General features: G+C 39.4%; 1 protein-coding gene across 5 annotated transcripts; it reads right to left on the bottom strand.

Moving 5' to 3' along the window:
• Positions 1-352: 352 nt before the first annotated feature.
• rhbdl3 (rhomboid, veinlet-like 3 (Drosophila)) lies at positions 353-110451 on the bottom strand. 5 transcript variants are annotated; one of them, XM_057842836.1, is made up of 10 exons: positions 110178-110444; positions 109592-110031; positions 105128-105151; positions 35274-35432; positions 24340-24564; positions 21374-21522; positions 11954-12066; positions 2710-2810; positions 2454-2514; positions 353-1020 (listed from the first exon to the last, which is right to left on the bottom strand). In XM_057842836.1, exons 2-10 carry the CDS (start codon positions 109709-109711, stop codon positions 749-751), a joined length of 1224 nt encoding a protein of 407 aa, XP_057698819.1. In that variant the 5' UTR covers positions 109712-110031; positions 110178-110444; the 3' UTR covers positions 353-748. The 5 variants fall into 5 exon arrangements, with proteins under 5 accessions (XP_057698819.1, XP_057698820.1, XP_057698823.1 ...); XM_057842838.1 differs by having other exon boundaries at positions 872-1020; positions 2625-2810; positions 110178-110451; XM_057842837.1 differs by lacking the exon at positions 35274-35432 and having other exon boundaries at positions 110178-110446.
• Between the last annotated feature and the right edge of the window lie 7874 nt (positions 110452-118325).

Genomic DNA, 118325 nt, shown 5'->3' with positions numbered 1-118325 from the left:
GTCCTGGAGTGGCCTAGCCAGTCTCCAGATCTCAACCCCATAGAAAATCTGTGGAAGGAGTTGAAAGTCCGTGTTGCCCAACGACAGCCCCAAACCATTACTGCTCTAGAGGAGATGTGCATGGAGGAATGGGCCAAAATACCAGCAACAGTGTGTGAAAAGCTCGTGAAGAGTTACAGAAAACGTTTGGCCTTCGTTATTGCCAACAAAGGTACATAACAAAGTATTGAGATGAACTTTTGGTAATGACCAAATACTTATTTTCCACCATGATTTGCAAATAAACTCTTTAAAAATCAAACAATGTGATTTTCTGGGGTTTTTTCCACATTCTGTCTCTCATGGTTGAGGTTTACCCATGTTGACAATTACAGGCCTCTCTAATATTTTCAACTGAGAGAACTTGCACAATTAGTGGTTGACTAAATACTTATTTGCTCCACTCTATGGTTGTTTTCACACGTCACTACGGAATAAAAATACAAATTTGTGGAGACATGGCATTGAGCCTTCGCATTTTTTTATAGTGCTCTGTAAAGTAATGATGATTATTGGCATAGTGACATGATGTGATGGGAAAGAATTGTAAGGCTTCTTTATAAAATGCAGCAAATGGATGAAATTTTAAAAAAGCGATGTTTGAATCGAAGCACTCTCACACTCGCTGTTGGATGTACATCATCTCAACCACTAGCACAGATCACACAGCTTCGTACACTTGACTGACAGGAAGAAGGGGGTCCAGTTGTCACGGTGGTGGTGGCAACCGCACATCAAGCAAACTGTAGGCGAAAATGTTCCAAAAGACAGCGCAAAGCACAAACAAGGTGTAGACGCAGAAGAAGATCCAAAAGAGAGATTGCTCCTGCAGCCGCTGCTCGTAGTTCTGCAGGACCACTACGCCCAGCGTGAGTCCCACCATCACCCCTCCAAGGTGAGCTACAAAGCTGGGGTTGGGACAAGGAGGAAAGGCAGGCGGGTAGAAGCGGAGCCACACTGCCCGGCCAAATTCCACACTCACTGTGTATGTGTGTGTGCAGAAAAGACAGAAACACATCTTTTGGTTATTTAAATAATGGTTACAAATATTTTAACATTCATTTATTTTTCCATATTGCTTATCCTGATGAGGGCCGCAGGAACCTTTCACAATCACACTTATGGAGAATCAGCCTACCATGCATGTTTTTTGGAATATGGGAGCAAACCGGAGTAAACAGAGAAAACCCTCACACTACATGTCAGGAATATATGACAAAATATCGAAATGGTAATATATCGTGGTACTTTGTATCCCAAAAGGTTATCGATATGCTCCTGTCAAGAATCGAGATATCGTTTTAAAAAGGTGTCAATAAAAAAAAAAATTTAAAAAATTTTTTTTTAAAGGCTGCCATTGAAGGTGCTCGACGCCCAATCCATTTAGACTGGGAACATTTGTTCATTCAAAACCAGAGCATTCAAAGTTATTCGGTCCGATTTTCGGGGCATTTACAGGTCACTTGCTTCTCATTTTAGGGCATTTACAGGTCATTTCCTGTTGAATTTGAGTCACTGCCTATTCATTTGGGTGATTCCAAGGTCACTTCCTGTTCTGTAACGCAAAATAAAAAGCAAGTGACCCACAAAATACCCCAAAATCAACAAGAAGTAAAAGAAAATCAAAGGGTAAATGACTTTAAATGGCCCAAAATTGCTCATTGCCTGGCATTGGCTGCCACTGAAGGCCATAGACGTTCAATCCGTTTGAAGTGGGAGGGTCGCAGCAGATGAGATTGGACGTCTACTAGTGATAAACTCATTCCAATTCACAGCAAAAGCTTGTTTTTCTGTTTGTTAGTTTTTTGTAGAATATCCTAGAATGATTTCCTGACCAATGTATCGAAAATCGTTGCATTGCTATATTGTCAGATCATCGTTATCGTGAGCTTTGTATCGTAAATCGTATCGTTGGGTACCAAGAGGTTCCCACTCCTAATTCAGAACATCTAATTTTTAAAAAACTGCTAAAGTGAAACATTTTCAGGCCATTTTAATGACCTGCTACAAATCTAAGTGTACATTGGCACAATATTATTTAAAAAGAATACCTGTATTGATTATTTTGTTATTTTAAAGTGTTTCATCGTAAACATACACAGCTGGTGTCAATATTGTGTGTCAAGGATAATGTAAAGCTCAGTTTGGGACTTAAAATATTTGATCTTGATAAAGTCTAAACGCTAATCACTGATGTCAATCACTGTTGCTATGTACCACAATGCACATTCTCAATAACAAGGTTTATTAAAGAAAGCACCCTATACAGTATATGCATAACTTTTAGTTCAGCCACACACTACAACTGATCTGTAATTGTGACAAGGTAGCTAGGCAGTATATTACCATGTAATGTGAGACTATTGAACTGGCAGTTTCTGTTGACGCAATAGAATAAATATGGTCACACTTACTGCACACCAGAGCCATGGCCATCCGGAATAATTTAAATTGACACTTCATGCCAGACCAATTCTATACAAAAGAGAGAAAAAAGATGGACATGCTGTAAGATGAAACAATTTCAAGTCTTTTCACATTGAAATATGTAATGGAATGTGTGGTATGTGCAGATAGACATGCACCTGCTGCTGGCCCCCAAAAGAGGCTTCTTTGATGAAAAATACTGTGAATGATGTCATAATCAACATCACGCAACACACACATTACCATCACTACATTGGCCAGGTGCGCAGAGACCAAGGCGTACACCCCACCAGACGAGCCAACCACGGGAGCCGTCATGTCAGTGACCGACACCGCCAGAGACCCTGCAGACAACCGATATACATATGCATATATAGGAGACGTGGAAAAAAAATATTTGTAACCTTGTCAATGTCTTGACTATATTTTCTATTCATCATTTGATCAATAAATGTGGTTGTTGTTGGAATATACAAAATTGTCAGGTGTGACCGTCCCCAAACATTTGAATGGTGGTGTACAGTAGGGCTTAACTGAAACTGTATCTCAACGTTTGCTGTTGCCTTTATAAGTTCAAATGTACCACTGCCCAGCTCTGTCCCAAAGAGTCTCATCAGCCCAGAGACGTGATAAACACAGCTGAAGAACACACATGCCCTCTACTGGCCAACAGGCAACAAGTTCGCAATTAATTACAGTGGCATTTAGTGAACATTAAAGGAGCAACAATGTTTTTTTTAGACAGCAGTGGCTTCCTCCGTGGAGTCCTCCCATGAACACCATTCTTGGCCATAGTTTTACATATAGTTGATGTGTGCACAGAGATATTGGATTGTGCTAGTGATTTCTATAAGTCTTTAGCAGACACTCTAGGGTTCTTTTTCTACCTCTCTGAGTATTCTGCTCCTAACTCTTGGTGTCATCTTTGGTGGCCACTCTTTAGGAGAGAAGCAACAGTGCCAAACTCTCTCCATTTGTAGATACCTTCTCTGACGGTCGATTGATGAACATCCAGACCTTTAGAGATGGTTTTGTGTCCTTTCCCAGCTTTATAAAAATCAACAATCCTTGATCGCAGGTCTTCAGACAGCTCTTTTGACTGAGCCATGATGCACATTAGAGAATGCTTCTCATTAAGACAATTCTTACCAGGTGTGTGTTTTATAGTGGGCAGGGCAGCTTTAAACCACTCATCAGTGATTGTGCACACACCTGACTTGAATTGCTTGGTTAAAAATAGGTTTCACTTGCTCTTTAAATCTCCTTAGACAGAGGGTTCACTTACTTATTTTCCCCCCAACTGTCACTGTTTGCATTCTATCCCCCTTAAAATATGAAAACATATAAATGTTTGGGTGGTTTTAGTAAAAGCGGACACTGTTTTTACTTCTGTATCATTTTGACAAAGATCAGATCACATTTGATGGTGATTTTATGCAGAAATGTGAGAAATTCCAAAAGGATCAGATACTTTTTCATACCACTGTGATGCAATTAATCAGTGCCAAGATAAATTTTTTTTTAAATCGGGCGCTGAGAATCAATGTGTATGCATTGCTAGACGAAAACTACCAAATTTTACTAAAATGTAGTCAAGTTACATTTCTTATCCTGCAAAAATCACAAGTCAGGTCCCCTCATATCTCAAGGCATTATTGAGATTAATTTCCAGTATATAACAACAACAAAGTTAGCTTTTATTCATGTTTTCAGGTTTCAACTACAGTTTATTGATTGAACCCAAAAATATTACATGAAGTCACAACATAACCAACCACCAAGAAAATATTCACTTTGTTAGCTTACTGTGGAAAAATGAGGCAGTACTGCCATTATTCCTTACTTTTCCTGAGTTCAAGGTTGGTCTAAATTTAGAAGACGACATTCCCTCTTACGTTCTCATCACTTGAAATATGGCCATGCCTGTTGTTTTGGGGGGCGTTTAAACCACACTTTAAACATCACATACACAAATATTTTTCTGAAGCCAATCTTGACAAAATACAATTGTGTACATGCAAAGCAAGTCTGTGATGCGTGTCCTTGTTAATGTCTGTGGTTCTCACCCCACGTTGCCAAGATTTGAGTTCACTGCGTCCCAAAAAGGGGCATCAGTGTGTGTTGCACATTGACTGCACGATGACTCATGACCTGGCCTATGATCTCTATGCTGACCCCCCGCATAAGTGCCAGCTGAGCTCCCTTCTGCTCATCATGCTACCTTATATCTGAATTTGTATTGTTTACTAAAAAAGGGACAATTCCAAAAATAAGTTAAAAAATATATATACAGTATATACAATAAAAAACAACTGAAAGTATGACAAAGGTTCGTAGTAATACCCAGATGAAAATAAAGATAAAAATTTTAAAAATGGAATTTGAAAAATAGTCAAAAATTCAAAAACACATCAAATAAAATTATGTATATTTATTTATTTTATATTTTGTGCTGTTGAAATTCTACTGTTCAGGTTAGCTACAGAGTATAAAATGGCTGTTTTACTAAACAAAACTATTCATTTTGGATGCAGGTTTTATTTGTGTCCACTTGAGGTCGACATCCTCATGTTGTACAATCTACTCGGGCCTACCTGTGCGTGAGAGGCTTTAAAAGGGAAGACCTGGCCGTGAGTACAAGGGTCAATTGCAAGCAGTGTTTTCAGAACGCATTACTGCAATCTGATTACTTTCTTTTAGCAACGAGCAATCTAACGCGTTCATTTTTCCAAGCCAGTAATCTGATTAAAGTTAGTTTCCTTAGTGCCTGTGCATTACTATTTTGTTGTTGCCTCATAATGTACCGTAAATTTCGAACAATAAGCCGCTACTTTTTTCCGTCATTTTGAATCCTGCAGTTTATATAGTCCAGTGCGGCTTATCTATTGATTTATATGGGTTAATAGGTAGCACTGTATTTGACAGCGGCGTCATAAGACTGTCATAACACTATCATGAATGCTGAATGCTTACGTCATTAAGTGTCATCTGGCAAATTGTGTCACTAACTCCATTTATGTCAATCTTGGATCTTTTACATCCATTCAAAAGTGAAATAATTTGCCAGATAACACTAAATGACATCGGTTAAAAGCATTCAATAATGCTCATGACAGTGTAATGTCATAATTATCTTATCTAATGACAGCCTTATGGCGCCACTGTCAAATAAAGTGTTACCAAATAGCAAAACTAGCAATTAATGAAACAACTCGAAAAGTAACTGAAAAAATAATTAGCACAGAACATGAATTTTGATTGTTATTTGCATCTGTATCGGTGCAATGCATGCTAGGAGGCATGTTGGACAACAACAGTGTTGACAGCAGGTGGCAGCAGAGGTTGACTGTCTATCCCAAGGGAGCAGCGATGGCCAAATGAAGCTTCTTGAAGTAAGGAAGCTTTGTAGCCAATTGGTTCATAGCTTCATGGTGGTTCATTTGGTTGTATGATGCCGCTGTCAGTCGAAGTGTTACCGTTTAAAATCTTGTAAAATTGGTGTAAATATCCCATAATACAGTGAGGACAGCTGCGGCTTATCTCTGAACAATTGCCCTTTTCGTGCCAAATTTGGTGGGTGGCGGCTTATAGTCAGGTGCGCCTTACCCCGGTAACACACCAGAAACGTCAACATCGCGGCAACGATTCCGCCGCAATAACACACCAGTGACACTCGGCGTCAATTTCCATAGGATGCGTTTCACAAGCAGCGCGTCAGTGGAGTGGCTCGATTGGTTCACGCGAGGATTGCAAGATCGCGCGACAATAGCGGGTATTTAAAGATAATAAAACAACAACCATTTGCCTTTCAGACCCCACGTATTGGCCAGCTTTCTTTTTGAAAGAAAGAAGAAAAAAGAAGTCGTGCTAAAGCGAAAAGCAAGCCCAACGACAAAGATTTTAACATGTATTTTACAAATTAAATGCCTCAATCATTTTTTTTCCTAATGAACATTTTTCTAAGCTTTATTGATGTTTTTCTGAAGTTAAAGCACCACGCAGAAATTAATAAATTTAATTGTGTAGCAGGATTTGTGTATGATCCGTATTAATTAATTACAGGTGTTTTAGCTCATTTCAATTTATTTTATTTATATGGGCTATTATTTATTTTATGTACCGTAATTGTCGGACTATAAGCCGCTACTTTTTTCCTTCATTTTGAATCCTGCGGCTTATAGTCCAGTGCGGCTTATTTGTTGATTTATTTCGGTTAAAATGGAACACTTTATTTGACAGCGGTGTAATAAGACTGTCATAAGACCATCATAATTATGACATGACACTGTCATGGGCATTACTGAATGCTTAAGTGTCATCTGGCAAATGATGTCACTAACTCCATTTATGTCAAGCTTGAATTTTTACATTCAAAAGTGAGATAATTTGCCGGATAACACTAAATGACATCTGTTATAAGCATTCATAAATGCTCATGACAGTGTCATATCATAATTATCATTGTCTAATGACAGTCTTATGGTGCCACTGTCAAATATAGTGTTACCAAATACCATAACTAGCAATAATGAAACAACTGGAACAGTAACTGAAGAAATAATTAGCACAGAACATGAATTTTGATTATTATTTGCATCTGTCGCGCTGCAATGCATGCTAGGAGGAATGTTGGACAACAACAGTGTTGACCGCAGGCGGTAGCAGAGGCTGACTGTCTCGCCCAAGGGAGCAGTGATGACCAAATGAAGCTTCTTGAAGCAATGAAGCTTTGCAACCAAGTGCTTCAAAGCTTCATGGGGGTTCATTTGGTCTTATGAAAGTTGTTTGATTTTGCTGTCAAATGAAGTATTACCGGTTAATATCTTTTGGTGTAAATATCCCATAATACACTGAGGACAGGTGCGGCTTATAGTCCAGTGCGGCTTATCTATGAACAAATGCCGTTTCGTGCCAAATTTTGTGGGTGGCGGCTTAAAGTCAGATGCGCCTTATAGTGCGAAAAGTATGGTATTTATGTTAAACAAATGTGATGTAGTATTCATTTATATTCTATATTTTATGTTTTATAATTTTAGTTCCTATGTGAATATTAGTTCCCACTAGTTTTGTAGGAGGATTTTGTATTGAAAACGGGGGTACTGATGCGCCGAGATTAAAAGCAGAGTTGATACTCTCCTGCCGTGTTGGTTATTATTATAGCAGGGAAGAGAGCAGTAAACCAACAACAAGTAAACTGTGACCAGATCTACCCACACAGCATCAAGAGATCTGATGGACTCGAAAAATAAGTTACGATTGCGTATATTATTTTGAATATCGACCGGATCCACCGTATTTTTACACGAGTGACTTCCGGCCTGCCCGATCCTACCTAGTGGTATTGACGCAGGGGGGGGCGCGTCTCGCGTCAAATAACAAACTCTGCTGTTCTTTTCGCGTGCGACGCGTTGAGCACTTCTGGGACGCGTCCAACACGCGGCCGCACTGCGACTGGTGTGCACTGGCTGATTGACTTTAACGGCCGTGTTTCATCGCGTTATCGCGGCGGGATCGATGACGCGACGTTGACATTTCTGGTGTGTTACCGGGGTTATAGTGCGAAAATTAGGGTATGTAGAATGAAGAATAATGTAGTCATGTATGAGGAGCATTTGAATAGAAAATATTGGGAGTGACAAGTTTGGGAGTGACATCACATCTCATGTTTTTTCATTGGAAATAAAAAACGGGTCACGTGTATTACCATGCGGTTTGAGCGCTGTCTGCCACGGCAGTCAACAAAATTAACTCGCTGCCTCGTCAGAATGCTAACAGTGAAAGGCAGGGAATATAACACAAACGGCTGCATTTGTTCACTGGAATTACAGCCATTACTTCACATTTCTGTCCAGTAAAGATGACAGAAATATCTCCGTGCGTCGCAAACTTCGCGCTGGCTCAAAAAGACTGTCGACCGCTAAAAACTCAACATCCAATTCAACAAGGAAGCGCTTGGAATTATAGCACAACGCGACAAATCTCGAAACAAAGTCTACAGGTAACAAGACAGCCAGCACTTCTACAGTTTGTAACCAGCCTTTATGTACATTTTATAGTATATATAATATATATATAGTTTTACTTTTGTGGGACAGGGGGCATAACATGTTGATGACTCTGAAATAAAAGTCAAAAGTTTGGAAACCATTTTTGCGTTTTATATATTGTCACTACTATTGTAAATTCTCACTGAAGACATCAAAACTATGAACGAACATGTGAAATGGCAAGAAAAAAAGTGAAATAACTGAGAATAGGTTTATATTCTACATTCTTCAAAGTATCCACATTTGAGGTGTCTCCGAACTTTTGGCCAATACTGTAGAGTATATACACATCTTGACACTGTCCATGTTCAATCAACTGTTCAAGCTCAGTTGTTTGTTGGTAGCGTTTCAAAGCTTAGGTTTAAAGAAATTCTACATATCCATCTTGCCTCCTCAGGTTTAGTTTTGGCTAAGCAAAGCAAAGGATACTCTCTAAGGTGCTAGTCACATGATCTGTTCGAAAAATTATTCGGCCCATTATGAAACACGCTGTAGGATTCTTGTTCATTTCATTAATTTTTGTTGTTTGTTTTATTCCTTTACAACTTTTATAGACAACATTCTAATGGCTAGGTTTTTATTTCAAAGGGGTTTTGACATTAGGCTTAATCTTGGAGTTAGCGAGGGTTTAATTAGTCGTTGGAGTTTATTTTTACATCTTCCGTGCAGTTTGGCAGTCATTTGTTAGTTTCAGGACTCCGGAGTGGCTAAGCTACCGCGAGTCAATGGTGGTTGAAATCAACTCCATCGACTAATTAAACCCCCGCTAACCCAAAGATTAAGCCTTATGTGAAAAATTCAATTACATGCGATGACATTTTTCTGTTGTCATTTTTATGTTGAGGCAGCAAAAGGAGAAAAACTGGTAAAAAAAAATAGTAACTGATAAGTTACTTTTAAAGTACCTTAGTTACTTTGACTATAAAGTAATCAGTAAAGTAACTAGATTACTTTTTTTTAGGTGTTATCAGTAATTAAATTACCTTTTAAAGTAATCCGTGACAACACTGATTGCCAGGTGTGCGATTGTGAAGTTTGTTAAGTCAATATCAACCATGTCGCTCAGTGTCCAGTGGGCCTTAAGTTTAGACTCAAAGACTAAAAATTGTATATGACGGAAAACACTCAGGTGACTTGAAGTTCCGCTCTGAGACCCCCAATTTGGCCAAATTTCAAAATTGTCTGATATGCATGTGTGATACATCATGGGAAAGCTTAAAATCTCAATTTTCTGGAGGAAGAAAAATTTTGAAGAGGAGGGCATTTTTTTTTAGAAAAAAAAAAAAGTTTTTTAAACAGCAAAACTTTATCTGGAGGTGAGAGCACGCGAAAGCAGAATTACAGACGCCATAACTTTAAAGAATTATTATCGCGTACTTACTTTGTTTCGATCCAAAAATTCCATGTAGCATCTATCACTGAGTGTCAAGACACAGCTGTGAATGGCCACAGCTGGATTTTTTGGGACTTTTATGGGTGAAGCATGGTAATATAACAAGGGTCGCGGCGCAGAAATCGCAGACATCAAGGAGTGGTCGAGATGTTCTTTTTCATATATTTACCCTTTTAAACGTTTTTTTTTTTTTTTTTTCTTTGTTTGGATCAATTATTTATCATCCAACGTATTGGGGAAAATGAGAAAGTAACAAAAAAAAAATACAACTAAGCGATAGGGGGACGGGTCCCGATAAGCTTCTGCTTTTTTTCCGTCTCCTTTGTCATGTCTATTCTCATCTTCTTTGGATAAACAAACATACGCGATGATTTCCTTCTTTCTTTTTTCTCTCTCCTTTCTTCTGACATTGATTTTAATGTTGATGACGATGATGATGATGATGATGACAATGACAATAAATTCAAATTCAAATAGTTATGAGGCAGATATCCGTGACTTTTTTACAGACACCAATTTTTTCATTCTGACGTAATTTGTTTAAAAGTTTAAAGTATGCGAGTGAATAATTTTTTAAAGTTGTTTTTCTTAAATGAAATATTGGACACCGAATAATGATTCTATGCTAAAAATGACAGACATTTTGAATAATAAATATAATTACTTACCTTCTTTTTATGGCTGGGTTGAAACAAAAGCGGTTGCGCGACGTCTGTAAACGGGGGTTTCCAGGGTAAAAGGGACAAATTAAAATTACTTTGGGGGCTTAATGGGCCGTGAATCTGCTATAGCAGCATATAGACATATTGTTCTATCAAACACAACAGTTCTTTTGGCTTAAAATACAGCAGTTTATTTTATAGAGGGTCAGTCTTGTCTGTGTTTTCCGCCGTATATAAGATTGTAAATAGGTTTTTGTCGTTGGCAGGTAACCAACTGCCGATCAGTCCAGTGTGCTACCCCCCAAGCATCTCACTCATTTTTTTTTTTTTGTTGCTTTGATTGGCTCCATCTCAACTGTGGCCATAATGAGGAGAAATGCCATAGAGAATGGATGGTAATAAATAATAAACACTAGCTTCGTTATTGTACACATTAATACTCATGAACAAAGTTGTTCCATTGTATTTTATAGCTGGATAATACATTCAGCTACCAATAATTGAGATAAAAGTGGGATGATTGAACAGTTAATGTCTGTGGATCATAAAAATGTGATGGCACATTTAGAGTGATGTTTATTTGATCACGTTTTATGTCGGAGAGGAAATATGACCTGCAGGCAGACACAACAAACCAAAAACCTGACAGCCACCCCCTTCTCTCCACTGGTGGTCGATATCTAATTAAAACAGCTGACTTATGTGTGCCTGATTTATTCTGCGTTTCCTCCTCATTTCACTCTGGGCTTAATTCCGCACGGGCCACTTCAGCTGTTATCCACATGGGGTTTGTCAATGACCCCGGCACTTACACACCAGCAACCACACAGTGGAGGATATTCCCAGACAGAGACACTTTGCATGAATATTAATCAAAGTCTGAATGTGGCATTCATATTCGGCAATTTAGTTTGCTTCCGTTACTACACAGACCACTATAGCTTGTGGTTGTTGAAAGATAATGAAGCAGGAAGGATGTGGTAACAATAGCTCAATTCTGGGTTTGCTATTATTGAATCAATTATTGAGTGGATTCTTTGTGGGTTGTATTTGTTTGAATTGTGTTTGCCATGATTCTTGGTGCACTGTTTTAATGCACATGGGGGGGAGGTATATGAGGGACACCGTCCAACTCCCTAAAGATCCCCCCCCACAACTGGAAGACATGGAGCAACACAAGGCCATCTGTCTAGAAGAAACCCTATCACACACATACACACAAACCCCTACACACGCACACCCACACACACACGCAAACATGCTTGGAACATGATAGGTTGCTGAAAATGAAACAGACGGGGGCAAGTAATTTCACTCGAAAAGGAGACCTTTTTTTTTCAGAAACTGTCATAAATATGGTTATTATTTAGTGCTTGATGACCTACCTGCCAGCACACCACACGCGTAGACCAGTCCAATCCTCGCCGCACCGTGGACCATCTCAAGGGGCACTCCCACCAGGAGCTGCATGGCCATGTTCAGGCTCAGGTGTTCAATCCTAACATACACATTACACATATTATTACATCATTACATTACGTTAGAAAGAAACAATAAATATAGTTTTCACCCTAAAAACATACATTGTAAAAAAAAAAAAAAAAAAGTTGGCAGAACTGGAATTTTCAAGTCAACTGATTTCAGTTGAATTTCTACGTTTTGCAGGAAATATAAACAAAAAGCAAATTATTGGTTCCTCTTAAGTAAAATAGGCATTAGTTAAGTACAGTGGTACCTCTACACACAAAGTTAATTCGTTCCAGGACCTTGTTTGTAAGTTGAAATGGTCGTATGCCGCACAGAATTTTCCCATCAGAATGCATCATAATTCCATTAATTTGTTCCACAGCCCAAAACCTACACTAAATCCTTAATAAATACTGTTGGTACTGTTACAAATGGCAATTACACATAGCAAAACAAATTACAGTGGTACCTCTACATACGAATTTAATTCGTTCCAGGACCTTGTTTGTAAGTCGAAATGGTCGTATGTCGAGCAGGATTTTCCCATAGGAATACATTATAATTCCATTAATTCGTTCCAAAGCCTAAAAACATACACTAAATTCTTAATAAATACTGCTGGCACTGTTACAAATGGCAATTAAACATAGAAAAACAAATAAGTTATAAATAAATAAGTCAGAATAATATAATAATAAGAAGAATAATTAATAATTATTCCTGTAAATAATGTAACGAATTGGATTCTAATATGGCGGACACTTTTTACTGTCCCTGAACGCACCGCGAAGCTGACGTCACGGTGAGATAGGTCGGTGCGGTAGAGATAATACTTTCGTTTTCTTGAGAGCAGTCAACTGCTTAAGACAATGGGCGTTTTGTGTTGGATAAGTTCTTAAATAAATGATAAAAACGTGACGAAGCTGGCGATTTCCTTGGCAATGTTACCACAATAATAATTGTCACCTTAACTTATAAATAGTGGCGAACGGTGGTCGGAAGAGGACCATGGAGCTGTATTGTTGAGCCAGTTCAGGGACGCGCACACCAAGCTCATATTTTTCTATAACTTGCATCTTCATTTCAAAGGTAAGCATCACTTTTTTCCTTGTTTCTCCAACTGTATCAACTTTTTTTGAAAACTGTGTTGATTTCTCACACAAGAAAATCCACCGTGCGTTCGTTTGCAGTGCTGTCATGTCGTCGTATTTCGAGCAACTCGTCGGATGTAGAAACAAATGGCGGCTCAAATTTTACGTCGGATGTCGAAAAGATCGTGTGTCGAAGTGATCGTATGTAGAGGTACCACTGTAATTATAAATAAAAATCGGATTAATATTATCATAATAATAATGCCTGTAATAATGTAACGAATCAGGTTCTAATGTGGCGGACGTTTTTTATGTGGTGAACCTGAATGCACCGCTTAGCTGACGTCACAGACAGAGAGTGCGGTAGAGATTTTATTTTCTCTTTTAATGTTTTGTTGTTGGCGTCAACTGCATCGGACAGTAGGCGTGTTGTGTTGCACAAATTGATGGAATAAATGATTACAAACCTGACAAAGCTGGCGATATCTTTGGCGATATTACCACAATAGTAATTATAACCTTGACCATAGACATCAAGATATTTGACTGCTAACTTTTCTCATTCTCTGCGCCCCAAAGTCAATTGGAGAAATTAACCGCTACATACCTCGCAATATTTACGTAAAATAACTGCCAACTGCCCGATTTTTGCTTTTAACCAAAACTCGAGACTGTTTTACGTCCATATTTATAAAGAATTCAGTTATTTAAGCGTTTATTCACAAGAGTTTTCAACGGAAGAAGCCATTGTGGCAGCCCCCTTATCATAACAAAGAGCTCACAGACTAGTATCATTCTTCGACATATTTACGTAAATTCAAACTGCCCTTTTTTTTTTTTTTGCTTTTAACCAAGAATCAAGACTGTTTTACGTCCATAATTATAAAGAATTCAGGGATTTAAGCATTTATTCACAAGAATTTCAACGTAAAAAGCTCTTTGTTGTGGAGTTGTGGTAAGGCGGCGCCACAGTGAACTTAAAGACGGGCCGCACATTCGCCATATTTACGTAAAATAAATTCTACCTGCACTGTTTCTTTTGCTTTTCACCAAGAATCGGGACTTTTTTTTCGTGCATTTTTATAAAGAATTCAGGGATTTAAGCGTTTATTCACAAGAATTTCAACGTAAAAAGCTCTTTGTGGTGGACTTGTGGTAAGGCGGCGCCACAGTGAACTTAAAGACGAGCCACACATTCGCCATATTTACGTAAAATAAATTCTACCTGCATGGTTTCTTTTGCTTTTAACCAAGAATCGAGACAGTTTGACGTCCATATCTTTAAAGAATTCAGGGATTGAAGCATTTATTCACAAGAATTTCAACGTAAAAAGCTTTTTGTCGTGGACTTGTGGTAAGGCGGCGCCACAGTGAACTTAAAGACGAGCCGCACATTCGCTGTATTTACGTGAAATAAATTCTACCTGCCCGGTTTCTTTTGCTTTTAACCAAGAATAGAGACTGTTTTACGTCCATATCTATAAATAATTCAGTGATTTAAGCATCTCTTCACAAGAATTTCAACGTAAAAAGCTCTTTGTTGTGAACTTAAAGACGAGCAGCACATTTGCCATATTTACTAGAGGTGGGAATCTTTGGGCACCTAACCATTCGATTACAATTACGATTCAGAGGCTACGATTCGATATATAGTATAAAGGTGTAATGATAATAAAGGGCTATTCTATTCTATAATAAATTGTGATTGAATTTAGAATTTATTAATAATCTATTTACATATTATTTATAATTGATCCTTCATGTTTTCCTCAGGTATTAGGTTTCTGATGTTAAATTGAGTGATTTATTAGCTGTTGAAAACTTGCAGTAAATTAAAAAAAAAAATTAAGTTGCTATTTTGGGGCTAAAACTTACATGATATGTTAAATATTGCTACTGATCCCGAAAATATAGGTGATTATCTCTGTATTTGGGGATTTTTGTGCATCTAGTGTAAAATCTGAGAATTTTATAGCCATTTTAGGTTTTGTTATACTTATATAAAAAATAATTAATCAGGATTTCATAAGGGAACGACTTTTTTGATGCCGCTGCTCATGGAGACTCATATATGGCTAAGGTAGGTGCCTGCTTTGATTTTAGGTCGGTAGCAGCTTTGGTTTTGAAAATATTTGAATTTGTCGTTTGTGAAAATAGGCCCCTACGGATCGGCCCCGTTCCCCGTGTCCTGTCAAGTATTATGAAGTCTATGCCTTGATTTATAAAGACTGTCGAACGGCGATCAGAGGAGGACTGTCGAGATCGTAGACATTCTACAGCCTTATTGTCGAGACAGGCTCATATTTTTTTAATCATTTCCATCTTTATTACAATGGTAAGCATCACCTTTTCACCACCTTCTCTAACCCTTTTGGGACGCATGTTGATTTCTCCCACAAGAAAATCCGCTGTGTATCCATCTTGCGGCAAAAACAAAGAAACTGCGGCGCTGTCATACATCGTCATATTTCGAGCATTTCGTCGGATGTAGAAACAAACGGCGAATCAAATTTTATGTCGGGTGTCGAAAAGATCGTACGTCGAGGTACCACTATAGTTTCAACTCAACATTTTTGCAAATTGGACTTCAAATTGAGTAAATGAGTAAATAAATATATAATATACAAATCTCATTTAGCATGACTAATGGTAAGTTTTATTTTTCACAATGTACATCTCAAAATGTTGAGTTTTTATTTGGATGTTAGAACACATTTGTGAAATTTCCAATCATTTCAAAAGGGAGTAATAATTTGATATATGACTGATTTGAGTTATGAGCGTATCCGCAGACCAAATTACAGTAAATTCGTATCTCAACTACTGTAATTGGAAGAATATTACAATAATAAATGTGTTTTTTCATGATTCATGAAACCCCCCTAAATGCAATGTGGAGATGACTATTTATGTTAATGTGGAAGACACACAGCCCAGGCTGACTAAATGGTATGCAACATTTAATATTACTTAATTAGCCCTTTTCATTCACATATCCAGGGAAATTCCCATGTAAGGTGATGCGGGATTCACTCGCGTCATTGCTTTCACGCATGAAGAGATGTCCCGAGAATGACGCGGGCTGGACACTTTCACAGACTTGTCTCGTGTTGCCCTCTGGCGCTCTCTGTGCGGGGAGGGCGGCTGGCGCGATTTTATAAGATTATGTCATTTTTGGTCAGCATCGGCTGTCACAATGTTGGTCAATCAAATCACGATTTGTTTTAGAGGGAGTGTTCCCGACGCCGTAACTGCAGCCAATTCAAGCTCATCAAAACTGTATTTAAGCTCAGGCAATCCAAGAGAAGGGTGTCGAGATATTAACATGCTGGGCGCCATTCAACGCCTCTGCCGCCCTTGTTTCGAAATCCCCTACGTTGTGCTGGTATTTCAGTGTATTTGTTTTGTTGTCTTATCGGCTCTGTGCCTACCTCTTAGGTTAATATTATTGATCCCTGTCGAACTACTGTCACGGACCCGTTGTGTTATTCCCCCTTTTCCGTGATCACGAGTATTTTTGTTTGCATTTCATAAACCCTTGAACGCATCCCTCTGTTGTTTTCTGATTGAAGTACAACCGTGTTTCCGCAGTAGCGGACCCTAACATTGCCAACAAAATAAACCACACATTTCCAAACATGGACGATGGACTCTCTTCTTTGGCTCTACGATCCCGTAGCAATTTCATTTCTGTATGTTTTCAGTTTAATTTAGCTACTTCCAGCTGGCTATGTTCATAATTGCTATTTTTGTTTACCGCTTTTCATCGTACAGCGAAGAAAGAGGAAGTGACAATCGGCCCGCCATGATATTTACGTCATCAGCCGTTGTGCTGTGACCCGGGAATTTAACGCCTGCTTTCATGCACATCGCATCCTGGGAAAGTCCCGGACATTATACTAAGACGTGACCCATGAAATTTCCGTGTAATCTCCGTGTCAGTCCACCCAGGAAATTGCTTTCACACATAAGTGCTACCCGTTTAAATCCAGTAAGTTTCACAGAATTTTGGTTTGTGTGAAAGGGGCTCATGTAACGCATATTTTGTTCCCAGGTTCTGAAGGGTATTTCCTAGTTTGTTTTGTCGCATTATGCATATAAAAAGAATTTTGTTTGCCAAAAAGTTTAGGTTTGTGGTCACGACTTTGAAATCCACTTTTCTTTACCGTTGTACTTTTAATGCTTTTATATATGTGTACATTTTCCTCCTTAATTTGTAGACTTAGTTTGACATGAAACACGGAGAAGTTACATTTAACATAAATTTTGTATCGAGCCTCTAATCAAACTTTTACCTTTTTTGTGGCACTTTTTAATTTAGTTTGTACCCAAGCAACACAAACAATATGTGTACATTTTCATCCTTATTTTATAGACTTAGTTTGACATGAAACACAAAGAAATTACATTTAATATAAATTTTGTATAGAGCCTCTAACCAAACTTTTACCTTTTTAGTGGCACTTTTTAATTTAGTTTGTACCTAAGCAACACACACACACAAAAAAAAAAAAAAGATTACAAGCCAGGAACAAAAATGTATTATTTTTCTCTGTAACATGGTGTTACAAGGTGTTTTGTATTGCTCTTTACTTCCATGTTATCTCTCCCCAAAGGTGTTATTTACATGCAATTACTCTGCAAGTGCAGTTATGGAATGAGCTGTCTGAGTGTTGCTTTAAATGTACATGAAAATAAACTGTAAAGTAGGCTTGGCAGCACCATTAATCCATTTTCACAGAAAACAACGTGTATATAAACAACAAGGCAGGCGACACATTTCCTGTGTCCTTCATGGCTGCTATGTCCTTCTTCCCAAACCTCACTTAGCAGCAGAGGCACACTCAGCTGTGTCCAAAAAAGCACAGCTGCCATAATAATCCAGCCTTTCTCCTTCTGGCCCTCATTTGTTCGCATTCACCATCTGTATTAAAGTACCAGCTCTGTTTTGTTTGTTGACAGATAAATGACCAACTCACATGGGGAAGCAGTGGTAAATATGGCCGACATAGGGATTAAAAGCAGCGTGTTCTGACTACTCTGAGCTCACAACAAAGAGCAGGACGAATGAGCATACACTACCAGCAAACAAGCACGCAAACAATTTGCACTAAGTGTGCTAGTAATCTACTCAAGGCATGACAAACCACTGCCTCTTGCACGACGACAAGCAGCTAGATTGTTGAATGATCAGGGAGTTTGACAATGGGATGTATTGATCATGTGGAAGAGGCCAGTTCAAACAAACATGAAGGTGTCAAAACCATCTTTATCGTGGCGCCACATTGGAGGTCGGGTTTTATTATGGATGGCCATTTTATCTGCAAACCCATATAATTGGTGCTGGTCTCGTATTATTACATTTACACATTTACTCGGAGAACTGTAGTCCCAAGCGTGAAATATTAGGATCGCAATTCGCAAGTTCCACTTATTTTTACCATTTTACTGATTAAAGGTGTGATAACATATTGATATGGTGATATACTGTATTGCAATACTTTACATCCCAATAGGTTATCGATATGTTCTCGCCAAGAATCGATGTCATTTAAAAAAGATGTCACTGTTTAAGAAAAAGAAACCAACATTTTACTAGCAAAATTTCCTCTAGACCAAATATTTCCACTAGAATAGTGTCTGCGCTAACTCAACAGGAGCAATTGATGGTGCCAGACCGGTCAAAATATACTGGACGTCTATTTGCGTCAATGGCACTCAAACATGAGCATTCAAACCAATCAATAAATAAACCAATCTATTGTGATAAAAACAAACAAAATTGCAATAACTGCATTAACCATCAAAGTGAAGTCTAACTGTAACTGTAGTCTTGAAACAAATCTGAATAAGGAAAAACATTGCAATAAAATATAAAATGCAAACGGTCAAACTTGAGAGTAGCTGAGATCTGTCATGACAGAACATCGCTTCAACGAAATCTGGCGCCATCTAGCATCGTGAATGGGTATAATGTCTAGACCGCGAATATAAGACGACCCCCACTTTTTCAGTCTTATTTCAATGCAAAAAACACCGTCTTATAGTGGGGCCAATACGGTGATATTGTAGACTGATTTCCTGACCCATGTATCGATACTTGTTGTATCACTTTATTGTGAAATCATCGTTATTGTGAGCTTTATATCACAAAATCTATCTGTCACATTCTGTTGCTGTACAGATTTTTGTTTTGTTACAGAGCGGGCTTTGGGGGCGTTCCCGACGTCGCACCGGCAGCTAATTCCAGCAAATCCACAGTAGTATATAAACGCCGAAATATTAACTTTTTGGTCGCCATTTGACACCTAGTACTTTCGAGTCGCTTTGTATTTTCTAGCTTGTTCATTAGCCGCCTTTGTTTCATGATCCTATACCTTGTGCAGGTATTGAGTGTATTTTTGTTGTCTTATTGGCTCTCTGCCCACTGCTTAGTTTTGCATTATTGATCCCCGTCGACCTATTGTCATGGACCCGTTTTGTTATTCCCTCTCTTCCGCGATCGCATGTTTCTTTTGCTTGTATTTAATAAATCATTGAAAACTTCCCCTAGATTGTTGTTTGCTCTTGGTTCCTATCTTGTTTTCCGGATTCGCGGACCGTAACAGTATCATATAGGGAGGTACTCAAAGGTTACAATTATTATTATTATTATTACTATAAATATAATACAATAATATAACCGATTACTGATGAATAGTGCTTTAGCAACCCACTCATGCATGATTGCCAACAACTGGTTGGTCAAGTGACTATTTTTGGTCTTTTAAACTAGGCCTGAACGATATTGGAAAAAACTATTGTTGCGATTTTTTTGGGGTTTGTCATATATTGCGATATTAAAAAAAATTTTTTTTTTTTTTTTTTTTTTTTTTTTTTAAAGAAATTTTCACTAGATGACTTGAATAGCTGTTTGGAAAGACTTTGGATGACTCACCATCACCACAGTGTACAGTGATCCCTTGTTTTCCGTGGTTAATGGGGACCAGAACCCGCTGCGATAAGTGAAAAACCGCAAAGTAGCGCACCCCCCCTCAATTTTTTTTTTTTTTGGTATGTTTTTTTTGTGCTCAATGTATTTATTCAGATTTAGCATTGGATTACTTCATTACTTCTGGAGAAATTAGAGGAGTGCAAAAATAGATTTAAAAAGTGGATTGCATCTCCAAACTCCACTACTGCTGCAAGTTTTGTTGCGACCCGGGAGATAATAAAGCGTGGAAAAACGTTCACATATGGTGACTGGTAAATGAAAGAGTCATTCATCAACATATCAGAACACCTATTTGCAGACTTCAATAACAAAACAGAAAACATCACCAATCAGCAAATCAAGGACATTAATTCAGCGGCAGCATACATGTGATGAGTCGTATGATGTGATCGATATTGAACACCCTGCGCTTTTATGCAGGTACGTGAACTCCGATCATATACTTTACCTTTTCAAATGGGTGCTGTTTTTTTTTTTTATAAATACAGGCTGCGTTTTGTTGCACTATGTTTGTTGCCTAGATAAGGGGCAGGTTATGTACATTCTATTTTGTTGTTGTTGTTTTTTAATCTTCAAAATAAAAATGACATCCAAATTTGAATTTCTTTATTGCATTATTTTAATTTTATCAAAGCAATTAAACAATTCATAAATACTGTCATGAAGTTAACTTGAGGCAGCATCGTACAACAAGTAGTCACGGGGTGCGTCATTCTCTATAGAATGCACTGCAAGGAAAATAAATATTTAATCATGAAGGCTCATTATGTATTTATAGCCAACTTAGTCATTTTGATACTAGACTAATATAGATACATACAACATGTGATGCCTTCATTGTAATGCTTCTATAAGGCATTTCATTTTTTGCGGCTCCATACATATTTGTTTTTTGTTATTTTGGCCGAATATGGCTCTTTCAACATTTTGGGTTACCGACCCCTGCTCTGGTCGGAACGCGGCCGAGCTGGTAAAGTACCGGTACATTTCCCTATTGTATGTCTAAAAGCCATGACCCAGGTAGATTGCAGGTCAAATCATCCAGTAATTTTGCGGTACGTCTGAAAGTAAGTATGATAGCAATATTTTAGTTAATACAGTTAATTTTGAACATATTGACTCCTGTTTTCTGCTACAATGGCTCAATTTGTTCCGTGCCATGAGGTAACTTCAGTATGCCTTGACATCTTGGGACAGCATTTTAATTTTTTTTGATTCAACAAAGTTTTTCATCGTGGTTGTAGTTCACTCACCCGGTGTGCATGAAAATGTAGCTGAGGTACCTCCAGGCCTGGGCCCGGAGCTGGGGGTGGTAAGGTAGAGGACTTTTAAGGAATGATGGGCTGGACACCTGCAGCACCAGGCGATCCAGAAGACATCCATAATAAAAGAAAACGAATACCTAGGGTCACAAATACAGACAGCCTTACACTGTGCATCATAGCAACTATAGTAAGTTGATTACAAACGTTGGTTATTTTTAACAGAGAAATATCGACAAGAAGCAAAGTGTCTTCATCAACTGGGTGGGTTGAATAAGAGAGACAAATGCAAAATCCATTAGTGGAGCCTTCAAACTGGAACATTTGGATTGTCAATCAAAATAATGTAAAATAAAAAAATAAGAAAAGTAAAAGTGATTTTAAAAAAATATGATTTGATTCCTAACAGACACATAATTGGACTAACTGACAGTGAAAATCTCTTCATTTAAACCATTCTGCATTTGGCTACATGCTATTTACATTAGCAGAGGCTTTATAGAATTATTGATATTGATGACTTAATTGAATTGTCTATAGCTATACACATTCTTTAGGTATATCACTGCCAATTTCATTCCTGATTTCATGGTTATCATACAGAACACCAGCTCAATTATACTCTTTTGTGGTGGTGCCATAAGAACGCCAAAGGAAAAGCTAATACAATGGTAGCGTTAATCTTTTAAAACTCGAACATAGCTGAAAAGGTTTTTATGAAATTAATGTTTCGTAAGATTGAGATTTTTCCAACAAAAAGGTAGTTAACTTGAAATTGCCAGATTTAGTTCCGCTTTTGGAGATTCCACTGCACATAATTAATTCACTCAAATTTCAGCTTATGACTGATGAGCCTGTCAATAACATCAAGCTGTGCAACCTCAATACTAAGAGACCCAGTGACTTCGTACAGTGCTAAAAACCCCATTGAAGCCATTTCGTTGTCATGGAGATGCATCTGCACAATCTAAGCCCACCTACTTCACATTAATCAGACTGAGCAGAGACATTGTCAGGCTGAGAATGGATACTAGGTACTGATGTGAGATATGGAATACATTTGTCATGATATTGGCAGTTTTATCTACGAAATCGATACGCAAAAAGTATACAGCTATTATGACAGTGTGTCCCTCCGACACGCTTTATTTTTGAATTGACATTAAACTAACCTGCCACAAATGACAAATGCATCAAGTAGTACTGCAACCTAAAACTATCCAGTGTAAACAAAAGCAGCACAGGAGCATGCATATTTTTGCTCAAATGTAAACGTACACTATCTCATTATCTACGAATATTGGTGTACCGCACGCAGGCTATTTTTAGACCGTGACGTCGCATCGTAAAACGGAAGTAAAGCCTAAGTGGGACATTATAGACCCGCCCTCGCATAGACCCAACGTAAAAAGTGCTACTTTTCTCCGGTAATCTTTCAAAAACATGCCGATCATGCATTGCTTTTTTGGAACTTGTAGAAACGACTCTAGACATTACGACACATGAAGGATGTTTTCTTCATACGTTTCCTGAAACCAAAAACTCGGGAGGAAAAAATGTGAAGACTGAATCAACTTGCGCGGACTTTAACACCAGCTCGGCGAATCCATTCAAGTTTCATAACATAACACATAACATTATGTTGGATTGGCATGGTCTTTCAGAGGACAAAGAGGTAACCCATTTATATATTTTTAACTTATTTTTTTAGCGTAACGTTGTGCTGTACTGCTTCTGTCTGACAATGAATGACCTGAAAATTACAACAATGGTATCTGACTGCCACTATTACCGTTTCTGTCTGGCCACCCCTATGAAAAATTTCTGGAGGCGCCACTGCACGTGAATTAACAATTATTGTGTAATATGGATTAGCGGCTTGACTTTGACAACGACAATGACTTTGACAACTTGCTTTGAGGCTTGTTGTCATATATAAAACAAAGAAATAAATGCACACGTTGTCCATTTTTAAAAGTGTTCGTTGGCTGTCACTGAGTAGCTGTCGTACGAGACGGAGGACCCAGTTGCGTATCGCTGACACAGGACTTTATTGATGTTGACAGGCAAAGAAAACAATCAGGTCAAGTTGTAATGGATAGTTGACATGCTAGCGTATGCTGGAACGCTGACGATCTGACACTGGATGTTGTCTGCTCGAGGCTTTTATAGTTTTCTGTTATTCTTTATGACATAATAAAGGACTTTGTGATGCATGAGTATGGAGCGACATAATAAAGGGTCTTGTGATATATGAGTGTGAAACAATATGATGAAACATTACTAGCTGATGAAACATTACTAGCTGAAATATTACACATGCAAGAAGATTAGACATTAATGGCAGAAACATTAATACATTAATGGCTGAAACATTAATACATTAATGGCAGAAACATTAATACGTGACAGTAGCATTTGCGATCGCTACACAAAGCTAACTAAATTACCCCCAAGAACGGTAAGAGACGTAGGACAACCAGAGGATATATAAGAAAGACAGGGCTGATGGTAAAGGATAGCTTGTTGAAACAGGAGAATGTCATTGTCAGTCGCGTCGATAAAAAAGCTAAAGCTATGCTTAGGTCGGCTCGTTTTTTTCGTCTTTTTCAGCCTTCGACACTAAAGCCATCTCTTAACTGAACATTTTTCTGTTCTTCCACATCTTTGCCAGTCAATTTGGCACCAGGCACATCATTCTCGGAGGGAATTGGTAGGTTTAGCGCTGTAAACATCTCCTTCGTACACGATTTCCATTCATTTCCTATTAGGGACAAACGGTGACTTGTCACTACCTAGCAACAGTAGCTAATGTCATGAATATTAATGAACGGAAGTGACGTGTTGCTAGCGGTACGCCATTGTGAGTGGTTTTAAATTTTAAAAGACTGCTGTATAGAGAAGTTGATATTTTAGTCCATCCCCCAACTCCCCTCATTTCTACCAGGATTACTTACCTCAAGAATGGTTATGGTCAGGATCAGCCATGGTGGGGGCCAATAGTTGTAGCTGTCAAAGTACCACTTGCGATCCACTTCGCGCGGCAATGTCTCATATGCGACATGTCGGACCAAGCGCTGAGAAAGACCGAGACCGACCTCATCCCTGAGACTGCTGCCTTTTAAGTGCCTGCCCCCCTGGAGGATTGCCCTCCGGAAGCTATTGGAGCGCTTGTTGCTCATCTGGAAAAAACACATTGAATTGAGGTGTTTAAGGGAAGGCAAGGCAAGGAAAGGCAAGGCAAAGTTGTTTGTATAGCACAATTCAACAAAATTCAAAGTACTTTACATCGCATAAAAATCCAAAATACAAATAACATGATTCACATTAAATCATCAAAAAAAGGTTAAAACAAAAACAATTAAAACAAGAAATAGATATCATTAAAAAAAAAAAGAAAAAAAAAGCAAGTCACATACAGTGGTACCTCTACATACGAAGTTAATTCGGACCAAGACCTTGTTTGTGAGTAGAAATGGTCGTATGTCGAGCAGGATTTTCCCATAAGAATACACTATAGACAAGTTTCCAAGGTACAGTGTATCACAAAAGCATGTCTGCAGATATTTAAGTATACTGTATCTTTTCATGGGACAACACTAACAAAATGACACTTTGACACAATGAAAATTAGTTTGTGTGGAGCTTATATAATAGAGTTAATTTCTTTTCCCCTCAAAATAACTCAAAATATTGCCATTAATATTTAAACCCCTGGCAACAAAAGTGAGTACACCCCTTAGAAATTACGTACATCCCTAAATGTCCAAATTGAGTAGGCTACTGCTTGTCATTTTCCTTTCAAAATGTCATGTGACTTGTTCAGGAGTGCATTGCTGCAGAAATTGAAGAGGTGGGAGGGCAGCCTGTTAGTGCTCAGACCGTACGCCGCACTCTACATCAAATTGGTGTGCATGGCTGTCACTCCATGAGGAAGCCTCTTCTGAAGACGGTGCACAAGAAACCCCGCCCGTCTCATCAGACCATCGGACATGGTTCCAGTAATCCATGTGCTTTGTTGACATGTCTTCGGCAAACTGTTTGCGGGCTTGCGGGGTGTACTCACTTTAGTTGCCAGGGGTTTAGATATTAATGGCTGTATTTTGAGTTATTTTGAGGGGAAAATAAATTAACTCTATTATATAAGCTGCACACAGACTACTTTTCATTGTGTCAAAGTGTTATTTTGTCAGTGTTGTCCCATAAAAACATATAGCTAAATATCTGCAGAAATGCGAGGGGTGTACTCACTTTTGTGATGCACTGTACTTCCGCATTTCTGTTCACGACTTTAGTTTTACACTTTCTCCATTCAAAACAACAGTTTAGCTGGAGTGGCATCACGCATCAAAATCCCTCAAAAAAGACAATTTGGAAATACCGCATTCATCTGCCATAATCACGCAATGGGAGGACAACATGTTCATGAAGGCATATGTGGAACCAAGCCCATGCCACCACAAAGACCGGGTTTATGTAGCCATGTTGTCGCTGGTGTTATGGAAGGTATGTTTTTCCGATCCCTGCATTTACATGTGTCCGGTGCTCAAAAAATTCTAAAGCTAAAATCATGCGCATGAAACGACTTGTTCTCTTTGACATTGTTATTACGAAGATGATTGTAATTATGATGATGTTTAATATTATTTTATTTACTACAACTACTGTACAGTACTACAACATATACTATCTGCTGCTAGCGTGTTGCGAATCAGTACGTGTAGGATGGCACAATTATGTAAACGCAGTTATTTGTTTGTTTACAGGTGGGAAACACAGACAACTTGATGTGCCTCACAACAACACCTGCTGTACGTCGATGGACATATATCGAGACTACGTGTGTTCTGATTTGATGATGGAAGGCTCGACTTATGCTCCACCTTCGTTAATATTTTTCTAATAAATTTATAAATTGTGATGTGTTGACTTGTTTTACACATGCGCCAATCATTTTAAGTAAAATGAGAAATGGAATCATGTTGTTTAAATGATTTATTGTGATCAATATATGCAATAAAAAAAATTACATACTATTTTTGTTTATATGTACATACCTTGTAGTATTTCTTTGTAACAACAAAATCCGCGTCGCCCTTCTACATTCGGCAACTGTAATATTGTTTGTAATTTCACCTCAACTGGGTCACTTAAGTGGCCGGCGTATCAATCTACACCTCACGTCAACACAGGCTGCACAGGTTGTTTTAATTTTGTCCACGAATGATCAATGAAGTGATAAGAGCAAACGTACAATCTTTTAGGTTGATCATTAGGTTTAAAGCCCATCCTTAACTTATTGGCTTCAGCTGGTTTCGATTTAAGGTGTATGGCGAGGTAGACCCACACTGGTGCATTGTAGCTACTAGATGGTCACTGATCAAAACATTCCACTTCCAACCATATGTATAGGCACTTCCAGGAGTTCACGCACAGCGCAGAAAGTTTCGGAGTCTCATCTACATTGTGCTGAATCCATTTTTGGAGATTCCGTGGGTTCCTCTGGTTTGATTTTGCAGTTTTAACTTTGTCAACATACTGCTTACCTCAAACGCACTTCATATTGTTCTGTCTAAACCGGAAGTTCGGAGCAGAAATGATCAAAGATGCTTAGGAAACTTGCCTATAATGTTTTTCCATGTCTTGTTTGGACCCCTTAATTCTGGTTATATTTTTAGGTGGTAATAGGCAGATTTAGTGACAAACATTAGATGGCTGTCGAAGTTTAGGTCTGAGTCAATAATTAGGCCAAGAGGCTTGGTTTGTAGCTGTAATTGACATTGTGCCCAGGTGAGTGCTGAACTTTGACCTTTCTTCTTTTTTTTTCTTTTTAGCCCAAGAATGACCGCCTCTGTCTTTCCCACATTCAGCTGGAGAAAATTCTGCCACATCCTTTGATTGGTTTGATGAATACATTTACTCAGTGAAACGAAGGGACTATAATCATGTGGGGACACAGAAATGTAAAGTTGTGTGTCATCTGCATAGGTGTGATAGGACATGTACTGTTCCATAATCTGAACAAGCGGAAACATATAAATGTTAAATAGAAACGGTCAGAGAATGGACCCTTGAGGAATCCCACATGTGAATTTGGTTTGGTCAGATCAATGGTGTCTGATTGACACAAAGAAATCACTATTTTGTAATTTTTTGTAAGATTTGAAACACTGAAGCCCAGTGTCATTGAGCCACTGTTCCATGCAGTAAGAGTGTCCTGGTAAACTTGTGTACCTTAATAATTGCAGTGGATGAGTTTACACAAATAAAAAAAATAAATAAATCGATAATTGAAACTGAAAACCCACAATAAATTTTTTTAAATGTAAAATTGTTCATCATTATTCCTAAAATAAATGTCTTAAAGATTATTTGTTTTGAATAAATGCAACATATGCGTTTACATGAGATGAAGATTCTTTGTAACAACCCAAGGTAAATTGTGTTTCTCGCTGACAGGCATACTGAACATTCTTGGACCAACTGTACTAAACATATAATATTAAAAATAATTTTTTTAAAAAAATGCTCCTGTCTCAATTCACCCTAAAAACTATGACCATGACATTCCACGTGTAGTGGTACATTGTGACAAAACTCAGGAATATGGTTAGCAATGTTCTGGTTTGTGCTGCACACGCAGGCATAAAACAACAAAAAAATGACTAACAGCTCTGAATACCATACTGAGACATCCTTCTTCATGCAATAATTTAGATCAGGAAGTCCGGCGATAGTTTGAAAGTAGCCTCAGGGTTCTAATACTTTTAGTGGGAATTGCATTTTGTTAACCTTTAAAATCCACTCACTGTATGACTGAAGCCTGATCACACGGCTTTCTGAGCACAGGCCACACAAACTACAAAATGCCATCATCATCCCCTAGCAACAAACAAACCCCCCCAACACTGTCTGACTCCAAGGAGTTCAACTCCAAACAAAAATGTTAATTTTTACTAGGGTGGGCAGCTCAGCCTTACACAATGAAGCCAAGCGTTATTGGTCAAAACGGAAAGCAACCATTAGTTTCCAAAAATGGTATTTGCTCCTTTGACATTGAGGCTTCACTATTCTGCTGCTGTCAATGTGCCTTCCAGATGACTTCGCTGTGTTTTAGAACGGTCTCCATGGCAACATAATGACTTCTTCTCTCCTGCAATCTGTCTCACCTTCCATGATCTCTATCTTACTTGTATTTCAAGGTCTATAGGGCGATTCTGCATTGTTTTGTACAGACACAGCGAGCGCAAACAGTTGTTTACTCATTCACTACCAAATATCTTGTCACAAGCCGTCTTGCTCTTTCAGGCGCCACAGAATAATGTATTTGATGGCTACATGACACTACTTACGAAAAGAAATATTCACATTCACATCTTTCATCATACAAAAAAGTTTATTTCTACTTTTTCATTCTTTAGTTATGGGCAGTTGAACATTATAAACAACATTGTTGATAAGTCTTTTGTAGTTAATGAGTTAAGGGTAGCACATAATGCATTTGGCAGAACACATACAGTACAATAGCAGTCAAATACAACATTCTATAACATTAATTTGACAGTTTATCAAGGGAAGATGTGGTCTGCAAGAAAATAAGTTTCATCTTTACCTATTAATAATTAAACAGAGGAAAGTACGATTAAAAATCCAAAACTTTAAACACACAAATGCTAATATACATGCAATATTAAAAACTGATTTACAGTGGTATGAAAAGTATCTGAACCTTTTGGAATTTCTCACATTTCTGCATAAAATCACCATCAAATGTGATCTGATCTTTGTCAAAATCACACAGATGAAAATACAGTATCTGCTTTAACTAAAACCATACAAACATTTATAGGTTTTCATATTTTAGTGAGGATAGCATGCAAACAATGACAAAATGGGGAGAAATAAGTAATAAGTAAGAGCAATTGAAACCAATTTTTACCAAACGTTTTAAGTCAGGTGTGTGCCCAATCACTGATGAGTGGTTTAAAGCTGCCCTGCCCACTATAAAACACACACCTGGTAAGAAATGTCTTGATGAGAAGCATTGTCTGATGTGCATCATGGCTCGGTCAAAAGAGCTGTCTGAAGACATGCGATCAAGGATTGTTGACTTGTATAAAGCCGTGAAAGGATACAAAACCATCTCTAAGTCTGGATGTTCATTAATCGACAGTCAGAGAAGTTGTCTACAAATGGAGAGAGTTTGGCACTGTTGCTTCTCTCCTAAGGAGTGGCCGTCCACCAAAGATGACACTAAGAGTCCAGCGCAGAATACTCAGAGAGGTAAAAAAGAACCCTAGAGTGTCTGCTAAAGACTTACAGAAATCACTGGCACAGTCCAATATCTCTGTGCACCCATTAACTACATGTAAAACTATGGCCAAGAATGGTGTTCATGGGAGGACTCCACGAAGGAAGCCACTGCTGTATAAAAAAACAAAAACAAAACATTGTTGCCCGTTTAATGTTCGCAAAAAAGCACTTGGACACTTCACAGAACTTTTGGCAAAATATTTTGTGAACTGATGAAACCAAAGTTGAATTGTTTGGGAGAAACACACAACGTCATGTGTGGAGGAAAAATGGAACAGCTCACAAACATCAACACCTCATCCCCACCGTGACACATGGTGGAGGGGGCAGCATGATTTGGGGCTGTTTTGCTGCCTCAGGGTCTGGACAACTTGCAATCATTAATGGAAGAATGAATTTAAAAGTTTATCAGGATGTTTTGCAGAAAAACCTGAGGCAGTCTGTCAGACAGTTGAAGCTAGAAAGAGAATGGATGCTGCAACAAGACAATGATCCAAAACACAGAATTAAATCAACTTCAGAATGGTTTCAGAAGAACAAAATAAACGTTCTGGAGTGGCCAAGTCAAACCCTATTGAGATGATGTGGCATGACCTAAAGACAGCGATTCATGCCAGACATTCCAGGAATCTGACTAAACTACACCAGTTCTGTAGAGAAGAATGGGTCAAGATTAGTTCTGATCGATGTGCCAGACTAGTCTGCAGCTACAGGAAGTGTCTGGTTGAAGTTATTGGGGGCACAAAATATTAAATGTGATGGTTCAGTTACTTATCTTTTTCCCCCTTCTGTCATTGTTTGCATGATATCTTCATTAAAATATGAAAACCTATAAATGTTTGGGTAGTTAATTTAAAGCAGATACTGTTTTTTCATCTGTGCGATTTTGACAAAGATCAGATCACATTTGATGGGGATTTTATGCAGAAATGTGAGAAATTCCAAAAGGTTCAGATACTTTTTCATACCACTGTACATTTATTTTCATGACTTCACCAAGCAACAAAAGTATTATTGTTTTAGTCCTGACACCTGTTTTTAAGATTACAGATCCCAGTTTTCTTAAAAATATTAACATTACTGTACTTAAGATTTGTGCCATTTCAAATATTGTCATACTATTAAAAATGGGAGGGGGGGGGTTGTGATTGCAATGTTTATTTAATGTTTTTACAAATGATATCGCTTCCTGTGTGAATGTACCATAGTGACAACATTGTAAATAGGCACTCTGTACAACCTACAAAAAAGTATATCTTTTTTTTTTTTCTTTTTTTTTTTTTTTAATTCTGCACCCCAACATTTGTTAAATACAGCTGGCAGACATAAAACAACAGTTTTTTTTTTTTCTTTCTTTCAAATGTTGTCCAGTGCCTTAGCTTGGCCCATCGCGAGGCCCCAAATGCCCTGCTAGGATAGCTAGGATATATTATTTAGAAAAAATGTCAAATATATTAAGTTTACCCTTATTGTCAAGTGTGTGAAACACTTAGCAACAATAATAAAAGTGCGCTATTGGAAATCCTAAAATTCGCCGCCTCTTGTGGTTTGAAAATAATACAGTATGAATAGAATATAATGCTAATGGTGATGGGAAATCAGGGAAAAGCAGTATAAGTGAAGAAGCATTTCGGGTTTCAAGAAGACTTTTGGTAACTTGGCAGGCATCTCTGTTTGCAGAGGTTGAGCAGAAACCAATTATTTCCGCCTTTATGTCAGGAGGGGAGAAGTGTGGGAAAATGATTAGGAGTTACCATGGCCACTTTCAGAAGGCAGATCAGGGACAATGCATGCATGGAGAAAGACGTTCCCGCGCACAAGCCTAGCTTTCTATCATTTGACTTCATTAACAAATGCCATAAAGCTAAAGCCAAATCTCCCCTTAATGGCCAAATTAGAAGACTGGGCACAATGTCATCACATTATGAATGGTTTCCGTGAGGACACGCACAAGCACAGACCACCCCTATGGGGTGCATCAGTGCACCATAGAGGCAGTCAATTCTCCATGTGAAGTCACTGTAATTCCTGTGACAAACAACAAGTTACGCTCAGCCCCAATTAGACAATGACGAAAGAAGTGAAATGAAAATTAAGTGGACGCAGTAATTTTTCTTGTAAAGGCTTACAACCATATTGCCACAGCCACATATTAACCTTCCATGCCCACTATAACATTTGACATTTTTTCTTAAAGGGGAAGTTCACAATTTTTGACCTCAAGCTTAATCTTAATCGAGTTAGCGGGGTTTAACTAGTCTGCGGAGTTGATTTCAACATACATTTGCATTAAATCTTTTAGAGGTGATTAATATTCAAATATTGTAGGTACTACTGTATTTTTACTTAACATACAGTAGGTTGCATACATTTTGGTTGAAATCATTATTTAATAGGTTTTCGTATTTACAGTATACAGTTTATGTTCATACTGTATAATGTTACAGCGGTTTACAACTATAGTATATACACCTTTTTTGCACTTTGGCCTACAACGTTAGTGTAATTTAATTTTCGTCATCATAATTAGCTACAGTAAATGTATTTTAGGGTGTTGAAATTTGACCCCCCCCGGCCCAGACGCACCCGAGAACAGCACCAGCCACAACAATTGCTGCTCGGCCGACACTGCCCCGCGCGCGCCCGCCGGGAAGGCCAAATCCCGCGCGTCCTCTTATTTTAACCCTTTGTACTGACTCCATGTTTCAAAAGCTTGAAGAACACTCACCGAAAACAGGTTGACAATTTATTCGTCGACAATGGTAAAAACAAGGCAAAAACAGACGACGGAGGGACAATTCTGGATCTAAAACAAGGCTACATGTTTCCGAGCAGAAGAAATCTGGCTTATCTCAGTGTCCAGTCTTTTTGAAGTCTTTGCTGACGCGGGTCTTGTCGAAGGCGTTTCTGGACGTTGCTTTTGGGCCATCCCCGCTATGGCCGGTTTTGGGCGGCTTAGGTTCGTGCGCGGATTGGGACGCCCGCTATCAACTTTGCTGTCCGGGCTGGTTGTACTTGTTTTAGGACAAAGCGCTTTGTCCTTGGAGTTTGCTGGGAGAGCTGATTACACGAGTTGGTGCGTCAATCTTGTGATAAGACGGCATTGTGTATCTCTTCTATTTCTTCTCATTAAACTATGGTGTGCTGTTTATTTTATATTAGAGAAGTCCTACCGTAAATATGAAAAAGATACTATTTCCTGATTAATTATATTACGTGTGTTAGAGTAATGCAAACAGTTAGACGGTGCCAACCTGTACCATATGTATGTGTTAGACTATATATGTGTTCGACTAATGCAGACAATTATATGGTGTGTGCGATGACGATATCGTTTCTCCTTCAAGGGACAATCGCCTAAATCAAAAGATGGCTGTCTGAATACTTATTGTATAAAAAGCTGACTCAATAGTGGCACAGCATTCTAGATTTGATGAGACAATCTATTAAGAATGTGATTCTGGGAAAGATTTAGGAGAATCCATTCAGTACTTTACAAGGCGTCCCGGTGACTGTTATGTAATGACATACAGGCTGTATATTTTCATGGATCAGCATTTTATGAATGATTTGGATAATAGGCATTGGCACCTACAACACAATACCCCAATTTTTGATTGGTTTTTATAGCTGTATTTTACACTTTTAAAGCTTTCTTCACTAAACTACAGTCCTATTAGAAACAATTTTGTCAAGAATTATTTGATGGTTTTGAGCTACCGGTAATTAGATTATCAGAACATTATCAACCTTAGTTTTTCCTCTATGTGTAAAAACCAACCTGCATGTGTGATTTTGGTAAATGATGTGACAAATTAAGGTTAAGAGTGGAATGGATGAAATAGTGAAAAAGAGGGAGAGAGCGGTGCGTCATCAGACAATGTCTGACAGGCATGTCACTGCCTTATTACCTCTTCTTCAGGACTGCAGTTTAGTTCAAGAGAATTAACCCTTTAACACCGAACGTGTTGGCAGCGACGCGTTTACGCATATCGTCTTTGAAGCTTCGTCACGCTGTAATTACGTCACACACGTGCCGCTGGTTGGTCTCATTTGAAAGTGCGGAAGTTGATGTCCACACCAGTTTTTATTTGAAGTCAATCGACCAAGAAAAACGGAAGATAATGTCATTTGAGTTTTATAGTTTTATTGCACTCATAAATATGCATTCAAACGCTGCATGGACCATGTATCTATCTCCATATTTTCATCATTTCTTGTCCTTTTTCAAAACCGAAAGCAGCACAAAAGACTACATATCCCAAGAGCCGTTCTGATGTCAAGAAGGACAAACCGAATGTGATCATTTTTAATAAATTTCCGAACGAGACGCCAACTAATGAAAGGGAGGCATGCGACGCAAGCAACGGCCGCTTGGTTTGAGCGAGCGACTTTGAAACGTGCAGAATGAATATAAAACTACATTTAGCGCAAGCTAATGCATTATTTCATTAACTCAAGGAAGAAGATGAGCCGTATTTGTCGTCTTTTTCTTTGCATGAGTCGGCGTCTCGGCGAATAGAAGTGACGGCAGCGCGCAAACGGCGAAAGAGTAGGCTGTGTGACGTTGTGTGTGACCTGTTCAAGCTTTATTGAGTGCGCAAAAAAAAAAAAAAAAAACTTTATTGGGTCGCATGCCTGAAAATTTTTAATTGAACTGAACTACTTGTCAATATTTTTTAAAATATTTTTTTTCAATGTTATATATATTTTTTCTTTACTATAAGCTTTTCAATTTTTATGTAGATGTGTGTTCGAGAAGCTTGATTGCATGTAGGTATATACTTTTGATAAGGTGATGGGTACAACACCTAACTTTACAAAGAGATATCCTACAAACCCTTTTTGTGTTAGATGATATATAATTTTTTTTCTCACTATTTTGCACTGTATATAACCTGTTTTGACCATAGTATGTGTAAAGGCCAAAAAACGCCAATGACCATACCTGCTGTTTGTGTTGAATTGTCAAACATAAAAATATTCAATCTTATTTTTTTCTATTGAATGTTTATCCTAACAAGTTGAATAAATATGATCAAGCTTCAAAACGGTTGGTCGAGCATGTTTGGTTGTCAGTGGGACATCAACATTACAAATTTTGAAAAAAGATTTTGGGATTTTTTTTTTGTCTTTTTGGGTCCAAAATGTGCATTAAAATTGGTCAGTGAAGAAAACAACAGTTTGGACATGAAGTTCAAGGTGTCCTGAAAAAAGGGACCCAACTTGGCCATTGTAAACAATTTTTTCTTTGAAATATAAAGGCAACATCAAATGCATGCAAATTTGGCCAAAATAGGCTTAGGTGTTTAAGGGTTAAACAGTCGTGCAGGGGTGCAAAGTAAAGATACATTTACTCTCGTAACTGTAAATAAGTAGTTCTCGGTGTAACTATAATGTGCTATCATGTCTGTTAATTTTGTTTTGCCTATTTTGTACAGCTACACACACAAACAAAGTAACTAAGAAACTTTTGTTCATACTAGTAGTTTTAGTTGAGCTAAATTTCATGAATGTAACAGTACTTTTACTTGAGTAGATGGTACTCTTTCCACCCTTGCAGTCGTGACACTCTTACCAGGTTGACGAAGTCTTGGTAGCAGATTTTTCCATCAGAGTTACCATCAGCCAGGGCCAAGAGTACTTCTAGCTTGTGAGGGTCGAGCTCTGAGCCATGTGTTGCCAACAGGTCCCTGAAGCGCTCAGTACTGATGAAGCCCGAATTGTCAGGGTCATACTATGTAAAAGAACGCACACATAAAATGAAGACAAGATAGATTGAGTAACAGGCTTGTATGCATTTGAACTTCTAAAGTATGAATGGGCTATATTTAAACTAAGGCTGTCAAACGATTAAAAATTTTAATCGAGTTAATCACAGCTTAAAAATGTATTAATCGTAATTAATCGAAATTCAAACTATCTATAAAATATGCCATATTTTTCTGTAAATTATTGTTGGAATGGAAAGATAAGACACAAGACGGATATATACATACATAAGTACTGTATTTGTTTATTATAACAATCAACAAGATGGCATTAACATTAACATTCTGTTAAAGTGATCCATGGATAGAAAGACTTGTAGTTCTTAAAAGATAAATGTTAGTACAAGTTATAGAAATTTTATATTAAAACCACTCTTAATGTTTTCGTTTTAATAAAATTTGTAAAATTTTCAATCAAAAAATAAACTAGTAGCTCGCCATTGTTGATGTCAATAATTACACAATGCTCAGCAACCCATAAAATCAGTCGCACCCAAGCGCCAGCAGAGGGCGACAAAACACACAACACAAGTAACAAGTGGACATGACACTGTGCTGTCATTTTAATCTGTTTGAGCGGGGCATGTGCGTTAACTGAGTCAAATATTTTAACGTGATTAATTTAAAAAAATTTTGACAGCCCTAATTTAAACTAAATTTAATTGTCCTTGATGTTTTGGCGGGCGTGGCTCAGTGGTAGAGTAGTTGTCCCCCAACCCAGAGGTTGTGGGTTCGATTCTTCGCCCTGATGAACTCGCCTAAGTATCCTTGAGCAAGATACTGAACCCCATGTTGCTCCTGGTGCTGCGTCACCAGTAGGTGAATAGTGAGATAGTGTAAAGCGCTTTGAGCGCCTTGAAAGGTGGAAAAGCGCTATATAAGTATAACACCATTTACCATAACACCATGTATGTTCAATAACATATAAGCTATTTATTATATACAGTGGTATGAAAAAGTATCTGAACCTTTTGGAATTTTTCACATTTCTGCATAAAACTACCATCAAATGTAATCTATCTTTGTCAGAATCCCACAAATGTAAAAACAGTGTCTGTTTTAACTAAAACCACCCAAATATTTATAGGTTTTCATATTTTAATAAGGATAGAATGCAAACAATGACTGAAGGAGGAAAAATAAGTACGCAAACACTCTGCCCAAGGAGACTTAAAGAGCAATTGAAACCAATTTTTACCAAACAAATTAAGTCAGGTGTGTGCCCAATCGCTGAAGAGTGGTTTAAAGCTGCCCTGCCCACTATAAAACACACACCTAGAAAGAATCGTCTTGATGAGAAGCATTGTCTGATTTTCATCATGGCTCAGTCAAAAGAGCTTTCTGAGGACATACGATCAAGGATTGTTGATTTGTATAAAGCTGGGAAAGGATACAAAACCATCTCTAAAAGTCCAGATGTTCATCAATCGACAGTCAGGGAAGTTGTCTACAAATGGAGAGAGTTTGGCACTGTTGCTTCTCTCCCGAGGAGTGGCCGTCCACCAAAGATGACACCAATAGTTCAGTGCAAAATACTCATTGAGGTAAAAAGAATCCTGGCAGACCTGATCACTGGCACAGTCCAATATCTCCGTGCACCCATCTATTAAATGTAAAACTATGGCCAAGAATGGTGTTCATGGGAAGATTCGACGGAGGAAGCCACTGCTGTCTAAAAAAAACATTGTTGCTCGTTTAATGTTCGCAAAAAGGCACTTGGACACTCCATAGAAGTTTTGGCAAAATATTTTGTGGACTGATGAAACCAAAGTTGAATTGTTTGGGAGTAACACACAATGTTAGGTGTGGAGGGGAGGAAAAATGGAAGAGCTCACCAACATCAACACCTCATCCCCACCGTGAGGCATGGTGGAGGGAGCATCATGATTTGGGGCTTTTTGCTGACTCAGAGCCTGGACAACTTGCAATCATTAATGGAACAATGAATTCAAAAGTTTATCAAAAACCTGAGGCCGTCTGTCACAGTTGAAGCTAAAAAGAGTATGGATGCTGCAACAAGACAATGATCCAAAACACATAAGTAAATCAATTTCAGACGAAGTTTCAGAAGAACAAAATACATGTTTAAGAGTGGCCCAGTCCAGACTTGAACCCCATTGAGATGCTGTGGCATGACCTAAAGACAGCGATTCATGCCAGACATCCCTGGAATCTGACTTAACTGCACCAGTTTTGTAGAGAAGAATGGGCCTGATCGATGTGCAAGACTGATCTGTAGCTACAGGAAGTGTCTGGTTGAAGTTATTGCTGCAAAAGGGGGGGGGGGCAAAAACTTTTAAATGTGATGGTTCACTTACTTATTTTTCCCCCTTCTGTCATCGTTTGCATCCTATACTCAAAAAAAAAAAAAAAAAAAAAAAACTTATAAATGTTTGAGTGGTTTTAGTTAAAGCAGACACTGTTTTTCCATTTGTGTTATTTTGATAAAGATCAGCTCACATCTGATGGTGATTTTATGCAAAAATGTGAGAAATTCTAAAAGGTTCATATACTTTTTCCTACCACTGTACCCGGGTGCTCTGTATGCATTAGTAGTGATACAGTTAAGTTTGAATGATTAAACTGTTCTATACATAATTTTCCATTGTGAGATATTTATATATGGCCTGACCAATTAACAATGATGGATTGCTGCATCATGCTCATGCTGCCAGAGCTCCTGAGCATGATATTGACTTGCCAACAAAATCTTTTACTCCTTTACAGCAACAAGTGAATATTAGAATAGTCAATGGAAATGGGTGTTCTTAAATGCACCACGTTAAATAACTAGAAGAGCAACTAGAAGATTCAGCATTTTCATGTTTTGGAGGAATTCTGCTCTGTTGCCAAGCTGAACATACTGTATAGTAAACTATAGAGGACCAAATGGGAAAGAATGAAATGTATAAATATTTAAATAAATACCGGTACTGTTAATAATTTAATGGACACATGTTGCAGCACTTCATGAATTTATTTACTCTATCAAACTCACCCATCAAAACCAGTGACTAACGCTAAAATTGTCAGAAAACCGGCAATAAATCACCTGTTCAACCACAGATTACTTCCATGTAGAATAACTATCATCACTGCCAGCACAACATTTTTACCCACAATCAGTAGTTAAAGTGCAGCAAATAAAGCAGAGAAAGAAAGAGTCAGCAGGGCAACAGGCAGCGACATGGAGCTTGGCAAGCAGCCATGTTCTACTCCCTGTGGACTAACTGAAATAATGAACTTCAATGCAACAGCTGACACACTGCCAATATTGCTTTGTGAGTGGTGTACACACACAAATACTCATTGATTTCGGAGCTGACCAATGTTAACACCACCTATTTTAAAATGTTTTGTCTGATTTGTTGCTTTTAAATGAGAAATATGGTAATAAAAGTGATTGGAGGAAAAAAATAAGGAACAGTGTATACTGGGGCATAACACATTGTCATTTGCCTGAATAGCTGTTAAATAAACAGCGAGAGATGTTTTTTAGACTTCAACTTAGGAATTTTTTTTTGTTTTAGGCATTAAGAAGAATTTTTGCATTGACCTGCAAATGCAGTTCTACAGTATATGGTGGGCGTAATCTCAATTCTTGTCACTTCACAAGAAGTAGCAGCTTAAAAAATAATGAACAATACATTAAAAAAAGGCTTTACGAAGTTAACCGTCACACAACTTAATGCTGACATATGAAGAAAATCCCCCTTACATGCCAACGGTTCGCGTCGATAGTGGCTGTTTTAGAAGCAATGGAAATTTCATCACAAATGATGGAACGACACAAGTAGGCTAGGTTCATTCTGCAGATCTCCAATTGTCATGTTTGGTCTTTTTGCACACTCGTTCAGACTAGCATTTTCAATCGCGGCCCAAAAAGTGTCGCGCATGCGCAGAAGAACAATAATACACATCAAAAAATTGCGCGGCGTAAAGTGACCCGCATGTGCAGATGTAGAAAAACTCTTGAGCTACGGTAGTACAGTGATCCTTCGTTTATCGCGGTTAATGGGGACCAGAGCCCACTGCGATAAGTGTAGCGCTTAGCGAATTTATTCAGATTGAGCATTGGAAAGAGATACATCTCAGACATGTTTTTTCCAAAGTATAATTTAAAAAAAAAAAGAAAGTATATATTATATGTTAATAAATGTTTTTTAAGCACTTCAAATGTAAAAAATATGCTAAGTTTTAAACATGTTACTGTCCCACCGAATTATTTTTAAACAAGAATAAAGTACTGTACTGTAGTAGAAAAATGCTTCACTTTAGTAAATGCTTCTGTTATCTCCCTTGGCTGTGACTCTTGGAGTGACATGTGGAAATTACAAACCGCTCAGGATCACTTTTAACATGTGGCATTTATTGCCGCGAACACAACACGTCCAACACAACAGACATTCATTCCGGCGTGCGCTTCCTTATCCCCCGCCTTCACAATGCGCACACAGAGCCTGTCTGTTCCAAGCCAGCATTTCATTGATTGAGTCTACTCAAATCCTCTCACTTACACACAATGAGTTGCCACAGCAACTGTTTCAAGTCAAAAAATAATTGACACATGCAGCGCGTTTGAAGCCCGTGACTGGCAAGATCAAACACAAACGTCCGTCAACTTCGTTAACTTTAATAAGCAACTCCAGTGCACATGCACTGCCTGCCTGGGGAGCAAAGAGCAGGGAGGGAGGGAGAGTGAGACTAAGCGACCAGCTCAGGACAGCTCATCTGTATTTTAGGGCTGTCAAACGATTAAAACTTTTAATCGAGTTAATCACAGCTTAAAAATGTATTAATCGTAATTAATCGCAATTCAAACCATCTATAAAATATGCCATATTTTTCTGTAAATTATTGTTGGAATGAAAAGATAAGACAAGACGTATATATACATTCAACATACTGTACATAAGTACTGTATTTGTTTATCATAACAATAAATCAACAAGATGGCATTAACATTATTAACATTCTGTTAAAGCGATCCATGGATAGAAAGACTTGTAGTTCTTAAAAGATAAATATTAGTACAAGGTATAGAAATTTTATATTAAAACCCCTCTTAATGTTTTTGTTTGAATAAAGTTTGTAAAATTTTCAATCAAAAAATAAACTAGTAGCTCGCCATTGTTGATGTCAATAATAATTATGGTGCTGAAACCCATAAAATCAGTCGCACTCAAGCGCCAGCAGAGGGCGGCAAAACACCAAAAAACACAAGTAACAAGTGGAAATGACACTTTGCTGTCATTTTAATCTGTTTGAGCGGGGTATGTGCGTTAAATGCGTCAAATATTTTAACGTGTTTAATTTAAAAATAAAAATAAAATACCGCCCGTTAACGCGATAATTTTGACAGCCCTATTGTATTTTTTTATTTATTTTTTTTTAATTGAAAAGCGCGAAGTAGCAAGGGATCACTGTAGTCGAATGCTTGCACAGATGTCTAGGAGTAGGAGGATGAGGAGAAAAAGAGTTAATCTTTCTTTAATGTCGATTTGTGGAGCATTGGCAGCGCTCCTTCATTGTGCGAATTCACCCGTTGGTAAGCAATACAAATTAATGTCATTATTGGTCCCCCGAACTCCGATTTGGGAGACTACAGAGTTCAGACTGCAGCCACATTCTGGAAAAAACGTGGCCCAGATTGGATTTAAAACCACAAATAAAAGTGACCTAGTTCGGATTTGAAATGGTCCGCTAATATGCGACCTGTCCTGTTCAGCCCGTCAAGTTAATGCCGAACTCGAGTCGGAAAATCACGAAGAAATCAGTTTTGTTTTAAGTCATAGAGAGATAATACGACAGTTAGCAAAGGCAGATATTCTTTTTCCTCTACCACAAAAGGACAATAATTATTTAAACTATTCAATTATATTTTTACTCTACGTTTTTAAAAGTATGATATTAGAGGGCTTTTTTCATATTGCAAATGCTGTTTTGGGGGGAGCGTCTGGAACAGATTAGTGGCATTCTCATTCGTTTAATGGGCAAAGAAGATTTCAAAATATAGTGTGTGTTTTAAAGTCACGTGCGCAGTCGCGAAGCAAATTTAAGTGGAATCCTAAGGCTCTAATGCACTTTATACAGTATCTTCATGCTGACACATTTTAAAACCAGTTCATTTTTACAGTTAATGTGATACCAGGCAGTAAAACTAATGCATTGATTTCGCGTGAGGAATGTGCACATACTGTTCTTACTGTCTAAACATCCCCAATAACATCTTACTAAGCAAGTGTACTTGTACTAGACATAAGGGTCAAAAGATTTAGCATCTGCTGCAGAGGCGGCGGAATATACATATTCTCAGGCTGTATGATTAAACTTGCACTGCATCTGTTAGCACTTGCGCAAAGACACATAGCAGCATCAATTCCATGCACACACATTCACACATGAACTTTCTTCATGTAAAAGTACAAGTTAAGCTTTACACCACGAAAAGAACCAACCTTATTTTGCAGTAAATCACCCAATTTCTGCTGCAGGCATTTTCTCACGATGAAGTAAAAACCTCTACAGTAAGTAATGCCACCGACAAGAGAATGCGTGTCTGTTTCCTCATTGTCATATTGTTTACCAGACTGTACAGGGTCATTTTCAACCAGGCCGAAAGGATTACGGTTCAATCTAAGACCCTCACAGTACACCTCCCCCATTAGCACACTTATAACCATTAAAACCCTCATCCCATCCCTCCCCACCTAGAGCTGCAATTTGTATGCATGTTTCTTTCATGCAGAACCCAGAAAAGTGGGGCATAGCTATGTTTGTGTGCCTCACATAACGTTATTGTGTCCTGCAACTTATTAAATAAATACTTAACCCTTTATACAGTAACCAAATTTATCACATTTGATACACTTAGAATTTCATGGTTTTAGGACTAATTCAGAATTTGGAAATTTCTTTCTCCCAAAAATTGATGGATGCAAGTCAACACATGCATCTGCTGTTTCCATGAGAAAAATAAAAAATCAGACTTTAGTAAGGGTTATAGGCAACATTTTTTAAAGGGTTTTTAAACAAGAATAATGTAAGAACATGCTTGTCTTTATTAAATGCTTTATTGAGTGAGTCCACCCAAATCAGCTCACGCTACTGAGAACAGCATCTTACTTACACAATGAGTTGCCACAGCACACTACCATTAGTGTTTAACAAGCTAAACGATGATTGACACATTCGGCCCCTTTGATGGCAGAGTTTCCAAGCTTCTCTGGCAAGATCAAAGCTAGAAACCTGTCAATCATCATTAACTTTAAATAGCTAACTCAAGGGCACTTGTGACCAGGAAAAGCAAGAAGAGGGAGAGTGAGAGGCTGTACAAGCATGAAGCAGATCAAGGACACTTTGAGATGGTCACCAGTGTGAGGGAATCGAACCCACAACCTCTGGGTTGGGGAACAAATATTCCACCACTGAACCATGCCGCCCCACTCAAAAAAAAAAAAAAAAAAAAATCAAACAAACAAATCAATGATTAATCATAACTTCCCCGGATCTAAACCCGAGAGATGGTAATTTTGGTCTTCTGCTGGTTTGCTGCTGTGATCTAGCAATTCTGTAGGAACTCTATGTGAAAGGGTTTATTATTGCTCTCACATGACTGTCAAAGTCACTATCTTTCTCAGACAGCAAAACACCAGACAGCAAAACAATTAAATAGTCGATTAAATTTGGCGGTTATCTACTCTCCTGTGTCACTCCCTGGTGCAACCAGCCATACATTATTTACACCTCGCACACACGAACACATTGCACTTTGTAAGACAGTTAAACTTTTGACTAAAGAATCAAAGTTCCTTATAAAGAGTTCACATTTACCTGTATAAGTTAACTGACACTCAGAGTCAAAGTTAACAGTAACACTAACATAAAACTAAGATAATTGGCCATCATATAGTTAAGCGAACAACTTCCTCAATCAAAAGTGACGCTACCTTAGTGCTAACACAAAGTGGAACCCATTAAAGATCATCAGTGTCACAGTAGAAATGCTTAAATAGCCAATTGTGAAATGTAAGCGTGATGCAACGACATTATCTGAATCATTTTAGCTCACTGCCGCCTTGAAAGCCAAAGTGTGCACAACAGACAACAGCGCATAGTCGCATACAGCAGGGATCCCAAACCACCGGACCTGGGACCAGTATCGGTCTGCAGCGCATTTGCTACTAGGCCGCAGAAAAATAATAAATAATTTGTTAACGACCACAATCTGGCCTGTGCCTCTTGACTAATCCGAGTGGAGATTTGTGTACGTCGCCCACTAGTTGTTGGACGCCATGACTGGGGTGTTTATAGGTTTTCATATCTATAGACCCTACTCACGTGACGTCACAGCCACGCCCCCGCGCCATGTTGTCCGTATACTCGTCATGTTAATGCATTAGCGCTTCGTAAATTCCTCCTATTATGGCGTGTTTTTCTGCTCGTTAACATTAATAATCAAAATGGTGAAGTCGTGTGCGGCAGTCGGTTGCAAAAACAGAGAAGATAAACGGAGAGACTTGAAGTTTTACCGTACTCCAAGAGACCCGGAGAGGAGAGCGAGATTGACTGCTGCAATTCGACGAGAAAACTGGGCTCCAAATGACTACCACAGATTATGTAGTAGTCATTTTATATCTGGTAAGATGCATTTAATATATATTTACAGGGTTTTGGGCTGACAACCACAATTAAGATCATTGCTAGGCTAATCGCCGACAACATACACTCAGACGTTGTGAATGAACTACCTGAAAATATATAATTATAAGGGGATAATAAGACAGTTGTCATACAATTAATTTACAATTTCACTATTGAGGTCAAAAGCCAAAAAATAAATTCAACTAGGGACAATCTGGAGTAGTGCTATCACACTTCATATTTATTACATATTATATATGTATGTAGTGAGAGTGCTATCGCTAAACCATATAAACATTAAAAGCCCTAGCTCCATTGACAAATGACATGAAATACATTAGACTTGACAGTGGATGTTAGCAAGAACAAAAGATTTTGAATTGAAAATTTTGTAGCTCACCTTCCCGAGCACAAGATAGATTCCTGCCGAATTTTCGTGGACCAGGACCTGTTTCACCCAACCAGCAACGAAGTATTTATAAGCCTCCAAGCTCTTAAAGTTTTTCAAACTTTCGTGAGAATAGGCTGATTTTGTGTGGACAAGATAGTTGTAAATATCAGGGTAGCTAGCAGATGTCAGGCAAAGACGGCAAAGACAGCGTGTCGAAAAACATCGATTTAGGCATCAAATATGGATCTGGCGAATGGATAAACCGAAGCTTTTCCACATAACGCCTTTTATGCAACACATCCAATGAGTTTACAGCGTCAGATAACACCGGGGCTTCCATGAATTGCTCTATAACTTGCACGACTAATTGAAAAGAATAAGTCTAAAAAATACGGACAATATGGCGGCCAGATACAGCGACACGTCATTTTGTGACGTAGGTGAGTAGGGTCTATAGACAAGTTTCCTGAGCGAAATATGGGCGGCGCCATCCTGGATAATGTCTGCCTAGAACTTCCGGTTCAGAAAAAACTACATGAATTGCGGTTGAAGCAAGCAGTGTTTTGTCAAAGTTTAAAACTGCAAAATAAAAGCAGAGGAACTCACGGAATCTCTATAAATGGATTCAGCACGAAGTTGTTGAGACGTAGATGATTGTATGATTGTTCTTATCACTTTGTTGATCATTCGTGGACAAAACTATTAACAACCTGTAAGCCTGTGTTGACGTGAGGTATACATTGCTACGCCAGCCACTTGAGTGACCAATATAAGATGAAATTACACATTATATTATATTTGCCGAATGCAGAAGGGCTGACACGGATTTTGTTGTTACAAGGAAATACTACAAGCTATGTACATATAATAAAAAATACTATCTCATTCTGTTTTATTGTAGATAATGATTGCAATAAAAAACATTTGGACAACATGATTCAATTTCTTGTTTTATTTAAAACGATTGGTGCATGTGCAAAACAGGTCAATAAATCCCAATTTATAAAATGATTAGAAAAATATTAACGAAGGTAAAGCATACGAGGAATGTATTATCAGACAGCAGAGCTTAAGGAAGCCAAACTTTCACGCGACATTACGAGACCCTCGGCGGCATTCAGACGGGCTTACCGCTGTCCTCGGTAATTCCAGCTCCAGTAGCATATCTTAAAGATGCTGCAGTTAAAAAGTTCGTAGTTGGATCTTGGCGATCTCGGCAAACCACTATCTGTCCCAGCCCCTGCCTCTCAACCGCCCCCGGGAGTCGAGCCGTCCATCATCAAAGTAGAACGCACGTAGTCTCGATATAAGTCCATCAACGTACAAGTCAAGTTGTCTTCCCTTGCCTAACAGATTTTCCAGCTGTAAACAAGCGAACAAAAACATGTAACACCTGGATTTATGCGGTGCCATTAAACACGTACAGATTAGCAACAGGCTAGCAAAAGACGCAGCAGTAGTTGTAGTAAAAATGATCAAACTTCATAATTACAATCATCATCCTAATATCAATAGCAAAGCCAACAAGTTGTTTCATGGCCCAGATTTTAGGTTTTGATTTTTGGAGCAAATATCTTTCATAAGACAGCGTCAGACACAAACGTGACCCGCGAGACAGCCTGCAGTTAGGACGTCTCCTTCCCTCGAGTATTATGAGCACCCATGGTTTGTGGTACGGAGCATTGAGGCACTGGCTTGGTTCTACATCCGCCTTCATTAAGACAAATTCCCATGTTCGTGAATGAGGACATATCCAACTTTGTGTGTGTGCAACTAGTACTGGAATGCCTCGGAGCTTCCTGATGGTGTTTCCATCGACTGCCGTAGAGTCAATAAAATGCGATAATATTTTACTTGTGGACACCCTCGGCCACTTCTTGATGTTGTCTTCCCATATCGAGATGGCAGAAGGATGCGATATTTCCAAATACAGTGGTACCTCTACATACGAATTTAATTCGTTCCAGGACCTTGTTTGTAAGTCGAAATGGTCGTATGTCGAGCAGGATTTTCCCATAGGAATACATTATAATTCCATTAATTCGTTCCAAAGCCTAAAAACATACACTAAATTCTTAATAAATACTGCTGGCACTGTTACAAATGGCAATTAAACATAGAAAAACAAATAAGTTATAAATAAATAATTCAGAATAATATAAGAAGAAGAAGAAGAATTAATAATTATTCCTGAAAATAATGTAACGAATCGGATTCTAATATGGCGGACACTTTTTACTGTCCCTGAACGCACCGCGAAGGTGACGTCTCCAGTGAGATAGGTCGGTGCGGTAGAGATAATACTTTCGTTTTCCTGAGAGCAGTCAACTGCTTAAGACAATGAGCGTTTTGTGTTGGATAAGTTCTTAAATAAATGATAAAAACGTGACAAAGCTGGCGATTTCCTTGGCAATGTTACCACAATAATAATTGTCACCTTAACTTATAAATAGTGGCGAACGGTGGTCATAAGAGGATCATGGAGCTGTATTGTTGAGCCAGTTCAGGGACGCGCACCCCAAGCTCATATTTTTCTATAACTTGCATCTTCATTTCAAAGGTAAGCATCACTTATTTCCTTGTTTCTCCAACTGTATCAACTTTTTTTGAAAACTGTGTTGATTTCTCACATAAGAAAATCCACCGTGGGTTCGTTTGCAGTGCTGTCATGTCGTCGTATTTCGAGCAACTCGTCGGATGTAGAAACAAATGGCGGCTCAAATTTTACGTCGGATGTCGAAAAGATCGTGTGTCGAAGTGATCGTATGTAGAGGTACCACTGTAGTGGTTTTTCAGGGTTTTTAGTGAGTGATGCCACTACAGCGCCATTGAAGTCAATGGTAAAAAAATCGGAAACGGAAGTGGTAGCCAGACATAAGGAAGTAAAGTGGAAGTACCTCGGAAACTTGTCTATAGCAGCCTAGCGTCAGCCAATGTAGACAGTAATGTTAGCTGCTGTTGCCATTGGAGCTATCATCTAGCACAGGGGTCCCCAAACTACGGCCTGCGGGCCTGATACGGCCCGCCTCCACATTTGGTCCGGCCCCCTGAACAATTCTTTTTTTTTTTTTTTTTTTAACTTGTGTTATTTATTTCCTGGCTTTTTCTGTGAAGAACCCAGAGAGGGTTATTTGGTTATTATCTATTTAATTAATTATGTTATATTATATTATATTATATTATATTATATTATATTATATTATATTATATTATATTATATTATTTTATTTTATTTACTTTTTTTCCGTGAAGAATCCAGAAAGGGTTATTTGATTGTGGCTTTCTGCAAACAATACATTTTTACATTTAGGCACTCCTGCAATCGTCACACTTTTTCTGTTACAAACTGACCCCGCCCATCATCAGAGAAGGGAAAAGTTATGTGGCCCTCACAGGAAAAAGTTTGGGGACCCCTGATCTAGCATCTATTTTTTATATCTATGTGCGCTTGTCCTCTACAATGACGTAGGCGCATCAGATTTGATCCCGGAAATAATAAGCCCACACATTATCTAAGATGACTGAAAAACGGACGTCTTTGGACAGCTTTTTTATGGGGAAAAGGCCATATGCTGAGCCAGCAGAGCCTACAATCAAGTCCAGTCGTGAGAGCTATCAAACGAGGCAACAAAACCGAATGCACTGAGAGCATCATACTTCGTGACGAACCATATTGCTAAAGCCAAGAAACCTTTCAAGATTGGAAAATAACTCATTATACCTGTGAGTAAGGATATTTGCCGTCAAGTTTTAGGAGAGGCCGCTGTTAAAAAAGGTTGATTCAGCGTATGGTGAGTTTCTGGGAATGAGGACTAATTTATTCAATATGTATTACAATTGTTTTATAGGAGTGGAATGTTTTCTATTGAACCATATTTGATTGAAATAAAAAACATTTTCTTTAAAGGTTTAAGACAAATTGCATGATAATTTTTTCTTTCACAAAGAAACTTCCACATAAAGATTCCTGCAATATAGTAAACAATTTCTTGCTCAACAAGTCATCATCATCATCATCATAGCGATGCTGTATGATTATTTGGATAAAAGGATTTGGTTTGTGCATTTGCTTGCGCACAAGCAGAATTGAATTTAAAAGAGATTTCAGTTCAGAGCATTTTAATGTTATGTGAAAGGAAGTGACTATCAGTAACTTACAATTGGAGACTTCAAAAACAGTAAAGACCAATTGCTTCAGATTAAAACAAGTACATAAAAAATATGCATGGACTCAATATGCAAAACATTCCCAACCATAATAAGCATTCATGTTGAGAACATTTATGCAGCCTAGAGAATGAAACTGCAGTGAGGCGAGACAGGGGGCATTGGGGGTCCTTCAGTGAGGGATTGCGTACTGAAAACAATGCCGGGTGTTTTGCATTTTCATTGTCAAAAACATAAATATTAAGGACTTGCCTAAAGCCCAAAGAAATGCCCAGCCTAGTAATAAATTTATAATACAAAAAGGTAAAAAAAGAAAAGAGAAAAACAACTAAACAAAAAATGGTAATAAGATCATAGCCTCCAGGTGCCTGACTGACAAACAGACAGAGAACTATTACAGCAGTAGAACTAAGAAAAATCCGTCATATTATTTCAAGATCTTGAAAATGTTGACTGGGATGGGATGTGGGGGTGGAAACTGCCTCTTGAACATGTTCTGTATTTATTCACTACTGTTCTAAGGGCTGCAAGTAATTGCCTTTAGATTAATTGATGAATCAGAAAATGAAATTAAAAAAATAATAGGAAATGCCCAATCATTCCTGTATATTGATGATTATTCACGAATTAACTTGGTCCATAATGTGTCAGAAAATGTGATTACCAAAGTAAATGTTATTGTATTATTTTGATTAAACACACGGATAGTCAATCTGCTCTAATGAAGGACTACGGAAATATAAGAACATATCCTGTTAAGAAGTTAATATACTGAGGATTTGGACATTTATAAAGTAAAACAATGGATACAAATAATTCCTGTGTTAACTAAATAATTCTCTACTAATTTTAAATTTCAATAATTAAAATAATTGTTCCATTTCCAACTGATATATGATCCTTATTACTTCCCAAGATGAACATAAAAAACTAAGTTGAGCTAATAAATACAGTATATTCATCAGTAGCAGTAAATTTTTGGATTGAGGTTGATGAATATAAATAAACACAGTAGTGGAAGAGTTAATCATGGAAAAAAAAAAAAAACTCAGAATCAAGAGCCCGTAATTTTCTGACCATCAGATGCACCTGACTATAAGCCGCAACCACCAAACTGCACAACAAAACTGTATTTGTTCATATATAAGTCACACCCGACTAGGGCTGCAGCTAAGGCTGTCGCAATATGCAATAATTCCATTTATCGCACGATAAATAAAAATGAAGGCGGTCATTTTTCCGCTGCGATTAATCGCCTCGCGTGCACATGCGCACGCACTAGATATCATGAAATAGCAAACTAGATGTGCTACGTCCCATGCCATTGGCTACGTGAGCCGAGAGTGATTATGGGACACGTAGTCCATATACTACATAGATGAATTATAAACCGCCATGACTGAATGGGAGTTAAGCAGACCAAATCAATCCATACCAGTGACTATAGATAATGCTGCAAATATTGCTAATTCAGTACGTGACACAGATAGATTCGGACTACAAATAGGATGTTTTGCTCATGTAGTAAACCTAGCTGCTAAGAGAGCTTTAGCAATCAACAGTGTGTCCTGCCTCACTTTACAAACAGTAAAGATTGTTCTCAGCATTTTTATACAAAATTTCTTCAGATCAGTAAGAAGTAAGCACATAAATATTATGCACTAAAATGCATGTTTATATGATGGCAATTTAATTTTTGCTCGTTAGCAAAAAAAAAAAAAAAAAAAAAAATACAATTGTTATTTTTTTTTCCAGAGCATTAAATGTATTGAATTGAATCGAAAATCGTGTCCCTCGTATCGAAAATCGTACCGAACCGTGACTTAACTGTATCGTTGCATCCCTATGGAACACCATAGCAGAAGCTATGAGGGGGGAGGGGGAGTTTTCATTTGCCTAAATGCTTAAGTTATTAAGTGCAATTTTATGTTTTTTTTTTCTTGAAAAACACATTTTATTCATTCTGTGTTTCTGTGTGGTATTGATATTGTTGTCTTTTACTTAAGAGGCTTGGTGTAATGTTTTTAGTTGTGATTTCTTAAAAAGTATTTTTGAATTTAAGAGTAAACATCTTTCGTGTTTAAATGGGTGTACTTGATCTGTTAATATATACTGTATTCTCAATGTGTTATTGTAAATTGGTTTTAAAAAATTGGGAGGGGGGCACAATAATATCGCATATCGCAATAATTTAAGAGATAAACTATCGCACACTAAAATTTGTTATCGCGACAGGCCTAGCTGCAGCTATCGATTATTTTTTTAGTCGGTTAATTGATGAACCACTTAGTATGAATAATCGAGTAATCCGAAAAGGAACATAAAACATTAAAATACCTGAGCTGAGCCTCAAATTGTATAAAAATAATAAAAAATAAATGAGGGTCTAAGTACATTAAAAGAACAATTGGGTAACTTACATGGCAAAAGTCCACTAGCTTAAATGCTAATTCTTTAAAAAAAAAATTTTTTTTATATGCTCTTGTATGCTCTTAAATGGTTCAAACACATATTCCCACAAAACACGGCAAAATATACCTATAAACTATATTACGAATGCATTAAAAAAAAACATTAGCTCAAACAAAAACTATGTTGGTCTTAACAGGGAGCACTTCGATTCAGTCATGTGAAATGAGTTAAGTCATATTCACTGTTGCCACCAGAGGGCAGTGTATCCCCCCCAAATCGATAAAACTAAATGCAAACACTTTCAAAACAAACAATTTCAACGCCACTTTAATTAAACGAATACTCAAAGCAGCAAAATTTAATTCAAATCTTTTTTTCTAATCGAATTACTCGAGGTTAATCGATTAATCGTTGCAGCACTACACCCGACAATAAGATGCATGTGTTCACATTATATAATGGGATTTTACACAAAAAGACATGCAGCTCATTAGAATGCAAAAATCAATAAATAAGACACACTGGCCTATAAACCTCAGTGTTAAACATGGAAGAAAAGTAGCAGCTTTTGGTCCAAAAATTATGCTCAATTTATTCTTTAGCTCACTCACTTTGTAACTCATTGCTGTTAGCCCAGGTATAGTATTCACGGAATATGTGTTGTGGTAGTTAGTAAAAGAATAAAATTCATATTTAAAACATTCTTTAACAGCAGCAGACATCTATAGTGACATTTTGACTGGGATCATTTGCTGCCATCACTCACAGTCAAAATTTAAACATCTCTCACTGTCAATGGCAGACAAAAAGTTAAGTGAGCCGGCTCGTCTGTCCGTTCGAATAATCAAATACGGCCCTTTAGCACAAACATATGCCCACCCCTTCTCTGGCCTAACACACCTTGGTGGTAGCTAAAAGCAGTAGTCTTTTTATAGGAGCAGTTGCTGCATTGCTGACAATACACACAGCAAAAGCAAAAAATTGCTAGCTCCGAAGCTTTTGACCAGATTAGACAGGACACATACTGGGAGCTCCACAGGACCCAACTTCCACAGTGATGGGCATGATTTACTGTCAACATTCATCTTCTTTCTCATTCCACTTGCTAGCTACCTCCAGGTACAAATACTGTGCAAAGAATGACTTCCATTTTGCTTGTGTGACATGACAAGCGCAACGGATATAGCATAGAATAAAACAGAGGCCTGCAGCATCGCTTACAATTCGAAATCCCACGTGTTCGAATAGTAACATCCCCCTGGAGGTTGATGCAGAATGGCAGGCATGACCGTGGCTAATCACCGTGGCAACTGGCGTGACAAGATGCACAGTGTGAGTGTACTACTAATATACAGAGTGGGCCAAAAATAGGCCGGTATGTTTTGAATTGGATACATTTTATTCATATATCACTGCTATTATTGAAGAATTTTCACCCGATAAATTAATTATCTCTGTTTGGGATAGGCTTAAACGATATTGGAAAAAATTTAACATTGATATATACATTGTATCACAGAAGTGAGTACACCCCTCGCATTTCTGCAGATATTTAAGTGTATCTTTTCATGGGACAAAACTGCCAAAATGACACTTTGACGCAATGAAAAGTAGTCTGTGTGCAGCTTATAGGGTAAATTTATTTTCCCCTCAAAATAACTCAAAATATAGCCATTAATATCTAAACCCCTGGCAACAAAAGTGAGTACGCCCATATGAAACAACGGACATCCCTAAATGTCCAAATTGAGTACTGCTTGTCATTTTCCCTCCAAAATGTCACGTGACTCGTTACAGGAGTGCTGTCAGAATTGCTGCAGAAATTGAAGAGGTGGGGGGGTCAGTCTGTTAGTGCTCAGACCATACGCCGTACTCTACATCAAATTGGTGTGAATGGCTGTCACCCCAGGAGAAAGCCTCTTCTGAAGACGGCACAAAAGAAAGCTCGCAAACAGTTTGCTGAAGACATGTCGACAAAGCACATGGATTACTGGAACCATGTCCTATGGTCTGATGAGACGAAGATTAAGTTGTTGGTTCCGATGGTCTCAAGCATTTGTAGCGGCGACCAGGTGAGGAGTACAAAGATAAGAGTGTCATGCCTACGTCAAGCATGGTGGTGGGAATGACCCCCCCCCCCCCCCCACACACACACACACACCTCTTCAATCTCTGCAGCAATTCTGACAGCACTCCTGTAACGAGTCACATGACATTTTGGAGGGAAAATGACAAGCAGTACTCAATTTGGACATTTAGGGATGTACGTAGTTCCCATTCAGTGTACTCACTTTTGTTGCCAGGGGTTTAGATATTAATGGCTATATTTTGAGTTATTTTAAGGGGAATATAAATTAACTCTATTATATAAGCTGCACACAGACTACGTTTAATTGTGTCAAAGTGTCATTTTGTCAGTGTTGTCCCATGAAAAGATAACTTAAATATCTGCAGAAATGCAAGGGGTGTAGTCACTTTTGTGATACACTGTATATTGACAAGGTTCCACATTTACTTTTTGCATTGGTTGCAATAGTGCACCTAATATTTTCTTAAGGTGCACCAGCACAAAATGTAGGCGTACGCACATTTTTCATTGCATCACTTTTAACGCCATACTTTTAAACACTCTCCATTACATTTATATAATTTATTCATTCATCTTCCTCACAAAGGTCACGGTGGTGCTGGAGCCTATCACAGCTAACTCCAGGCAGAAGGCCAGTCAGTCAGCCAGCCAGTCGCAAGACACATATAGATATACAACCATTTATACACACACCTATGGATAATTTGGAGTGTTCAATCAGCAGGAACCCTGAGAAAGCCGATGTAGGAACGGGAAGAACATGCAAACTTCACACAGGAAGGCCAGAGCTAGGATTGAACCCACAATCCCAGAACTGCGAGGTGAACATGCTAACAACTGTGACACCTTCATAATGTGAATTATTTTCAAACAAGAATAACTTAGAAAAAAGCTTGCCTTTATGAAGTGCTTCACTGAGTGAGTCCACTCATCCTCTCACACCTCCCTCTTGCTAAGCAGTGCGACTCTTTTTTCATCACGAGTGCAGCTGGCGTTTGGTACTTAAAGTTAACGATGATTGACAGGTTTGTAGCTTTGATCTGGCCATAGACGGCTCGGTCGCGCTACGATCAAACACAACACAACAAACACATTCATTGTGTATGTGAGAGGCTGTTCTCGGCAGCATAAGAGCCAAAGCTGAATGAATTCGTGGCGCTTGTACGAGCATGAAGCAGAAAAACGAGTTTGCGCCCCCCCGCCACCCCATGATAATCCAAAATCTGCGAAGTAGAGGCGGACCTTATTTACATTTTTTTTTTTTTTTTTTTTTTTTTGGTGTGTTAAGTGTATTTGTTCGGAGTTTTAAACATGTTACTGCTGTTAGGGTCCGCAAATGCGGAAAACAAGGTTGACTCCCAAAACATACAACAAGAGTCGCGCATAAACGGATTTATTGTAACTAGACAAAAACACGCGATCGCTAAAAAGATATAACAAAAAGGGTCCATGACAAACAGGTCGACGGAGATCACTATAAATAACCCAAGAGTAAAGCAAGGTAATAAAGATAACACAAATACACTTGAATGCTTGCACAAGGTAGAGGCCACTATACGAACACGGCAGACAAACAAACCAAGGCAGGGCGAAACTAGCCAATAGCGAATAACAAGCTCGAGACTACTAAAACGTCCAATGGCGACCAGCAAGGCAATATCTCGGCGCCCTTCTCCTGGATGGCCTGCGTTTATATGCTACCGCTGATGAGCTGCAGGTGCGACGTGGACACGACCCACAGCTGGCTCTGCAACAAAACAAAATCTGACTAGCAGCAGAACGTGACAACTGTCCCACCGAATTATTTTTAAACAAGAATAACATAGCGAAATGCTTGTCTTTATCAAATTCTTCATTGAGTGAGTCCACTCAAATCCCCTCATGCTGCTGAGAGCACTTACACAGACAATGAGTTGCCACAGCACACTACCGCTAGTGTTTGACAAGCTAAAAAGCTCGGGTTCTTTGAAGGCAGCGCTCTAAGGCTTCTATGGCAAGATCAAAGCTTCAATGCCTGTCACTCATCGTTAACTTAACAAGCAAACTGCAGCTGCTTTGGTGAGTAAATAAAGCAGCAGAAGGAAGGGTAAGTGGCTGTACGTGATTGGATCGCAACATTGCTACAAAATGCTGTATTCATTTATTTTTTAATTGGAAAAAAACTCGCGATGGACTAAGGGCACGAAGTTTGAAGTAACGGAGGATCACTATACAGAATATATGTATATGGTGGAAAACACGAACAAGACTGAAAAAGCAGTTTCTGCTATTGCACCCATCTTTAAAATAAACTGCTGTATTTTAAGCCAAAACAACTGTTGTGTTTGATAGAACAATATGTCTATATGCTGCCATAGCGGATTCATGGCGCATTAAGCCCCCGAAGTATTTTTCATTTGTCCGTTTTACCCTGAAAACCCCCGTTTATAGACGCCGCGCAACCGGTTTTGTTTCAACCCAGCCATAAAACGAAGGTAATTAATTAGGGCCCGAGCACTAGGCGTGCGAAGGCCCTATTGTTTTGCAAAGGATTATTATTTTTTTATTTATTTTTATTTTTTTTCAGGGCAAATGAAAACGGCCAATTTGGAGGCCTGAACATGCACGAAAAGTCACCAAAATTTGCACATACGTGCAGATTCGCGTAAATTTCGATAATCTTGCGTTGTTTTGAAAAAATGTCAAAAAATGGCTCAGTGGCGCCCCCTTGACCCTTAAAATTTTCAAAAAGGCCTCTCCTCTCAGGTTTTCAACGTAGAGCAATGAAATTTGGGGAGTAGATACCTTATGCCTAACTGTTCAAAAAAGCCTCTTGCACCCATATTCCAAATCCAACAGGAAATCGGGTATTTTGGATCGAATGTGAAATTTTTTCGGTTCACAGTTGGAGTTTACGTTTGGAGGCTTGAACATGCACGAAAACTCACCAAAATTTGCACATACATTCAACTTTGCGTAAATTTTGATAATCTATAAAAAAATTTTAACAAAATGGCTCAGTGGCGCCCCCTTGAAATTTTCAAAAAGGCCTCTCCTATTAGGTTTTTTCAACGTAGAACAATGAAATTTAGTGAGTCGATACATTGTACAAAACTGCTCCAAAAAGTCTCTTGCACCCATATTCCAAACCCAACAAGAAGCCGGAAATTTTGGGTCAAATGCGAAATTTTATCGATTTACATTTGAGACCTTGTCGCTGAAGGATAAAGTTGGATCGTCTTCAAAATTGGTCAGACTATTCAGGAGACCTATGAGATCTTAAGTTTTCAAAATGGTGTGTTTTCATTCAAGGGTCTGGCCTGGGCGTGGTCCCAAAGTCGGCCATTTTTAGGCAAAATACCAAATTCAGAAAATGATTAAAAACTCCGTGATCCAACGTTCAATCTTTTTCATTTCTAGCATGTTTATGAGATATCCCAGCCTGAACACGACTGCATTGAAATATTACCCATTAGGCCTGGCGCCCCTAGTGGAAACAGGAAATGGCCTTCTTTACGAGACAGGCTCCTCCTCCAAGGGAAAAAAATCTATTGACCTCAAACCTGTTTCAGGGGAGCCTCAAGACATGTGTTCAGGTGCCTGATGAAAAATATTGAGGTTTCGTTGAAGCGGAGAGGTTCAAACTGGAAGTGAAAATGACCGTCAACAATTTGTCTCGCCAAAAACTTTGAACAGTCATAACTCGGCAGATATGCAACATATCTGCGCCAAACTTTCCGTGTTTGTTGAGAGTCATACCCTAAAGGTTCTTGTAGGGGTCATTTGCATTAACTCTACAGTGCCAACTAGTGGCGACAGAAAGAAGTTTTAAAAAAGGCCTTTCCTATTGGGTTTTTTCAACATAGAGCAAGGAAATTTGGGGAGTAGATACCTTATGCAAAACTGCTCCAAAAAGTCTCTTGCACCCATATTCCAAATCCAACAGGAAATCGGGTATTTTTGATCGAATGTGAAATTTTCATGGGTTCACAGTAAGAGTTTACATTTGGAGGCTTGAATATGCATAAAAACTCACCAAAATTTGCACATACATGCGGCTTTGCATAACGTTCGATAATCTTGCAACGTTACGAAAACATGTAACAAAATGGCTCAGTGGCGCCCCCTTGAAATTTTCAAAAAGGCCTCTCCATTTAGGTTTTTTCAACGTAGAGGGATGAAATTCGGAGAGTCGATACCTTGTACAAAACTGCTCCAAAAAGTCTCTTGCATGCGTATTCCAAACCCAACAGGAAATCGGGTATTTTGGATTGAATGTGAAATTTTTATCGATTTACAGTGTGCACATTTTACACCTTGGCACCTAGGGAATTAGTTTGATCATTCTCAAAATTGGCGAGACTGTTCATGAGGCATATGAAATCTTAAGTTATCAAAATGGTGTGTTTTCATTCACGGGCCTGAGCTGGGCGGGGTGCCAAAGTCGGCCATTTTTTCGCCAAAACACCAAATTCGGAAAATGACTGATAACTCCCTCATACAACGTTCATTCTATTTTAAATCTGGCATGTGTGTGAGGTATACCAGCCTGAGCAGGACTGGATTGAAAATTTACCATTTGTGCCTGGCGCCTCCTAGTGGGAACAGGAAAAGCCCTTTTTTTACGGGACACACACCTCCTCTAAAGGGAAAAAAACAATCTACCTCAAACCTGCATAAGGGAAGCCTTAAGACCTGTGTTCAGGTGCCTGATGAAAAATATTGAGGTTTCGTTGAAGCGGAGGGGTCCAAACAGGAAAGTGAAAATGACCGTCAACAATTAGTCTCGCTAAAAACTTTGAACAGTCATAACTCGGCAGATATACAACATATCTGCGACAAACTTCCCGTGCTTGTTGAGAGTCATACCCTGAAGTGCCTTGTAGGGGTCATTTGCATCAACCCTACAGCGCCAACTAGTGGCAATAGAAAGTCACTCGTTTTTCCAATACATGTCCAGTTCTTTTCAGTTTGGTCATTGTAGTTTCAAGACCTATTAAAATACTTATTTACGGCCCATGTCCACGTGTCTGTCTGTTGCCGTGACGACCCTTTGTTCGCCATTTAAAGGAAATATTTTTTTTCCAGAGAGTCAGGCAGCTTATAGAGCCACAATATTTGGCACACTTGGTCAAATTGGCCCAGTTAGAAGATTAATTTTGGTTTTGAATAAGGGCTTGGCTGCACAGCTCAGTAGTGGCTCCTTTTTTGTAGTACTCTCTCCAATAGGGGTTTTTATCTCTTGGGTGTGGTAATGTAAGAGGCGACTTTCGAGCATGTTAGGTTCTAATGAGATGATTAGAGAGGAGGATCTGCCACCACCCTGACCTGCACACAGTCCGAGTTGCGTGACGTCCGAGTTGCGTTAGATTGCGAGGGCCCGTTCAGTCCTGCTTGCAGGCCTAGTTATATTTATTATTCAAAATGTCTGTGGTTTTTAGCTTAGAATCATTAATTGATGTCTCATATTTCGTTTAAAAAAACAAAACGACTTTAAAAAATGATTCGTTCACATATTTTAAGCTTTTAAACAAATTATGTCAAAATGAAAAAAAAATGGCGTCCGTAAAAAAGTCACGGATATCTACCTCATAACTATCGCTTAATTGTATTTTTTTTGTTACTGTCGCATTTTCTCCGATGTTAGATGATAAATAATCGATCCAAACATAGAAAATTGAAAGAAAAAAAAAGTTTAAAAGGGTAAATATTTGAAAAAGAAAATCTCGACTACTCCTTGATGTCTGCGATTTCTGCATCGCGACCCTTGTTATATTACCATGTTTCACCCATAAAATCCCCCAAAAATCCAGCTGTGGCCATTCACAGCTGTGTCTTGACACTCAGTGATACGTGCTACATGGAGTTTTTGGACTGAAACAAGGTAAATACGCGATAATATCTCGTTAAAGTCATGGCGTCCGTGATTCTGCTCTCGCGTGCTCTCACCTCCAGATACGATTTTGCTGTTTAAAAAAGTTTTTAAAAATTTTTTTTCTTGAATGCCCTCCTGTTCAAAATTTTTCCTCCCCCCAAAAAATGAGATTTTAAGCTTTCAAATGGTGTATCACACATGCATATAGGACAATTTTGAAAGTTGGCAAAATTGGAGGTCTCAGAGCGGAACTTCAAGTCACCTGAGTGTTTTCCGCCATATATATTAGGGTTGTCCCGATTGCATATTTTTGTCGTCCGAGTCCGAGTCACCTGATTTTGAGAAAATGCCTATACCGAATCCTGATCCGATACATGAAAAAACAAAAATTCTAATCATGTTACAGTTTACAGTACTTCCTCTTGCGCTTTTTCCAGGATTGTTGTGGAGTATAAAACATATATTTTTGTTTCTTTTGGCAATGCCTTTGAATTTCTGGATTATTTTGTTATGTTTTAGCCCTTAAAAAATATTTTAAAAACATATATTTTTTTAAATTAAAAACACGATCCATCCAATTTTACGATCGGATTCACGATTTTGGGATCGGATCGGGGACATCCCTACTGTTTATATATTCGCTGTGGCAACCCTGAAGGGAAAAGCCGAAAGGAAAAGAAGAAGAAGTAGATATCTGGACAGGTACCACAGAAGAAAAAAACAGAAAAGCCACTGAAACAAAGGGAAAAATTAAACAAGGCATAAAAGAAGGGGAAAGAAAGGCATCAGAAAGTAGGCATAAGAGGTCCGGAAGGAAAAAAAGCTAGTCTGAAGTAGAAAGAGGTGTGCAAGGAAAGTAGAGGAAATCAATCAGGAAGGAAAATGCACAGGAGAAGGAGGCTAATCTTGCCTTAATTGGACCCGGGGAATGAAGCAGGCAGGTACAATGGACACACATTGGCCTTCTCATGTTAATCACTCACTTCAGACCATCCCTATAACTGTGTGATACTAGTCTAGCCACTATTTCTGTCTCTCACACGCACACACACAGACACATAGCCTTTTGTCACCTTATCTGTCACAGCTGAGAGGGTACATTATCAGCGCTGCTGGCTGTCGTTGGGCCAGGGACATCGTTCGGGTCTGGGGGCTTATCGTCAGGCCCGCGAGCAGACTTGGCCTCATTTAGCGGACTAGTTCGAGTTGAATGCGCTGACAGCTTGTCAGCGGGCGGGGGTGTGCATGGGAGGGGCAGGGGAGTCACTCTTTCTGAAGGGCACCTGACATTGGCCGAAAAGAACACGGGCAAGTGTGCGAGACAACAATGATGTTACAGATTTAGGTGTGGTGATGGATGGGAGAGCAAGTTTTCTGTGCCAGCATAGCCAAACTCAGCTGCATTTTCTCATTACTTATACAGTGTGTAAGTGAATGGACTGAAAAATGTTCTTTATATATGTGTGAATGGGGAAATTGATATACGCATTACGCATAACTATGTGAATGACTGGTGGTTGTTTCCACTATGTGTACGTGAAAGGACTGAATGGTGTTTAAATTATGCATAAGCGAATAGACAGAATGACCTATTCATTGTAAGTGAATGGACTGACTGATTTCTACATTATGCGTGCATGCAAAATTACAGAACTTCCGTATGCATGTAAACTGGGACCGGACTGACATATATTTACGTAATGAAAGTGTGAATGAGCAAACAGATGTTTCCATCATGTGAATGTGAATGGACAGGTGTTTCTACTATGCACAATTGAATAGACTGGCAGATGTTTACATTGTGAGTAAGCATACACACTAGGCATGTGCCGGTTACTGATTTCAAAGTTTACCGTGGTATGAAAACGTCAAGGTTTCAAAACCAGTCAAATTTTCCGTCATACCGTCAGGCCCGGATCTAGGTTTACCCACCAGAGTGGGCACTACGAAATCTTGAGGGGGCACCCCCAAAGCAGGCTTTTTTTTACCCTCTGCATTTCTCCGGGCTTGGGACCAGCGCAAGTAGGACACTGGCTTGTGTCCCGTTGAGGCTGAATTAATTTTTGGGGGGTTTATTAGTTTTTAGTTTTGTTTTTTTGTTTTTTCATCTATCTACACATTCTCGCAGTCGGCGTGATGTCACGATGACGTCATCTCGCAGAGCAACGTGTCGCCATTTTGAGATGGGGCCACGCACAGGTAAACATCCGTAGACAAACCTTGTCTGAAACTCATATATTTCAGCTGTGTTTTGAGTCTTTTTTTTCATAAAAACGTCTTAAACATGACTTTTTATTATACCGAGTCACTGCCGACAGACGCGAGGAGGCGATACAACTTAAAATTAGCGTGTATTGGCCTGCAAATGTGCCCATACAAAGTCGCACCTGATAGCTGGATAAACAATCCAAAGGAATTGCCTGCAGTGGAGTTCGGAAACATCTATAACTACCTCTTAAAGTCACCCACTAAGTTGACCTTTATCAATTACGTGGAATATGTACTGTGTGGAACTTAGAAAACGTAGTATATACGGAGTGATTATTTTTGCCGTAACCGGTAATTCGCCTCCAAGAGTTATTTAGCACGTCACGGCAAAATAACCAATTCCCACCAGGCCAATAATATACCGATTGACCAATCAGAGCAGCTCACAGCAAAATAAAAATAACACTTTGAGAGTTGTCGGTTATGGTAATTATAACCACTGCCTAGTGTGTTGAATCCTAGCAGCTAACTGGAGCAAAAAAAAAAATCGATTAAAGTTTACTTTCACCAGTAATAAAATGTCGGCTGCAAACGTAAATGTGCCTGGATTTAGGTTACCACTGGCGAGAATGGTCCACGGAACAGTCTTCTTTTACTGTTCCTCGATTGATTGCTTTCAGCCATTTGCTTGTCCTTTTGTTCTCACGAGGAAGAATGAAGAACTTCAAACGCGTCTCCGAACTCTTCTTTGTGTTACAACCCGCAACAAAGCAACTTTTAGTCATTCCGACAGAAAAAAAGACCGCAAATAAGACAAAATTTCAACGCGTTTGTACTACAATGCACGACAGAGCAACTGCTCGTGACTCGTGTTTTGCCCCCATTTAAATATGGCGACGCTTTGTTTTGGCTGGTGACATCATTAATGCCCGGATGTCCAACTGCGAGAATGTGTCTGGAGGAGGGAGAGGAAGCGCGCGGATAACAAACGAGGTTGGGGAAAAACAGCTTGTTTTGGTGATTGCTTGTTCGGCGTTGTTGGGGCCAACAGTAACCGTTAATCCTGCAATAGTAACGACAGCTCTTTGGTCTTGGCCATAGTGGAGTTTGGAGTGTGTCTGACTGAGTTGTGGACAGGTGTCTTTTATACTGATAATGAGTTAAAACAGGGGCCATTAATACAGGTAACGAGTGGAGCCTTGTTAGACCTCGTTAGAAGAAGTTAGACCTCTTTGACAGCCAGAAATCTTGCTTGTTTGTAGGTGACCAAATACTTATTTTCCACTCTAATTTGGAAATAAATTCTGGAAAAATCAAACAATGTGATTTTCTGTTTTTTTTCCCCACATTCTGTCTCTCATGGTTGAGGTTTACTCATGTTGACAATTACAGGCCTCTCTAATCTTTTCAAGTAGGAGAACTTGCACAATTGGTGGTTGACTAAATACTTATTTGCCCCACTGTATGTGAATGGACAGACAGATTTTAACATTATGTTGCTGTGAATAGAATAACAGATTATGTACAGTAAATGTCCTGGTAGGTGCTTTACATTATGCCTGTATCTAATTGGCCAAATGGATGATTACTTCGTGTGTAAGTTAGCACATGCGTAACGCGTTGAAGTATTAGCAGCAGTCTGAAGGAATTGCTGCTATATAAAAACCTGTTGAACCGCTTGACAAAAACGTTCAAATGGTTTCAAGCCAAGCTTAAAACTGTCGAAAAAACTCATGCAATTGTACGGTGGGGCAAATAAGTATTTAGTCAACCATTAATTCTGCAAGTTCTCCCACTTGAAAATATTAGAGAGGCCTGTAATTGTCAACATGGGTAAACCTAAACCATGAGAGACAGAATGTGGGGGGAAAAAAAACAGAAAATCACATTGTTTGATTTTTAAAGAATTTATTTGCAAATCATGGTGGAAGATAAGTATTTGGTCAATACCAAAAGTTCATCTCAATACTTTGTTATGTACCCTTTGTTGGCAATAACAGAGGCCAAACGTTTTCTGTAACTCTTCACAAGCTTTTCACACACTGTTGCTGGTATTTTGGCCCATTCCTCCATGCAGATCTCCTCTAGAGCAATGATGTTTTGGGGCTGTCGTTGGGCAACACGGACTTTCAACTCCCTCCTCACCCCGTGGCGCCAAAATGATAAAAACGGGGAGCAAAAATCCCAGAACCACACGGGGGGGACCTAGTGAATGACCTACAGAGACCTGGGACCACAGTTACAAAGGCTACTATCAGTAACACAATGCGCCGCCAGGGACTCAAATCCTGCACTGCCAGACGTGTCCCCCTGCTGAAGAAAGTACACGTCCAGGCCCATCTGCTGTTCGCTAGAGAGCATTTGGATGATCCAGAAGAGGACTGGGAGAATGTGTTATTGTCAGATGAAACCAAAATAGAACTTTTTGGTAGAAACACAGCTTCTCGTGTTTGGAGGAAAAAGAATACTGAATTGCACCATACCGACTGTGAAGCATGGGGGTGGAAACATCCTGCTTTGGGGCTGTTTTTCTGCAAAGGGACCAGGACGACTGATCTGTGCAAAGGAAAGAATGAATGAGGCCTTGTATCGAGAGATTTTGAGTGAAAATCTCCTTCCATCAGCATGGGCAATAAAGATGAGACGTGGCTGGGTCTTTCAGCATGACAATGATCCCAAACACACAGCCAGGGCAACAAAGGAGTGGCTTCGTAAGAGGCATTTTAAGGTCCTGGAGTGGCCTAGCCAGTCTCCAGATCTCAACCCCATAGAAAATCTGTGGAGGGAGTTGAAAGTCCGTGTTGCCCAACGACAGCCCCAAAACATCACTGCTCTAGAGGAGATCTGCATGGAGGAATGGGCCAAAATACCAGCAACAGTGTGTGAAAAGCTTGTGAAGAGTTACAGAAAACGTTTGGCCTCCGTTATTGCCAACAAAGGGTACATAACAAAGTATAGAGATGAACTTTTGGTATTGACCAAATACTTATCTTCCACCATGATTTGCAAATAAATTCTTTAAAAATCAAACAATGTAATTTTGGGGTTTTTTTCACATTCTGTCCCTCATGGTTGAGGTTTACCCATGTTGACAGTTACAGGCCTGTCTAATATTTTCAAGTGGGAGAACTTGCACAATTAGTGGTTGACTTAAATACTTATTTGCCCCACTGTATGTGAAGGTATCTATCCACCATGTTAAACTCTTGAACTTGAAGAGTTCAGAAAGTATTTTTTTGTAAGATTACATTTTGAAAGGTTTGGGGTTTCCTCACATGACATTTTCAGTGTTGCAGTGGACTTTTCCATGCAATACCAGAGTAATCGGTCATCTGATGTAATTCTGAACCTTCTGCAAGATGTGAATTGAGTACACACATTGCTTTCTTTAATATTGATGATAAAATGACCTCTAGCACTGTGCGATTTTGACCTATAAGCTCCTGGCTCGCACTGGCACTGATGCCAACTTGCAAGCCACTCGCTTGTTTCATTGTTCTCCAACACAGAAAGGATTCAGAGTAATCCTTACAAAAGAAGTATTGTTTAGCCAAGAAGGTCAAGATGCAGGAATGCTCGACGGAATGAAATTGCTATTCCGATTCAGTCCTCCAAAGATACACGACAAGAGAAATGTGACAAGCGGCCATAGCTTCACATCATTAATTACCAAGACATCACCTCTCCCATTGCCGAGAACTCTCAAGAAAAGGTCAAGCCATTGGTGCCACACAAAGAGCAGCTCACCATTCACGTCACGGTCAATCCCCTTAGCTGGCCTAGCCAGTGCCCTGACCATGCACAGGTCACGACTAATATGTCGGCCATACTTCTAATAGCTCCGAAAATGTCAGAAACGTGCCGGAAATGTCATTATTTAAACATCAAGAGGCTGCAGATATGAAGGCAAGATATGAAGAGCAAACACATAAGGATGATGATCTCAGTTACATTGTTTGTTTACATGTATTAATTTTATACAATATTTTACTGGTCATGTTCATGGCAGGAATTCCATGCTACATGAAAGAAACTTTGCTATGACTACGTTAAAGTGCATGTGAAACCATAAAAAAAAAATCCTAAATAGCCTTATTATTGGAATTAAAATCATATTTAGAGACGATTCAAATATATACAACATTTTGGCAAAGCGCTGATGATGATGAGAAATGAGTCTTTAAATCTGCCATTTAGCTCCTCCAATCATTTTAGCGCTCTGGCGCCTCCATCTGGGTGATGACGTCAGCGGAGTACCAATTTCAGCGGATTTAGAATTTAGCCCAGTGGAGGAGGAAGATTCAGAACGACAAAAAGGCGCCAGCGAGCAGACTCCAAAATGTCATCATTGTTTTTATATCAGTACTCCAATATTTTTTACAGGATTCTTTGTATCCAAGTATTTTTCCCCAATTGCTAAATAAATTGAATGGTCATGACAAATAAAATTCTTGTGCTAAATGACATATGAAATATTATAAATATGGTACAAATTCAGTACGACAGGGCTAAAAACTGTATAATGGTCAAAACTGCCGACTTATTACACCTCCTGAACGGTATTTTATGCCACCGGAGTTAGGTAGGCTCTTGTCATTTCCCTACGGGGACTCAGAGACCAAGAGCTAGGCTACATGCTAACCCGAACCAGGCGGCTCTTCCAAGTCTCTTCCTCGCCTTTCGAACACAAAAAAATCACACAAAACTACCCCGTATGTCACACACAGCAGCGGGGGTGATTGCCTTCACCGATCGGCCAGCCCCCGGCGGCGAGCAAGTTTCGGCTCATCGTTACCCTGCTGCGGCCTCGGCAAGCAGGCAGGCAGTGCCCGTCGCCGGGGAGACAGCAAGGCAAGGCAAGACAAATTTATTTATACAGCACAATTCAACACAAGGCAATTAAAAGTGCTTAACATCACAAGAAGACCATAAAAATCACATTAAAATCAATAGAACGTAAAAACAAAGACAATCGAAATAGGAAATAAAATTATACATAAAAATCGCATTTAATCACGAATAGAATAAAACAATAAATAGATAAAAAAATAAAACAAATACTACTACAACTGCTAATAATTGAAATCAGCAATGGAGATAAGTACAAGAGGAATAGAAAGCAAATAGGTTAAAAAATATAGACAGTTATGGATATGCAGTGCTAAAAAAGCGTTTTTTGCCCTGATTTAAAGGAGCTACAGTTTGAGCATACTTCAGACCTTCAGGTAACTTTTTCCAGAGGTCAGGAGCGTAATAACTAAATGCTGCCTCACCCTGCTTGGTTCTTGTTCTTGGAACATACAGGAGACCGGTTCCAGACGACCTTAGAGGTCTAGATGTTTCATAGAACTCTAACAAATCAAGCATGTGTTTTGGTCCAAGGCCATTAAATGTTTTGTAGACGAGCAGTAGTATTTTATAATCTATCCTTTGACTCACTGGAAGCCAGTGTAACGATTTCAAAACCGGTGTAATGTGGTCCAGTTTCCTTGTATTTGTGAGGACTCTACATTCTGTACTAGCTGCAGCTTCCTGAATGATTTTTTTATCAAGACCTGTAAATATAGCGTTGCAATAGTCCAATCTGCTGAAAACGAATGCATGCATAAGTTTTTCCATGTCTTGTTGAGTCAGAAGCAGGGGAATGAACACCGAAAACGGTGCATTCTCGGTGAAGATGATGTCACCCGTTAACATCACATCGGCCTTCTTCCTCAATCCGGGACCGTTCCAGGAAGATCCCTCATTTTCGTCGCACGGGATTAAAAAAAACTGAATAAATATATCGATCGCTTCTGCACACGTTCAAGTGGTCCATTTCATTCAGTAGCATAAAATACCACGTGTAATATGAAATAAACATGTTTTTTTGTGTCACAGGCACTTTAAATATTTAATTCATTTCTTTTAGTATGTTATTGAGCAACTTGCTCTTACACAAATTAGCAGAGAGCATTTTTTTAAGCATAATCAATATTGGTTGACATTCATAGCACATATTCTTAGGTAGACTATGTTGGGTTAGATATTTTAGTTTCACTTTGGAGCTATTGTATCCAGGGGATATGAGCTTCTATACGTAGGCCTTATACATTTTTTGCTGAGCATCTCCAGGTTTAAGCAAATCAAAATCTAAGAGCTCCGATCAAATAGACAAAGCATCAAAACTAAGCGTGCTTATTGCTCTGTGACAATATTAGTTAGATAATACAGTATTGTAACCTTAAAATGCAGTATTTCAGCACTGTGGTAATCCGAAAACCCAACGATTGATAGTGTTATTGTATAGGCCTTATTAAAGTACCTAATTGGAATAAAAAAAAAGCTGTCATGGACTAATTCTGTCAGCATGGAAGCAGAAGCTCATTAAGCTTTTATTCTAGTTTAAAAACATGTTTACAAGTTTCTCTTTATTACAATAAATACATGATACAAAAGACTGACAGACTCTTCTCTACTGTGTTTTCGACTCAAAGCTAAACAGCAATTAGGTCACATGAAATATGTACGGTGTTTATTTTCAATTTTAATGATAATTTACTCAGACATTTTTTTTTTTTTTACACGAGAACAGTGTTTTATAATGACAGATTATGACTGACAGTGTCTCGCTGATTGTTCCAACCCATCACGTGGACACCTTTTTGTCAATTGTGTCTTACAAGTGCAATCAGTTGACTGCAGTCAGGTGCTTTTTGTTTCCACATAAACCACACTGGTCAAACTGTCTGTGCTGGATCGGTTGGAACAAAGACCAGTATCCACTTGAGGATCCGTTTGCCCACCCCTGATTAAAATGAACCAGTCTCCTTTGACAGATGAAAGCTTACACACGCACGCACATACATACATACTGTACATCACACTCGCACCCACCCACACAGCCTTCTGAGGCCATTACATACATGCACCATTTCTTCATCAAATGGTCTGTAACCAAGCAACGGCCATTCCCTAAACCAGCATATGTGCACTTTTACACTTGACTCATTTGTTACTTAAAAATGTGTGGCTGGAGTGTCAGACACTGAGGTATTATATTAAATCCCTACTCTCTTATGCACATGAGTCCGCATGCATTAAGAATCAAGTGAGTTTTCACAAGTGTCTGAAAAATCCTGATTGAAGGTAATGTCATTCACACAGCAGTCCCGTCTGTTCATTTCCCCGACATTTATAGTGCTTCACGCTCTTGTGACAGAATCAGAAAGTGCTCATTAAAATGCTTTTTCATGAAGTAACTAATTCCCTGTGGTTGCAATAGCTACATAATATACAGAGAGGGGGGACGTCAATGGACACGAGTTTTAGGTTTCAGTATGAGGTGCTGTTGAGCAATTCATAAAGCCTTACTTAAAGTCACAACATACACATGAGCACAACTTTCTTTCAGTTTATTACAATAGATAGCTGCACCAGTTATTCCCAATCATATATTCTAAATAATTTCAAAACCAGCCTATGTATTGTGAATGAATGAATGAATTTATTGTCATTGTCATCATCATCATAATCATTGACAGTTTCAGAGTGTGGAATTTGCCCGAAAGAAAGACGATGACAGACAAAGGAAAGACGGGAAAAAGCAAATGCTTATCGATATCCGTCCCCCAACAGCCCGGGACGCACAGTCAAGCATGTTTGTGTTACAGTCCAGTTATTATCAGGTTTTTTTTGTTTGTTTTGTTTTGTTTTTTCACATATCATTCAAAAGTCATTGATTGCCATTGAATTTCACATATTGTCAATTTGAGTGGGTTCATTGTATCAGTTGATGACCAAGTTGGTGTAGGGAGTTTAGCTTATTTCTAATTTTCTTAAACTTCTCCTCGCAGGCCCTGTCCTTGGGAGATAAAATACTCATACAGCGCTGTTTTCTTTTTGCAAGCGTTGATAAGCGTCTTGGTCATCCAAGGTTTGTTTTGCATTCTTTGTCTCGTGGGAGTCAACTTAGCAGTGCTTATCTTAAATATGCTGAAGTGTATTCATCAAGCACCCATAAGCTGCATTCACATTGTTTGCATTGTAAACATCATTCCAGTCTTGAGTTTAGAGATCTTTTTTCATGTTTTCAATGTTTTGATCAGTTCTGATTCTTTTGTACACTGTCTTTGTCGGATTTACGCAGTGGTTGCGTGGAGTGTAGTTTGTGAAGATAGGCAGATGGTCGGTGATATCACAGCAATGTTGTGTCCGTGCAAATTAAAGTCAGTTCCTTTGTTTTCATTAAGCCAGGTTTCTGAGACGGCAATAACATCAAACTTGTTATTGAAGCTCTGTAGATATTCGTCAATGCTTTCAAAATTTTTGTATAGACTCCTGCCGTTGAAGTGGATTTGTTTCAGCTTACCGTCCACATCCATGGAATTGTAGTACTGTTCTGCTTACAGTTGTTCTACATGTTATTGTAAAAGTTGAGGTCAGGATCAAGATTATCAGTTGGGTCATCATGGTACTCATCAATCTGGTCATCCAAAAGGTGGTAACAGGTGTCATCATTAATTTTCGAATGAGGTCAGCTCTTCCAGGCACGACTCTTATCTTCATGTCTTGCGACTTGACAAGAATTTTGCAATCAGAGACCCAGGGCCAAAGGGGTCGGGTGCGTAGAGAGTTGGGCGGCAGCCAAAGGCGGGGGCCTTGGCGGTCCAACCCCCAGCTGCAGAAGCTAACTCTTGGGACATGGAATGTCACCTCTCTGGCAGGGAAGGAGCCTGAGCTGGTGGGTGAGGCAGAGAAGTTCCGACTAGATATAGTCGGACTCTCCTCCACACACAGCTTGGGTTCTGGTACCAATCCTCTCGAGAGGGGTTGGACTCTCTTCCATTCTGGAGTTGCCCACGGTGAGAGGCGCCGAGCAGGTGTGGGCATACTTATTGCCCCCCGGCTTGGTCCCTGTACGTTGGGGTTTACCCCCGTAGACGAGAGGGTAGCCTCCCTCCGCCTTCGGGTGGGGGAACGGGTTCTGACTGTTGTCTGCGCTTATGCACCGAACAACAGCTCAGAATACCCACCCTTTTTGGAGTCCTTGGAGGGTGTGCTGGAAAGCGCCCCCTCTGGGGACTCCCTCGTTCTACTGGGGGACTTCAACGCTCACGTGGGCAATGACAGTGAGACCTGGAGGGGCGTGATTGGGAGGAACGGCCCCCCCGATCAGAACCCGAGTGGTGTTCTGTTATTGGACTTCTGTGCTCGTCACGGTTTGTCCATAACGAACACCATGTTCAAACATAGGGGTGTCCACATGTGCACTTGGCACCAGGACACCCTAGGCCGCAGTTCAATGATCGACTTTGTAATCGTGTCATCAGACTTGCGGCCACATGTTTTGGACACTCGGGTGAAGAGAGGGGCGGAGCTGTCAACTGATCACCACCTGGTGGTGTGTTGGCTCCGATGGTGGGGGAAGTTGCTGGCCAGACCTGGCAGGCCCAAACGTATTGTGAGGGTCTGCTGGGAACGTCTGGCAGAATCCCCTGTCAGAAAGAGTTTCAACACCCACCTCCGGCAGAACTTCTCCCTTGTCCCGGGGGAGGTGAGGGACATTGAGTCCGAGTGGGCCATGTTCCGCACCTCCATTGTTGAGGCGGCCGATCAGAGCTGTGGCCGTAGGGTGGTTGGTGCCTGTCGTGGCGGGAATCCCCGAACCCGCTGGTGGACACCAGCGGTAAGGGATGCCGTCAAGCTGAAGAAGGAGGCCTATCAGGCCTTTTTGGCCTGTGGGACTCCGGAGGCAGCTGACAGGTACCGGCTGGCCAAGCGGACTGTGGCTTCGGCGGTCGCCGAGGCAAAAACTCGGACATGGGAGGAGTTCGGCGAGGCCATGGAAAACGACTTCCGGACAGCTTCGAGGAAATTCTGGTCCACCATCCGGCGTCTGAGGAGAGGAAAGCAGTGCACCATTAACACTGTGTATAGTGAAGATGGTGTACTGCTGACCTCGACTCGGGACGTCGTGAGTAGGTGGGGAGAATACTTCGAAGCCCTCCTCAATTCCACTGACACGCCTTCCTTTGAGGGAGCAGAGTCTGGGGACTCTGAGGTGGGCTCTTCGATCTCTGGGGTTGAAGTCACTGAGGCGGTTGGTAAGCTCCTCGGTGGCAAGGCCCCAGGGGTAGATGAGATCCGCCCGGAGTTCCTAAAGGCTCTGGATGTTGCTGGGCTGTCATGGCTGACACGCCTCTACAACATTGCGTGGACATCGGGGACAGTGCCTCTGGATTGGCAGACCGGGGTGGTGGTCCCTAAAAGGGGGGACCGGAGGGTGTGTTCCAATTATAGAGGGATCACACTCCTCAGCCTCCCCGGTAAAGTCTATTCAGGGGTGCTGGAGAGGAGGGTCCGTCGGGAAGTCGAATCTCGGATTCAGGAGGAGCAGTGTGGTTTTCGTCCCGGCCGTGGAACAGTGGACCAGCTCTACACCCTCGGCAGGGTCCTCGAGGGTGCATGGGAGTTCGCCCAACCAGTCCACATGTGTTTTGTGGATTTGGAGAAGGCGTTCGACCGTGTGCCTAGAGAAGTCCTGTGGAGGGTGCTCCGGGAGTACGGGGTACCGAGCCCCCTGGTAAGGGCTGTTCGGTCCCTGTACGACCGGTGTCAGAGTCTGGTCCGCATTGCCGGCAGTAAGTCGAATTCGTTCCCAGTGAGGATTGGACTCCGCCAAGGCTGCCCTTTGTCACCGATTCTGTTCATAATTTTTATGGACAGAATTTCTAGGCACAGCCGAAGCGTTGAGGGTGTCCGGTTTGGTGGCCTCAGCATTGCATCTCTGCTTTTTGCAGATGATGTGGTGCTGTTGGCTTCATCAAGCCGTGACCTCCAACTCTCACTGGGGCGGTTCGCGGCCGAGTGTGAAGCGGTTGGGATGAAGATCAGCACCTCCAAATCCGAGACCATGGTCCTCAGCCGGAAAAGGGTGGAGTGCCCTCTCCGGGTCGGGGATGAGATCCTGCCCCAAGTGGAGGAGTTCAAGTATCTTGGGGTCTTGTTCACGAGTGAGGGTAGGAGGGAGCGGGAGATTGACAGGTGGATCGGTGCAGCGTCTGCAGTGATGCGGACTCTGCACCGGTCCAATGTGGTGAAGAAGGAGCTGAGCCAAAAGGCGAAGCTCTCGATTTACCGGTCGATCTACGTTCCTACCCTCACCTATGGTCACGAGCTGTGGGTCGTGACCGAAAGAACAAGATCCCGGATACAAGCGGCCGAAATGAGTTTCCTCCGCAGGGTGTCCGGGCTCTCCCTTAGAGATAGGGTGAGAAGCTCGGTCATCCGGGAGGGGCTTGGTGTCGAGCCGCTACTCCTCCGCGTTGAGAGGAGCCAGTTGAGGTGGCTCGGGCATTTGGTTCGGATGCCTCCTGGACGCCTCCCTGGAGAGGTGTTCCGGGCATGTCCCACCGGCAGGAGGCCCCGGGGTCGACCCAGGACACGCTGGAGAGACTATGTCGCTCGGCTGGCCTGGGAACGCCTTGGAATCCCGCCGGAGGAGCTGGCTGAAGTGGCTGGGGAGAGGGAAGTCTGGGCTTCCCTGCTAAAGCTGCTGCCCCCGCGACCCGACCCCGGACTAAGCGGAAGATAATGGATGGATGGATGGACCCAGGTGCTGGCAATTTTCCCCTCTTTTTTGAGCTGACGTGCTTTTCTCACTATGTGGGCATTTCGGTGAGTCAAGTTGTCATTCAGAAAAATCTTCATTCCTTTCAGGCGGTGGCGCTGGTCAAGCAGGGCAACCTTGCTCTTGTGGTCTGCCAACTTCACGACCACCGTCGCCGGTCCACTCCCCCCAGTTGGGAGCAGAAACAGTGACAGATGTCCTGCGGGTCCACCTTTATTCCAAATTCTTGCAGCTTGGCAATTGCCTGTTGAGCCACAGGTGGGCTAGCGGCCTCGGCATATAATCTGGGCGTCAGATGTAATCCAGAGATGATGAGATCATTTGCGCGTCTTCCTTGGTCGAGATCATCAGCCAGAATTTCCAGCCTTTTGATGCGAGCCTCCTTCTCCTCAACCACTTGCTTGAGCTTCTCGTTTTCAGCGCGCATCAGCTGTAATTCTTTCATGACTTCCCGATTCTGGCTTTGAATCAGGTTAGTCAGAGAAGCCTCCAGGTTGGTCAGAGAGGCCACTATTTTCTGGATGGAGGATTTGACTTCATCCAGATCCTCAGGTTTCAGAGTTTTCCGAGTCATACTGGAGTCGCATTTTTCAGGCTGGTCCCGGACCTGAGCGCTTATCAGTTAAGATAGGAGCATGCTTTCAGGAGCTCAGAATTTGCGTCTGTACACTCCGAGCGGTTAGACAGAGCAATTGTCTGTCAATTGATCTTCTCAATTAAACAAGTACTGTAAGCAAATAAATAATGATTACTTAATTAATTAATTAATTAATTGAATAATACATTATTATAACATTATAGGAAACATTTTTATTAATTTATCCTATGTTTATCTTCATTTTTGAACAGTCTTCAACCTACAGAAATTAAAGACAGGTGATGGTGTGTTAAATTTAGTGTACCTCAACATGTTAAGTCTGCCGTGGGAAATGCTGAAGTCACTGTTGCGCACAGAGCACCTCGCCACATTGTCATCATTCTTCACCCTAACTGGACAGGGATGTACTTTGGCATATTCTTCTGTAAAGTGAGTTTGTATTTTCATTTTTACTGGAGGATTTGCCTTCTGTCATCTTGTGTGCTGCCTTGACTGGTAATCCAAGCATGCTGAAAGCTTATTGGTTAATTTTCCTGATAAAACCAATCATCTCTGTCAAGCAGTCGCTCTGAGGAGAGGAAGCACTCGCGTTGAACAGATAGAGCGGGAAGGAGTGGAACCTATCTTGCGTACATGCGCAATCTATTTGAAGTAGGCTACAATGATCAGTGACTACTTTGCGCTTTAAACTTTCCGCCCTCAGTCCAACGCGGATTTTTTCTTTCTATTAAAATAATGAAATAAATAAATGCTGTATTTTATAGAGCTGTCCCGATCGGATCACATTAGTCTCTCACTCTCGCTCCTCCTGCATTTCTTGGTCAGGCAGAGCACTGGAGTTGCTTATTAAAGTTAAAGATAATTAACAGACGTTAAGGTTTTATCTTTCCAGAGATGTTTGGAAGCCGAAACTTCAAAGCGCCGCATGCATCAATCATCGTTTAAATTGTTAAGCAGTTGCTGTGGCAACTCATTGTGTGTAAGCTAGCAGCTTGAGCGGATTTGAGTGGACTCACTTAATGAAGCACTTAAAAAGACAAGCATTTTTCTACTTTATTCTTGTTTAAGAATAATTTGGTGAGGCAGTAACATGTTTAAAACTTATAATAGTTATTACTTTTGAAGTGCTTAAAAAAACATTTATTAATATATATACCCTTTCCCCCCTCCCCTCTGGGGAGTGGCTATTTTTCAGCTGCAGCCTCCTGACTATCCGGACCCCTGGCTGGATGGACGTCCTCGTTGCCACCCCCATCTCATCTGGCGATATGGACCTCTTCTTGTTCCTTTACTCTACTCCATCTTTACAGACTGTAACCCCCTCTGCTAATTCCCATTAGCAGTCCTGGTGCATCCTGTCTATCCGTCCTGGGAGTGGATCTCTCCTGACTGTGGTACTCCCCAAGGTTTCTCATTTTCTACTAAAGAGCTTGGAGTTTTTGGAGTTTTTCCTTGCCGACATGGAGGGTCCAAGGATGGGGGGTGCCCAGGACTTGAACTTTATTTATTTATCTTTGTTTACTTCTACTTGCTGTTTCTGACTGTGTATCATATTGCCTCTGCAAAGCCCTTTGAGACAATCTTGTTGTGATTTAGAGCTATACAAATAAAATTGAATTGAATTATGTATATATCCAGTATATATATGCTGCATACATCAACTGATTGGTCTCAGTGATATTAGAACACTGAGGTAGTAGTTGTTTTTTGGTGAGTGTGGATGTGGGATTTCGAAGTAACCATTCTTCCCACATTCTCTGCATGTCCCCCCTTTCGCAGGGGTTGCTGCTGTAGTAGCACTCCATTAACACCCTGTTCTCCGTCCCTCCATCTGTGTCTTGTTCCAGTAGCCCACTTGACATCAGGTTATCGTGGTCCACCAACACCTGACGCAAACCTTGTTAACCCGGGCGACGTTCAAGCCGGCCACCCAGGGCTGAGACTGAACAATACTGGAAGAGCATCTGGGAAAAAGAGGCGTCTCACAACAGTAACGCTCAATGGCTGCCAGACCTGCAGTCAGAACATCGCAACATCCCAAAACAAGACCCAGTAGTCATCACAACAGCAGACATCCAGACAAGACTGTTCAAAATGAAGAACTGGACAGCTCCAGGGCCCGACAAGTTAAGAAGCTAACTGCACTCCATGAACGCATAGCAGCACAAATGAACCAGCTGCTGAAGTCGGAGACCCACCCAGAGTGGCTAACCCAAGGTCGGACAGTCCTCATCATGAAGGACCCCCAGAAGGGAACAGTACCATCCAACTACCGGCCTATCACCTGCCGAAGTTACAACTCAAAGCCATTTGCACATGTGAGCATCAAATGAGGTATCTACCAAGGAGATGCTCTGTCACCCCTGCTGTTCTGCCTAGGTCTAAACCACCTCAGCCAGATCATCACCAAGAGTGGTTTCAGGTACCAGTTCCTAAGTGGAACAACCACCAGTCACCTCCTCTACATGGATGATATCAAGCTGTATGCCAAGAACGAGCATGTCATCGACTCGATGATTCACCTCACGAGAATATAAACAGAATGGGTACATGACATCTCGCTTTTTTGAGTTAATCATTTTCACAGTGTGCAACAAAGCATATAACATTAGCAATCACTTTTCAAATTATTTAACTTATTTGTCTGCTCAATTACAGTCACAGTAGATAATCAAAACTTATTGGCACTTATTAACAGTTATAAATTTAAATATGCACATTCTTGTTGTAATGAAATAACAGTAATATTCTATAGCCACAAATATTATTCAAAATCTTTCCTTCTTCCAAGTTTTTTTTTAGGATTAAGTATCATAATGTATTGCTTAAAATAAGGCTGTTAAGATTTCTTTTCAGCTAGCTATTTTTCTTCCAAGAAATCTGAGAGAAACACACTTGAAGCGCTGGCAGATAATTTCACTTATTTCCAATAGATTTACACTTAAAACTGACTAGTTTTAAGGAGGTGTGTTTTGCAGTGTGTTAATGGTTTATATGTTAGGAATGGTTTACTTTTAAAGGCATTTTTGTGCAAATTAGGTATTTACTCTGTAAGTAATTGTTGCCAAAAGTTTACCATTACACAATGTCAGACAATCTGTCATTATTTAGATGTTGGAATTGACGACTTGTTCATATCTTATGTTGAAAAAAAGAGCAATAAATTATATTTTTGCACAGTAATATTTTCTTTTGTGTATACTTTAAAATTTTACATAAATCTTTTAATAGAATTATCGGCAATTATGACATTATCGGTTATCGGTTGGAATGAGGAAGAAATTATCGGTTATCGGTATCGGTTGAAAAATGTATTATCATTAGGGCTGTCAAAATTATCGCGTTAACGCGCGGTAATTAATTTTTTAAATTAATCACATTAAAATATTTGACGCAATTAACGCACATGTCCCGCACTGTCCCATGTCAGACAGTATTCTGCCTTTTGGTAAGTTTTACAGCAAGGTTTTTTTTGTGCTGTCTAACAGCGAACTCTTGTGGTCGCTTTGCGACATGGTTTATTGCTTTCTTGCCAGTTCAATATGGCTGCATGACGTCTCGGGCTGACGCCTACGTTGTAATGTTGTGCTTATATGATCCTTGGACAAGATTTGTCCGTAAGTATGGTTGTTGTAAAGAATGTACATATTATGTTAGTAAGCTAAATGTTATATTTTTTGTATGAGATGCTTTTTTGTTTATGTTTAGTGAACCTGTATAGCGTGCTAAGCTAACGGTGCTGCTAATGCAATGCTTGTGTACTTTTTTTTTGTAGTTTCACTACGGTCTAAAGAGGACAATGGTTTGAGGCCATTTTATTAATAAATCAGATGAAAAAGGAAGAAGTCTGATTATTATGACGTCGTTCACTAGCTGTCTAGCTTTGGAAAAAGTAGACGCTTCGGAGTGAGGACAGCATAGACAGATTTAAATGACAGTAGAGTGAAATGCCCACTACAGTCCTTATGTACCGTATGTTGAATGTATATATCCATCTTGTGTCTTATCTTTCCATTCCAACAATTTATTTTACAGAATATATATATAATTTACAGAAAAATATGGCATATTTTATAGATGGTTTGAATTGCGATTAATTGCGATGAATTACGATTAATTAATTTTTAAGCTGTAATTAACTCGATTAAAAATTTTAATCGTTTGACAGCCCTAATTATCATGCATCACTAGTGTGTACCCAATAAATGCAACACAGCTGGGGTAGTAGTCAGTTCCTCACTCAAAAAGATTCACGTTCTCTCCAAGTTGTTACTTCTTTGAGAGCCATATAAGATGTACACCATGAAGCTGAATGTGTGGCATTTGCATCCTTATGCTCCCCGGCCATCCAACTTAGCTATGAATAATGGCACCATCCTCTTGCTTGAGCAATCGATGCTGAATAAAACATTCTGAGCGTGCTGCCTCAAGCAGGCTCTCACCTGGAGTAAACAATGGAAACATCCATATTTTTCACCAAAACCCTTCACCCGGCACTGAAGTATATTTGCTAACTTTGAAAGAGAAATTAGAGCAGAGTACCCACGATACATAAATGATTGCAGAAGCAGCAACCCTGGTATTATATACATCCAGTTTTGCTAACTTGGCGAATTTTTTACTAAACCTGGCGACTTTCCATAGCCTCTTAGTATCTTTTTTTTTTTGGTCAAAAGCGACTAGCGACAAATCTAGCGACACGTTACCATCATTTTTTTCTACTGTACTGTATTGTGTTTCTGGTCCATTTAGTTTGGCAATGTTTTCAAAAAAGATGGGGTTCATTTCTAGTTCTAAACATATTTAGGGTGTTTATTTATTCATTTTTTTGCTTCTCCCTCAAGAGTAGTCACAACTTGACAGTTGATTTGTTTATGTTACAAGCCAAAATGTCAGTTACATGGGTACTTCAGATATGCTTCCACTCAAACATGCAGAACAGGTGAAACAGCCATTAACCATTGACTTCATAATTATATTGACAGGACATATTACCCATACACTGCGCCATACCATCAAGTAGGGGGCTGTTCCACACTTCGCTTCAGTTATTCGCAGTCGGTCGCAGTTATTCTCAAACACATGCAGCGATCCAATGCCGGATTTAAGTTGAAAAAGTATGAAAGCTGTACCGCATACAAACAGAAAGGATTGTCTCAGGAGTGATTTGTTCGAGGATTCAAGGTAATTATTATATTATTCGCACCATGCATGCATTTTGAAACATTGTGCAAAAAATCAATGGGAGAAATTAGCCGCCACAGCACTGGCGTCCTACTTCTAAATATTTACGTAAAATAAATGCTGTTTTTTGTTTTTTTGTTTTTTGTTTTTTTTTGCTTTTAACCAAGAATCGAGTTTTACGTCCATACCTATACAGGGATTCAAGCATTTATTCACAAGAATTTTCATCGTAAAAAGGTCTATGTGGTGCTAAGGCAGTGCCACTTTGGCAAAAAAACTAGCATCACGATCACATTCAACATATTTACGTAAATTAATGCTTACTGCCCGTTTTTTAGCTTTTAACCAAGAATCGAGACTGTTTTACGTTCATGTCTATAAAAAATTCAGGGATTTATTCACAAGAATTTTCAACGTAACTTTGTTGTGATAAGGGGGCCACCACATTGGCTTACGGACTAGCAGCACATTCGACATACTGTATGTACGTAAAATGGTTACTGCCCGGTTCTTAGCTTTTAACCAAGAATCGAGGCTGTTTTACATTCATATTTATAAAGAATTCAGGGATTCAAGCATTTATTCACAAGAATTTTCAACGCAAAAAGCTCTTTGTCTGTGTTTCCAATCGGTTAGCTTTGACGGACAAAGGCCCTCTATTAATCGGCCCCGCGCCCTGTGTACCGTCAATATATTATGAAGTCTATGCATATACATAAATATACAGTAAATGAAAACACTCATAAGGAGCATTGACACACACACTGAACTAACCGTGTGATGAACCGCTAATCAGGCAGACTTCAAGTTTGTGACAGCATTCAACAGGCCCTAGCAATGTGGCTAAAAAAGGTTGGGAGGATGTAACAGGCGTGAGAGTAAGGAGTAAAGCCCCTTGGGGTGTCTCGAGTAGTGAAAAGGGGGTCGCAGCCAAGCTAAGCTGAGAGCCTCTCGGCAGGCACTTCAGCATGTGTTCCTATAAACACTTAACCTCCTGCTGCTGCTTGGTTAAGCATTCACGCTGTAGTGAAGGCTTGTATGCCCACGTGATATAAACAAGACTAGACGTACAAACTTACCTCTAGGGAGAGGCAAAGTTTTGCAATAAAAGTCACTCTCACTGACACAGAGATGCACAAACAAAGCACTGCTGGAGTGACCGTGTCACTCGGGGAAAGGGCACGCTCAGGTCAGCATAAAGACAGACGAACATCGGCGACCCATTCCCAAAACCTCGCATTTACAGCGAGGTGAGAACCCCTCATTATCGTCAGGCAGAACCTTCCATCAAACACTTTGGCTGGCATTATAAAAGAAGAAAGGGAACAAAAAGCGGAGAGAAACATTTGTTTAACGAGCCTTTCCCATTCATTTGCCTTTTTCTCCTCCAGGCCAGCCCTGAGGCACCCCCCCATCCACCCACCACCTGCCCTTTCCTTACTTCACAGTCAAAACCCAGCACCAATGACGGTAGCAGCTCCATTCAGCGCAGATTTATGATCTCTAATAGCTTGCAAATGGATGTGCGAATGCCTCGTCGCCCTTCTGCTTGGAGGGTAAAGGAAAATGGCGAGAAGGAATCAAATTGGTAGCACTGTTGAGTTGTTGGGATAATTTTCAAGGTTGCCTTAAGGGTTGACCTGCCTGCTAATCCCTTTGAAAAAGCCCTCCGCTACCTAGAGGGATGAATGGACGTGGATCTATTGGATTGTTCAACATCAGGCACGGACTAGTCCTCTGTGCTACGAATGGAGTAACTGTTCTTAGGTGCCATTTGAATAAACAAACCACATCCCATAATCCTTGGAAGTCAACAGTTCGCGTGGATACCTGTTGTACTTTTTTGAAGACTATTCCTTTAAATTATGAGACGTGGGTGAAACACCACTCAGAAAACATTGCCATAGTCAAATAATGTAGTGGACATTAAAATCACTCCACATAGTTTAGTTTTAATGGTTCTCTTCAAAGAATTGGTAAAACAATTTGTGACAGGTAGGTGACTGGACTATAATTATTACAAAAGTCAAACACCAGTTTGTAAAATGAGGCATTTCCCAAATTTCCTTAGAACTTAAAACGCTTTTTTTTTTTTTTTTTTAAAGAGAGGACTTTATTTCACTGTTGAATGAAATGGCAAAGTATTGCATAATTGGTCTCAAATATTGCGAGGCATGTGCCGGTATGAGATTCTGACGGTATGATAACCTTAGGCAAAAATATCACGATTTCACGGTATCACGGTTATTGCAATTACAGCTCTAAAATGTGTTACTTTGAGATATCTGGTTTAAAAAAAAAAAAAAATTTTTAAATCCATTGAACAGGATTTTTGTTTTTAAACATATTCGCAAATTGGAACATACGTGGAATGTCGAGTCTAAATAAATAAAAAAGAACATATTCTAAATAAATGCAGTCTTAGGTGAGCATAAACCCACAGCCACCGCTTAACATTATTATCATCAGAACAAAAATAAATGAAATATTTTCCATAAACATGCATGGACAGTATGTATGACTCTTATCATATTTACATTATACAGTACACAAGCTCTTCCTCAACACAGACAGTTGTCAAAGAGAAAAACAAACATATGTTTTACCATTGCTAAACACACTAAACACGATGGAGTTAACTCTCGTAGCTGGTGGGAAACGTTCATGATAGTGTTTACTAACCTTTAATTTTGTATAAAAGCGAAATCATATCGGAGGTACAGTGCCTTGCAAAAGTATTCGGCCCCCTTAAATCTTGCAACCTTTCGCCCTATTTCAGGCTTCAAACATAAAGATATGAAATTTAATTTTTTTTGTCAAGAATCAACAACAAGTGAGACACAATTGTGAAGTGGAACAACATTTATTGGATAATTTAAACTTTTTAACAAATAAAAAACTGAAAAGTGGGGCGTGCAATATTATTCGGCCCCTTTACTTTCAGTGCAGCAAACTCACTCCAGAAGTTCAGTGAGGATCTCTGAATGATCCAATGTTGTCCTAAATGACCGATGATGATAAATAGAATCCACCTGTCTGTAATCAAGTCTCCGTATAAATGCACCGGCTCTGTGATAGTCTCAGGGTTCTGTTTAAAGTGCAGAGAGCATTATGAAAACCAAGGAACACACCAGGCAGGTCCGAGATACTGTTGTGGAGAAGTTTAAAGCCGGATTTGGATACAAAAAGATTTCCCAAGCTTTAAACATCTCAAGGAGCACTGTGCAAGCCATCATATTGAAATGGAAGGAGCATCAGACCACTGCAAATCTACCAAGACCCGGCCGTCCTTCCAAACTTTCTTCTCAAACAAGGAGAAAACTGATCAGAGATGCAGCCAAGAGGCCCATGATCACTCTGGATGAACTGCAGAGATCTACAGCTGAGGTGGGAGAGTCTGTCCATAGGACAACAATCAGTCGTACACTGCACAAATCTGGCCTTTATGGAAGACTGGCAAGAAGAAAGCCATTTCTCAAAGATATCCATAAAAAGTCTCGTTTAAAGTTTGCCACAAGCCACCTGGGAGACACACCAAACATGTGGAAGAAGGTGCTCTGGTCAGATGAAACCAAAATTGAACTTTTTGGCCACAATGCAAAACGATATGTTTGGTGTAAAAGCAACACAGCTCATCACCCTGAACACACCATCCCCACTGTCAAACATGGTGGTGGCAGCAGCATGGTTTGGGCCTGCTTTTCTTCAGCAGGGACAGGGAAGATGGTTAAAAATGACGGGGAAGATGGATGCAGCCAAATACAGGAACATTCTGGAAGAAAACCTGTTGGTATCTGCACAAGACCTGAGACTGGGACGGAGATTTATCTTCCAACAGGACAATGATCCAAAACATAAAGCCAAATCTACAATGGAATGGTTCAAAAATAAACGTATCCAGGTGTTAGAATGGCCAAGTCAAAGTCCAGACCTGAATCCAATCGAGAATCTGTGGAAAGAGCTGAAGACTGCTGTTCACAAACACTCTCCATCCAAACTCACTGAGCTCAAACTGTTTTGCAAGGAAGAATGGGCAAGAATGTCAGTCTCTCGATGTGCAAAACTGATAGAAACATACCCCAAGCGACTTGCAGCTGTAATATGAGCAAAAGGTGGCGCTACAAAGTATTAACACAAGGGGGCCGAATAATATTGCACGCCCCACTTTTCAGTTTTTTATTTGTTAAAAAAGTTTAAATTATCCAATAAATTTTGTTCCACTTCACGATTGTGTCCCACTTGTTGTTGATTCTTGACAAAAAATTAAAATTTTATATCTTTATGTTTGAAGCCTGAAATGTGGCGAAAGGTTGCAAGGTTCAAGGGGGCCGAATACTTTTGCAAGGCACTGTACATATATATTTTTTAAAGTACAGTAAATATTGTTGTTGTTTAGCACATTGCGAAGAACGTACAAAATACCCCTCTGGAGGTTAGGAACTTTGGATAGCAGTTTTTATCAGATTTTAAAAATCATGGAATACTGTATATGAGAAGGGAAGGTTGCAATAACAGCTAAACTGTATTCTTCATTATACTGTGGGTCCTCCCCGTATCACACTTAGCTACTTCAGCACTTTAACAATGCTGTGAGAGTTTGGCAGCTGTGTCCTGTAAGATGATACAGGAACGGAAAACAAAAGGTCGGGCCACTATGACTAAGCACTGTCACTAACCTTGGATGTGCTGAGACTGCCGGACACCATCAACGGCAGTTAATTGAAATTATATGTTTGGTATGCCATCTAATGAGTCTAAAAGGCAAATTTAAAAATGCAGAGAAGGTGGTGATCAAGATCTGTGGGAACATTAATTCTCATTGATCACAAGCAGTGTTGTCACGGATTACTTGAAAAAGTAATTTAATTACTGATTACTGATTACGCCTCAAAAAACAATCTAGTTACATTACTGATTACTTCATTATCAAAGTAACTAAGTTACTTTAAAAGTAATCTATCAGTTACTTTTTACCCATTTTCTCCCTCTGCCGCCTCAACACAAGAATGACAACAGCAAAATGTCATCACATGTAATTGACTTTACGATGATTGAATTTAAAGGGGAATATCAGAATTTCGCGCTAGCTTAGCCACTCCGGAGCCCTGAAACTAACAAATATCTGACAAAGTGCTTGGAATTTGTTGAAATCAACTCCACCGACCAATTAAACCCCGCTAACTCTTAAGTTTAAGCCTAATGTCAAAACTTCTGAATTTCGAGTTATGGTTAACAGCATATCAATGCCAATGTAAAACAATGCAAACTGACGGCACAATAATCAACAACACGCAAGTGGATTGTACAGTGCAATAAACACAAAGGTGGTGGCGGGCGCAGATGCGCGTGCAGCCGTGCACATTAACAACCCGGAAGTACTCCTCTCAACACATACGCGGTCAATTTGGCCACAAAACGTGGCGGCAACTAAGCACTTTACACTCAGTCGGACTTACAACACATCCTACAGATGCTAAACGAACACATCCCCTCACAGCATAAAAGTGCAACACGCATATGATGTAAACAAAGCTTGCCAACTTGGAGCGATGACTGCCCGTCGTTGCTACAAAACGGCCGCGCATGTCGGGGGCAACTAAGCACTTTACACTCAGTCGGACTTACAACACATCCTACAGATGCTAAACGAACACATCCCCTCACAGCATAAAAGTGCAACACGCATATGATGTAAACAAAGCTTGCCAACTTGGAGCGATGACTGCCCGTCGTTGCTACAAAACGGCCGCGCATGTCGGGGGTCCAACCTTTTGCTGATACCCTCCAGAATGAAGGAAAAATACTCACCTTCATTCATGGATATCCACAGATCAACATTCCTTGCAACGTCTCAACACTCGGCGCGAATGTCCACCCGCCTCAGTCCCACAACACGTAAAGCGAGACCAAAACAGGAAATAGATAAGAGGTTGTCATGGAAACACGTACCGGGAACCTTTAACTTTAGCATTTTCTATTCAAAATGCTCTTCGTACATGACTACAATATTCTTCATTCCACATACAGTACATTATGAGGCAATGAAAAAATTGTAACGCAGAGACACTAACCTCTCTGTCTTGTGGGGTGCCACAAAGCTCCATTTTAGGGCCTGTTCTCTTTGCACTTTATCTCCTACCTTTAGGATCAGTTATAAAAAAACATAATATCTCTTTTCATTTTTATGCTGATGACCTGCAGCTGTATCTCCCCCTGAGACCCAACGAACAAACTGCTCTCACTAAATTAATGGAGTGCATATCCGATGTGAAGCAGTGGCTAGCGCAAAACTTTTTACATCTTAACGAAAGCAAAACTGAATATATTACTTTTGGCACACCTTCTATGTTAAATGCCCTTGAGCCCAACCCTGGCACTCTGGCTCCCTTTTTTAAAACACATGTTAAAAATCTCGGAGTGATATTCGATTGCAGGCTCAACTTTGAAAAACAGATTAGTTCTGTTGTAAGAGCAAGTTTTTTTCCAGCTCCGTCTCCTGGCCAAAGTGAAGCCTTTTCTTACTCGCCACGACTTGGAAAAAGCAATTCACGCTTTTATAAGCTCAAGGCTGGATTACTGCAACGCTCTTTATGTTGGTCTTCCCAAATCCTCAGTTTCTCGTCTCCAACTTGTTCAAAATGCTGCTGCTCGATTTTTAACAGATACACCTAGACGTGAACATATTACCCCCGTGCTATCATCGCTCCACTGGCTTCCAGTCCATTTTAGAATTGATTTTAAACTTTTACTGTTTGTTTTTAATTCTATTAATGGCCAGGCTCCTTCTTACTTATCAGAAATTTTAACCATCCGTAACTCTGGCAGGAGTCTTCGCTCTACCGGCCAACTTCATTTGCAAGTCCCAAGGTCCAAACTCAAACAGTGGGGAGACCGATCTTTTGCGGTTGCTGCACCCAGGTTATGGAATAGTCTTCCCCCGGAAATCCGCACCACTACAAATTTGGGCCTTTTTAAATTTCGTTTAAAGACACACCTTTTTAGACTCGCCTTTCCCCAAGATTAGTTTAGCCTGGTTTTATTTCTTTAGGGTTTTTAATGTTTTCGGATTTTATCTGTTTTATTGTTTTGTTTGGTGTCTGACTAATCGTGATGCGATGGTTCGTTTTTTTTCTTTTCTTTTCTTCCTAATGTCATTTTATAACACTTTCCTGCCTTTTATTTACTATGTGCCATGTTTGTCTTTGTTGTAAAGCACTTTGGGGACCTTTCGGGTTTTGTAAAGGGCTATATAAATAAATTTGATTTGATTTGACTAAGGAAACTAACTTTAATCATTACTGGTGTAGAAAAATGAACGCATTAGATTACTCGTTACTGAAAAAAGTAATCAGATTACAACAACAACACTGATCACAAGTCAAAAATGTGTGCTGTGCTAACTTTAACACATTGACCTTTAATAACAAACAGGGGAAAATAGGACAATGAGATTTCCTTGGAAGATCTAGGCCTTTTTAAATCGCGGTTAAAGACCCACTATTTTAGACTCGCTTTTTTTCCAGACTAGGACAGCCTGGTTTTATTTCTTAAGGGTGTTAATGTTTTTTGGATTTTATCTGTTTCATTCTTTTATTTGCTGTACTGACTTTTATCGCGATGCATTTTTTTTCCTTCTTTTTTTTCTTAATGTCATTGTATACTTACTTTAATAATCATGAACTATAAACTGTCTGTGCTGAATCAGTTGGAACAAAGAACAGGACCCACTGCAGCCCTCATGGACCGGTTTGCCCACCCCTGATTAAAAGGGATAGACAACACATGGGGAAAATGACCTTAATGAGAAAAACAGTTCCTCAATGTATTTAAAGTATGCACATCACAAATTAGACCTCTGCTAATGGAGGAAATAATCTTTAAACACACAAAATGACACCACTTTTGAGCGCAGTCATATTGTGACATCAGTTACACCCAGAGGTGGGTAGTAAGTAACGTGTTATATTTATTTCATTACGTTTACTAGAGTTACTTTTTGAGAAAGATGTACTTCTCAGAGTAGTTTTACCACGCAACACTTTTTTACCTTTTACTTGAGATGTGTGAAGAAGAAACACTACTCTTATTCCGCTACTTTGGGCTACACTAGAGTCGTTACATTTTTCCTCCTTACTCAGCATATTGACTTTATTTTTGCCAAAGATGGCGATAGTAGCTGTCTCAGTTTCACCAATGAGATGTCGGAACAATAACTCCCTGACTCCATTTTACCAATCAGAGGTAACAATGTTTTTTCTCCACTAGAGGGCACTCATGCTCTTTGGACGGGGGATGTTTCTACCTGTGGTTCTCAACTGAATTCAATAATTTTGTGTCATCCTTATGGCCTAATATGGTCATGTAATAGGTAATTGTACAGTATAGTAATAACAGCTCGTATAGAGGAAGTTGTGCTGAGAAAAAAATATACCATTTAACAAAAAACAAAACAAAAAAAATCAGACTTTGTAAGCAGTTACTCAAAATGATACTCATGATTTGACGTAACGTCAAGGTTTCACAACCGCAAAAATGTTCCTTCATACCATCCCTACGGTATTAGCTATTTTTTATGTCGCATAAATACAGGGAGAAATCCCTCGCAGCTCCAAACCTCAACTCTCCTCCTCCACCATTTGTTGCTCAGTGTCAGTGAGTCAGCTGTGCTACACGATGGCTGGAGGAGGTGAAACTCCTGAACTTTTTCCCCCTTCGAAGAAAACTAAATCGCTGGTATGGGAATACTTTGGCAACAGAAAGTTACAGAAGGCCGCGGCTTAGAGGAGGAGGGACAACCGACATGTAAAACATGTTTGCGGAGGGTGGCTGCCAAGGAGGCAATAGCTCCAATATGATTTCCCATTTATACAAAATTAAAGGTCAGTAAATACTGTCATGAAGGTTTCCCACTAGGTACGAGAGTTGGTGGGTGGTAAAACATGTTTTTTTTTCTCTGGCGCAACTGTCTGTATTGAGAGAGTGTGTGTAAAATGTAAACATGATATGAGTCATACACAAGTGCTTTTTACGGAAAATAATTCAATTATTTTTGTTCTGATGATAACAATGTAATAAAAATCCTGTCCAATGGAAAAAATGTTTTTTTTGTTTTGTGTTTTTTTAAACACAGATATCTCACAGCTGGGTGTCTGAAGTCAAATTTGATCAATTTTAATAAATTTATCTTCTGGAATGAGTAAAATTGACACTTTCTCCTACCTAAAACAAATCAGTATAGTATTCTATTTTACTACTTGATTTCCACCACTTGTCCTAACAGTGTCCAACTTTAAAACATTTAGGTGTCAAAACGAAAATAGTTTAGCCTGCTTCTGGCACATCATTACTTCCAGTCATGCAAAATGAATTCAAGCTTCAGTAGTCAGGCTTTCTCAAAATCATGAAGCGCTATGTTTCTCTTTTCTGATTATTCAGTGAATTCATTTTTAAAAATGTAAATGCCTTTCCTTGGGCTGTCTAATTTACACAGTGGGTGTAGTGTGCATGTAAGACACTTGTGTGCTCAGCCAATGCTCTGTGCTTAGAGAAATCTGACAAAAGATTTGTTGACACAAGATATCATGACTCTCTTTGAGAGGGCCAAAACTCTTCTGCCAAAAGAAACAAACAGTACATTATGTAAAGAAAGAAAGCCTTACAACAAAACGGCCATGATGTAAATACAGTCACAAGGACATGATATGCTCATGTGGATGTAGTGTGTGTTATTTATACGTAATATCCCTTATTTTAAGGGATCATATGTGTCCTATATTATGTTTAGACAATGTATTTTATAGTTCTGGTAAAGTGCGATGGAGGCAGTTTACTCAAGGCCTGTTTGATGGACAGATGAGTGTAACAAAGCAATTAGAAAAGCCAACAAATGTTTTAGACAGAATATCTGGCATCATAAATCTAACAATGAAGCGTAAACATGGCGCGTCCTGGTAGCTGTCTCCTTTTGTTTAAGTTGATTGTCAGTGTGCCATCTGTTTCGCTAGACTAAACTTCCTCCCTGCAAATTTCACAGGAAGAAACCATTCCCTAATGGGGCACTAAAGATGCAGTTATTGCGTGCACATATAAACACATTATTAATGTTTGCAATCTTTTTTTTTTTTTTTTTTTAATCTTACATGATTTTTCTTTTATTAACTTGCAGTTTTAAAGAATTTACAGTGAAAACATGATAATCTAGAGATTTGTTTGAATTTTTTCATCCACATATTAACGAGAAGCTTGAAAATCACATTAATAGCAGAACAAGAGAAAAGCTTGGCTGATATACTGCAACTTCTTTTTGGCAGTTCTCAAAGAGTGTACAGTGATGTAGGGCTGCAGCTATCGATTATTTTAGTAGTCGATTAATCGATTAACTAGTTAGTTCGAATAATCGATTAACTAGTTAGTTCGAATAATCGAGTGAAAAATTAAAATACCTGAGCTGAGCCTCAAACGGTATTTTCTTTTTTTTTTAAATGAGGAACTATGTACAACAAAAGACCAATTGGCAAACTTACATAGCAAAAGTTCGCTAGCTTAAATGCTATAAAATGCTATCGTTTTTTTTTTTAAATAATGCTCTTAACAAATGGTTCAGACACACATTCCGACAAAAAAACGGTTAAATATACCTATAAACTAAATTACAAATGTATTAAAAAACATTAGCTTAAACAAAAACTTGGTTTACGTTGGTCTTAACATGGAGCAGTTGGATTCAGCCATGTGAAATGAGGCAGACCAGAGGGCAGCGTATCCACCCTATTGAATAAAATTAAATGCAAACACTTTCAAAATAAACCATTACAATACCACTTTAATTAAACGACTACTCGAAGCAACAAAATTTAATATGAATTTTTTCTTTCTAATCGAATACTCGAGGTAATCGATTAATCGTTGCAGCACTACAGTGATCCCTCGCTACTTCGCACTTATTGTTGCTTATTAAAGTTAACGATGATTAACAGACGTTTAATGTTTGATCTTGCCACAGACGCTTGGAAGCCAAAGCTTCAAAGCGCCACATGCGTCAATCATCGATTAAACAGTTGCTGCGGCAACTCATTGTTTGTAAGTGAGCAGCTTGAGCGGATTTGAGTGGACTCACTCAATGAAGCATTAATAAAGACAAGCATTTTTTTAAATTTTATTCTGTTTAAAAATAATTTGGTGGGCTAGTAACATGTTTAAAACTTCATAATTCATAATTATTATACTTAATGTGCTTAAAAACCATTTATCAAAATATATACTGTATATATACTGTACATAAAAGTTTTTTTAATTATACTTTGGTAAACAAATGCTTAATCTGAATAAATACTCACTGTTCTGGAAGCACTGGAATAGGTGCCTTTTAAAACTGGGCCAATAGATGGCCTAATTTTTGTATCACTGTAGTTTACCTTCTTTTATTGTTATGTTGTTTTTAGTTTTGTATGGTTTGTTCCCTTGTATTGTGTGGTTGTGGCTTGGACCTTGAGTCTGTTAATAAATTTATCTATCTATCTATCAATCTAAATACATTCAACACAAAAAAAATATTTTTGGGGGGAAGGGGGGGATACTTCGCCTTTTTCAATTATCGCGGCGGGTTCTGGTCCCCATTAAGCGTGAAAAATGAGGGATTTCTGTATATGCATGTGAGTGTCATACTTCTCGTCTTTGAATGGTCCCGAGGTATCTGTGTGTTCGTTGTTTTTAGAGTTTTAATACCATGATGCAATGCTAATTTTCTTTAGCGTGTGCATGCTGTCTTCCATTTTATGGTATATTAATGGGTTTTTGGGAAGAAAGAAATGCAAAGTGTATCTTTAATTGCAATGCACAAAAGTACAGTATGTGTAATTTTTATTTTTAAAACCTCAACTGCAGTGTAAAAACTGGCGTGAAAACTATCAACGTTGGACTCATTTTAAGTTTCCTATCTGCCAAACTATCTGGCCTGCATTTCTACCTCATTTGATCGATTAAAAATGGCACAACTGATCACATAAATGTAACTTTTTTTTTCTATCTCAATCTTGAAATCACTCTTGCCTACATGTGATACATCAGCAAGTTACTTTGACATTTTCTGCCTCCTTCCTGTCTGGAGTGAGCACAGCAAGACAATCGAATGACTTGTTTGGCACAGTTTTTACGACAGATGCCCTCCTGACATAACCACCCATTCTGATCATGGCTAGGGACTGGCATAAGCTGAGGGCTTGTGAACTGACCAAGAATCGATCCCATACCATTTGCGTGAAAGGCAGCAGCATTTACCTCTAGATAAAACTCTCAAAGCGCAAGTATTTTGTATGTGTCTGCATATTCAAGCCACTAATGTTATTCTTTTGTCATGTCTGCTTTTAAAAAAAAAAAAAAAAAAGTTTTGCTCATGACAAAGTCAACTGGTGATATGTATTTGTTGTGAATAAAGGCAGATTTTAATACGTGGGCCGCTGCTTCAGCAACACTTCCAAACGGTTTCTATTGGATCATTTGGCAATTTGACATAATATAATGCGGATCACTTGGTTTGGTTACAATAGTTTCAAACCGCATTATATATGAAACTCCATAATCTCCCTTTAAAACCTTTTTTTTTTTTTTACTCGTGCTGTACATAATATGCCAACCTATCAAAAATGAAGTACAGTGGTACCTCTACATACGAATTTAATTCGTTCCAGGACCTTGTTTGTAAGTCGAAATGGTCGTATGTCGAGCAGGATTTTCCCATAGGAATACATTATAATTCCATTAATTCGTTCCAAAGCCTAAAAACATATACTAAATTCTTAATAAATACTGCTGGCACTGTTACAAATGGCAATTAAACATAGAAAAACAAATAAGTTATAAATAAATAATTCAGAATAATATAATAATAAGAAGAATAATTAATAATTATTCCTGTAAATAATGTAACGAATCGGATTCTAATATGGCGGACACTTTTTACTGTCCCTGAACGCACCGCGAAGTGAGATAGGTCGGTGCGGTAGAGATAATACTTTCGTTTTCTTGAGAGCAGTCAACTGCTTAATGGGCGTTTTGTGTTGGATAAGTTCTTAAATAAATGATAAAAACGTGACGAAGCTGGCGATTTCCTTGGCAATGTTACCACAATGATAATTTTCACCTTAACTTATAAATAGTGGCGAACGGTGGTCGGAAGAGGACCACGGAGCTGTATTGTTGAGCCAGTTCAGGGACACGCACCCCAAGCTCATATTTTTCTATAACTTGCATCTTCATTTCAAAGGTAAGCATCACTTTTTTCCTTGTTTCTCCAACTGTATCAACTTTTTTTGAAAACTGTGTTGATTTCTCACACAAGAAAATCCACCGTGCGTTCGTTTGCAGTGCTGTCATGTCGTCGTATTTCGAGCAACTCGTCGGATGTAGAAACAAATGGCGGCTCAAATTTTACGTCGGATGTCGAAAAGATCGTGTGTCGAAGTGATCGTATGTAGAGGTACCACTGTATTATCTTAATTGTAATTTGATAGATAGGCATTTCTTGTGCTCAGACAGGATGTGTGCCAATGTTTACCAAGAGAGGAAAATATCAATGTCCTGACATTACACATATACAGTATATACATTTGTAATATTAAACATGAGTGCAACCCAACTTGAGAGTGCTTGAAACCAGCATCCAGAAATTGATGTCACATGCTCTCTCACAACACTTTACATATCCCACTTAATCTGTCAAACAAAGCTATCATATTGCAATGAAATTAAATAGTTTTCTTTCGCAAACCTTTATGTTTTGGTGAACATCAAAACATTGTGACATTGTTTCATCTTAGATCAGCAACGTTTTTGTCAAAAGCAACTAGCGACAAATCTAGCGACTTTTCTGGTGTTTTCTTTACTCACTTTTTCATTCTACCATAACGTTATTCCTCTCTCCTACAGCATCCATAACAATTACATGCAAATTGCCAATAATGCAAATTAAGTAATTACGTCTTCCAGCGACTTTTAGGACAGCCAATAGCAACTTTTCTTACTGGGGAGTTGGCAACTCTGCCTTAGATGGCACACACCAGGAATTTTACACAGGCTGAAACCATAAAATACGTGCGTAACACTTTAATTTTATGCCACTGATGCTGTGAGTTTCGGCTGCGAAGCCAATTAGGGCTGACGTGGCACATCGACTTTTCCCATTTACCGATCAACAGGAGCTGTGGCTATTTTTACTTCAGCACGAAAGAAAAAACTGCTTTCACGCTCCGCCAGCTGGAACCTGGCCTTTCAGTTAAGAAATCTATCTAGAGCCCCGAGGATGCGCAGCAGCAGAGAACAATGAGCTCAGATTAAATCTTTCAATTAAATAGTTTGAGATGCTGTCTGTTTTTGTTTTTAATATAGTACGGGTCATTCGTAGCTTCTCCAAACTCTTTTGGATCCCCGTGATTCTGCTGGTGTCAATCATTCTGAGAGTGGTGGATAAGCGGGTCAGCACAGTGTGACCTTGCCATCTGGGCATACGTCAATGCCAATTATGAAGAGAAGCATATCAGCATGCCACAGATGATATGGAGGAAGAGTAGATGAGATAATTGGGAAGAATTGCAAATGTGAAAGTTACTGATTGCATTGCAGGCGCTTGATACTTTTGCACTATTACTTCATGCATAGTTCCAATTTTTTGTCATATCTGTTTTTTTGGCGTGCCCATTCAGACTGCCTTTGTCCACTGAGCCCGTTCAAGTATTATGCATGCGCACTAATTCGCAGTCCGACACACATTGAGCAAACTGACCCGCATGCACAGAAGCATCAAAACAAATAACTACGACTGTGCGTGCCTGACACACACACACACATACAGTTGTGGTCAAAAGTTTACATACACATGTGAAGAACATAATGTCATGGCTCTCTTGAGTTTCCAGTTATTTCTACAACTCTGATTTTTCTCTGATAGAGTGATTGGAACAGATACTTCTTTGTCACAAAAAACATTCATGAAGTTTGGTTCTTTTATGACTTTATTGTGGGTGAACAGAAAAAAGTGATCAAATCTGCTGGGTCAAAAAAATACATACAGCAGCGCTAATATTTGGTAATATGTCCCTTGGCCATTTTCACTTCAATTAGGCGCTTTTGGTAGCCATCCACAAGCTTCTGGCAAGCTTCTGGTTGAATCTTTGACCACTCCTCTTGACAGAATTGGTGCAGTTCAGTTAAATTTAATGGCTTTCTGACATGGACTTGTTTCTTCAGCATTGCCCACAAGTTCTCAATGGGGTTTAAGTCAGGACTTTGGGAAGGCCATTCGAAAACCTTAATTCTAGCCTGATTTAGCCATTCCATTACCACTTTTGATGTGTGTTTGGGGTCATTGTCTTGTTGGAACACCCAACTGCGCCCAAGACCCAATCTTCGGGCTGATGACGTTAGGTTATCTTGAAGAATTTGAAGGTAATCCTCCTTCTTCATTATCCCATTTACTCTCTGTAAAGCACCAGTTCCATTGGCAGCAAAACTGCCCCACAGCATAATACTACCACCACCGTGCTTGACGGTAGGCATGGTGTACTTGGGGTTAAAGACCTCACCTTTTCTCCTCCAAACATATTGCTGGGCATTGTGGCCAAACAGCTCGATTTTTGTTTCGTCTGACCACAGAACTCGTCTGAACCAAACTTCATGAATGTTTTTTGTGACAAAGAAGTATCTGTTCCAATCACTCTATCGGAGAAAAATCAGAGTTGTAGAAATAATTGGAAACTCAAGAGAGCCATGACATTATGTTCTTCACAAGTGTATGTAAACTTTTGACCACAACTGTAAGCCTGAGGTGTGTGCTTCAGTTTGCTCCAACTCGGCCATGAAAGCAATTCTGAAATATTGCTCATTTGACGCACAGTAAGAAATTGAGCATTATCAGGCTTACCCTTTTCTTAATTGTAATTTTCTTATGACTGTTGTCAAGCCCGCCTCCTGCGTAGTAAAAGCTAGGCGCTAACACTAATGAACAGCGACATCGCTGCCGTCTTGCGTGCTCTTGCTCTTTGCTGACATAATTGCTGCATGAATTCCGATTTGGGAGACTTGAGAGTTCAGACCGCCGTCACATTCTGGAAAAATGTGGCCCAGATCGGATTTAAACCACGTACGAAAGTGACCGATATCGGATTTGAAATGGTCCACTTCTTTGCGACTTGTTGCGTTCAGACGGTCAAGTTAATGCCTCACTCGAGTCGGAAAAACACGAAAAAAATCGCATTCGTGCATTAAGATCTGCAGTATGAACCTAGCCTAAGTGGCAGTGAAGTGCATAATTTTTTTTTTTTTTTTAAACGGTGGAGCAACTGACAAACAATGACAATTTGGCCCCAATGCAAGTGATTCAGCAAGTTGTTCACATTTCAATCTTGAGCTCACGCAATAAAAATGAAAAGTGTTCTTTTATAAGAGGATACAGTGATCCCTCATTTTTCACGGGTAATGGGGACCAGAACCCACCATGAAAAGTGAAAAGCCCCGGAGATTTTTCTTTTTTGGGTGCAAAAAAATTTTTTTTGTGTGTTTTCAATGTATTTATCCAGATTTAGCATTGGAAAGAGTAGAGGTAAAGTAGAAATATGCTTGTCTTTATTAAATGCTTTCAGTGAGTGAGTCCCCTCAAATCTGCTCAAGCTACTCACTCACACACAATGAGTTGCCACAGCAAGTGTTTAACGAGTTAAACGGTGATTGACACATGCGGCGCTTTGAAGTTTGGGCTGCCAAGGTTCTTCGGTAAATACAAAAAAAATCAAAACACTGCTTCCTGGGTCACAAGACAATGGAAAATAGTTCAGTAATTTTTTTTTCTACAAATATTTAATATTTCTACAATATTATACTTGGCATAATACTCTGTGGTTTAATGAACATAACAGCAGTAGCATTTTAGATTTTCATCTATGAAAGTAAATCAACAAAAGTGATGCGAGATTCATTTTAACAAATTAATGGAGTATATATGACTTTTTCAGTCTGTGTATTAGACAATAAACTACTTTTAATTTGTTCATTAAGGATGACAAAAGATCATTGGACTGTACCATTTGCAGAAATTTAATTATTTGTAAATTCTTTAATTATTATAAATTCCTCATTGTAAATCAAACGGAAAATTCAGCAATGTGGTTTCACAAATTTTTTCGCCAGAAGTACTCGCACTGGTCTAGATTTAGTTGGTGTACGAAAATAGGGCCCGCAGTTGTGATACTGAAGTGAAGGTAAAAATTCCACCATAACCCATACAAGAAAACAAATTTTACTAACACAAGCAAAGGAAATGTCAAGCAATTTGACCCAAACAGAAAATAACAGAAAATAATAGATCATAGAAAATAATTGTGCTTGAAAGTCACCAAGAGAAAGAAAGTGCTAAATTTGTGTTTGATTTCTGGTCATTACATTACTTAGCAAGATTTTTCCTGATCTCTAAATAACAATGTAAGACATTTTACAGACTGGGTAGACGAATGGGACACTAACATTTGTATTTTGGGGAAAATGGAATGGCTTAGTCGTAATTCAAATGGAATGAACAAGGAAGCATAGATTGATTCATCTACATTATATCCTTAAAGAATTTTATGGACTCTCCTTGTCACAGGTGAGCTTTTCACAAAATTTCTTGGATAATGGTGTCGCTTGTTTCTGTACGGTCAATAAAAAGCCTTATTTAATAGTAATTCAATACAAACTACATTACTTGTACTCTTTTCCACATGGTCTCTTCTACTACTACTACAAGATTTCAGATGTTGCTCAAAGACTTGTTCAGACATTAAGGGGGAAAAAAAGTCATTTCATGGAAAACAGAGCCATGTGAAAGTGTTTAATCACTAAGCTTGTGTGGGTGCATGCCTGGGGCATTTCCAACACTGCGTGGTGGCTCTCAACACAAAGGCAACTGTGTAACACATACTGTAGCTCTCACTTTCTCTTTCCAACACACATAGACATATTTGTCAGACAATATTACTAATTTCAAGGCTCCACCTGGAGCTACTGCAAATCCAAGTTGAGACCAAGAGCTTGCACATGGGAAACATAAGTATGGCAGTCCAACCACTTTTAATAAGTGTGTCAGTGCAATAGCAACTTGTACAAGATCATTCGCATTGTGGCAAGGGGAAACCATAAAAGATTCCTCCCGGGGAGATGGCATAACCATTCTCCGTGGTGGTGTGATCTAAACAAACTTAATACGGTTTATCAGATAAATCCAGGACGTGAGCTATGGTCCATCCTCAAATCCCCGGAAATCCCTACAAAAACAACATGAAGCATCACTTGAGTGACGGCAGATAGGTCGGACCTGTAATGGCATACCACAGAGGTTCTGCTTTCTTGAATGATGCAAAATGTTTCATGAAACTTTACCCAATTAGGCGGCATTTAAGTTTGTTACACTTATGATTCAATGATCTGACAACAGTCTCAATAAATATGATGAGTAGGATTTTTTGGAAACTAAACTTTAATTTAGGTTCATTACACAAGGCCAGTAAAACGCTTTAAAAACCCAAATATGCTCGTAATCCAGTTTTTAAGAGCCTAAATACAGCGTGTTAGTGCCTAAATAACGTTTGGATAATTATTCATGTTAATTGGGAATAATTTCTTGGTTATATAAAACAAGTTACAGTGGTGCATCGACATACGATCGCTTCGACACCCGATCTTTTCGACATCCGACGTAAAATTTGACAAGCCATTTGTTTCTACGTCCAACGAAATGCTCGAAATATGACGATTCGTGACTGCGTCACAAATTCGTTGTTTTCCGGCATGACTGACGTACAGCGGATTTTCTTGTGAGAGAAATCAACATGGGTTCCAAGATTGTTAAAACAGGTGATGAAAAAAGAAAAAAAGGTGAGGCTTACCATTGAAAAATATGAGCGTGGGGTGCACGTCCATGAACTGCTCAACAATACTCCTTGAAACTCCGTTCGCCTGTCTTTATACGGTAAGGTGACATTTATTATTCTGGTACCATTGCCGAAGAGATCACCAGCTTTGTTAGGTTTTTAATCATTTATTTCAGAACTTGCGGAATACAACACGCCTCGCCAACTGGTAGCAACAACAGGATGTGAAAAGAGAAAGTCAACTGCACTCTCTCTCTGCTTTCAGCCCCGCGGTGCGTTCAGGTACACAACGCAAAATACATATTGTATTTGTTTTGCTCTTGTAATTGCTTTTTGCAATAGTAACAGCAGTTTTTATTAAGGATTTTGTATAAAAGCACTGCAGATAGTCCGGTTAGAACAATAATGATGCCCGTCCCGAATTTATCAGACCAAAACTTTCTCTTCATCAACGCGTTGCCTTTTTATTTTCTATGAGAATGGAGGTCTTAGCTTTCTTTAGGTGGCCAAAATATGCCTGATCAGAAAAACAACAAATTGCAACTCGCCACTAGGGGGATCCAAAACATGTAACATGCTAACAACCTGGCTTTTTTTTTTTTTTTAACCAGATTTAGTGTAGGTTTTTGGGCTGTGGAACAAATTAATGGAATTATAATGTATTCTTATGGGAAAATCCTGCTCGACATACGACCATTTCGACTTACAAACAACGTCTTGGAACAAATTAACTTCGTATGTAGAGGTAACACTGTATTTGCTTATTTGCTTTCGTGGGACGGGCTTGTGACGTCACATCGTATGATATAAATGGGCAGCGAGAGCTGTTTTGGGCGAGTCAGTCGGAGTGGGGCATGAATGAGGAAGCAAAGGAAGCTTGGGGCGCAAACAGTTTTTGACGTCTCTTTCTCTATCTCAGTTGAATTAGTCTATCTCACAGTTGCTCCTTTGTTTATATTTTGGATGACAAGCTGTGGATTACCCTTTAATGGATTAAATAAATGATCTGAGAACGTGCGTGGTGAGTATTTTTTTCCCCGCTGACTGACGGTCGCGAGGGGGACGGAGCGAAAAGCTCGTCGGTCTGAAGGCTTTTTAGCATTTTCGGATCCTACACAGTGGTACCTCTACATACGAAATTAATTGTTCCAGGACGTTTGTAAATCGAAATGTTCGTAAGAATACGTTATAATTTCATTAATTTTTTCCACAGTCCAAAAACCTACACTAAAAATCCCTAATAAATACTGTTGGTACCATTACAAATGGTCATTACACATAGCAAGACAAATAAATTATAAATAAAAATCAGTTCCTGTAATAATGTAATGTAGAGATTTTACTTTCTCTTTTAATGTTCTGTTGGCTTCAACTGCGGTGGACAGTAGGCGTGTTGTTTTGCACAAGTTCTGGAATAAACGGTTAAAAACCTGGCGATTTCTTTGGTGATGTTACCATAATAATAATAATTGTCAATTTAGCTTATAAAGACTGACGTATGTAGGTCGGAGGAGGACCATCGCGATCGTAGGCATTCTATGGCCGTCTTGTTAAGCCAGTTCACGGATGCGCACACTATGCTCATATTTTTCTATCATTTCCATCTTCATTTCATTGGTAAGCGTCACCTTTTTCCTTTTTTCACCACCTGCGCTAACTTTCTTGGAACCCGTGTTGATTTCTCTCACAAGAAAATCCGCTGTGCGTCCGTCTTGCGGCAAAACAAAAAAACTGCGGCGCTTTCATAAATCGTCGTATTTCCAGTACGTCGTTGGATGTAGAAACAAATGGCGAGTCAAATTTTACGTCGGACGTCGAAAAGATCGTGTGTCGAGGTACCACTGTACTTCCCCAGAGTTAATACTTTTCTCAAGAATATTGACCTTTATACGAATATTAGCTGTATGTAATAGGGTTGTCCCGATCCGATATTTGGATCGGATCAACCGCCAATATGCGCAAAAAAATGTGCATCGATATCGGATCGGCCGACATGGAAAAATTCCGATCCAGACTCCCGATCCAGTTTTTTTGAAAGTCCGGTCCGGGTCCAGCGTACCGATTTACATAATGCATTCCCGTTTTTGCTTTGGTTTCCCTAAAATCCGGTCAACATTTTACGACACACCTTCAGCACACAAGCATTACCATCTCCCAGTTTACCTCCGTGGCATCTCATACAGTATGACTGCAATGTAAATTTAAAGTTTATTGGTAAAAATGTCAGCTGTCACCTGAGCATCTTGAAATGCTTGTCTTTATCAAAAAAAATCTCCCCATCATGCTGGGACTCCATCCAGGGCAAACAGGTGAAGGGAGTGTGTAGAATAGATGGAGCAACAAAGTGTGGAGAAGATTGGGGAGTAGAAGCCATTTTTGGTTTAGATGGAGCAACAAAGTGTGGAGAAGATTGGGGAGTAGAAGCCTTTTTTGGTTTAAAATAGTATTATTTGCACTGATTTTTTTAACGCCTTGGTACAGTTGTTCAAGAGTAGAGAACTGATGCTGAGTTAATAGTTTATTTTCCACTGAGGTTGTTTGTGTGTTTTGCTTTTTTAAGACAGTTTACAATATTATTTGCACGTTTTACTAACTGAATATGCCATTTCTGTTTGGTATTTATAATGTTTTGTGTTTATCACTGAATAAACAGGTCAGTTTCTTGTTACCAACCATTGTGTGGTATCCAAACTCACCTAATTCAGCCGGCTTTTTGTTATCAAAAGTACTAAAACTCTATTCAACATGAGTCTGACACTAAATAAGGAGGCTAAATAACATTAAACTTTAATACATGCTCAGATAGGCCGGTACCGGCCTGTATCGGTATCAGATCGGAAGTGCAAAAACCTGCAAGTGCAGGGCAGGGCATGCACATTTTTGGGGTTGATCAGAATAGTACCTAAGCTGCTTCATTTGAACCAGGATGTCATGTCAAAAACTCCACAGGACTCCTTTCCAATTCTTGTATCATCACTGGCTAAATTAAGACACATAAGGCTGCAACATGTCTTACTTAAGAAATGCTAGCGAGAAGGGTGGTACCAGGGTCATCCCGCCTCCACTTGACAAATGAAGCAAATCACTGAGAGACAAAACGGATGACACGTTGAATAAAAGAGCGACAGAACATTTGTAACTGACACACCGCCAACCAGGCGTCAACCTTGCTGTTTGGAGGCTTTTTCACACTGACATACACTCCAAAGGAACATAAAGGAGGACTTCAGATTTTATGTGTGTTCATTGAACATCACCCTACGCACACACAAGAGAACAACCCCCCACCTCACTCAAACCCGGTCTAGCATTTCCTATAATCCCATGTGACTGCATGTCTGACACAAGCCTGACTCACCCTTTTAAATCCCAAATGTATGCACACAGACACTACACACTTATATGCATGCATACAATTTCCTCTTAGAGAAAGTGTGGGGCCCCAGGGCAGGCAGGTGCTGGGGCAGCCGCCCGGAGTGAGACTGTGTGCGGTAAGAGGGGTCTGTCCATCCACCGTCTGTCAGCCCAACCTGCTGCTCACATCAGATGGTCTGTGTTTTCCCCTCTTGCCATTATTACCAAACTAGACTGAGTGGTGAGTGTGCCCTTAAAGAGCATACGACACCAGAAAAAAAGTCTTAAATGGCATTATTATGTGAATTAGAATCATATTTTGAGACGATTCGACCATATACAACAATTTAGCAAAGCGCAGATGACGAGAAATTAGTCTTTTAATCTGCCGGTTAGCCACGCCTACAATTATAGGGCTTTAGCGTCCCCAACAGGTGGATGACGTCAGCGGTAGACTAGGCTCATCGGTTTTACTATTCAGCCCATTGAGGGGGAATTGTTCAGAACGAGGAAAACGAGACGAAGAGAGCTGCAAAATGTCATTGTTTCAGTCTCTCTACTCCCAATATTTTTACAGGATATTCTTTTTATGCAAGTATTTTCCCCAATAGCTATATAAATGGCTTGAGAAGGACCAGTCAGCCCGTCGAGGGGGAACTATTCACAATGAGGAAAACGCGACGAAGAGAGCGGCAAAATGTCATTGTTTCTGTCTCTTTACTTCAATATTTTTACAGGATATTCTTTTTACCCAAGTACTTTCCCCAATTGCTAAATAAATGGCATGGTCATGACAAATAACTTGTGCTAAATGGAATATAAAATAATAAAAATCCATTTATTCAAGACGACATGGCAAAATTACTCCATAATGGTCAAAACAGTCGACTTTACCTTTACTGTCACACCTGCCGAACGATATTTTATGACACCTAAATCGGACATATGTCATTTCCCTTCCCCGGCTTCGGATAATGTAAACAGACCAGAAGGAGTGACAGCTAGCCGACATGCTAACCCGAACCGAGGGATGTTTCAAAGTCTTCGAAGTGGAAAATCACACATAACTATCCTGGATTATTTGACATGACGACCCGGTTGTCGAGTTTCTTTGCGGATCGGCAAACCGCCCGGCAGAGAGCAATTTACAGTTCGTTCCCTGGAGGAGGGTGGCTGGAATTGTTGTGTAGCTAACGTGCTAACAGCTAACTGCTAATGAGCGTGAGGATAGCTTTTCACATGCCTATCAATGATCAAACGTAAGTAGTCCTTTATTTAAAGGAATTTTATAGTGTTTACTTTGTAATCACTGTATTCGTATTTGACATAATACAAAACAAGATGTTTACTCACTTCCTTGTAAGTCCAATGGTCCCACAGTAAATATCCACGGTGAATGGGAACCTTTTGAAACTCCAAAAAGGCGCATACGCCTCTCCCGCATACAGAATGATTTTTCTGCAGCCGTTTGGCTGCCGTGATGCAAAAAATAAAAGTATTAATCCGCAAAATCAGCTGAATCCTTCGTCCTCATACACAACAGTACACTGTAGCGTGAAGAGGACGTCTTCTACCGTACACGTCACAGCGCCCTCCTCCTCAATGCGAGACCGAAGCCGGAAGTCACTCATTTTCCTGGCGCGGGATTCAAAAAACTAAATAAATATAGCGATCGCTTCCACACACATCCAAGCGGTCCATATCATTCAGGAGCATAAAATACCGCGTGTATTATGAAATAAACATGCTTTTTCGTGTCACAAGCACTTTAATTGCATGATCAGGGTCAATGATGATGGTGCACATGCACAAATTCTCCACAGTGTCCTTTCTAGTCACAGCAGGAGTTTGTGTTGACAAAAGTCCAAGCCCTTGGTTCCACTTTTTATCAGGCTAGCAGGCCTTTAGAAGGATTTAGATCGAGCAGCATGACGCACAATTTTAATCTAAAAATATATTTGACTAATGAGCATAAAAAGAACAACTGGACAGAGGCAAACGTGTCCAATCTTTACCAGCTGAGACCCAAACATAGACTTCACTATCAGTTGACGAGACAGCTCCTACAGACATTGCGCCACGGCTTCCCGTCAGGGGCCGGGCCAGGCAGAGCGTCGTAGCAGCTTTCACTGCAATAAACTCAAACACAGGCTGCATTCTAACGCCGGATTTAGGTGGAAACAGGAGGAAGGTTTTTAGTGCATACGAGCATGCAGTAGTGTCTCAAGAGTTATTTGGTCAAAGATTCAAGGTAATTATTATATAAAATAGCACAATAAAGGCAATTTGAAACGTTGTGAAAAAAATTTAATGAATGGGAAAAATTAGTGTAACTTTAGCCTGAAATATTTACGTAAAATGAACGATAACTGGCCCAGTTTTTTGCTTTTAAACAAGAATCTAGACTGTTTTACGATCACATCTATAGAAATTCCAGGATTTACGCATTTATTTACAATAATTTTCAACTTAAAAAGCCCTTTGTTTTGTAATGGCCACCATGTTGGCTTTTGTATTCATACAAAATAGTAACAATAACTTTACATTCAAATAATCAGGAAATTTTCGTTAAAATCCCCATTGTTTAACAAAAAAAAAAGTAGTAATTTAGACATTTATGCGTCCATACAAAAAAAAAATTTTTTTTAAATCGGCTTTTACGTGTTGTATTTAATGTGATATTTTAATCTAAAAACGACAAGTGCCAGATAGCCGGCAAGACGTGCTGAGGCAATAGTGGTATCAGAATTCAACCCAAATAAGTTGTGATTGTATATAGGAAAATGCAAAATTTGCTTTTGTTGGGTAAAATTAAGATGATTTTGCATGCTTTCCTCAAGTATTAAGTTTCTGATGTGAAAATTAAGTGATTTATTAGCTAAATTAAAAAACTTGAGTCTCTATTTCGGGTGAAAACTTACATAGGTTAAAAATTGCTATTGATCCTGAAAATATTGGTGATTCTCTCTTAACTTGGTGATTTTTGTGCCTCTAGCGTAAAACCTGAGAATTTTATAGCCATTTTAAGTTTTGTTATACTTACATGAAAAATAATTAATTGGGATTTACTTAGGGAACGACTTTGAATTTTTTGATGCCGCTGATCATGGAGACTCATATATGCCTAAGGCAGGTGCCTGTTTTGGTTTTAGGTCACTAGCAGCTTTGGTTTTAAAAATATGTTAATTTTAAGTTTTTTAAAATAGGCCACCTACGGAGCGGCCCCGTGCCCCATTTCTCGTCAACTGATAGCGAAGCCTAACCAAAACCATTTAAGAAAAAAAGCCTAAGTACACTGCTTGGCAAACAGGAGTTTGTGGTATGCAATTAAGTTGAAATCATGCCACCAGGTTTATGTGGAAAATGCTTCTCCAAATTGACATTGTATTTTAAACCACGTTCAGCAAATCTTGAAACGTCAGCATGTATCAGTTCACTGAGGATCAGATTGACACACATAACTTGATATAACTCCCATATGTAGCTCATAACCTGAGCTCCTTTCTACACAACGTGCAGAAGCCAGCATTGACCGCCTTTTTCTTTGTCAGTGTTATGTGTAAATATCACTAACACCAAGTCAAAAGTCAAAAAGATAAAATTGAAGACTAAATTCTAGACTGACATGCTCTGATGCTGCAGAAAAAGTCCTTTTAGACCAGAAGTTTGAATTTTGGTGTACATGCCAAAGCAAATCTATTTAAAAGAGGGTGGCTTGGGATGTCTCGTGTGGGGGTGTGTGCGTGAACATGCCAATTACACTCGCCGCTACTCAAAATCAATCGTCTCATCCCTTTCAAATGTAGCATAGTAAGGCATTGCATGGGGACATCTCTGTGGAAAAGGATGCAGTGATCCGTGCAAAACCAGTGACAGCATACAATGTAAGCGAGCAACCTCATGAAATGAGCTTAGGATAATCGCTTGCAACATAAATATGTCTTTGGCTTGGACCTCATGTACAGCATGGAAATCATTGATTGTGAATACCAGAGGCTGTACAGACTTCAAACATAAGACAAGAGTATCATTTGGAAAACATACCATCAGTTATTTGCAGTGGCACTAAGTGTTATATGCTTTACATCTATTAAAATCTGAGTTATTTTCCAATATCTAATGACTTTAAATCAACACAATAATTACCCCTATCAGCTAAAATGTGTTGTTTCAACCAGATTGCACAGAGGTCATACATACAGGACGAACACAAATGAGAGACACAAACAAACAGTTGAGCAATCTTGCTGTACATACCTTGTCAAAGAGCTCCTTCCATTTCTAAGAAAAGAAAAGGGAAAAGATGGCATTTAGAGTTAGGACTTGAGCACCTGTTTAGAAAGGATGATACTAAAAATACTGCCCTAAACATGCTGTGTGCATTGGGCTATTACCTAATCATTGCGTTCAGTGAGCTGCAGCCAAAGATAATATGAAACTGTAGGACAACAAGGAGCTGCTCTCATTTGTGCAAGTATTCCCTCCTTCCTCCAAAACTAAATGACATAATTAGCAGCACCTTCAGTTGATCTGGAATACAATCAAATGCTTGAAATCTGCTCTCTTACCACGATCAAAACCCATTTGAACTAAAACTATGTGAACGAATGTTAAGTAATGTGAGTGTCTTACTGCAGTATATTTTAACTATCTCGAAAACTAGACCAGTGTGGAAAAAAAATAAACAAATGCACGAAAATGTATGGTGTTTTGAAAGTAACATTGCACTTTGATGATATTTTGAGATTGTTCAGATTTATACCCCAATACTGTACATAGTAAGCCTGAACGATATATCATTTAAACATCGCCATCGCGATGTGTGCGTGCGCGATAGTCCCATCACAAGGACGTGCGATACTTTTTTTTTTTTTAATTCCACATACGCCCTGCTTTCTGCTCTGCACAGAGCCTCACACCCTCCCTCTCCCAGCTCTTTGAACCTCACAGTCACTGCTGCACTTGCTCATTAAAGTTAACGATGCTGGTATCTTTGATCTTGCCAAAGAAGCGGACATCACAGCGCAGCAGCTGTCAATCATCGTTTAACTTGTTAAACAGTTTCTGCAAGGAAGCCGCTTTGGAATGAATGTGTGTGTATGTGTGTGTGTGTGCGCGGGGGGGGGGGGGGGGGGGGGGCGTTTGAGACATATAAATTAAATGCCAGAAGTGATCATGAGGAGTTTGTAATTTCTACATGTCCACCAAGAGTCACAGCTAAGGTAGATAAACAGAAGTATTTAATAAAGCCAAGCATTTTTCTACTACAGTACTTCATTTTTGAACAAGAATAATTTGGTTGGACAATTATGTTTAAAACTGATCATAAGTATTACATTTGAAGTGCTTAAAAACATTTATTAATATATATATATATATATATATATTTTTTTTTTTTTTTTTTTTTTTTTTTTTTAAATCATACTTTGGGAAAAAAGTGAGAAAAAAACATGTCTTAAATGTATCTCTTTCCAATGCTAAATCTGAATAAATATATTGAGCACACACACAAAAAAAATAAAAATTTGGGGGCGGGGTGCGCAACTTCGCGGTTTTTCACTTATCGCGGTGGGTTCTGGTCCCCATTAACCGCGAAAAACCAGGGATCACTGTACACTGGTCATTGTGAGTCATCCAAAGTCTTTCCAAACAGCTATTCAAGTCATCTAGTGAAAATTTCCTTAAAAAATATATATATTTTTTTTTTTTTTAATATCGCAATATAATATCGCAAATCCCCCCCAAAAATCGCAGCAATAGTTTTTTCCAATATCGTTCAGGCCTACATAGAATATACTGTAACTTTAAAACATGTATTACAAAATGGCCCCAGATACTTTCCTGCATGATCTCACCTCCCATCTACTTCTTGAACACCAAATGCCCTCATTTCATCCCTCACTACCATACACCTCCTCTGGTAGGTCGTTCTTGAGCTCTCTTGCTGTGCAGCACCATCATCTTCACCCTTCTACCGATATAGTCAAAATTCCTCCTATGCATGTCCAAAGCACTGGAGTCAGCTCTGTAACATCTAATCTTGGCTGGCCCCTTGCCATTTCAGCTTATTTCAAGTAATTCCGTAACTCCTGAACAACATTTACAGTCTGTACATCTTGGCAATAATATTCGAGAAACACAATCCGTAAATTATGTCACCTGCCGTGGGATATTGCTGAGTAACTAACTGCCTGGCTAACGTCGATTGTTAGTCAGCAAAACAATATTATGGTTTTGGAACCAGGCCGCTACAGCAAATTTAAAGTTATTTGCATACAAAATATTGGCTTTACAAGAACTGAAAGCAATTGGTCATGAAAATCGCTGGAAGACTCGAACGCAGTGAAGTAACAGTACTAGTATCTCACACATGCTAAAATTCATTGGAATCCGTCTGTCTGGCCATCTTGGTTATCAAACTTGCTGGGAGGCTGCATCTTGGCCAGAGGAGGAAAGGGTTTTTTAACTGACTGGTCAAGAAATGGCCTCAAAACTGGTAAAAATATGAAATTAATCACAATCAAACAAATAATTGCTTCCGTCTCGACCATCTTAGGTTGCCTTTGTCATCACCACGTGAACTAACGGTTCCTCGTTGACTGAAAGATTGATACGGAAAGAAAATTGCCTCAAATTAACCAAAATCTGCAAAAATATGATGGGTTGCCAAGGAAAACCAACAGAGCAATTACGCAGTTTGTTTTTTTTCAGGGGATAAGTCATCCTCTTGGCACAAATTGCGTCACTGCTTTTCAGATGTGTGCAACAGTCATGTTATTATCTTTTATAGGTATCTGGCCTGTAAAGATTATTTGTGTGTGGCCATAATTCTGCGGCTGAGCGTACAGCCGGTGGTAAATTTACTAGTTAATTCAGTCCGTTTAAAGATAGCAACTGTTTGCAGTGTTCAGGAACTAAACAATATGATCGATTCAGTTTAGTGCTGCATCGATTAGTCGATTAACTCAAGCAATTAGATTAGAAAAAAAAATCGAACTAAATTTTGCTGCTTTGAGTATTCGTTTAAAGTAGCATTGTCATTGTTTGTTTTGAAAGTGTTTGCATTTAGTTTTATTGATTTGGGTGGAAACACTGCCCTCTAGTGGTGACAGTGAATATGACAAGTCTTTTCACATGGCTGAATCCAGCTGCTCCCCGTTAAGACCAACGTAAGCTAAGTTTATGTTTGAGCTCACGTTTTTTTAATGCATTTGTAATTTAGTTAATTGGTATATTTAGCCATTTTTGTGGGGAATATGTTTGAACCATTTAAGAGCATTGTTCAAAAAAAAAAAAAAAAAGTTAGCATTTTGTAGTATTTAAGCTAACGGACTTTTGCTATGTAAGTTATCCAATTGTTCTTTTGTTGTACTTAGATGATCATATATTCATTTTTTAATACCGTTTGAAGCTCAACTCAGGTATTTTATTTTTTTATATTCCTTATCTGATTACTCAATTATTCGTACTAACTAGTTCATTGATTAATCGACTACTAAAATAATTGATGGCTGCAGCCCTAATTCGGTTTAAGCATTTTTGTATAATTTCCATGTACTTTTGATATTCTATCTGAATTGAAACATGTATGTCATACAGTCGAATTGGACCATAACTTTCTGAATATCATTTATTTGCACCCGATTGATTAAAACAAATAATTAACCGGGATAGACGTCCAATCCATTTGACCTGAGGGCCTGCAGTGAATGTTCATGCTTCATTGCCATTGACGGTGACAGACGTCCAATTTGAACTGGGAGAGGCTGCCAGTGAATGATCGCTGCCAACCCTCCCACTTCAAATGGATTGAAGTGCAATCCATTTAAGTCTACCAAGTTTACTTTAAGTCAATATAACTATTTGCTCTCTCTCTCTTATTAAGCCCATACATCTAAAAGTTGGTAATTTTTCACCTAAATCAAGAAAAAATTGGTTCCAAATAATGTTTTACACAATAGCTATTCTTGAATTAAGAATATTTCTGACCTTTCAAAGCTTTTAAAGAATAAATATACTAATTTATTGCTTAAAATAAGTATTTTAAGCTTATTTTCATTCATTAATTCATTTACCGAGCCGCTAGTGATTTTCAGTCAGCTAGTGATTTTCTTCAAGAAATCTGAGTAAAATTTACTTGAAGCACTGGTAGATAATTTCACTTTTTTGTAATAGATTTACACTGAAAACATGGGAATTTAACTAGTTTTAAGGAGGTGTGTTTTTGCAGTGTAGCTGGTCAGACACGGAGAATTGGAATCTTGAGTGTCTTTACTGTCTGAACAGTTTTAATGCAGGAGTTTGATATACTGCACTCCCATTGTGGTTGTTCATTTTGTTGTATTTATTAACTCACACATGCCAAAACTGGACCTTACCCAGGCAAAAGTAGTCCTAGTCTTTTTCATTTTAAGTGGGCCAAAACAATTATATTTAAAGCAAAATAATGAAAATTGCTGCTGTAATTTCATTCTTTCAATCTGTCAATGAGCTGATCCGAGGTTTTGAACAGGCGTGATGCTGGTGTGTGGCCATCGTCTACACATCTGATGTTGCTCACAGTGGTCCACAGTGTGCTCAGGGAGCTTGTGTGTCCACTCAGACACATGCAAAATTATGAGGAACATTGAATTGAACGTCTCTCACCGTCAATGGCAGCCAATGAGTTAAACAAGTGGCTGCCAATACTTTTGTCCACATATCAAGTAAACCCATACTCACGTCTTCGGGAGCCACGGGAAGGACGTCGGTGCTTTCCAACACTTCTATTTCTTCTCCTTCAGCGTTGGCCGCCACCGCCGGGGAGGAAGTGACCGTCAGCTCCCGGTTGCCTCCCGCCATCCTCTCCGGTCACCCGCAGTAGCTCACCGACGACTCCGCATGGCTTTCCCCCTACTTTGACTCCTGCCTCGGGGGTCAATTTTACTTGACCGCCATCGTCTGGTTAGTTCAAGTGACGATTTGAAAACATCGTAAAAAGGAGCTACTTTCACATCCGCTGGAAGAAAAGTTGACACAGCGTTGGACTAAAAGAAAATAATAAATCAAATAAAGTCCTTTTGCCACGCAGAGAAAGCTAGAATAATCCCAGATAGGAGACGAAAAAGCAAGTGTCCAAGTTTGGGAATCAGCCAGGATGCTGCGCAACAGCAACGAGGAATCTGGAGGGGGGGAAATGACATCATCGAATAGTAAGAAGAGCAAATCCCACCCTAAGCATTAATTGAGTTCAGAACACCCATTTTATTCAGGTTGATTGCTAGTTTTCCACTAGCTATCTTTCGGCTTTTAAAGTGCGTCACAATACCTTTCGCGTCTTTATAGCCCTCTTCGAGCGTCTGCTATCTCCACCTTGTGGAAGTCCCACCGGGGGTGGTGATGAGAGGTGTCTGCTACTGTGATACACCGCCGTCCTCCTCTCCTCCTCCGCCGCCGCCGGCTGGTTTCGCTTCAGGAAGCTCCGGAGCTCTTCACACTGAGGGAGACTGGAGGGATGAGGAAAGCTCTCACCCTCCCATTTCAGCAGCTGGCTGTCACTCACGCGGAATTCAAGTCATTTGGTCCTTTTGTTGCCGTTTCAGTGAGGTTGTGTTCTGAATTTGATGCCAGAAAGTGTTTGGGGGTGTCTTTACAGAATCTGAACTCTCGTTTTCTATGTCTGCCACAAACCGTGTAATCTCAGGGACAGTGGACATCTATTCAAAAGTCATCATTAGCTTAATTTATTCACTGTGCAAACTCAGGTCATGTGTATACTCACATTATGTTTTATGGTAGTTAGCAAAAGAGGGAATTTGATATTGAAATATCCTATTGACGGCCATTTTAACTGGAATTGATCAGATGATCCAGGTTAGAAATGATTGAAAACTACAATGCTCAAGTAGGTCGAAATCCAGTGTAGGGCTACTGCACCTTAAAACATGTTTTGTTTTCTCCTTGAGATAACTGTTGTTGTGATTTGGTCTAGACAAATAAAAGTTGATTTGATTTTATTTGACTTAGAACACATCCATAACTGAACAGTATGGACATGCAGGTGACAATGTTTTTTTAGGTAACCTATTGTGGTTCCTCGGTTTTATTATTATTATTATAGTTATTTTTTGTTTCGCAGCCCCTTTGAGCTCAACTTGACCCCATTAGAATGCTTCAAAATGCACCTAAATCGGCAGGCAGGTAAGACAGGTGCAATCTTTGATACCTTGTAAAGACAAATTCCAAATACGCTATGTAGCGCCCCCTAGCATTAATTCTTTGTACGTTTTGAGCCCTACTTTGACCCCCTCAGAATGCTTCAAAACTCACCAAACTCAACAGCCAGGTGAACACTGGTGAAAACTTTGCTTTAAAAAAAAAAAAAAAAAACAACTAAATATGCGTAAATGTGTGTAGCGCCCTCTAGGAACAAAACCAACATTTTTTTTTTTTTTATTAAGGTGAAAGAGGAGGTAACAACGCAAAGGTTAAAACTTACAGTACTATATGAATGGGACACCATACACCAGGGTTTCACTAAATCCGGACCTCAGTGCCACTTTTCCTGTCGTGTTTTCCACATCTCGCTCCCCTAACACACCTGAATCAAATGATTATGTCATCAGCAACCTCTCCAGAAACCTGATAATGATCCAGATTATTTTGATTCAGGTGTGTTGGAGGAGGGAGACATGGAAAACACGACAGGAAAAGTGGCACCGAGTTCCGGATTTAGTGAACTCTGCCATACGCGGTGCCCAGACTGCCGTTAGTACTACATCCAGTTTCTTTGGGTGGGCAGAGCGTGTCCGTGGGTGGGCACTGCCCCCCCCTTTCCCCCCCATGGTAACGCCCCCGATTGAACATTTATTGCCGTCAAAGATAGCCATACAGTTAAGCCAGGGGTCAGGAATCTATGGCTCGCAAGCCAGATCAGGCTCTTTTGACTGCTCCATCTGGCATCTGGTTTATTGAAAAAAAAAAAATAGTTTCTTTATACTCCTTTGCGCATTGCGCGAAACGGTGACGGTCACCGTTATATGCTGGTGTTGTGCAGTAATGAGCAGACGTGACTTTTGCGGCATATGTTAACTTTTTTAATGCTCCGACAACACTCACGCATTTTGCACTAGATATCATCAAATAGCAACCTAGATGTGCTACGTTAGATCCTCCGAAGTCCCATGCCATTGACTACGTGAGCCCAGGGTGATCATGGGACACGTAGTCCGTATACTACAACCGGCGACTAGAAAGTCTGTTCGCAGTAATTTTAGTGGGAAAGTGGAAAACATACATGTCATGCCTGACGTAAACTTCTCTTGTTTTTAGTTTCGTTTTCTGCGTTTGTCAGCTAATTTTAGAAACCTTTTGGACAGAGGATATTGCCTTTGTGGGGAATTTTAAAAACTTTTGAGAAAGACAAGATAATTAAACGGATAAAAGACATTCCTCTGTCAGCAAGAACGTAGAACTGTTTGAGATCTTACCATCATGATGTCAAATCAAATTGAGTCAACGCAAGTGAATGACATAAATCCGGCACAGTTTTTTTGTCTCGCTTTGGATGAGTCAACACATGTAAGCAATTCATCCCAATTCAGCGTGATTGCAAGGTTTTGACTATGAAAGGGACAACAAAAGGGGAGGATTATTTCAAGTCGTTCACTAAGTTCGCTAAAGAAAAAATGCAGCACCAGAAGTCGCATTAAGGGTAAGAAATACTCATCATTGATTAGCAACAGCATAACAATGTTATTAAAAAGAATTATTGTACTTTAAGAGTATTGAAATTATAAAATAAAATGCACATATTGCTTGTATTTTTAGTTTTAAACATATTGTATAGCTCTCACGGAATTACATTTTTAAAAATGTGGTGTTAATGGCTCTCTCAGCCAAAAAAGTTCCCGAACCCTGAGTTAAGCAATATGAGGTCACAATAGCTTAAGAAAACAAATATCTTTTCTTCAGTTAAAAAAAAAACTATATACAATTTGTATGAACTTGTTCAAATTTTATTTAGAACTAATAATTTTTTATCACTGCGAGGGTTTTTAAAGTTCTTAATTTTCTTTATTTAAATATTTTTCCCTATTGGTCCTTCAGTTGGGGGGGTCAGCCTGTTAGTACTCAGACCATACGCTGTACTCTACATCAAATTGGTGTGCATGGCTGTCACCCCAGGAGGAAGCCTCTTCTGAAGACGGTACACAAGAAAGCCAGCCCATCTCATCAGACCATAGGACATGGTTCCAATAATCCATGTGCTTTGTTGACATGTCTTCAGCCAACTGTTTGCGAGCTTTCTTGTGTCCCGTCTTCAGAAGAGGCGACAACCATGCGCACCAATTTGATGTACAGTGTGGCGTATGGTCTGAGTACTAACAGGCTGACCCCCCACCTCTGTAGCAATGCTGACCGCACTTCTGTAACGAGTCACACGACATTTTGGAGGGAAAATGACAAGCAGTACTCAATTTGGACATTTAGGGATGTACGTAGTTTCTAAGGGGTGTATTCACTTTTGTTGCCAGGGGTTTAGATATTAATGGCTATATTTTGAGTTATTTTGAGGGGAATTTTTTTTTTTACTCTATTATATAAGCTGCACACAGACTACTTTTCATTGTGTCAAAGTGTCATTTTGTCAGTGTTGTCCCATGAAAAGATATACTTAAATATCTGCAGAAATGCGACGGGTGTACTGACTTTTGTGATACACTGTATCTCCTGTTTTCTGGGGTCAATTGGTGCCAAATGAAGACTGGGGGAGAGGTTAATATCCGGGCTTTCGAGTCATGCTGAGGGCAGCATTCCATGTCAAATACTTCATTTTTTATGGTGCTTTAAAGACGCCACGTGATTTGAACAGGCTGGCGTGATCATAGAACGGCAAGCTTGCGTCAGATTGGTTTAACAGGGTCATGTGATTATTTTTGTGACATCTCATTGATGAAATTGGGAGAGCTACTCTTGGCATTGCTGGCTAAACAATAATAAATCTACCATGCAGACTAAAGAAGAAAAATGTAACGACTCTTGTGTAGCCCAAAGTAGCGGAGTAAGAGTATCGTTTTTTTCTTCACAAATCGACCCAAGTAAAAAGTAAGGCTACTCTTGGAAGTACATTTTTCTCAAAAGGTTACTCAATTAAATGAAACGGAGTACATGCAACACGTTACTTCCTCTGTTTGTATGTTAAATGGGAGCCACAAAATATTGTCCCATGGGCCGCCCGTTTAAGACCCCTGTCCTAAATGAAAGAAAACATATTTAAGAAAAAAAAAATCATATTTTGTGCACAAAAGGCTCAAGCATGGTTCCCGAAAATTTAAGTCAAGGAAGGCTAGACATGTGCCGATTACCGGTTTCAAGGTATACCGTGGTATGAAAACGTCAAGGTTTCAAAACCGTGAAAATTTTCAATCATACCATCCCAAGGTGTTAGCTATTTTTCATGTCCCAAAAATGCAAAAAAAAAAAAAAAAACGTTTACATTAATGGAACGATTTTTTTGTTGATTGGAAATAAAATCTACAACATGGCACTGCATCAGGTGGGTTATTCCCCTGACCAACCCCCCCCCCAGGTTTACTACTTTTATAGTTTGCAGTTGCATACCATCAACTAGATGACTATTTTTGTTACTGTTCATATTTTTTTGCTGTCTGGAAAAAAAACTATTGGCAGAGCTTGTTTGAAAACACTCCTTTCTGGGTAATTATATGAGCAAATATCTCGTGTAAATCCCACAGCTCCTGCATGATTCAGTGTGAAGTATTTCTAACGTAAATGTCGTGTTAAATTGCATATTTATTTCCAGACACTCAAAGGCAAGGGAGGGGCCCACACTTGTAAATTCCAGGTGATTTAAGGGGATCTTAAATTGCTTTTCCACCCCCGGGTGTGCTGCAACAAAAAAGTCCGTGATTGGCGTTGTTCAGACAAGCACCCATCCATTAACTGGAGACATCACTTCCACATAATACAAGGGTGAAAATGTGTGCCCATGTGAGGCCGCACGAAGGATGTGGCACAAATTTGCTCTGCATATGTTCAGTAACACCAGCAGTGTCACACAACGTCTAGGTGTTAAAAACCAAAAATAGCACCTGTTGCTGTGAAATTGCACCAGAGTCAGAATGGTGTAAAACATACATTGTAAGTATTGCTGCAACGATTAATTGATTAACTCGAGTATTCGATTAGAAAAAAAGATTCAAATTAAATTTTGCTGCTTCGAGTATTCGTTTTAATTAAAAAGTGTTTGCATTAATTTTATTGATTTGGGTGGATACACTGCTCTCTAGTCCGCCTCATTTCACATGGCTAAATCCAGCTGCTCCATGTTAAGACAAACATAAGCCAAGTTTTTGTTTCAGCTAATGTTTTTTTCAATGCATTCGTAATTTAGTTTATTAGTATATTTAGCAGTTTTGTTTTGTTTTTTTGTGGGAATATGTGTCTGAACCATTTGTTCAGAGCATTGTAAAAAAAATGTTTATAGCATTTAAGCTAGCGGACTTTTGCTATGTAAATTAGCTATTGTTCTTTTGTTGTACATGGATCGTTTTTTTAAATTTTCACAGCGTTTGAGGCTCAGCTCATGTATTTGAATTTTTCATGATCCTTATCCGATTACTCGATTATTCGAACTAACTAGTTCATCGATTATTCGACTACTAAAATAATCAAGAGCTACTGCCCTAATTGTAACAATGCAATGTTGCAAATATACTGTATTGTATGCAAGGGCGTAGGCTTGGTCTCGACATTGGTAGGGACGATATAATAGCATAACCTGAATGTTCATTTTTTGCTGGGAAAGGGACATTAATAAGACCAAACAGAATATTGAAGGGCCACCATTCTCACAAATATGAAGCTAGTTAATTGATAGGTGAAATAATCAAAGCAAAATAAATCTGTATTGACTTTTTTTTTTTTATGTGAATTGGTTCACGTGATACGTTTGATTCAAACCTTTGTTTTCAAAAACTACTATAGAAACATTTTGAAGTGCAAGTCCCTATGTTTAAAAAATGGGGAGCTATCCAAGAATGGGTCCACTTCTGGGGGACACTGGAGCACCCCAAAACTTGAAATTGAAATGGTAATATAAAAGTGATTTGGGGGGGAAAAATGAACAAAAAATAATCTGAAATATCCAAGGACCTATCTACATCTGAGAGATCCTAGACTACCCCAAGACTCAAACCAAAGTACTCTCATGAAATTCTGATGTGTCATTTCATTTCACATATACAGTGCCCTCCATAATTATTGGCACCCCTGAAAAAGATGTGTTTTTTAGCTTCTAATATTTTTTTAAATTCAAATAATGTGGGACCTTAATGGGAAAAAAAGAGAAAAATCCAACCTTCAATACAAGTTCATTCATTCAGTGGGGGAAAAATCCCACATAAGGAAAAAAATATTTGACATCAAATAATGTGTGTTACAATTATTAGCACCCCTGGTGTTAACTTTGTACAACCACCTTTTGCCAACAAAACAAGGTCTGGGGACTGAGACTCATCTGACCAAAGCACATGGTCCTAGTTGAAGCCTGGGACCATGTGTATTTTTGTGTGAGACCAAGATTGAGCTTTTTGGCAACAAACACTCTAAGTGGGTGTGGCGTGCCACGAAAGATGCGCATGCTGAAAAGCACCTCATACCCACTGTGAAGTATGCGGGTGGGTCAGTGATGCTGTGGGGCTGTTTCGCTTCCAAAGGCCCTGGGAACCTTGTTAGGATTCATGGCATCACGAATGCTTTGAAATACCAGGACATTTTAAATCAAAATCTGTTGCCCTATCCCCGAAAGCTGAAGATTGGTTGTCACTGGGTCTTTCAGCAAGACAATGACCCTAAACATATGGCCAAATCTACACAGAAATGGTTCACCAGACACAAAATCAAGCTCCTCCCATGGCCAGTGGTCAGTCCCTAGACCTTGTTTTGTTGGCAAAAGGGGGTTGTACAAAGTATTAACACCAGGGGTGCTAAAAATTGTGACACACATTATTTGATGTCGAATAATTTTTTCTTTATGTGGGATTTTTCCCCACTGAATGAATGCACTTGTATTGAAGGTTGGATTTTTCTCTTTTTTTCCATTAAGGTCCCATATTATTTGAATTAAAAAATATATATATTAGAAGCTAAAAAACACATATTTTTCAGGGGTGCCAATAATTATGGAGGGCACTGTGTATATATATATATATATATATATATATATATATATATATATATTTCATATCCGTTCATGCTCATCTCAATGTCCTCCTGAAGTTGACCCAGTCTTGGACAGCTCCCCGTTTTTTTGTTTTTTTTTAAAGGGACTTGCACTCTCAAGCCACTGCATTGTATTACCATAATGCACATAATGCAAACAATGATCCAAATGAGGGGCGGCTAGCTTGACTTCAATGTTCCTTGTGGAGACTGGCCTGACCGCAGTAGTTTTGCTGGTTAACAAGTTCACACAGTTTAATGTTATGCCAACTCTGATGCAGGTTGAACTTTCAGTAGCAAAATTAGTGGTGTCTGCCCCACCTCCACCACATTAATGCCTTATTACATTACTTACAGTGGCTGCTGCTGGCCGAAAATAAAAACTTGTAATATCCCTCCTCTTCGAAGGGGGCGGAGTAAGCGGCCTGTTGTCGACATGAATCTGTCGGGGCTGCGTGAGTGTGCGTGTGTGTCTGTGTGTCTGTGTGTGTGTGTGTGGGGGGGGGGGGGGGGGGGGTGAAGTCATCAGCCAATCAAATGTTCGTTTGAGGGGTAAAAAATGGACCAGCACATTTACCAAGTGGAAAGGGATAAATGTAAGTCTCTGAACATAATGAAAATAATTCACTTAACAATGGTAGGGTCCATTCTATCTAAATTACCTATATAACTGAACTCATAATATAGTGCAAATAAGGTTGCTTAAAAGTTGGTGGGGACAATTTGAGAGTTCTGAAAAGTTGGGAGTGTTTTGTCCCTACCATCCCTATGCAAATATACGCCCTTGACTGTATGTCAATCACTTGAACAGGAAAACACATTTCTGCTAACCTGCCCTGTAAGTCACACCCAAAAAATGTATTAAAGATCTTGGAGCTTTTCATAACATTTCAAACGAGGTTGCAAAGCCCACATGCCATAGGTTCTACAGTGTTGGACAATATAATGGAAACGCCTAACATTTTGGCATTATAATCATTCACCATAATTGTTAAAGAATGGCATGAGAAACATTCTAATGAAGTTGAGCATCTCGTATGGCCGGCACAATCCCCAGACCTCAACATTATTGAGCATTTATGGTCAGTTTTAGAGATTACCCCTGTATGTTCTGGTTGTAAAACAGCTATTCAGCATTCACGTGAAAATGAGAACATTGTTGGTTTTTTGTTGGTTTTTTGTTTTTTTCTGAAAAACAGGGATTCACGAAAATAACCTGGAAAATGTGCCA

This window comes from Corythoichthys intestinalis, chromosome 8 (assembly GCF_030265065.1).
Source record: "Corythoichthys intestinalis isolate RoL2023-P3 chromosome 8, ASM3026506v1, whole genome shotgun sequence".
Taxonomy (NCBI): Eukaryota; Metazoa; Chordata; class Actinopteri; order Syngnathiformes; family Syngnathidae; genus Corythoichthys; species Corythoichthys intestinalis.
The sequence above is the reverse complement of the archived record's forward strand: the minus strand, read 5'-3'. Positions and strand labels throughout refer to the sequence as shown.

Excerpts from the sequence above, each read along its gene's own strand:
- rhbdl3 (XM_057842836.1), bottom strand. The coding sequence starts at position 109,711 with ATGGCGGGAGGCAACCGGGAGCTGACGGTCACTTCCTCCCCGGCGGTG. Across the intron at positions 24,565-35,273 it reads ACCAAGACTTCGTCAACCTG|ATGAGCAACAAGCGCTCCAA; the intron begins GTAAGAGTGTCA and ends TGTTTTTTCCAG. Across the intron at positions 12,067-21,373 it reads TACATTTTCATGCACACCGG|GATTGAACACCTGAGCCTGA; the intron begins GTGAGTGAACTA and ends TGTGTATGTTAG.